Source organism: Garra rufa, chromosome 15 (assembly GCF_049309525.1).
Source record: "Garra rufa chromosome 15, GarRuf1.0, whole genome shotgun sequence".
In the NCBI taxonomy this organism is placed as follows: domain Eukaryota; kingdom Metazoa; phylum Chordata; class Actinopteri; order Cypriniformes; family Cyprinidae; genus Garra; species Garra rufa.
This window is the reverse complement of record NC_133375.1, coordinates 443,793-552,699: the sequence shown is the minus strand read 5'-3', so window position 1 is coordinate 552,699 and position 108,907 is coordinate 443,793. Positions and strand designations below refer to the sequence as shown.

At 35.6% G+C, this 108,907-nt stretch overlaps 4 protein-coding genes across 4 annotated transcripts; 3 read left to right on the top strand and 1 right to left on the bottom strand.

The window, feature by feature from the left end:
- Nucleotides 1-8,969: 8,969 nt before the first annotated feature.
- Nucleotides 8,970-26,941, top strand: LOC141286892 (glycerol-3-phosphate acyltransferase 4-like). The gene is made up of 11 exons (XM_073819006.1): nucleotides 8,970-9,045; nucleotides 10,127-10,466; nucleotides 12,453-12,527; nucleotides 12,642-12,731; nucleotides 15,710-15,803; nucleotides 15,892-16,007; nucleotides 16,144-16,199; nucleotides 17,743-17,828; nucleotides 22,340-22,468; nucleotides 23,006-23,085; nucleotides 25,283-26,941. The coding sequence occupies exons 1-11, from the start codon at nucleotides 8,988-8,990 to the stop codon at nucleotides 25,389-25,391; spliced, it is 1,233 nt and encodes a 410-aa protein (XP_073675107.1). The 5' UTR covers nucleotides 8,970-8,987; the 3' UTR covers nucleotides 25,392-26,941.
- Nucleotides 26,942-36,809: 9,868 nt separating this feature from the next.
- On the top strand, nucleotides 36,810-83,154 carry inpp5l (inositol polyphosphate-5-phosphatase L). The gene is made up of 16 exons (XM_073819245.1): nucleotides 36,810-37,224; nucleotides 47,793-47,834; nucleotides 59,051-59,151; nucleotides 59,855-59,942; nucleotides 65,422-65,485; nucleotides 68,095-68,198; nucleotides 68,410-68,462; nucleotides 68,792-68,911; nucleotides 70,685-70,769; nucleotides 70,862-70,957; nucleotides 71,797-71,871; nucleotides 71,984-72,057; nucleotides 74,896-75,007; nucleotides 75,088-75,156; nucleotides 75,271-75,342; nucleotides 79,004-83,154. Exons 1-15 carry the CDS (start codon nucleotides 37,165-37,167, stop codon nucleotides 75,310-75,312), a joined length of 1,185 nt encoding a protein of 394 aa, XP_073675346.1. The 5' UTR covers nucleotides 36,810-37,164; the 3' UTR covers nucleotides 75,313-75,342; nucleotides 79,004-83,154.
- A 4,145-nt stretch (nucleotides 83,155-87,299) lies between these two features.
- On the bottom strand, nucleotides 87,300-90,242 carry nkx6.3 (NK6 homeobox 3). Its single transcript, XM_073818601.1, has 3 exons — nucleotides 89,825-90,242; nucleotides 87,772-87,941; nucleotides 87,300-87,530 (listed from the first exon to the last, which is right to left on the bottom strand). Exons 1-3 carry the CDS (start codon nucleotides 90,240-90,242, stop codon nucleotides 87,300-87,302), a joined length of 819 nt encoding a protein of 272 aa, XP_073674702.1.
- Nucleotides 90,243-102,351: 12,109 nt separating this feature from the next.
- LOC141287607 (uncharacterized) lies at nucleotides 102,352-108,386 on the top strand. Its single transcript, XM_073819764.1, has 11 exons — nucleotides 102,352-102,462; nucleotides 102,551-103,048; nucleotides 103,144-103,272; nucleotides 103,393-103,515; nucleotides 103,640-103,878; nucleotides 105,580-105,723; nucleotides 106,634-106,848; nucleotides 106,952-107,219; nucleotides 107,305-107,465; nucleotides 107,584-107,819; nucleotides 107,901-108,386. Exons 1-11 carry the CDS (start codon nucleotides 102,459-102,461, stop codon nucleotides 108,164-108,166), a joined length of 2,283 nt encoding a protein of 760 aa, XP_073675865.1. The 5' UTR covers nucleotides 102,352-102,458; the 3' UTR covers nucleotides 108,167-108,386.
- The last annotated feature ends 521 nt before the right edge of the window (nucleotides 108,387-108,907 follow it).

Genomic DNA, 108,907 nt, shown 5'->3' with positions numbered 1-108,907 from the left:
AATGAAGAAAAATTACATTTTGATATATTTATAGTAGGAGTTTTACAAAATATCTTTATGGAACATCTTTACTTAATTTCCTAATGATTTTTGGCATAAAAGAAAAATCAATAAATTTGACCCATACAATCTTTTTTTTGGCTATTGCTACAAATATACCCCAGCGACTTAAGACTGGTTTTGTGGTCCAGGGTCACATATATACTTTTTAACCACAAATGGTTAACGGTTAGTTCTTTGTCTGCAGAGCTTGACATTAACTTTTTTGCTCACCAGCCTCTGTGGCTGGTTTTCCAAACTTACTAGCCACTCGGCATTTTCAAAATTTTGTTGCTGGGAAATTAAGTTTTATATGACTAAAGTTACTGCATACTGAAATATATTTAAATTGATTTCCAAGTCTTTTTTTTTTTTCTATTTAAAGGGCATTTTCCCAACGAAATCGGTTTTAACAAAACCAATCTTTCCACTGAAGAAGAAAGTGGAAGTGCCATTTAGATGTATTTACACAAAAGCCTAAGCTAAAATGTAGAATGAAAGCATTTACATTGCAAAACTGCAACAGTAGCCTATAAATAATGTTATGAGCTTGGTGTTTAAAATATTCTTTTTTTATATGAAAATATGAAAAAGGGTGGTTAAAAGGTGTATAAATATTTTTTGTAAGAAAATGAAAATCGTTTCACTAGATAAGAACCTTATTCCTTGGCTGGGATCGTGCAGAGCCCTTTGAAGCTGAATTGAAATGGCATTTTTTTTTTTAAAGTTTATAAATAATGTTATTATATATATACTGTATATATATATTAGGGATGTAACGGTATTGTAAATACCGTCGTACCGCAATAGCAAATTTTTTCGATACTACCGTGGTCGCATGACTCGATAAAACGATAGGTCTTCTGAGAAAAGTTTGCTCAGGCGAATGGAGCGAACGGGCAAGTAGGGCTCGCTGCAGCCTGCGGTGGACATCCAACCCCGCCCACATCCATGTGTGACGTCAGACACCACGCCCACGTCAATGCGTCACCGTGTGACTCCCCTCCCCATCGGTAGCCTTAAAGCGGTGCATTTCAAAATACTTCACGAAATTTATCCATGTAAAGTAGCTCTTTCTAAATTCATGGACATTGATAATACCTGCAGTTTCTGTAACACACATGAGGAAGACTTGTGTCATTTGTTTTATAATTGTGAATTGTCTCTTAGTTTTTAGTCTGATGTTAGCACCTTTCTATTTCTACAAAGAAATGTTAATTATATGCTTTCTTTAAAAGATGTTATCTGTACTTATTCTCATAAAAGTAAAATGATTGAGTACGTTGTTAACTTTTACATTTTGCAAGGCAAATATTATATTCATAAACAGAAATTTGCTAAATGCATACCAAAATGTAATTTACTTTTATCAGAAATAGAAGTTTTGAAAAGTCTTTAAAACAAATGAATACATTTGTTGTTACATTTCACGGAGAACTTTTTTTCTGGTTATGCTTCCACAATATAGTTTTTGTATATGTAAGGGAAAAGGAAGAAAATTTGAACTATTGTTTAGTTGTTTCTAGGTTTTAATTTAATTTTTGTTTATTTATTTACTTTTTAATTATACGTTTATTTATTTATTTTTTTCTCTCTATGGTATTAGTTTATTTTTTATTTTATTATTATTATTATTTTAATTTTATCTTATTACATATTGTATTACTGTAAACAGATTAGGCTTGTATTTTGTGTATCTGGATTTCTATTTCAATATTTTTGTAATGTCCAATTATTCTTTAAAAAAAAAAAAGAATCCCGATGTTGTACGCATGTGCAAGAATGGCGGAAGTATGTTGTATCGGGGATGTAAACAAAACAGTTTGTATTAAATAATACAAATTAAACCTAGGTCACCTTTCTTATGGAACTAATTACATTCGAACAGCCGGTAAAACGCTTGCTTTGGTTGATTAAAGTTAGGAAAATGGTAATTGGTAATAAAACATTTAAACCCTACCCTATTTGTTTGTGTAATGACATAAATTCACGTTTATTATAATCGATTTTGACATAGCTTAGACAAGATCAGATTTAGACGGACAAGTAAGTTTTGTTATTGTAAAAGTAACACTTAGCATATTTTCATTTTCATCTAATTCTCTAAAGATATGTCCACAAATGTGAACATTGCTAATCATATTATCACTATTTTAATATGTGTTAATACTATTTAATATGTTGGATGTGTGATGTGTTTGAACATGGGCGCAGCGTCTGGCGTCACACTTGGATGTGGGCGGGGTTGGATGTCCACCGCAGGCTGCAGCGAGACGCTCCTCCGAACGGGAGGTAGCGGGAACTACAATTCCCATCAGCCCAGGCGTGGCCATCATCCTTTGCGGTCTGTTGTCGCTACAGATCAGAGTATGTGAGCGGAGTGGAGCGGTGTGATTCTGAGGGAGGAGCGGATGTTTGAAAAGTCGGAGCGTCGTGGTTTTAACTCGCTCCAAGACCGCTCCACCACCGCTCTATCATGAGAACAATTCATGCCAACGGTCCCTAATATAACTTCATATTAAGCAGGAATTCACATGCTAAACATATTTCGCTTGATAGAGATGGATCACTCAAATCAGAAATAATGTGAAGGCTATGATGACGGCAATGTACATCATATGAGCGGTAAATTATAGTTCACAAGGTTGTTCTTTCTAGATAATTAATATTTTCAGGTGAAAGCATCATTTAAACAGGTACAGCACTTATTCACACGCAATCACTCTGTTAATGCATTAAAACAAATGTAATGGTATCCGATTTCGAATGAGCGGAAATCTGTAAGAAATGCAGCGATCCATAAGTAAAATAACTGGCGAAAATGTATTTTTATTTTCATTACAAACTTTGCACTGCATAAAGCAGCAATTATACTCTTTTAATGCTGATGTTATTAGCTTGGAAGCTGGAGCGGAGTGATTATTAAATGCACAGAGCGCGGAGGGGAAATTGTTGCCGCTCCACTCCGCTCACATACTCTGGTCCCAAGTGAGAGGGTTTTTTCTGTTGCAGGGGACATTGTAAATGCCCAGAGATCCCAGCTTTTACCAGATAATGTTAATATGCTAATTTCCCTTAAAAAAACCTGTCTCTGTCTGAATAAGTGAGTGTGTGAGTGAATGAGGTGATTGTTCTCAAATACTCATTCAGCACATGGGCCAGCTGCAATAAGTAGGCTGCTATTTTTATTTTTTCTGAGTTTTCAAGAATACTAAATTGAAACTTTAATTTTTTTTTTACATGGTTTAATAATTTTTTGTTATTAAAATTGAAGTTCCTGTTGCAAAGTGATAGATGGCTAATTTGTATGCCATTGATAAGTTCAGTGTTCATGTAAACTGTTTAATAGGGTTGGGAATCGAAAATCGATTCCGATTCTGGAATCGGATACTTAAGATAAAGAATCGGATACTTGTTATAATATTAAAATTTCGATTCCTCGTTTCGATTCCTGGTTGCATTTTTTCCATCTAGTGATCTGCCAGGACCTTCCGCGCGTGCAATCTGCCAGGACTTTACGTGGTAATGTAAACATCAGTCGAAAAGATGGATCACGGTAAGCGTTTAAAAGTGTGTCTACGCTTTGTAAAAACCGAAGACAAATCTACCGCTGCACGCAAACTTCATCTTAGAGATCTGCAAGGGACGGATTTTAGTCCTGCGCCCGCCCACTCCAGAAGGAATATATGTTATTTCGTCCCGCAAAAGCCCACATAAAAGTCACTTATACCCCCGCGGGAAGACAGGTATCTACTTTATCTCTTGGCTGCATGAAACAAACCCTCCCGGTAATGTAAAGACAAAGATGACCAGAGTAATAGTAACGAACTCGCGCGTGCCTAATGTATTCATTCTTGTATATCGGAGTCGTACATTAGGCACGCATAAGTCCGCTGTTGATTCACAAACTATTCATGCTTTCGGTGCTCTGATCCATAGTATTTTTGCGTGAAATTTCAAAATATTTGCATAGTTTTCAAAATGAATGTCCTGTGAGTTTTTTATAATGAATGCTTACCCATAGAGGTGGATCTTGTAAGGGTCAGTGGTGTTTAAGCACATATGAGCACCAGCATAAACAGATTTACAATGTATTTACTGTATTTTTCATTTATATGTTTATTTTATAATAAATACAAACAGTAGATATTCAGTCACTTAAGAAAGAGTACTCTGAAGTTGTGAAGAATGTCTGAATTAAATAATTTAGGTGCTTTAAATCTGTATGTGTGTATTCATGTTAAAAAGTTAGAGCAGAGGATTTTCTTTTAAATTCAAAAGTATAGCTTTAATTTAAAGTTTGTTTGATTTTTTTTTTATAACATGCAGGAGAAAAATAAAAAGGCAAAACTAATGTTTAGGTTAATAAAAAAGGTTAAAAAATAAACACCTTTAGAGGAAATGTCAGGCATAGGGGGGGCCTTGCAAAACTGACCCGAGAAGAAGGGGGCCCTGATATAAAAAAGGTTGAGAACCCCTGTAATAAAATAATATGTTGCAAGCTAGCACTGAAAATAAACATGTTTAATATATTAATGTTTGACTTTTGTGTTTGTTTTTTTTTTTTTTTTTACTAAATCGGAATCGAAACTGGGAATCGAAAAGAATCGGAATCGATAAGTGGAATCGGAATCGGAATCGAAATCGATAAAATTCAAACGATACCCACCCCTACTGTTTAATAAGCACTTCTGGCACTTTTTTCGAGTTTCTTCATTAGTTTTGTTTTTCCTGTAAATGATTCAATAAATACCGTACCGTGACATTCATATCGAGGTATTACCGTACCGTGAAGTTTTGATACCGTTACATCCCTAATATATATATATATATATAAAAAGACAATCTACTTAATATTGTCTTAATAAATGAGCCATTGAGTCATGCCTTCAGATGATTCGTATAGACTTCTGATTCATTCAAAAATGAAGCAAGAGCTTGTCCTTATGAATGGACCACTGAATTATTGACTTAAATGATTAAGTCAGTAACGAAACACCATTGCTCAGAGATGCGTGACTGTATTGTATCTTGTTTTCGTTAAAGCTGGATATAAACTAATGCAAATATACCAATCCTGACATTAAACATTGGTGTCTGACTTAACCGATAGTTCTGCCAATCAACTATCGTTGCCGATTAATCGGCAAAACCGATACATCGGCCGACCTCTAAACATGACTACATAACGCGTGGAGTCAAGCTAGTGCAAGATGAATATTTGTGGTTAAAAAGTAAATAAATTGTAATGTTCTTTAGAAAAAGAGTGATCGTTTCAATAGATAAGAGCCTTATTTCTCGGCTGGGATTGTGTAGAGCCCATTGAAGCTGAACTGAAACTGCAATTTGAGCCTTCAACCCAATGATCCCCATTAAAGTCCACTATATGGAGAAAAATCCTGGAATGTTTTCCTCAAAAACCTTAATTTCTTTTCGACTGAAGAAAGAAAGACATGAATATCTTGGAAAACATGGAGCTGAGTAAATTAGCAGGACATTTTAATTCTGGAAGTGAACAAATCCTTTAAGTGGGTTTTTAGAAATATTTCATAATTACCAGTATCCAAAGGTTTATCAAAAAATAATTTCATTTTACTATTATGATACATGTTCAAAAAACAGTATTATCAGGAAAATAGTACTATCACAGTACCATGTCCGAAAAACAATGGTAATATTATGGTACATTTGATCCTTTTTTTTTAATGGCATGCACTTGGTAGTCTGAACTTCCCAAGTGCATCTAGAGCACATTAACATGTTCTACATATTCATACTCTTACATTATTGTGGCCGTCTGATAAGATGTGGATGGTGTTGGGAGTCGAGTGCACAATTTGCATTTTTTATTGGTCCAGAACCTACTGGGATCTAAATATGAACACAGGCCAGGTGAAATAAAGTGGATCTGGTTAATCACATCAGGTTAATGTTTCTAGAAAATGCATAATTTGCTTCCTCTACTGGCACGGTTTTCCCCCACATTATAATCGCAAAGATAGCGTTAAAAGACACACGTGGTGGATGGAGGGAAGAGATGAGGGGCTGCTCCTCTCCAGCTGTGGCTGATTTATTTCAACATTATCTCACGTCCGTCTGAAGCTGTTGCGTAACTAGTCGTGCATTCTCACTGCAAGAGCAGACATGCATGTGACACTCGTCCTGCTGCCTGAAACTTCTGGAAATGAATGTATTTCCAACACCAAGCAAGAGATTTTCTTGAAATAAAGGAGAAATTCTAGTTAAATGTCATGTTGTTTGGATGTTACACAGCATTCAGCTTGACCAACCTAGTCATGAGGAAGCAATAAAGAGGAAGTCTTATAGATAATAGTGTTTCCTAAATGCCACCAAAATCTAAAATTGTAAGTAAAATGCTAAAAAGTGGTGTTCCTGATTGTGTGTAGCACCTACGGCTCTGCAGTTTTAGCTATTTAGGATTGCGAAGTTTTACTGTACCATAAGCTTCAGGGACAATATAGGGTCTATATTCTGTCCCCAACTTTAAAGTACTCTTATTACAGATAAGAAATTAGACAAATAATAGGCTAACATTGAGTACATTTTGATGTCAATAGCAGCCCTTCAGTGTTTTTTGATTCTCGGTAAAGTCAATTGTGTGCATTGTGTGCTCCACATGCCTGGATTAACATACTGACATTATTCCTCCTCCCACAGCTTTTCAATGAAGTGCATGTTGTTCCCTTAGGGAACATTCAGTATGGATGTGTGCTTGTGCTATAGTCCACTGCGATGAGTTTTCAAATCATAAAACAGCAGTTTTATTTTAAGGCCCATTATGACATAATCCATTGAGGAAGTATAAGAGTTTTATTTTGCGATAATGACTGTCTGACTGTATATTAGATATGTAATAGAGCGCTGGAGGGATGGGATATTGTTGTAGGCCAAAACCCGGAAACAAGTTGCTGTAGCTAAAGTCAATGGTTTTTTTGAATGAGTTTTTTAATCATGCTCTTGCACACTTTTTTTTTTTTAAACTACATAAGTGAAATGAGTTGAAAGCTAGTAATTTTCCTGTTAATTCTCATTGTCTTTTTAGAAAGTTTTGTAATATTTCTCACTACTGAAACACACTAATATCTAATTTAATAAGATGGGTTACATTGACACATTAAGATTTTGCTTACATCTACCTTGTACATATATTTTTTGCTATTTTGTTCAAAAGTTCTCAGAGCAACAAGTACAATTTTAACAACATTTCAAGTTGTTGTATTTTGAATCCAATTTTTCTTTGTAAAAGTCAAAAAGTTGATCATACTGATTTCAAAGTGAGAGCGGGGCACACTTTTTGAATTTCGCGGTTTACGTAAATCCATTTGGGGTTAAGAGTACAATTTTTATCCACATTATTTTCACACTTGTTTAGTACAAATATATCACTTTGTTTCATATTTACAGTGTATTTTCATTATTTACCTCAAAAGAAGGAGGTGAAACGTGACAACATGCCCCCTAGGTGGGGTACATTGTAACATGTAGGGGGCACATTGTAACACGAGCATATGACAGCTTAAAATGTTATCTGATCGAATGAAAAAAATATACACAACAAACAAAAGTCCTTACAAGTAAATAGTGTAAATTGCATCGCTAATGTCATAGAAAATCATAGTTTAATAACAGCGGGGCATATTGTCACACAATGTTACAACGTTCCCCATCTGCGCGACTGGAATATAAAACAGGTTAGTGTATTCCGCTGGTTTGCGAAGCATTAATAAACTATCTAAACTGATAAATAGCAAATTGGAGATTAAAATAATAGCAGATTTGTCTCATCATAACATCTTAGTTGATAATTCAGTACACTTTATTTTTGACAAAACATCCCATGTTTTGGTAGTGACAGGAATAGGGATGCACCGATCCGGATCGGCCGATCTTGCTTGCGCGTTTTGTCAGTAAAGCCGGTTCTGTAATCAGCAGTAAATGCCATCAGGTGCGTGATTTCACGTTGAGCCATATATACTACACACAGCCGTTGTTTACCGACGAGCTGCGCACATTCACACTGATAATGAACATGGATTTGCGCATCTTGTCTGTGAACAACGGCTGTGTGTAGTATATATGACTCAACGTGAAATCACGCACCTGACGGCATTTACCGCTGATTACAGAACCGGCTTTATTGACAAAACGCGCAAGCGGATCGGCCGATCCAGATCGGTGCATCCCTAGACAGGAATGTTTTGGTAGCGACTACATCACAACACAAAATTTTAACTTGCATACTAAAACACTATTAAAACATACAAATAAACATAAAAATGTACATAACTGTACTAAAATTGTATTTCCACCACATAAAGAATTATGTGTTTTATCATAAAATTGTCATTACCGAAACAGTCACGACCGAAACATTCTGTGAAGTTTCGGGAAGTGAAAACTTTTATGGGATAACACTCAAAAAAACAAAACAAAGATGTCACTACCGAAACTTCACGAAATGTTTCGGTCATGACTGTTTTGGTAGTGACAATTTTAGATACTTTTGAAAATAGCTCAAAGATGCTAATCAGCACATGGTTAGCTAGCACAGTTCTGAACAGTTGCACACATATAAAAACTAAATGTTATGGAATAACTCCCAAAAAAAGTGTTTATATAAATAAATAAATTGTTTGCTAGTGACATTATTTAAAGTTACACACAGATTTTTCATACTTTTAAACACATTTACCTCAAAATGATGAGGCCTATCTACTCACCATGTTGAGGGACACATAAATATTTCTCAGCCAATGGACTAAAACATACACTGTTTCGGTAGTGACATGAAAATGCTGGACACAATAATATCTTTTCAATTTAATTAAGATAATTGTTATGATAAAACAATACTAAGATGTTGCAGTGGTTAAAAGATTGCGTTAAATCAAATGTATTTTATTATTTTCTAGTGGGCCACAGTGAGGATGGAAAGAGGAGCCAAGGAGAAGAACCATCTTCTGTACAAGCCTTACAGCCTTCACGGTACGTGTGTTAGCGGCTGTGTAAACACTGTGTGCTGTTACACCTGTGGGAATATTATTTATTACTTCTGCTGTATGCTCATCTGCTTGTTAATCTGCTTGTTTTGGTGTGTCTCAAGTGCTCAGTGGATCTCACAGGACATGTACTGTGGTGTTTTTGTTAGCCGTTTCTGTTAAAGGAGAAGTTCACTTCCAGAACAAAAATGAACAAATAATTTACTCACCCCTTTATCATCCAAGATGTTCATGTCTTTCTTCATTTAGTCATAAAGAAATTATGTTTCTTGAGGAAAACATTTCAGGAATGTTCTCCGTATAGTGGACTTATATGGTGCCCCTGAGTTTGAACTTCCAAAATGCAGCTTCAAAGGGCTCTAAATGATCCCAGCTGAGGAAGAAGGGACTTATCTACCAAATGATCGGTTATTTTCTAAAAAAAAAAAAAAATACAATTTATAAACTGAATGCTCATCAATGCTCATCTTGTTTAGCTCTGCATCAACTCTGTGTTTTCCAGTTCATTATAGTTAGGGTATGTCGAAAAGCTCCCACCTCATTTTCTCCTCCAACTTCAAATTCATCCTACATCGCTGTTTTACTTGCTTTGCACGTTAACTTTGTAAACACTGGGTTGGTACTTCTGCAACTTGTAGGATAAAAAAATGAGGTGGGAGTTATTTGACTCACCCTAACTGTAATGAACTGGAATACACAGTTCACAAAGACCTAGACAAGTTTGACCTAATTGTTCATAGAAAATAACCCATTGTTTCACTAGATAAGACTCTTCTTCCTCTGGGATTGTTTAGAGCCCTCTGAAGCTGCATTTAAACTGCATTTTGAAAGTTCAAACTCAGGGGCACCGTAGAAGTCCACTATATGAAGAGAAATCCTGAAATGTTTTCCTCAAAAAACTATTTCTTTACGACTTAAGCAAGAAAGACATAAATATATTGGATGACAAGGGGAGTAAATTATCTGTATATTTTTGCTCTGGAAGTGAACTTCTCCTTTAATTCAGTTGTATATTAAAAATCAAATTTCTTAGGGATTTTAATATTGCATAAATTATTTTCTCTCAGGCATCATTGCTAAAGAACTCACATCTCTAGAAGAGGAGCTCAAAGAGATTCGGCGCAACGGCAGCAGCCGAGAGTTGGATGGCTCCGCCTCCGCCTCCACCACAACGGGCCCCGCCCCTTCCTCATCAGAGTTTGAAATGTCAGACACCTTCTACTTTTGCCGTCGTGGCATTGAAAGCATCGTAGACGATGAGGTTACCAAATGTTTCTCGGCAGAGGAGCTTGATTCGTGGAACTTGCTGACCAGGAGCAACTATAACTTCCATCACATTAGCACCAGACTGACAGTGCTGTGGGGTCTCGGCGTTGTCATCCGTTATGGGTTCCTCCTGCCCCTCAGGTGAGGAAGAAAATGAGGCCACTACCATGGTGGGGTACTACCATACATTTTTGACACACACCGTGTGCACTGGTATTTTTTAAAGTAGCTTCTGGCACCGCCAAGGGATATTTTTTTGTAAGGGACATTGCAAATTAAGGGAGTATTCAAATTAGAAACCGTTGCTTCATGAAGAAAGGAGCCGAGGGAGCTGCTGTTACTCTTATTTACATGTCTGTGATAAAACAATCCAGCAAAGATACAGCACATGGTTCATTGTTGAGTACACTGGTACACTGGTCCCTATGTCATATAACAGAACAGAGAAAGCAGCGCTTTTTACTTTCAATGGCTATTATTAGTGTTAAAGGAAATAATAATAATAATAATAATAATAATAATAATAACAATTCTTATTTTGGATTGGCTGACTTTGTAATTTGACATTCTAACTGGTCCTCCCTGAGACACTTGCTCTGTTCTGGCACACGAGTCTGAATTTAGCGTCTTAAAATACAGGCTAATTCTGACGCCCCCTCAGGGCCATATGGAGCTTGTGTAGGATTAATGTCAGTCAGGGCCATGGCCTTAACCCACATTCTTTAATAGAAACTCACCGTCTCGTTTGCACATTTGAGATGAGAAAGAGCGCCTGGTTTCTGAGCTCTGTTTAATCAGATGTTCTCACCTGGGTATTGTGGGATTAATTGAATCCTGGACAGAAACCTAAATGCTCAGCTTAAATTTTTCAGCAGCATGGGTCAGAGCTGTGGTGTGGTGGGGAGCGCGTGTGTTCTTTGAACTGTTGTAATCATATAGCTATATAGGTTTATATTTGACCTGTGACATATTTCAGTGTCTCTATTTCGTGTCATTCATGTCCTAAAAAATTTACTTTTTTATATTAAAGGTGCACTCATTAATTTATTGCTAATTAATAAAGTTCTACAAATAAAAAAAGCTAAATAAAATAAAAAAAAATTGAAATTACATGCATTCATATGAAATGAATACAGTCAAACCCGAAATTATTCATACCCCTGGCAAATTCTGACTTAAAGTTACTTTTATTCAACCAACATTTTTGTTTTGGCCGGAAATGACACAGGCTTCTCCCAGAAGATAATAAGACGATGTACAAGAGGCATCATTGTGGAAAAAAATATTTCTCAGCTTTTATTTACATTTGAACAAAAAATGGCATGTCCAAAATTATTCATACCCTTTGCAAACTGTCACAGTCTATGGGGAAATCCAAAGTTCTATACCATTCCAAATAGTCCAAGCTGTTCTTAATTACCCTGATTCATTGGGAACAGCTGTTTTAATCAACTCAACAGGTGAAAAACAGAAGCTCTCTGCTGTTGGTTTGTGGACACTCATGGCTAAGACAAAGGAGCTCACTGAGGACCTGTGCCTGTGCATTGTGGCTACTCACAAGTCAGGAAAGGGCTATAAGACCATATCTAAATGTTTTGAAGTTCCAGTGGCTACAGTGCAAAGTATTATTAAAAATAATAATACTCCGCACTGTGAAAAGTCTCAGAGGATGTGGTCGGAATGGGCAAAAATACCAGTGGAGACAAGCAAAAAGCTGGTCAGCAATTATAGGAAGCGTTTAATTGCTGTAGTAGCCAATAAAGGCTTTTCTATTGATTATCAAGAAGGGAAGGAATAATTTTGGACATACCACTTTTTGTTCAAATGTAAATAAAAGATGAGAAATGTTTTTTTTTTTTTTTTCCCCACAATGATGCCTCTTGTACTTTGTCTTATTATGTTTTGGGATAAGCCTGTGTCATTTCCGGTCAAAAAGAACTTGCTGGTTGAATAAAAGTAAATTCAAGTCAGAATTTGCCAGGGGTATAAATAATTTCGGGCTCGACTGTAGTTATGTTTCACAAATCTAGAAAAATGCAAGCAGAACTTGCTGTGCACTTTTAAATTAAAATTTTGTAAAGATTGTTCCAGTGTTTGAGCTACAGTGTCTTGTTTTCGGTTTATCAGGTTAACATTAGCAATCACAGGAGTGAGCCTATTGGTTGTCTTCACCACCATGATTGGTTTTCTGCCCAGTGGAAGGTAGGAAACAATTAAATAAAATATATATGATTTTTTTGTCATTTGTTTTGCTTTCTTAAACTAGTGCTGAAGCAACATATTTGTGAGGCCAATAACAGATCTTAATGTTTGCAGCATGAAAAATTTTCTCAGTGAGAAAGTGCACCTGATGTGTTACCGTATCTGCGTAAGAGCGCTGACTGCTATCATCACATACCATCACAGGTAAGAAAATATTTTAAGTGTCACAGATGTGTGAAAAAACATTTGTCTGCTACCTGAAATCCCCAACCGTCTGGAGCCTTGGCATTTTGGGTCAATGTGCAATTTGAAATGGCACGTTCACAAACACGCATATAAGCTCTCACAATCAGATGCTTACACTTACATTAGCACTCACATTCATGCACGTAAACACAGTTGTAATAATCACAATCAAACAAATTATCAGATACATGCATAATCACTAACACTCACAATTACTCTCACAATGCACACTTAGAATAACATGCTCAAACACTCACATGCACAATCACACAGATACTCTCTCAATCAGATGCTTACATATAGACCGTCACAATGAGAATATGTGGGTAATTGTGAATGTATGCAAGCATGTGATTGTGAATATGTATGTGACTGAGAGTATGTGTGATTTTGTATGATTAAGAATCCCCTTGTTAGAGTGATGGTGTGTGATCTGTGCGTGTGATTGTGAGCATCTAATTGTGAGAGTATGCTTGTGATGCATGCATTCACAATTACTCACACATTCTCACAATCACAAAAACAGTCACATGCACAGTCACAAGCATACTGTCACAATCAGATGCTCAAATTCGCACAGAGATTACACACCATCACTAACGCCTGTTTCACACATACTCCGTCTGCAGTGTGTATGCAGTCCGTGTGCGTTACGTATGCGGTGCAGAGGCAGCACGGACTCGTTTTGCTTTCACACAGGACGCGCTTGCAGTCCGTTCCTGATCCGCGGGTGTTTAACACAAACACACCATTTATCCGTTATTTTAATTTCAAATCCAAACGTGCTTTTTCAGCATTTATCACAGTACGCTAATACAATAATACTAGACATATTTCCGTTTAAACTCAACGTATTATAAACAACGTAGGCTATTATTCAATGCACTTGACTTCTAGATTTGTATAAGTTGCTCAAGCAAGTTGCAACACATTTAAACACAGCATAGGTAGGCTATATCTTCCTTTTCATATTGAAATTAGGCTATCACAAATATTTTAAATTAAAACTTACCACAGACAGAAACAGTCGGCTTTCTGTGCTTTTCTTTCGTATTAAATCTTTATTAAAAAACATATTTTAAAGAACTTTTCTACCTGGACAATTGCATCTATTATGTAGCCTTGTTTATTTAAAACTGCACTATTTTAAACCTAGCCAAAAAGCAACGTGTTGACTGTGAAACACAGTACACTGCATTTATATGCAGTTTTGGTACATTTCCGTGTCAATCCGTGTTCATTTTTACAGCAAACAATGTGCTGTCACTTTAATTCAGCGCATGCAACGCAATGCAGCACAGCAAAAATAGACTCTGTGCCGAAACGATCCCTGCACTGCTGCAAACGCACCGCATCTGGAACGCACTACCGGACAGCAACCGCGTGCAGTGTGAACGCTCTGATCCGTTAACATGGGTGCGGAAAAAAATACGCAACGCATACGCACTGCAGACGGAGTATGTGTGAAACAGGCGTTACAAGGGGATTCTCACAATCATACAAAGTCACATACAAAATCACACATACTCTCACAGTCACATACATACTCACAATCACATGCTCGCATACATTCACAATTACCCACATATTCTCACAATCACAAAAACACTCACATACACACAAAATCACAAGTATACTATCACAATCAGATGCTCACAATCGCACACATAGACACTCACAATGATGTGCACACCATCACATGCTTGCATACAATCACAATTACCCACATATTCTCACAATCACAAAAACACTCACATGCACAATCACAAGCATACTATCACAATCAGACGCTCACAATAGACACTCACAATGACACATAGACACTCACAATGATGTGCTCACATCATACAAACACTCATATATACTGTACACATACACACACAATCACATACATACTCTCCAGATCAGTAGCTCACAGTCACAGAAACACTCGCATAACATGTTCAGAATCACACACTTGCACATTCACAATTACAAAATTCCCACAATCAGACACTAACAATCAGTCACATTCACACACAATCACACACACCTTCTCAATCAGGCAGCCACACGGTCACAATTACACAAACTAATACACATTCTGAATCACATACTGTACATACAGACTAACAATCACTCAATCAATCACACACACATGCTTAAAATTCACAATATTCACACAATCACAATAAATCCTTCACAATCATGCTCTCAAATAAAACTTGTAACTGCACACTTAAATCGTGCATTCAAAATCACATTCTCACAATCACTTTCTCACAGTTCTCTCTGAAGTAGCTCTTCAAACCTGACTATCTTCCTTGGCACACAACAGGATGAATTTTGAAGAATGTACTAGTCACTCTTGTCCATTCAGTTACAGTAAATGAGAGCTGGTGTTTGAGAATATTAACTCTAGAATGTTCTGTATCAATGGTGCATCAGGTACATTTCGATTCTGATGTTATCTGACACACAAACAGAATGGGGTCAGACGTCATAACACCCGAACGATAACAGCGAGTTAACAGGGGCTTGGTGTTTCAATGTCAGGCCAGCCTTCAGCTGAATTTGAACTCCTCCAATGGCCTCTTTGTCATTATCTCAGCTTGTCATTCCTGCATCGCCCTAATGTGATCATGTGTGGTATTACAGGTCACTGTTCTCTTGTGCATTCTCTCTCTCTATCTCTATCTCCTTTCTTTATAAGAATAAAGAAAGGAAAAAAAGGACCTCTCCCTTGACCAGTCAAACTAGTTCCTTTCACAAGGACATTCAGGGTTTTGTGACAACATAACAGCATGAAGAAGACTCTACTAAACTGTTGGATGTCCGCATAAACTTTCATTAGATGACATTTGGCCTGTTTACCATAAACTTGGATTGCTCTGCTTTTCCAGCCAGTATTTACACTCTCTACTCAGATCTCCTGTATTTGTCTTTTTCTGGAACAGTGAAAATAAACCCAAGAATGGAGGCATCTGTGTCGCCAACCACACGTCACCCATTGACATCATTATACTGGCCAGTGACGGATGCTATGCAATGGTAAGTGTGTGTTTGTATGTTTTGACTGGAAATGTAGTTGGTGTGTTTGAGAAAGAAGCACTAAAAGGGTTAATTGTGTGTGTTAAAGGTGGGTCAGATCCATGGGGGTCTGATGGGACTCATTCAGAAATCTATGGTGAAAGCTTGTCCACACATTTGGTTTGAGCGCTCAGAAGTCAAAGATCGCCATCTAGTGGCTAAAAGGTAACAACATCACAGCTGTCATTTCTGTGGGTTTTAAACAAAAGCGCTGGATTCTTCTAAAAATAGTATTATTTAAAGTATCTCATTTACATATTATTAATATTATTGTCATTGATTAAATACGTTTTTATTTTAGGTTGAGTGATCATGTAAAAGACAAAAGCAAACTACCCATCCTCATATTCCCAGAAGGTGAGCTGAACTCATTCTCCGAAATTGAAATTAATAAGAAAGTGAGACTATAGGAGACTACTATGTTTTTTCCTACACCCACTACCATTAAAAAGTTTAGGATCTGTAAGATTATTTATGTTTTTTTTTAAAGAGGTCTCTTATGCTTATCAAGGCTGAATTTATTGGATCAAATATACAGTAAAAACTATATAAAAAAAAACTTTTTTAGATTTTCTTTATTCCTGTGCCAAGCAAAATTTTCATCAGCCATTAGTCCAGTCTTCAGTGTTACCTGGTCCTTCAGAAATTCTTCTAATATGCTGAATTATTATCCATGTTGTAAACAGTTGTGTTGCTTAATATTTTTTTGGAACCTGTGATACTTTTTCAGAATTCTTTGATGAATAAAAGTTTAAAAGAACAGCATTTATTCAAAATAGAAAACTTTTCTAACAATATAAGTCTTTGCTATTACTTTTTTAGTATCAGTTTAAATATACACATTAATTTCCTTCAAAAAAAGAAAGAACAAAAATTTACTGACCACAAACTTTTAAATGGTAGTTTGTTGTTACAAAAGATTCTACTTCAAATAAATGCTGTTTGTTTTAACTTTTTATTTACTGAAGAATCCTGAAAAAAATATCACAGGTTCCAACGAAATATTAAGCAGCACAACTGTTACCAGCACTGATAAGAAATCAGCATATTAGAATGATTTCTGAAGGATCATGTGACACTGAAGACTGGAAAAATGATGCCAAAAATTCAGCTTTGAGCACAAAAATAAATTACATTTTAAACTATAGTAATTTTACATAAAAAAAAAAAATTCTAGATTTTTGATCAACTAGGCAGCCTTGATGAGCATAAGAAACTTCTTAAAAAAAAACATAAAAAATTGTACTGATCCCAAACAGCTGTGTGTGTGTGTATGTATGTATATATATATATATATATATATATATATGTGAACTGATGGATCCACAAGATAATGTCTTATAAAAATTTTAACTATTAAACAATTTAAACAAAGGCAGTAAAATATATGTATATGTTATTTAAGTAATATAATACTTGATTGATAATAATTGTTTAAATTAATATAATTGATTTATTCTTTGAAAGTTTAATATTAATTTATGCAATTGCAATGTGTATATATATATATATTTATATTTATTTATTTATGTTTTTACTTACTGACTCCAAACTTTTGAACGGTAGTATATTTATTTTTAAATTGAAAGGCATTCTAAATTTAAACAGTAGGAAACAAATACTGGGAATCTATCATTTAAAATCAGTATTTGTTAAACATTTTCTCACAGAGTGAAATGACCACACTTGTTTTTCAGGCATACATAGAAAGATAAAAATTGTTATGGATATACTGTATTCCTTGTTTGTGATTGATTAATTTTAAAAGACCTTTTACAGTGTCTTCACTAATTCATATACTTATATAAACGTGTAGTGACTAACATAGAACAACTGAGGTGATCTAGATGTCAATGGTATAATGTTTGTTTCATGCGTTTATCATATTAATTATCTCCAGGTACCTGCATTAATAACACATCAGTTATGATGTTCAAGAAAGGAAGCTTTGAAATCGGCTCAACCGTCTACCCCGTCGCCATAAAGGTCAGAAAATCTCACTTCCCTATTGAATACTCTGATTTAGGGATGTGAGCAAACTTGGAACATTAAGTATTAAATTTTAGTGCACAACTTGTCTTGCAATGTTTGAGTTGTGATCATAAATGATACAAAAATGGTACACATGGGAGTCTGAGAACACTAATGAAAATACTGCTGTTTTACCAATTGCATATCCAGCATTTGTATGAAAAGTTTAATTAAAAAAATAGCATTAATAAGGGTCCTAGTATTTGCTTTGTCCTCTTCACTTTTGGGGATAGTTCACCAAAAAGCGAAAATTCTGTCAATAATTACTCACCCTCGTGTCGTTCCAAACCCGTAAGACCTTTGTTTGTCTTTGGAACACCAATTAAGATATTTTTGATGAAATCCAAGAGCTTTCTGATCCTGTATAGACAGCACCACAATTGACAAGTTCAAGGCCCTGAAAGGTAGTAAGGGCCAGTATTGGGCGCATTACTTAATTAAAGGTAATTAGTTATAGTTACTAGTTACTTCTCACAAATAGTCAAGTTGCATCGTTAAAGTAACTAATTATCAGGGAAAGTAACTATTGTGTTACTTTAAAAAAAAAAAAAAAAGTAAAATATGTCAAATAACTTGGATGCCCCAATATTAAATATGGCAAGTAAATGAAACAGTGTACACTAATCTACACTATACTGTTGCTGTGGGACAATGTGAGACACCTTCCAGGGGCTAAATATCATGTTATTGGGGTTGCTTTAACCCGTGGCATGTTACTGAAAAAAGTAATGCTGTTAGTAACGCTGTTTATTTATAACGCCATTATACCCATCACTGGTAAGGGCATTGTTAAAGGACATGGAAAAACATCCTACGGCAAGACTGTTGTCACGTCGGTACTGTCTGTCTCATTTTTTCCTGATGACTGTGATACGAACTAAAAAATATTTAGTCATTTAGAAACTGCAAAGGGTCTACTTTTATTTGTGTGGAGTCATAATAACAAGAAAACAATGTGATTTTGTAAAATAAAGAAAAGAAACGGTGCGCTCTCTGCAGTCTCGGTATCTATCATCTCTCTTCATAGACACATAAATAAAACAACCTGAATCTCCGCGAATATGTGCACCACAGACATGAGAAATATATGTATAGAGAGCTTGAAATGTCTACGTTTCAATGAAGCAAGTCACGTCGAAAACAAATATTCTCTGATAAAGTTATCCGTATGACACCAACGCAAGCTACAGTATTTCCTGTCTAAACTCATTTCTAATGTAATCAAGCCTACGAGTGACTCCACTTTTCAAATTTGAAACATCTACATAAGACGCACACATTGATCATATTCATCTTGGCTACTTTTCGTTTGTGGAAGAAGACGAGCTCTGAGGAATAAAGCCAAAATTTACCTCAGAAGAAGAACGCAATGCGAAAATTATATCACAATGCAGCTATTTTTTATTTTATCTTTGCTGTTATAAATAAGAACAAATGCAAAAAAAAAAACAGTATAACAAATAGCCTAGAAAGAAAGAAATAATGCATTACCTTTATCATTTTACATTTAAACAAAAGCATTCATGTGCGAAAAACAAATACCCAAATGTGTTTATTAAAAATAAATGTATGATTAAAACCACAAAAGCAGTGTAAAGAAGTGCAGCAAATGATTCCCTTTTTTTCTTTGATTAATATTGAGACAGACTACTGTACAGATATACTGTAATGCACGAATCAAATATAATAATAAACATCAGATGTTTTTCCCCAACAGTTCCCCAAGGGATTATGTTTAGCGATTATGTTTGCGTGAATACTAAAATACTGTAATTCTGTGCATATGTGTATTTATTGGGTTTGCACGCCATCGGAAGCGCGTTACACGCACACTTTGGATGACAGTCAGCGCGAGAAGCGAGCAGAGAAAAGGTTGTCCTTTCAGTAAATGTATAAACAAATAAACTTTTAGATGCCTAATCACTATTTGGAGCATTTGCAATCGCTAGATGGTGGCCTAATAAACTAATTTTTGTGAAAAATGAAATTTTTCACTTTTCCACCATTTTGCCTGTACCTTAAAATATCCTGTGCGCATTTACACTTATTTTGCCAGCAAGGGTAAGATAAGACGTCATTAAACCGTGGAGAAGTACAAATTGTAGCAATTTTAATGACAGTGTAAACGGGGTCTTAAAAGTATTCTCATAGCTTCATAAAATTACGGTTGAACCACTGCGCTATGTCACATGAGCTATTTTAGCAATGTCCTTGCTACCTTTCTGGCCCTTGAACTTGGTAGATGTGTTGCTATAAATATTAAAACATTTTCAAAGTTTTCAAAATGAGAAAAAAATATTAGATTTTTAATGTGGTCTAACATTTTTGAACCCTTACTGTAAAACTGTAAAGACGCATTAAGCTGATGTGTGCTATTTGTTGATTTGAGTTTTGGCTGGAGGATGATATAACAGGCGAAAACAAAAAATCCCATAGATGGAGAGACCTGAGCCGTCTCTAGGGACTTGGGGGTGGACTCTTTTGCCTTAGTCCAGTAAGAAAACACCTAGTTATCCTAGAACAGCATAGCAACATGTTTAAAACCACCCACAACAGCCTGGCATCAAGTCTCTAAAAATGAAGATATCTAGTAATACCACAGTGTTCTCTTTTGAGTACTGAAATAACTTTTTTCTTTCACTGATCCTTTACAGGTGCAAATACCCTTTGAAAAGTTCCCATGCACATACCTTTTACACTTGAAACACACTGGACATATTGATTTCAAACTTATCCACTGTTTTGAATGATCAGTCATGCTCTATAAATACTTCACTTGTGTTTTTAATGCTGCAGCTGGTAGGCTGTATGATTTCACTCTCAGTCTGAGCTGTGAAGCTGCTTTTAAAGGTTACAGTATATCTTCGTTTTTTCTTTATCACCTCTTATGGTAAGAAAAGTGATGAAGCGCAGATGATTAGGATGTTGATGTCCTAATTAGTATTTGTCAGCATCTTAACATCCTTCAAGTTTACTTGAGAAGCAAAATTGTGTAAGATATTTGTTTTTAGAGAATAGATCTTGAATTTTATGTTGCTATATATACAGTCAAGCCCAAAATTATTCATACTCCTGGAAATTCTGACTTAAAGTTGATTTTATTCAACCAGCAAGTTTTTTTGACTGGAAATGACACAGGCTTCTCCCAAAAGATAATAAGATGATGTACAAGAGGCATCATTGTGGAAAAAAAATATTACTCATCTTTTATTTACATTTGAACAAAAAGTGGCATGTCCAAAATTATTCATACCCTTCTCAATAATTAATAGAAAAGCCTTTATTGGCTATTGCAGCAATCAAGCGCTTCCTATAATTGCTGACCAGCTTTTTGCATGTTTCCACTGGTGTTTTTGCCCATTCATCTTTAGCAATAAGCTCCAACTCTTTCAAGTTGGAGGGTCTCCTTGCCATCACCCTGATCTTTAGCTCCCTCCACAGATTTAAGTGAGATTTTTAGATTTAAGTCAGGACTCTGGCTGGGCCACTGCAAGATGTTAATGTTTTGTCTGCTAACCATTTCTTCACCACTTTTGCTGTGTGTTTTGGGTCGTTGTCGTGCTGAAATGTCCACTGGTGCCCAAGGCCAAGTTTCTCTGCAGACTGCCTGATGTTGTTGTTGAGAATTTTGATGTATTGCTCCTTTTTCATGGTGGCGTTTACTGTGATTAGGTTCCCTGGTCCTCCGGCTGAAAAATAACCCCGAAAAATCTGACCACGTCCTCTTAGATTTTTCACAGTGCGGAACGTCTTGTATTTTTTAATAATACTTTGCACTGTAGTCACTGGAACTTCAGAACATTTAGATATGGTCTTATAGCCCTTTCCTGACTTGTGAGCAGCCACAATACGCAGCCGTAGGTCCTCAGTGAGCTCCTTTGTCTTAGCCATGAGTGTCCACAAACCAACAGCAGAGAGCTTCTGTTTTTCACCTGTTGAGTTGATTAAAACAGCTGTTCCCAATGAATCAGGGTAATTAGGATGCTTTAGAACAGCTTGGACTATTTGGAATGGTATAGAACTTTGGATTTTCCCATAGACTGTGACAGTTTGCAAAGGGTATGAATAATTTCGGACATGCCACTTTTTGTTCAAATGTAAATAAAAGCTTAGAAATATATTTTTTTTTCCACAGTGATGCCTCTTGTACATCTTATTATCTTTTGGGAGAAGCCTGTGTCATTTCCGGTCAAAAAAAAAAACACTTGCTGGTTGAATAAAAGTAACTAAGTCAGAATTTGCCAGGGGTATGAATAATTTCGGGCTTGACTGTATGTATGTATATATATGTGTGTGTGTGTATATGTGTGTATTGTACGTTTTGTTTAAAGGGTTAGAAGTTTTAGATATAACTTTTAAACCTCTAAACAAGAATATGACTTTCTGTTGTTGATTTGTTGATTCGTCAGCATTGTGGTGGTGTATGTTGCATTGTGTTTTATTTGCATGCCTTTGTGTTTTTCTAGTATGACCCTCGGTTTGGAGAGGCCTTTTGGAACAGCAGTAAGTTTGGGATGGTGAATTATCTGCTCAGGATGATGAGTAGCTGGGCCATCGTCTGCAGTGTGTGGTACCTGCCTCCGATGAGCCGTCAGGTAAGGCCCACATGTCTGCATCCTCTGTAAATGCAGTAAAATCTGTGGTATGAATGAGTTGCACTGCCCATCCCATTTTTGCATGGGTGCATTTAATACACAAATCAAGCACAAATGAGCCTGTGTGGGTTTGGAGTTTTGTCCACCCACCACAGATTGGAAATGGACATCTGTGTTTGCATGTGGGCATGCAAATAAACAAATACACCATTGTTTTTAACGCATGTAAAGGCTTCGGTCCCAAAAAATACCTGAAATGGTCACCATAGGTAAATCATTGTGCTAACGTAATCCGCCCCACATTGAATGCTACAAAAGTTCTTTGGAAAATCACTGGAATATTGTTGGAAGTTTTTCTTTTATGTATTTATAGTTTGTTTTACTATTTCGGCAAAAAAAATAATAGCTGTTTCTTCAGTTAAAAATTAACATGCTGTTCATTGAAAATAATTGTAAGAAGTATAAAAATAGACACTTAATACATTTGAAAACCAAAGGTCAAGGTGTTTTGTCAAGGTCTGTTTTGTCTCGTTGTAGGAAGGTGAGGATGCAGCGCAGTTTGCTAACAGAGTAAAGGCAGCCATTGCCAGACAAGGTGGTCTGGTGGACCTGCTGTGGTAAGTCAGTTGTCAAAACTGATTCAAAATAAAAAATAAATAAAGAATTAACATTAATTTAACAAAATAAGATGAAACGTATCATGTCTGCGTGAAAAGGGTGGGGGGAGGAATGCAAATACATACGTTGCCTGGCAGGTTTAACAGCTTATCGTAGTCCTCGGACTGGTTGGAATACCACTGATTTTAAGGTCCTATGCCTTCCACAGACGATATACGAGTGATTGCTATAAGGATGTGAAGAGACTTTGTTTTTGAACCCAATCACCTACCCTGCCTTTAATGTACAGTTGAGGTCAAAAGTTTACATACACCTTGCAAAATGATTTTACCAAAATAAGAGGGATCTTACAAAATGCATGTTATTTGCTCTTTCCAACAATGACTGTATGATTTTGAGATTCATCTTTTCATACTGAGGGCAACTGAGGGTCTTATGTGCAACTATTACAGAAGGTTTAAATGCTCACTGATGCTTTAGAATGAAGATGGAGGATGGGATGAGGATCAGTGAGTGTTTGAGCCTTCTGTAAAAGTTGCATAAGAGTCCCTCAGTGTGAAAAGATGGATCTCAAAATAATAGTCATAGTTGGAAAGGGTTCAAATACAAGAATTGTTCTGGACAAATAAGGAACTGATAAACAACTATCACTAAACGAAAAAACAGCTGTGGATCATTCTGGTAACAACACAGTATAAGAATCAATTGTATGTAAACTTTTGAAAAGGGTCATTTTTATAAATTCAACTATTATTTTCTCTTGTGGACTGTATGTAAACATCTTTTATGTGAAATATCTTATTCAGGTCAGTACTAAATAAAAAATAACATGCATTATGTATGATCCCTCTTATTTTGGTAAAATAGTTAACATTTGCAGATTCTGCTAGGTGTATGTACTCAACTGTACATAACGGAAAAAATTTAAAATAAAAATTTAAATGAAAAACCATCAAGTGTGAGCCATTACACAGGGAGTTCTGGTAATGTCACTTTATGGACATGTTCTTTCTCACTTCCAAAAACTCTAAATTTAACAGTATTTTAGTGTTAAATTTCATTAAATGTCCATTTAGTTACATTATTACAGTTTTCACTCACTGTATAGAGTAAGAGAGTTTACCTTTAAACAATTAACAGCAGCAATTTTACAGTCTTTTGCTGTAATTAGGGGTTCAAGTGCGTAGCGCTGAAACCTGATTGTAATTGTTAGAATGGCCAAGGATCAGCAATCTCCATGTAAAACTGATCAGGCAGACCAAACCGTAAGTTGTAGAGACTTAAAATTTAGAGGGATGGTAGTACTCACGCCGTCTACAACGTCACCAAGGTTCACCCCATTCAGCTTGACAGGAACGCTACAGTGATAAAAAGTATGAAATCGCTTATAACTCCTAAACTGTTAGTCACAGGCTCAAGTGTCTTATGTGAAATTTACAGGTATTTTGGATTTTTTGAAAAACCTACTTTTTCGAACTAGTCCTAGGTTTTTCACCTGATCAGAGCCAAAGTGCTACAGAAAGATTCTCTGAAAATTTTTAGAGAAATTGGCCACTGGGGGACAATATTGCATTTTACAAGGCCGTAAATGAATGTATATTGTGTATTTTTTTAAACATTCACACAATATTCATATCATATGATAGACCTCCTTATTCCGAACAACTTTGTCTCTAGAACCACTGCTGTCAATAAAATCATTTGTCAAATGATTGAGAAAATGTAAAAAACAATTTTCTGGACTCTGAAGGTCAATAATTATCCCAAAAAAATCATTTATTATTTGGAAAGCTATAATGGGATAATTTAGAAAAGGGGCCTGTTTAAATATACCCAAAAGCCTATAAAGCCCTAATGAAAACTCAAAACTTCACAAAACCTGACAACATACGTGTATATATATATATATATATATATATATATATATATATGTATGTATGTGTAAATGTATATGTAGATTTTTTTTTTTTACAGTTTAAACACATGTGTTGAGGCCCAAGAAAAATAATTAAAAACAATAATATAAGCTGTTACATAACTGACATAAACATAAAATGTCTGGTCTTGAGCTTGGTTTGAGCTGATCTGCCAGCCTGGCCAGCTAACAAAGACCAAAACCTTTCTAAATAAATGGTAACCAGACTACATTTTTTTGGAAAAAGACAATTTAGTTGAAACAATTTTTTTTTTTTTCAGGGACGGTGGGTTGAAACGAGGGAAAGTGAAAGACACTTTCAAAGAGGAGCAACAAAAACTCTACAGCAAGATTTTGGTTGGAACGCAAGAGGACCGCAGTCGTTCTTGAGGAGAGGAAGATTAATCAGGTGAGGACCTGGAGGCCAAGAGACGGTTCAGAGACCTGGACAACGACGTTATGGTTTTGTTTTACATCAAATAACAAGAACTGTCCTTGTTTAATTGTTCATCTATGAGAAGGACCAAAGCGTGTCCAGTGTTTTGGTCAGATCGTGATCAAAACACCATGAGACTGATACATAATGTTCATTTGACCAAAGTCAATGTAGCGTGATTCAGTCTGTAGTGGCCGAGTCGCTCGTGAGGAGTCATAAGGACGCAATACAGCACTTAAATGGTTTCTTTCTCATTTTTGTTCCTTACTTGGTTAGTTTCTTTTTCTTTTATTACCACTTACTATTAACGTGTCATTAGGACGCAGTAAACTATTAAATTTGATTGCCATGAATGGTTGAAGCAAACGCCTCATCAGGCTGCACGTAGGAGTCAGAAAGCATTTCCATCTTTCTGCTATACTTCTGCTGCGTGATTTACTTTAATCCTGGATTTTAACAGGAGAAAACAGCAGAAATATGCATGGAAAACCTGCAATTTATTTTAAAGACATTAAGGTTGTCCTGACCTTTGCAGATAATCTGCAAGTGACCTTTCAAAATACCTCTGTATAAACAATCAAACCTGTGTGAAGGGTTTGAAAAGAGTTTGTTATATGTTGTTTGTTTTTTCTCGTCCTTGTTTGAAAGATCCACAACTCTTTGCCATTTCCATTCACATCTGGAAGTCAAATCATAAGAGTCTTAATGACATTGGCCAAGTGATGGCCAATTGAAAACTCTATGACCTGTTGTTCAGATACTGCACACATCCAAATTAAAACCAGTGTTTGTGATGTTTAAACAACACTATGCAGCATGTTCTGTATATATATATATATATGCAACCAGTGTTTCCTACAGGATTTTTTCCCCCAGATAAACTCTAAAACATGTTAAACAATAACACATTTTCAATGCATAATTTTCATTTCTGGGCTTTTGAGTAAGTAAACAGATTCAGTTGAACAAGATTTAATTATTTGTCTGCGATTTTTGTCTGTTCAGACCAATGCATAAAAAAACTGCAGACAGGCTGATTTTTTTTTTTTTGCACAGAACTAGTGCTGTCGAGTAATCACAATTAATCGCATCCTAAATAAAAGTTTGTGTTTATATAATTACATATGTGCCTGTGCTGTGTATATATAAATGCACAAACATACATGTACATATTTAATAAATATTTAAACATGTATTCATGTTTTGGGGTTCAAGAGTGTAGTGCTGAAACCCTATTGTAATTGTTAGAATGGCCAAGAATCAGTAATCTCTACATAAAACTGATCGTGCAGACCAAACTGTAAGTTGTAGAGACTTGAAACTTGGAGGGATGGTAGTACTCACATTGTCTACAATGTCACCAAGGCTCGTCCCAATCGGCCTGACGGGGGCACTACAGCAATCAAAAGTACAAAATCGTACTCCTAAACTGGTAGTTGCAGGCTCAAATGTCTTATGGCATTGGAATCCTTGGCTCAAACCAGACAAAAGGCATGCCTCGGATTTGGCCATCAACCTGGCAAAATTTTCAGGTATTTCGGATTTTTTTAAAAACCCTTTTTTTTTTTTTTTTTAACTTTTGCATACTAGTCCTAGGTTTTTTGCCCGATCTGAATTAAACCAGTGCAGAAAGATTCTCTGGAGAGTACTTACCGTCGCAAAGGCACGCCGAAACACTCATAAGCAGCAGGGCTGATTATACTACAACGGCGATATCTACAATGGAATATCTTTGCCAAACTCACAACACGTATGTAAGACCTGAATCTGAGGACACATGAAAAAAGTCACAGAGCTTGGCCACTTGTTGGCTCTATACGAAGGGAAAAACATACAAATGGTTAAAACCATGCAACCGTTTGTCCTGTAGACATGAAAATTGATGTGCACGGTCTTGTTCCAATATCCCATGAGTGGCTACAAGGACATTTTCATATCTCAAAAAAACATGCCCTCCACTGGCCAATAAAATTTGAGCACCTATTAGACACCTATTAGGTAAGCAGAGGTCAAACGGAACGAAACTGTGAGAAGTTTGAAAGAAATCGGCCATTGGGGGTGAGATCACATTTTTCATGGGAATAAACGATTGTATTTTGCTGGGCTTTTCACACATATGCACAATAATTCATATAATACAATAGACCTCCTCATTCTGAACAACTTTGCCTCTAGAACCACTTCTGTCAATCAAATCGTTTGGTAAATGATTGAGAAGATGTAAAAAATATACTTTTGCAAACTAGTCATAAGTTTTTTCTCTTAGTCTGTTCAATTCTCTGGACTCTCTAGGTCAATAATTCTAAAAAAAAAAAAAAATTACATTTACCCTTTGGGAAGCTATTTCAGGGACGTTTAGAAAAGGGGCCTGTCCAAATATACCCAAGAGCCTATAAAGCCTTAACGAAAACTCAAAACTTCACGAAACCTGGTGAGCACATGTGAGAGGTGATTCTAAACAAGCATGCAAAGTTTTAGGGAGATTGGACCACAGCTGCTGCTATAACAGTCATAAACATTAAATGGTAAATTACCTGGATTTGCCAAAAATGCTGTTTTAAATCATTGATTTTGGGTTATAGGCTTGCTAAATAATATGTAATGTTTTTCTTCATATGTGCTTAAATGCCTTAAAGCGCATGAGCCCCGGTAATCGCTGCTTGCAGCTATATTTAAATAAGATTTTTATTATATATAAATATAAATATATATTAAATTATTTCTTAAATGTATACCTGGATGTGTGTATATTTACACACGCACATATACACTATATTGCCAAAAGTATTGGGACACCCCCATCTAATCAACAGGTTTGACTGCTTTAGTAATTTCCATGGGTACAAATCCTAATGTTTAAGCATATAATGATATTCTAGGGGATTGTGTGCTTCTAATTTTATTGTGCTTCTAATGTTAGAACAGAAAAGGGTCCTGTCAAACAGTTGTTATAAAATTAGAAGCACACAATCCCCTAGAATATTTTTATATGCTTAAACATTAAGATGTATACTCCTGGAAATTGTAGTCAAACCTGTTCATTAGAAGGCGGTGTCCCAACACTTTTGGCAATATAGTTTATGTTGTAAAAACAAACTTTTATTTTGGATGTGATTAATCAATATGACAGCACTACACAGAACATTAGTCTTAAACTGAACTCTAAATGAAGCTTTAGCGCAACAACGTCTTAAATACCATTGTGGGAAACACTGTATGCAACTAACTAGCTCTAAAACTAAAACACTAAAGGGCTCATAATAAAGCAGAATGATAAAGTAGTATTTTCACAATGTGCTCTGTAAACAGAAAGGCTGCATATGAAATCACATACTCGCTTTTGAATAAATAATTCTTTCACAACTGCTCCACAAGTCTGGATGTACTACATACGTCATGTTGTCACTGTCATGTGACTTATAAAGCAGCGTCAGTTGCATTGCTTCACTGTCATTCACTTTTCGCCAGCTTTTTAATGAATACTGTGAATTCAGACATACCACTCATACTGATTTTTTGCCTACTATATGTGAAGAGTACTATATGGGAAGTATGTGATTACAGATGCAGCCTATGGTACCAAGTGTCTTTCCTTTCAGGACTATGTTTGGTTACAACCACTGACGAAACAAGATTTTATTTGTTTGGCTTATTGTGACCTGATTCTCAAAAAACACTCCAGCTGTGAAGCTTTTAATATCAGCCCTTATATGGGTGTGCGCAGCCATCTTGCGCCAACTTCGATGGTTATTTTTAGTTTTTCTCATTCAACCATCATCATTCATTAGCCTTGAGCTGCATCTCTCCTCAAGGTCATCAGCTCTCAAGGAGGCATGTACTGTACGATGGAGTTCCCTCAATGTTTTTTGATTCAAGAAAGTGTGATTATGTATTTAAGATTGTGCTTCATCAATGTGCTCAAAAATTGAAATTCATTTGGCCACAAGTGGTGTGGTACTTCACTAATTACAGCTTTAAAGACAAGTCAGTCTGTAATAAACAGATTGAATATAATTAAAGCGCAGAGCTCAGCTGTGAACTGAAATAGCACGGCTACATACCAGCATGTAAATTGGTTCAGCTGCTGGGTTCAATATGTAGGAGTGACTTTGTACTCTGTACACTGTGATGAACGTGATTAATCACAGTGTATCATTTAAGGTCTGATGTAGGTCTGAGCTTCATGAGAAGTTCAACTGGAGATGCTATAAAAGCTCAGTGTGGAGGGAGTCATTGATCTTGTAGGACTTATTCCAGTTCACTGACTTTTGTGCTCTTTCTCCAGTGTGTTTGCAGTTCATCATCAGTTCAGTATCCTCCTGGGATCCAGCAGTTCATTTGTAGATGACATGTATTTATAGACACATCTATACATGTCCTCTTGCAGGCTTAAAACTGACTTAGGCATTTTCAGAGATACAAAACGTTGGCGGTTTGGCCACGACAACTTCCTTGTTTTTTACATCACAAAATGTCTAATATCACAAAAACATGTGCTTTAGCAAAATAAATATTGTATTTAAGTTATGTTACGGTCAAAAATCTGTCTTACAGTACTACAGTAGTGTTGTTTTAGTCCTCTGTCAAGTACCTTGCCGTTCAAAACATTTGGTTTGTACGTTTTTAAGATTTTAAATATTTTTTAAATGGAGTTCTCATCAAGGCTGTATTTATTGGATCAAAAATAGAGGAAAAATAGTAATATTGTGAAATATTGGGCAATTCCTAAAATTTGTTTCCTAGTTTAATGTGCTTTAAAATATAATGTATTTTTTATGACACAGCTCTGAATTATTAGCCATTATGCCAGTCTTCAGTGTCACATGACACTTCAGAAATCATTCTGATATGCTGATTTATTGTCAATTTTGGAAACGGTTGTGCTGCTTTTTTTCTTTGATTTTTTTGACAAATAAAAAGTTATAAAGAACAGCATTTATTCAAAATAGAAATATTTTCTAACAGTGTAAGTTCTACTATCACTTTTTTATTCTTTTTTCAATTCTTTTTTATTCTTTTTCAATTTAACATATCCTTGCTGAATAAAAGTATTCTTTAAAATAGAAAGAAAAAATGTACTGATCCAAAACTTTTGAAGAATAGTGTATATTGTAACACAAAATTTTTAATTTGAATAAACACTGTTCTTTTTAACTTTTTATTTATCAAAGAATACTGAAAAAAGTATCACAGGTCCCACAAATGTTTTCAACATTGACAAGATTTGATCACAGAAATGAATTATATTTTAAGGTATCTTAAAATAGAAAAACTGTTATTTTAAATTGCAATAATATTTCACTAAATTACAATTTTTTTTCAGATTTTTTTTTTAATCAAATACAGCTTTGATGAGCATAAGAAAGTTCTTTAAGAATCTTATTGATCCCAAACCTTTAAAATACAGTAAAAAGTAAAATTATTACAGTTTAGTTAAAAATTGAATTTATTCCTGTGATGCAAAGCAAAATTTTCAGCATCATTACTCCAGTCTTCAATGTCACATAATCCTTCAGAAATCATGCGAATATGCTGATATTAAAAGAACAGCATTTATTTCAAATAGAAATATTTCTAATATATTTCTATTAGTTAAGATCTATTTGATAGGTTTTCATTATTTAATTTTAATGCGTCATTTATTTTGTAAGTTAAAAAATAGAAATGAATTTGCCAAAAAAAAAAAGGTCATATAAAATATGATGATTATTATCTTATTTATTTTGTATTGCAAGTTGCCATACATCTGTTAATATAAACTTGCTTCTTACCTTCATATTTCAACTAGGTCCTGATGTCGAAAACAAAACACATGCAATATATAGTTTTTTATTTATTTTTTGTTCATGTTTTTTTGTTTCAAGTCATTAGAAATTTTAAAACATTACAAAATCTTACACAAACAAAAAACTCATTTTGCTGGCTCTCAGGAGGATACTTAACATGTCTATGCTACTGTGTCTATGAAATGTTTTATTTGCTACACTAAAAAAAAGGTTCTTTATTGGAATCAGTGGTTCCATGTAGAACCTTTAACATGCAGTGAACCTTTCCATTCCACAAAAGCTTCTTGAGATTTTTCATATCTTCTTCACACTATGAAAAATTGTTCTTTTAAGAACTGTTGACTGAAAGGTTCTTTGGAGAACATTGGGTTTGTGTTCATAGGATGGGGTTTATCTATCACAACATTTTGCCAGTGACTTGACTGCTGCTATGCTCTGAAACAGCACCTTTCCAATACATCCACCTTTACGTCACTGACTGATACAGTAGTGTGTGAAACAATATGTACAACTATATAAATATATCACATATGTAAATAAAAGAACTTTAACACATTCACTCAGTCTCAATGACAGTTTATGACAGTTACATTTGCTTTTTTCTCAAAGGATACACCATGCTTTGACCATGTTGTCCCAGGTCCACAGGAAAGATGTGGCCCTCCTGTGAAAAGCCTGTTCTGGGCCCGCTAAGGTGGAGCAGGCTGAAAAACACGGAAAACTGGACATGGTTATTAGACATTGACGTATGACTTGAGAACTGGACAAGTTGTTCTGCCAGAGTCTATTCTCTTAACCTGAATTATAAACATTCATTCATTCAGCCAGCCGCTGCTGCTGGGCTAGAGTCGGACCTGCGAAACAGAGATTTTCCTTCATGGTCACATTTCTCTTGAAAAGTGCCAGCTCTTAGGTAACATCCTGTAGACCAAGAAGGCATACAATGACTTCAGCCAGCCAAAGAGCTGATGGATGGGCCACAACAGAAACAGAGTGCACTAGCAAGCTGCATGGTCATTGTTTTCACATGTTCAGAGAATTCAATTTAGATATTTAAGGATCTTTATAATAGCCGTAATCAATCATTGTGTTTGGATCTGGTGAATATCACTCTGGCATGAGTTCCAGATCTCCAGATCAGTTTTAGAAGATCATTCAAAATGACCCCAATTAAATGTCTGCCAGAGCAGACCGGGCATGTGAACACGTGCGGCAGTTTCTAATCAATTACCTTACCTTTACCAGCTCTAAATCTATCATACCAACTAGATTATCAGCTGATGTGTTCATTTATCTAATTTGTTGTACTGCGAAAGCACAGAAGCAGAACAGCCGCGACTTTCATCCATTACTTTTGTTTGTTTTAGTTTCACAAAATCTTGCTGGCGGGATTTTTTTTAACGCCATGATGCAATAAATATTAGATGAGATACTGTTAATACTATTAATATTGTATATGGCATTGTTATCAAACTAATACATTTTGAATCCTCACCTGAGACCAAACAATTACATTTTGTTTGTTGTATTGTTTGCATTTATTGTAAAGGACATAATAATGTGTAACCTAAAATCACTAAAATTCTAAAATATGAGTATTCAGTCGAGCCCGAAATTATTCATACCCCTGGCAAATTCAGACTTAAAGGCACTTTTATTTAACCAGCAAGTTTTTTTTATTAGAAATGACACAGATGACCCCCATAGAAGATAATAAGACGATGGACAAGAGGCATCATTGTGGAAAAAATAATTTACTTTTATTTACATTTGCACAAAAAGTGGCATGTCCAAAATTATTCATAGCCTTCTCGATAATCAATAGAAAAGCCTTTATTGGCTATTACAGCCATCAAACGCATCCTATAATTGCTGACCAGTTTTTGCATGTTTCCACTGGTGTTTTTGCCCATTCATCTTTAGCGATGAGCTCCAGCTCTTTCAGGTTGGAGGGTCTCCTTGCCATCACCCTGATCTTTAGCTCCCTCCACAGATTCTCAATAGGATTGAAGTCAGGACTCTGGCTGGGCCACTGCAAAACGTTAATGTTTTTGTCTGCTAACCATTTCTTCACCACTTTTGCTGTGTGTTTTGGGTCGTTGTCGTGCTGAAATGTCCACTGGTGCCCAAGGCCAAGTGGAACTTCAAAACATTAAGATGTGGTCTTATAGCCCTTTCCTGACTTGTGAGCAGCCACAATGCGTAGCCGCAAGTCCTCAGTGAGCTCCTTTGTCTTAGCTATGACTGTGCACAAACCAACAGCAGAGAGCTTCTGTTTTTCACCTGTTGAGTTGATTAAAACAGCTGTCCCCAGTGAATCAGGGTAATTAGGATGCTTTAGAACAGCTTGGACTATTTGGAATGGTATAGAACTTTGGATTTCCCCATAGACTGTGACAGTTTGCAAAGGGTATGAATAATTTTGGACATGCCACTTTTTGTCCAAATGTAAATAAAAACTGAGAAATATTTTTTTCCACAGTGATGCCTCTTGAACATTGTCTTATTATTTTTTGGGTAATACAATAAAAATTAAACTATTTACTGTAAATATCATGAATACTGCATATAACATTGTTATTTGACAAAAACGATTGCCATTTAAATTGTGGTGTACCTTTAAGAATACATCAATGTTACGTAACAAAATATAAACACATTATACAATTTTTGACATTACCAATGTAACAATTTAACTGAAAAGTCGAACTGAGGAATATTTGGTTTGTCTATTTGTTATGTGTAAACGTTTGTGTTTGTGTGAAACCAATGATCATGTTTTCCAGCATGAGAGAGAGAGAGGAAATCTGACCTTTCGAACAAAAGAGTTCACATAATCCATGTCACAAAATTACTCATTGAATTAGAGACCTGAAATCCCCAAACTCCAAAAACAGACTTTAAATGTCGACTTTTAAACACACAATGACCTTTTGTAAATCAAAATTAACATTACTGAGCCAACAGTGTTCAGTAAGTAAATACTAGCTACTAATTACATCTTCAACAGTGTAATTAGATTACTGTACTAATTACTGTCTCTTGTTACTTATTACTGACCAGTTAGGCAATACAAGGATGAAACTGCTCTTTTTATTATTTCAAATAAATCATGTAAAATTGCATATATTTTCTTGATTTTAAGATTAGCCTTTAAACGTACAGCAAATGTTAAATTCACTATTGTTTCCATTTTTTTCTATATAGTCTAATACATATTTAATGCAATTACATCAGAAGTAACTAATTACATTGCAGAAAAGTAACCCCTTACTTTTTCAAGGGAAAAGTAATAACTGCAATGAATTACTTGGTAATTACACCCAACAATGTGAGCAAAACACACTAGTGTACCCTAAGTTTCAAAAGAATATAAGGCCCTGTTTACACTATAGTGCATTTCTGTTTTGAAACAGTGTTTTAAAATGAAAACGATTCTCATATACATGCGTTTCAGAAACGATCTCCGTCCACACTACACAACCGAAAACGCATGTCACATGACTATTTTAATTAGCATGATGTTATTGTTTACATGGTCAGATACTCAGAGTGAATGGGGGCAAGTTTATAATCTAATTCATAAATATTGAACCTTTTTTAACATTAAAACTACATACTGATTGATTGATATCATCTGTGTTCTGGAATATGCTTGTTGGTTCGCAGTTTTAACGTATGTTTGCTTTAATGTATTTTCAAGATCTGAGGTAAGCTATCTGTTGTTACTTTCAGTATGGCTATAAATGTCATTTCAGTCAATTTCATTAGGGTTACTTCTCTTACAGTAAATAAGACATCCTTGATTACCTATGCAGCCTGAATGCTCATGTGACATGCATTTATGGTTGTGTAGTGTAGATGGAGATAGTTTCTGAAACGCAGTAAAATGCCAATGTAGATGAGGATCGTTTTCTTTTTAAAATGTTGTTTTAAATTGAAAACACTAATGTAAATGGCCTCAACCCCGGAGAGTTTTTCAAAAGTCTCAGTTTTCGAGGGTTGAAAACGCCAGAGTAGTGTAAACGGCAGGCGTAGCCATAGCAAAGATTGTGTTTTAAAACCAAAACGCACTAGTGTAAACATAGCCTTAAATAGCATGTTGTGGTACTCTAGTGAACGCATGGCGCAGACTGACATGTAAGAGAATCATGCACAAATTATTCTTGTAGCTTCATAAAGTTAAGGTTGAACCACTGATGTCACATGGACTATTTTAACTATGTCCTTTCTATCTTTCTGGGTCTTGAACGTGTCAGTTGCATTGCTGTCTATGCAGGGTCAGAAAGCTCTCGTATTTCATCAAAAATATCTTCATTTGTGTTCCAAAGATGAATGTCTTAAGGGTTTGGAACATGCATCCTGATTCTCTCTTACAGAATTCTAAATATTTCAGAATCGATTCTGAGCGTGTTTCTTTTCTTGCATATAGAGACGCTAGAGACGCAGCGGCTTCATTGCACAGAATTTGTTCTGTGAGACTCGTGCACATTGCCTGACAGTGTGTGCTTCCACCTGTCGTGTTTACTTAAGATATACTTTAATTTATGCCGTTTGGAATGCAGCACTATTAGATGCACAAAACGTATGCACTGACAGATTTTCTTGTACGATTTGTGTTTTTCGTCCTAAAGCTTGATTGCAGCTGTGGTTACATGCACTTGCTTTTTCGAATACTTTTATACGAAATTAATGTACACACAGTCAGTTATGTTTTCAGAGCAGGGCATAGATCGAAATAGATCTGTGCATTAGTTTGAATGCAGCCTGTTAAAGCTGCCACTGTCTATAATCTCATTAGTAATAATCAAAAGGCAATAGTGCTGAGGAAAAAAGAAAAACAATTGTCTGTAAACTTCTGAATACTTAAAGAACACTTTTAGATAAGTAATTGTTTTAAAAAGTAGCCTGCTTATATAATAAAAAAAAATAAAGTGCATTTTGCACAAAACAAATTTGATATAAAATTTACAAATGTAGCCATGTGCAGTAATATTGAACTCTGAGAATGTGACGAATCGTGATTTTTAATTGATAATGAAAATCGTAATTAAGAAAATGTTAAGAATTGTAATTGTGAAGATTCACACCCCTACTTTTAAGATGGCAGTACCGACATACAGAAATTCCAACTATAAACAAAAGCATAGAAACTGCAATTTTACATTTTGTTAAAATGTAAAGTGGTAAAGATGTATTTGCACAGCAGAAGAATTAATTGGGGGGTGGAACTACATGAGGCGGGTGAGTAATTAATTTTTGGTGAACTATCCCTTTAAGAGAATATTAAATAACAATAATAAAAAGTTATGGCACTAAAAAAATATGTAATAAAAAATAATATTCTGCACTATTAAAACCTGGTTAATTCAGCGTTATAAAGCAAAAATAAAAACAGCATATGTGCTTTTTGTGTGTGTATACAGTATGTAACCTGACACAAGCTCAGTAAGTACAAAAGGCCTAAATACATTTGCGTCGCCTTAGTCTGAATGACACACGGAAACTTTGACGCTTTGCGTTTGTACAGTAGCTCACAGTACTACATGTGCAGGGCGGAGCTTGACGTCTAACATAACACTGACAGCGCAACTAGTTGGGTTTAGTCTGGCACGGCAGGAACTCCGAGGCTACAGATGCTTCGACGCTGGCTTAATTCAGCTTAGAAACCTAGTCCAATTATCATGCGGACAGGAGGAGAAATCCCTCCGTGTTCACCGCCGAGCAACTGAAGAAGCGACGCGCCGTGAACTTGAAGGTTTCCTCATGACAGCAGGACTGGAGATGCGAGCGTCGCTCTCGTGGGCTCTCTGTCTTCAGGGCGCGATAGCTAGACTTTTCTAATCTTATCTGTAAACCGTTTGTTATTCTTCCACCAAAGAGCTGCGAGTGGGATTTCCTTCGTCAGATTAGACTTTTTTTCTCCAGCTCGCTTCTTATCATGGAGATGTACACGGACGTCTTACTAGTCACTGCAAACGTTGGATCACTGTTTGACAATGTAAGTAGCCTCTGTTTAATCCCTTATTTTTCAGATGGAATATGCGCAGTAACGCGCAGGCTTTCGTTATTTCACAACTGCTTCTTTTGCAACTGAACGCAATTGGCCGCTAGATAACGTTAACCTGCTCTGAACGCTACCTGTATTTCTTAGGTAACAGTTAACCCTATTCTTACACCTATAAAATAGTCGTTATATGAATATAGGTAGGCCAAAACACCCTTTTGAATGCCTGTCGTTTATAAAAAGCGCTCACTTTGTACATTTGAACCTGTATTATTTCACAACTCAATCATTGTTATAATCTAAGACGCCGTTAAGGGACGCCTTCTTGCGTCATTCTGCGCTGTTTTATTTTTATCAATATTATTTTAAAGTAAACACGCACTAGAATAACATCATTGCCCGTCCCGTTGATTTTCCAGCTTTGTGTGTCTCGTCTTTAAGTTAACTTTTAATTATCAGAAGTTCAACTTTTAAAACGCGTCTGCGTTCCGTTACGCCGCGTCTTGCTGTTTTTGAACGCAAGAACGCGTCCTGCGCCAGTGGCCCCGACGCTTTTCCTTTATGAGCTGGACCGTTCCTCCATGCTGTAGGTGCTGCAGTGAGAAACACTTGAGGTTTTCTTCGCTCCACTGGGCCTTTCTCGCACTCGAGTCCCCAGTCTAGAGTGATATCCTCTCCCATTCACGGTGTGCTCTCTGACAGCACCTCCCCACAGGTCTAACGACCTATCACACACCGCGCTACCGGCCTGTGTGTGTATTCAAATAAAACAGGAAACCGACAGTCAGTTGTGAGATTTTTCAAAGCGCTACCGCGAAACTGGGGAGCTGAGTTGCTGCTGTACTATATAGGGTACTACTAAACACTCTGTCCTGCAGTAATGGACGTCTAAATTAAGACAGATGATGTTGGTCGATACTGAAGAGAAAAACAAAACATGCTTGTGAATACTAGCCTAATGTTGGCAGCAGGGTTTATAGTTACTGAAACTACAACCATCAAAAACATATTCGTTATGGACATCTAAAATAAGAATGTTTGTGAATAAGTAGTGTTTTTGAATAGTAATAGTATGTCAGCAGGGCTTTTATAGTTGCTAAACCTAAAGCCACCAAAAACATTTATGCTCAACTTAAATATATATAAAATGAACTTGTTTAAACTTGTTGCCAAGGCAGCATTTCTCAGTTTTGTTTAGTTTAAAAACTAAAATAACTGAAACTAAACCTTAAATAAAAATGAATAAAAACTAAATACGGTAGACATATATATACACTACCAGTCAAAAGTTTTTGAACAGTAAGATTTTTAATGTTTTTTAAGAAGTCTCTTCTGCTGCACCAAGCCTGCATTTATTTGATCCAAACCAAGCAAAACAGACATATTTTGAAATATTTATTTAAAAGATCTGTTTTCTAATTAAATATATTTTAAAATGTAATTTATTCCTGTGACCAAAGCTGAATTTTCAGCATCATTACTCCAGTCTTCAGTGTCACATGATCCTTCAGAACTCATTCTAAGCTGATTTGCTGTTCAAGAAACATTTATTATTATTATTATTATTAACATTTAAAACAGTTGAGTACATGCTTTTCAAGATTCTTTGATGAATAGAAAGATCCAAAGGTCAGTTTTTATCTGAAATAAAAAGCTTTTGTAACAATATACACTGTACCATTCAAAAGCGTGTCAGTATAATTTATTTATTCTTGGGAAAATACATCATAGAAATTAATACTTTTATTTAGCAAGGATGCTTTAAATTGATCACAAGTGATAATAAAGACATTTATAATGTAATTTATAAATCTTATAAAATTAAGATTTCTATTTCAGATAAATGCTGTTTTTCTGAACTTTCTGTTCTTTCTGAAAAAATCTACTCAGCTGTTTTCAACAAAACAATAATAAATCTTTTTTGAGCAGCAAATCAGAATATTAGAATGATTTCTGAAGGATCATGTTACGAGTAATGATGCTAAAAATTCAGCTTTGAAATCACAAGAATAAACTACATTTTAAAAATATTCGAATAGAAAACAGGTATTTTAAATAGTTAAATTTTTACAGTTTTTGCTGTATTTTGGATCATATAAATGCAGGCTTGGTGAGCAGGACAGACTTCTTTGAAAAAACATTTTAAATAAAATAATAACAAAAATACTAAAACTTAAAAATAAAAGTATCCCAATAATACTAAAACAATACAGGTTATCAGTTAATGACAAGCTGATACATTCTTTAAAACTGCTAGATATACCCATTTTATTATGTACTGGTTCTCATTCTAGTGGTACTTTAAGTACTAGATGCAATAGAGACTAGTATCAACTAACGCTGACTAATTTCATTAGAGTCCATATTCCATTAGTGACTAGCCTAACTAATGAAACTAGTCGATGTTAGTTAATACTACTCTCTGTTGAATCACTACTTGCTCAGTTGACTTTTAGGGATCCATGATAGCTTTAAAACACAAAAAATGTCCACAAATGTAAGTTGACAGTGAACATTTTGGTGATAAAACAATGGACTGTTAAGTTTAATGCTAGCATCAGGTGCTGTGATATACAAGGAAAACCATACACAGTTAGACTTATATATTATTTTTTATAATATGTCATGCAACAGTTAGAGAGTTTTACATTGGATAGAACTTTTAGGTCAGTATCTTCATCAGGTTTTTAACTTAACGTTTTTTTTGGACCACTCACTTTATTCCTAAAATAAAAATCTAGTTCAAATCTTGCTGTAGAGTTAATTTTCCCTCATACTGTGCATTTTCCGGAGTTGTGTTTTAGTCGTATTTGTTAGAGCATTTGCTTCATTGTGCGTACGGGGGACTGAAGCTACAAGTGGAAATTTGGCTCCGTACCCAGTTTCCTGCGGCCATGTTTGGCTGAGAAAAAGCACATGTCACAGTCCATTGTGACTGTAAACAGATGAATATCTTTTCCCAAAGGACTTCAACCCTTCCTCGCTTCTTTTTCGAATAGGTCGGTATAAATGTTGCTGCAGACTTCCAAAAATGGTTAGAATTTTCCCTATCCACAAGAAGGGTTTACCAGACCTGTCAAGTTTTGAAACGTCCTTGAGTTTAGAGTGTTTGGCTATGATTCATCATGTTTATTGAGGTGATAACATTTGGGGTGAATCTCACAGAAAATGTTGAAATGTCCTGGAATGCATTTCCGAAAAGCATAGTGACTAAAAACCATTGATGCTAATGATTTCTCTGATCCACTGAGGCCTGGTAATTCAACCCAAAGTCCAAAAAATAAAAAGGAAAAAATACTCTACCAGTAAAAAGTTTGTGAACAGTAAGATTTGTGATGTTTTTTTGTTGTTGTCTTTTTTGCTTACCAAGCCTGCATTTATTTGATTCAAATTACAGCAAGACCAGACCAATTTTGAAATATGTTTACTATTTAAAATAACTCATTTCCATTTGAATATATTTTAAAATGTAATTCATTTCTTTGGTTTCAAAGCAGACATTTTAGCACCATTACTCCAGTCACATGATTCTTCAGAAATCATTCTAATATTCTGATTTACAGTTAAAAAACATTTATTATTTTTATGTTGAAAACCGGTTTTCAGGTTTCTTTGATAAATATAAAAGTTCAAAAGAACAGCATTTATCTGAAATAGGTCTTTTTTAACATTATAAATAAATATAATTGCTGAATAAAAGTATTACTTTCTATAATTTATTCCCAAAAAAACAAACAAAAAATCCAAGCTTTTGAATAGTATAGTGTATTAAAAAAGCTTTTTATTTCAGATAAATGCTGATCTTTGGATCGTTCTGTTTGTCAAAGAATCCTGAAAAAAATGTACTCAACTGTTTTAAATATTGATAATAATAATAATATTAATAAATGATTTCTGAAGGATCATGTGACACTGAAGACTGTAGTAATGATGCTGAAAATTTAGCTTTGGTCACAAGAATAAAATACTGAAATATATTCAAATAGAGAACAGTTATTTTAAATATTAAAATTATTTCAAAATTGAACTGTTTTTGCTGAACTTTGGATCAAATAAATGCAGGCTCGGTGAGCAGAAGAGACTTCTTTAAAAGTTAATTAAAAGTTTTACAGTTCAAAAACTTTTGAATGGTAGCTTATTTTACAAAAAATATAAATATAATGTTAATATATTTTACAAAAAATATATATACAAAAATTTGAGGGTGCAAAGCACTTTTTTTCAGCGTATATTATATCTTGTGCAGGAAATATTGTCATGATGTATGCTTAAATTTGTAAAATATTATTTTTGTGTATTGCAGTAAAATGATAATTCCACAGTACAAAATAAAACCTTAATTTCATGATTTTGTTCATGCGTAATAATTATTTTTTTTAAAAACCAAACATCTCTTGATGTTTTATTTTATTATTCACACAAAAATAGCATGTGCTATCATATTTGGTCTAGAAAATGTATGACTGCAATTCCTAGGGCACTTTAACTGCGCTACAGTGCATTAGCATTAATTACCTTGTATTTTCTTGTTCTTTCAAGGCAGATCATGAGAATCTTGCCAAACAAGTTAAAGTCAATACATCAATGACAACTGTTTTGAATTGCAACAATTCTGTTCTCACATTCTTGCGTGAAATATGTTAGAGGCTAAAGACTCCTCAGTCAGCACGTTTTTGTAATGCAACAAGTGTTTCGGCAAATGCATTGCATGCATGTTAGACCAAATCATACAGTTTGTGATGGAATAACTGCATGCTCAGGTGCAAGCGTATCTGATGAACTCTTTATCAGCACTTCATCAGAGCTGGTTAAAAATATCTTGTCCCTCCGACAGTGTCCCCTGTAAGACACCGCAGTGTTTACCTGCCATCTAAAAGCACGCCAAGTCAATGAACTTAGTTCTTCTGTGCTATTTTAATCGAATGCTTGCACGGGCTGAAGCTGGCAACAGGAAATGATGCATTGCAAATTTGGGAAATCCTCTTGAGAGATGAGATGAAGGAAGTTTCCATTGGCCTCCCCACCCTTCAAATTCAGTGGAACTAAGAACACAAAGATAGAGGGCATGTGAGCGACAGTCCATAAAAGGTCTTTATAAGATCAAAGTAACAAAGTCGCATCAGATGCAGTTCTATTCTAGGCCTTGTCAAATTCACTACGAGTCAATGTGATCCTCCGATTCTTTCACTGAGCGTGCAGTCAAATTCTCTTGACCTGGTTTCACCGCATGCTTGACAGGCTCTGGAAGGGAGTGGTCAGTGTTTGCACTCTTTCAAGTGGTCATTGCATGAAAGAGACACAAAAACAAAAGAAACCGTGCCATATGTAGCCTGTTTTAGTCAGACAGCAGGCAGACCGGCAGTGGTCTGCTCTCTGTCACAGTTCTCAATCGAGGTCCTGTCCTTTACCTTACTGCTCTGCTTTGAAGTGACAAGAGGAGTGAAGTAAATTTTACACTTGTGGTTTAAAGTGTAGCAGACCACAAGGGCACACAACTGTGACACTGATAAAGCCTGTTTTGTAGCAACCAGCGTTATTAGGAAGTGGATAGAGATATCTTTGAATATGTTGTGTAACATTTAGTCATTCTGTGGCTAGTTTTTTTTTTTAACAGTTTTATTTACTACATCTTATGCATACTTATCCTTTGAATAGTTAGTCTTTATTATTTATGACCTTCATTATTTAACAATCTGCAGTTACACAACGAATTGGGACGCTCTTTAAATTATGCTTATGCAAGTTTGGCTGCATTTATATAAATTTAAGATTTATTACTGTCATCCTCTTGGGTGAGTAATTTATCAAGAAGTTCTGTTCATGTCTTTCTTTCCTCTGTTGAAAAGTAATTAAAGGAGAAGTTCACTTACAGAGCAGAAATGTACAGATAATTTACTCACTCCCTTGTCATCCAAGATGTTAATTTTTCTTTCTTCACTCATTTCTTGAGGAAAACATTTCACAATTTCTCTCTATATAGAGGACTTCTATGGTGCCCGCGAGTTTGAACGTCCAAAATACAGTTTAAATGCAGCTTCAAAGGGCTCTAAATGATCCCAGCCGAGGAAGAAGTGTCTTATCTAGCGAAACGATTGGTGATTTTCTAAAATCGATTGACAGTTTATATGCTTTTTAACTTTAAATGCTCGTCTTGTCTAACTTTGTGATGTACAGGCATACTCTGTCTAATCCGGGTCAATACAGTTAGGGTAAAATCGCTGTTTTATTCTTTTTTTTGTAAAGAGTGTTTGACCCTTCTTGCACGTTCACTTTGTAAACACTGGGTTGGTACTTCTGCGGCGATGTAGGACGATTTTGAAGTTGGAGGAGAAAATGAGATGGGAGTTTTTCGACATACCCTAACTGTCTTGAACTGAAATACACAGAGTTAACGCAGAGCTAGACAAGACGTGCATTTCAGGTTTAAAAGTATATAAATTGTCTTTTTTTTTTAGAATATAACTGATTGTTTTGATAGATAAGACCCTTGTTCTTTGGAAGATCGTTTAAAGCCATTTAAAAATGCATTTTGGAAGTTCAAACTCATGGGCGCCATAGAAGTCCACTACACTGCTTCAAAGGGTTCTTCAAGCGATGCCATAGAAGAACCATTTTTGGTGCCACAAAGAACCATTCAGTCAAAGGTTCTTTAAACAACCATATCTTTCTTACCTTTTTATAATCTGAAGAACCTTATTTGCCAAAAAAGAACCTTTTGTGAAACAGAAAGGTTCTTCAGATGTTAAAGGTTCTTTATGGAACCACTTAGACTAAAAGGTTCTTCTATGGCATCGTGAAGCACCTTTATTTTTAAGTGTATTTGGAGAGAAATCCTGGAATGTTTGCCTCAAAAAACATTACTTCTTTACGACTGAAGAAAGAAAGACATGAACATCTTGGAGTAAATTATCTGGAAATAAAACTTCTCCTTTAAGGTTTTTAAGGAAAACATTCCAGGATTTTTCTCAATATAGTGGACTTCAATGGTGGCCAACGTGTTGAATTGCCGTTTCAAAGCATCTTCAAAGGGCTCCACACGATTCCAACCAAGAAATAAGGGTCTTATCTAGTAAAATGATCAGTCATTTAAAAAAAATGTAAATTTATATACTTTTTAACCACAAATGCTCATCTTGCAGTAGCTCGACTACACGCATTACGTTGTCACTGAAGTATTGAACCAATGTTTATAAAGCAAGCATGCAAAGAAAGTCAAACCCCCTTTACAAAAAATGGTAAAACAACAATGTCGATTTTGAAGATGTTTTTCGCAGTACCCTACCTTTTTTGAACCAAAGGAAGTACTCAGATGAATAACTAACCGTTTGTGACCTTTCCAATGTGATTACACAATGCAAGAAGATGTGCATGCACATTGCAGAGCTAGTGCAAGATGTGCGTTTATAGTTAAAAAGTATATAAATTTGTATTTTTTAGAAAATGACCTATCGTTTCACTAGATAAGACTTTTATTCCTCATCTGGGATTGTGTAGAGCCCTTTGAAGCTGCATTGAAACTGCAATTTGGACCTTCAACTTGACTCCTATAGAATGCTTTCCTCAGAATCCCTAATTTCTCTTCGACTGAAGAAAGAAAGTCATGAACATTTTGGATGATATGGGGAAAGTAAATTAACAGGACATTTTAATTCTGGAAGTAAACTAATCCTTTAAGAGCATTTCTGAAAACATTGCATTCAGTTTGCACTTAAGTATATTATTTCCCTGTTAAATACTCTTTTAAAAGTATTCTAAAATGAGCTTCTTTTTCACCAGGGACTGCTTGAAATACCTTTAAGAGATATCACACATTGGAAATAAATCAAAGAACAAAGTTCTCACTCTCCACCCTCATAACTGAAATATCTAAGCTTTTTCCTGCACGCACATCACATTCTAGCGCTACATGCTTGCTGGCTTTCAGGCTTTGTCAGGTCAATCTTAATTCCTTTGCCTGCTCACTCAAATAGCAAGCATTTCGGCTATGCATGACCTGCAGTGGCAGGACACAGATCTTCAGATGTACACAGATGCACTGCTCCATTCATTGGAGACTTCCTCAAACAAGTCTTGCATAATCATAATCTTGACTATCAGAACAATGTTTGCTCCAGTTTTCATCACAAATGTCTTCATAAAAAAATTTCTCAAAATTATTTAAATGAAAGACATTATCTTGTAATTATTTTGAAATGGACCACAGTTTTTTTATTAATAAAATGAAAAGGTTAAAAGCGCAAGTAATTATTATCAGGTTATAGTTAAAGTGTGTAATTGTTTACAAAATACTCAGCTATCCCAAAACCATTTGTAGGTTGATTTCACTGAAAAGTGTAACACTGTGGCTCTGGTAAAACATTGATCTGTTTGTTCAAGCCTCTCAGCCAGGGCAATATACTAAAATATCAGCCTATAAATCAGTCCAATCTCTTCCACTTTAATTTCATGCATAGTTATTGTCTTAAAATAAACCTGCAGCACATTGTTTATGATACTGATATTTCTGCCACTGAATTAAACAAATAAAACAAGGTATTTGCAACTTTTTATCTTACAAATCTGAATTTTCTTCCACAAATCTTGCAATTGAGACTTTTTGTCTCAAAATTTTGATATAAAGTTATAAAGTCAGAATTGTGAGATACAAATTCAAAAATGTGACTTTTCACGCAATTGTAAGTTTGTATCTTACCATTTGAATTTTTTCCTCACAATTCTGACTTTTCTTTTCACAGTTGTAATTTTTATTAGAGTTGTGTGTGATATAAACTTGTATTTACGAGTTATAAAGTCAGAATTATGTGATATAAACTCACATTTATGAGTTATAAAGTCAGAATTGTGAGATATAAACTGGAAATTTTGCCTTTTTTCTTGCAGTTGCAAGTTTGTATTTTGCAGTTTCACTTTTTTCCCATAATTCTGACTTTCTACTCACAATTCAGTTTTTTTTTTTTCAGACTTGCGATATAAACTCAAAATTATGAGTTATAAAGTCAGAATTGCAAGATATAAACTCAAAATTTGGACTTTTTTTTCCTCACAATTGCACGTTTATATCTCGAAATTTGACTTCTCTCTCACAATTCGGACTTTTCTTTTCGCAATTGTAATTTGTTTTAAAGTTGTGTAATGTAAACTTGTATTTATGAGTTATAAAGTCAAAAATTGTGAGATATAAACTGGAAATTCTGACTTTTTTTCTTGCAATTGCAAGTTTATATTTCACAATTTCACTTTTTTCCCCTTAAATCTGACTTTCTGCTTGCAGAAATTTTGAATTTTTTTCTCATAATTCGGACTTTTCTTTTAACAGTTGTAATTTTAATTAGAGTTGTGTGATATAAACATATTTATTCTGAAAAATTCTGACATCTTTTCTTGCAATTGCATGTTTATATTTCGCAATTTGGCTTTTTTCTAACAATTCCGTTTTTTTTCTCAGAATTTTGTGATATAAACTCACATTTTCATGTTATAAAGTCAGAATTAGAATACATAAATTCTAAATTATGAAATTCTGACTTATTTTCTCAGAATTGTAAAAAATTAATTCACAGTTGCAAGTTATAAGGTCTAATTCTAATGGAAAAAGACAGAATTGAGAAATATAAATTCGCAATTGCGGGAAAAAAAGTCAGTATTGTGAGATTTCACAAGTCACAATTGTTTTATGTTTTATTCAGTGGCAAAAGTGGGCTTCCATTTTTGTTTTACCTTTACTTTTCAAAGATGCTTTTCAAGTATCATATCTGACCAGATTATGATTGTGTTTAAAACCTGCTTCTCAAAGCCAATGCTTCAGAGAATGGTTTAACAAACATTTGATCAACGTTTTCCACCACACATGCACATACTTACTTTAAATAGTTGTTGCTTTCAGTTTTTCATATATTATTCATTCAGTTTTTTATGTTGATGCTTTTCTTTTGTATCTTTGTGCATCTTTTCAAACACACAATGGCTTATTTATGAGTTTTAGGATGCAGTTAAACATCTGTTCTTTTGGCAGCATATGTTGACTGCATATACAGTCACCTTTGTATATTGTATTTGAGACGACATTGTGTAGATCCGTTTTTCTTTTGCAGTTTAGCAATAGGATAAAAGTTGAAGGGACGTACTCTTCTTGATAAATATCACATATACAGCTGCTTAATTGTTTTATAATATTTACGTTTCAACTGTGAAATACAAACTGAATGTGCAAAGTGCGAAACACACATCTAATGTACAATCTGTCCTGTATAAGTATATTTTATGTATTATTTATCTATCTGTCTAGTTTATAGAGAGATATTTATCCATTTAAAATGGAAGTAATCTTGATGGAAGCACTTGTTATTATCACTGGACATAATCATGTTGCCTATAAATGGTTTGATAATGTCAAAATTGAATGCACACTGTCTCACTTCAGTGTTACTGAATGTGCTGCGGAAATCCTTTATCCAGTAAATCTAATCCATGGTGCAGTTTAAAGCTCACAGCGGAGGTTAATCTGACCATGTTGTTATTATTATAAAAGTGGCCTAACAGGGAAATCTGGTTGTTGTCCCCAGGTGGGTGAGATTGAAGGAGACTGGCTGCGAGAGTTCTTCACGGTGAGTTTGATGCCGTTCACATGTCCCTCATTCAAACACACACATCTGATGATGCTCAATGTACCGTAGTAGAAAAGCTGTTTTTTAGACATACTGTTCTAACAGCCATACAGGCATTGTCAGACCTCTCCATCTGTTCATACCTGCTATAAACACTTGCAAATAGACACACACCTTTGCAGGGTGAACTTTACTCTGTTAAACGCACACTGTAAACCTAAAGGTGTTTGTCTCACTTATACAACCTGCCTTTTGTGCATCATAAAATCATGCTGTGTTATCTGCTGTTGTCATGTTGTGAACACAATGAAGTAAAATCACAGATTTGATCTATGAAGTAATGTGTACACAATCTCTGTTGGCTCTTTTACATTTAATTGCCATCTTAGTTAATTGCATTATGCAATGGCTCTAAAAGGGCATGATTGTGTAAATTTTCAGAAAGTTAAATGTCAAAATGTATTATCCTAGGGTGACCATACATTGTCTTCAGTGTTGGGGGTAACGCATTACAAGTAACGCGAGTTACGTAATCAGATTACTTTTTTTCAAGTAACTAGTAAAGTAACGCATTACTTGTTTATTTACAAGAAAATATCTGAGTTACTTTTAAAAAATGTAACGGCAGTTACTTTTGTTTTCTTTATGTATTTAATTCCATTTTATTAACCAATTTCTTTGCTGCTGGCATTTGTTGATCCAATTTAACCATATTAATAAGCAAAACTTACTTTAGATTAGATTAACATTTGTGCTTAATTTGAACAAACCTGAATTTACTTTTCCTGAGGCTTTTGGTATGAAAAGGCTTTTACATTTGCTAAAAACTGAACTTTTTATATTAAAAACAAACAAGCAAGCCCTGTCCAAATTTAAAAAGTAATACAAAAGTAATGCAACGAAATACTTTTCATATAAAGTAACTAAGTAATGTAATTAGTTAATTATAAAACGCAGTATTGTAATGCATTACTTTTAAAAGTACAGTGCCTTGCAAAAGTATTCATACCCCTTCATTTTTTTTCACATTTTGTTACCCCTTCAGTCGAATCACTTCGACGTTACATTGGGATCTCGCCTGAGAGACCGATCATCTCTGAGCCTCATTAAAAAGGCCAATTGAAAACTGGCGAGTGGACGCGCACCACTCAGTCAGACTTTTGCTTTCAGAGCCGATGTGTCGAGCCTCTAAACAGCTGATAAGACTTCAAGAAGAGTTCTTCAGAGTTCATGCTCCCTCCTGCTGGTGCGCTGCCAAAACTAAAAGAGTGTTTCACAGAAAGAGCATTGTTTGGCAGCCGCCAGCGTGATCCTGCGGGCGGCCGTTTTCACGGCCATATAAAGCCTTTGCATTTCCAGCGAGCAGCCCCGGCGAGTGCACGGTTGCCCCGCGGCGCCTCCCTGGGCAACCAGGATCACAAAAGAGCAATTTCTAGCGGCCGTTTCAGACGTTCTTTTCAGAATGTCTTTTCGGCCGTGCGTTTCTGGGTGTGGTAGTTTCCTCTCCTCAGCAGACGGACATGAGCGCTGCCTCACGTGTTTAGGCTTTGAGCACGCTGGCGTGGCGCTCACGAATGGTTCATGCGGTGAAAGCATGACCATGGCCACGCTGAAGGGGGGGATCGGTTTGGAGGTTCCCCAGGAGCCTCCGGCCGATCCTTCTAGGTTGGACGACTGGTTCCTGGGGGGGGCACCGGCGGCAGCGCCGCGCTCCCCCCCCGGTCCCGTTCTGACCGGACATGCATGTGGAGCTGACAAAATCGATGGCGCGCTCCCTATTCATTTGAAGCGCACTCCAGCTCCTCTCCCCTCGCCACTCTCGATGGCGGGGCAGCCAAGGGGTACGTGGCGGTCCCCCGGGTCGAGCACGCCATCGCGGTGCACCTTTGCCCGCGGGGCGTGGCCGCCTGGTGGGGCCCTCCGCGTCTCCCTTCCAGGGTGTGTGAATTTTCTTCCGCCCTCATCGGCTGGGCCTTCCGCGCCGCCCGACACGCTGCCACCGCCCTGCATGCCATGGCAACACTGCAAGTGTACCAGGCGCAGGCACTTAAAAGCCTGCACGAGAGTGGTCCTGACCAGGGGGTATTTGAAGAACTCTGCTAAAGTCGCGGCGCGTCCCCTTGGTCAGGTGATGTCCACCTGCGTGGTCCAGGAACGCCACCTATGGCTGACTCTGGCCCAGATGGCGGAGGCCGACAAAGTTCGCTTTCTCGACTCTCCCATCCCCCAGAGCGGCCTATTCGGCGACACCGTGAAGGGTTTTGCTCAGCGGCGTCGAACGTACCGCCGGCCCCAAAAGCCTGCGATCCTCCGCCCATCAGCATACCCCGTCGAGATGCCAGAGCAGTACGCCTCCCCGTCATTCGGGCTGGGCGTCTCCTTTGGCGCTCCAATGGTTCAGAGGCAGACGGAGGCCATCCAACATATCCTGCCCCGCCGCGAAGTTACCATTCCGCCGCCTGGGCCCCCGCCTCCGCCTGCCCGTCGCCGAGGGCGTCCCCCCGCAGCTCCGTCCCCTGCTGAGCCACACGATCCAGGCTCGCAGCCGACGTCGAGCTGCCCGTGGGAGAGGGACGCCGCTCGCCTCTCAGGGTCCTGCGAGGGAAGACCCTCGCAGGCGAGCTTCGAAGCGTCCCTGATGCGAGCACCCCGGAGGTGGAGAGAGCTACTCTGTCTGCACTCCCGCTGGAAGCGGGACTTAGCCGTTCATTTGAAATCACAGAAAGACCCGACTTTCTCACCTCTGGGGCCCCGGCCCCGAGTTTCCTTCCTGAGCAGCACTTCCACTCCTCGGAACCAGACTCGGGACCGGATGTCGCCAGCGCGGGAACCAGGGAAGAAGGTAAGCACTGCTTAGTGCAGTTAGACACTTCTCCAGGACGTTCATCCTTCTGGGTTTTGTCTCCTTCCCTGTCTTTCCCTAGGCTGCCCCACCACGGTCACGTCAGTCAACGTTCCCTTGATACCACTACACTGGTTAATACGGACGGTACGGCCCGGCTCCAGGCGTCCGCCCAGACTCAGAGGTACCCCTTACATCCTTTATTCGGCAGGCGTGCCTCTGTTCTGCCTGCGGAGGTCGCGTTCCTACTGGCGAAGGACGTGATCCAGCCTGTCCCTCCAGCCGGGACGAGGTCAGGATTTGACAAGAGTCCCGACTTCACGTGTCCAGTTAGAGTGGTGGGTTAACATCCGCCCTGGATGGAGCTCTGTTCCGATCCCTTCTTAGGCTGTCGGCACACATGCTCACGACGACGCACATACAAGTATGTTTCCGTCTCCAGGGCTGGGTCGCAGCCATCTGCCTGAAGGGCACCCGCTGTCGCGTCTCAATCTTTCCCCGGCGCACACCCCTTCTGCGGTCTGCCCCGGGGATCGAGCACTTCAGCGCGAGGTACTTCCATTTGGCTAGTCCCCCTCCTTCCTGCCTTCTTTAGGCCATGGGAGCTCCCCTGTCCCCTCTTCGGCAGACAGGAATTCGCGTCTTCAACCGTCTCTTCGACTGGTGCCTTACCAGCCCACTCGTGAGTTCCGTTGTGCGAATACAGGGACCTGGTGCTTCGGCACCCCCGCCATCTGGTCCTTCAGGCCAACCGAGGGAATCCTTTTCCTCGGTCGGGAGCCCGACTCGGTCCACAAGACGGCCCGCCTTGCTACCAAGAGTGCGCAGTCAGTGCTGTAGTCCCTGAGCTAATCAGGCACAATACAGCGGTCCTCTCAAAATCAGAGGCTCCTGGGGCACATGACAGCTCTAGCCGCTTGCCGCTAAGCTTGTTTCATGTGAGACCGCTTCAGCACGATCGAGTCCCATGATGGGCATGGCATCTCGGCTCACTCCGGACTGGCGTTTTCCCGCAGTATTGCCGACAAGTCAGCCCGTGGCTTACCACGGGTTGGGTTGCCATGTACGACAGAGGCTTACAGCTCCTCCCCATCTGCTCCCATGGAGCTCAACGTGGCAGATTTTGCTACTTACCATTCACTTGTAGCAGGGAAACTCAACCGTGCAGCCGGTCGGCTCCTACGGCAGTCCACCCACCTGCAGAATGGCGACTCCACCCCGTGACGCAGCTAGTTGGAGTTATATCAGTAAGGCCCAGCCACATCCGCTCGCCCTTTCGATTCCTCCCATTGCCAGAGTAACACTGGCACACAGCTGACTCCGGGGCCCAAGTACGCCCTTCCCCAGCGAGCCTCCTTGCGCAGACACTGTGCAAGTTCAGGGAGGACGAGGAGTAAGTCTGTAGGTTGCGCTACAAGGATGGCCCACCCGGACTTAGGTCTTAGTAACCATTCCCTTGCGGCAGTCCCTCCCTGTAAGGGCACAGTTTGACACCGTAGACCTCTCCGGCCTTTCACAGGCCGTGATACAAACTATCACTCAGTACTGAGCTCCCTTGACACAGGCAGGCTTACACACTGAGATGAGGTCTATTTGCTGGCATTCCTCTCGCTGAGAGGCACAGAGATACACGATTGCAGTAGTGCTTCCTTTCCTGTAGGAGAGTTGGAGCGCAGGCTGTCCCCTCGACTCTCAGAATATATGTCGCCGCTTAGCCGCATATCACATGCAGTAGATGGAGCAAGTAGGTAAGCACCCACTGGTCGTGAGGTCCCTCAGAGGTGCCCAGACCGCACCTCATACCCTCTTGGGACCCCCCCGTTGCCCTTCAGGGCCGCAGGACGCTCCATTTGAGCCACTGGCCTCAGTCGAGCTAGAATTCCTGTCATTTAAGACAGCGCTCCTGACTGCCCTCGCTTCCATCAAGAGGGGAGGAGACCTACAACCTTTCTCTGTCAGCGAAGCGTGTCTAGAAATCGGGCCCGGCTCTCACGTTACAACCTGAGACCCCGGCCCGGTTATTGTGCCCAAGGTTCCCACCACGCCTTTCCGCGATCAGGTGGTGAACCTGCAAGCTCTGCCCTGGAGGAGGCAGACCCAGCCTTGCGATGTTGTGTCTATAAATATGTGAAAATGAAATCACTCTGCACTTCAGGCGCACCTAGCAGCTTATCTGCTTTGGGGTTCAGCAGAAAGGGAATGCTGTCCCCAAACTGAGGTTGGCTCATTGGGTGGTAGATGCCATCTCCCTGTCTTATCTATATCAGGGAGAGCCAGGCCCCTTAGGTGTTCATGCCCACTCCACTAGGAGTGTTGCTTCATCCTATGCGTTGGCTCATGGCGCCTCACTAGCAGATATCGGTAGAGCTGCGGGCTGGGCGACACCTAATCCCTTCGCTAGGTTCTATAACCTCCGCGCAGAGGCCGTGTCCTCCCGTGTTTTAACATAAGACTTCAGGCGAGCGGGAGGACGGCTGGTGTCGGCTTGCTGCGCCATTCCCACGTGGATCCGTGCGCTATCTCCCAGAATGTTCCCTCCGGTGAACCCTGGGTCCTCCATGCCCCGCAGTCAGGGCTAGATGCGGAGTAGTCCTTGGCTGTGATCCTGCCTGGGTCTCCTTCGCCCCGCAGGTTGTGGCTATACTTTTCAATATTTCCAGCAGAGGAGACCGCTGTTTCCCTCGTGTATCCCTAAGAAGCCTTATGGATATATTGAATTATTCTCATTTTCCACATGTACAAATTCCATGTGCTCCGCCCCCCCAACCCATGCTTCAGTACAACTGGCATCCCTGTAGGCCCCCCTTATAAAAAGGGGCCTCAGGGTGTTGGGAAGGTTACGTTTCTCCTTCGGGGAACGAGGGTTACCTTCGTAACCTAGACGTTTTGTTGCAGCATTACTGATGCTTTACTGCTTTAAATTACTTTTTTTCCAACATCAATCTACATCTCATACACCATAATGACAAAGCACAAAACAGGTTTGTAACAACTTTGCAAATTTTTTAGAAATAAAAAACTGAAAAGATCCCGTTGCATAAGTATTCATACCCTTTTCTGGGACACTCGAAATTTAGCTCAGGAGCATTCATATTGCTTCTAGATGTTACTACACAATGAGTGGAGTTAAACTGTGGCAAATTCATTTGAATGAGTATGATTTAGAAAGGCACACACCTCTCAGAAAAGGTCTAACAGCTGAAAATTTATATCAGAGCAAAAACCAAGTCCTGAGGTCAAGATAACTGCCTGTACAGCTCAGTGACAGACTTGCATTAAGGTAATGAGCTAGGGAAGAGTTCAGAAAAAAAATCTGCTGCATTGAAGGTTCACAGAAGCATTATCCATAATGGAAGACGATTGGAACAACTAGGACTCTAGAAAATATCTGCCAGCCCCCATCCAAGCTGACAGAGCTTGAGAGGTGAAAAGGTGAGGCAAAGAATGGCAGATAATTGCCAAATGCAGATGTGCAAAACTTGTCACATCATACCCAAAAAGCCTTGAGGCTGTAAAGGTGCTTCAACTATGTACTGAGTTAAGGGTATGAATACTTATGCAATGTACTTATTTCAGTGTTTTATTTTTAATACATTTGTAAAATTTGCAAATCTGTTTTTTGCTTTGTCATTATTATGGTGTATGGAGTGTAAACTGATGTGGGGAAAATCTAATTTAAAGCAGTTTAACATAATGCTGCAACAAAACAAAATGTGAAAAAATTGAAGGGGTATGAATACTTTTGCAAGGCACTGTAACTTTCCCCAGCACTGGTCCTCTTTTCCCCAGACATATTCTCTTTTTGGACTTTTAGGGATTCCTAAATCGCCCAAAATGTCTGGCAGTCAGCATATGCTTTCTAGTTTCTGCAGTCGCTATTCATTGTGTGCGTTTTTGTATTAAAGCCTTGCGCGGTACTGTTTTCTTAATCCTGCTCCCACAAACATTTCACTATAATTTTCGTGCATCAGTATGCAGAGTATTTAAATCGCTTTGGATGCAGCTCGTGTTGGATGTAGGGTTGCCAAATCAGCATTTTTTTCCATGGAATTGGGCTGATTCTAAACTGTTGCTTCAGGGTGTTTTAATATTGCATGAATTCCATTTGACTGAAATGCTTGTATTGAAACATTTTACATTTTACCTATGATAAAACTGTGGTAGATATTAGTTTTGTGAAGGATGGTCACAGTGGTAGAAAGCTTTTTAGCTGTGTTTATGATCAATCTAAATAATGGTGATTGTAAAATATGTAGTTTTGGTATGGAAATTACATATTTTGATACCAAAACTAAGACCTCAATTCCCAATTATTTTGCCATTAATTGTAATAATCCAGTGAGGTGTTTGTTTGCACAAAAAGTCTGAAACAATCAGTGCTCCACACAGAGATCTGATCTCATCATCCAGTCTGTCTGGAATAAAGAAACAGAACAAACTGAGACAGACTAAATCCAGAACAACTGAGGCAATGTCTCCAGTATGCTTCAAGAAACCTCCCTGCAAATCTATCTGAAAATCTGCAGTCAGGCAAAAGCTGCTTTAAGCGCAATGGATGGTCAATTGATTCAATTTAGTTAATTGATGTTAATTGATAAAGAAAATCTATTTACGACATTTTACAGCACTTTTACACAAGTGCCTAAAACTTTTAACAATACTGTAGTTTTGCAGGTAGGTTTCTTGAAGCATCTTGGAGACGTTACCACAGTTCTTTCAGAATTAGTCTCAGTTTGTTCTGTTTCTTAATGTCATTCCAGACAGACTGGATGATGATTAGGTCACTGGCTCTTGTCAAAATCTCACAGGATTATTACAATTAATGGCAAAATGAATGTTTGGAAATCTAAACTGATATTTCCTACTGACACACTACAGCAAAAGATAGAGATAACTGACTTGAAAACATTTTTAGCTGCTGAAAAACTCAGATAAGTTTTAATAATTTTGGCCACCACTGTATAAATCATCTTTACCTGCAATAAATTCACAAGCCGCACATGCAATAAAGAGCTGCTTTGTTAATAGAAAACATTGAAAACTATATAGAAAACATGAGGGAGTTTTCTACAATAGATTTTAGGTACAGTACATTCAGCACTCTTTTTATTTCTCATCTTGTAAAATGCCATGTTACTATTTCAGTGTGAGAAACCACTGCAAACAAACCACTGCATGAGTAATCAAACTGAACTATGAACAGTTTTAGACCTTTTTTTGGAAATTTCATGGTTCAGTAATTTCTAAAGACCATGTGCATCATGGTTGCAGAAAACCCGAAAGAGATAGCCTTTACGGATAGAGAATTACACAGATACGGTACAAAATAGTTTGATTAAAAAAGATTATAGATTAAATTGATCAGATGTCATTTTCAAAATGTTCTCCGTTTATTACAAGAGCTTGTCACCCAGCGATAAGAACTGGTATTTAAAGAAATTGACATTAGATAGTGGGATAGTCTTACGGATGATCTGGTGGGAGAAAACTCACTATTTTTTTCTGAATTAGGAGGTATAAACTTGCATTTGCCAGAAGAAAAATCAGAATTGTGAGATAAAATAAATATTATGTAAAAATGTTAATAGTAATAGGTTTGGTGTTCAGGTGAATTTGTTGCACTGACCAACAGAAAGCTGCTTGGTTGAAAGTGATAATGAATAGACAATTTCGTTAGCTGAAATATCACTATTTTGACTGCAGCTTGAAACAAAATGTAGTTCTAAATGGTGCATTTTTTTGCCACTCTGTCTTTAAGATGTCTGTGTTTGTGGTTTTTTTTTTTTTTGTGCTGCTCCATTTTTAAATAAAAGACTTTTCGTATAGCTGTGACAAAAATAATCCACGGTGAAGTGGTGTAAACTGTTAAGGAATCAAACTGACAAGAACAACACAGTGCTGACCACATACCCACAATACTCTAATGGTTAGACCTTTTGGGGTTACTTAGAAGTGATTTTATGTATCTTGCTTTCCTCTCTAGTCAAGTTTCTAAAGACAGAAATGATTTCTCTTATTTACATTATGGCTTTTATTTGAAATCAATGTTTTATATCATTCTCATGATATGGTCTTATTTATTCAAGGGATGGTTCGCCCAAAAATAAATTCTGTCATTAAATACTTACCCTAATCAGGGTTTCCGCGGGGTCTTAAAAAGTCTAAAATTTAAAAATCTAAATTTTAGGCCTTAAAAAGTCTTAAATTCGCTGTTCTAGGTCTTAAATAATTTTACACAGGTCTTATTTTTCGGATGTCCATGTAACGCTAATGCTCTAATGCTCTAATGCTCATTCTCTTTTTGTTGTTTCCTTGGTGTTGTAGTTCTTTATTTCACAATTCCAAATATAATTTGCTGTATTTAAACTACAAATGAGACCAGCATGCAATAGCCAATCAGCTTTCTGTTATTGGCGCGAGTCTCTCTCGGATTGTACCGCAGAAGTAAAATGGATTTAACTTTTTAGCTATGGGGAAGTGCAAGTTTGGCGATACTTAGCTTGGAAAAACTGAATATAGGGCTTGGCTAAGGCCAGTTGCTAACAACTGTAACGTTAGATTTTTTTTTTCTCCCTCTGTGGAAGTTACTGCGTCTTCAGAATCGCAGTAGCAGAATACAGGTCAAACTACCTTTTTCTGTATATAATGTTATCAATAATAATAAGAAATATAGGTCGAGCTAGCTGACTGCCAGCCTTCGAAATACTTTTAAAATGTTTTTTTACTTGCCCGACCGAACAAACCGCCTGATTAAAACTGAAGCAACAAAAACAACTACGTTAGCGAAGCATCGAAAGGCAAGAAAGATTCATATTTTAATACATTAACGTAAACAGAAATTGACAATGGATAGTGTATTTCTGGTCTATTTGTGACACTTTAAAACAAATGAATGTAACAGCACTCTAAAGAAACACACTGAGGTAAATTTAAAATGTATAGTTTATTTATAACATGATATAGTTCAGTAATATACCAAGTGAGCTTTTTGCTGAAAATTCTCACAATTACAAATGTTACATTAATTTTAGCTCAATAAAAAAGTAGTTAGTCAAGTAGTTACTTACATATTAGACAATATGCAACATTAGCAGAAGCATTCTCCTAGCAACGTTTTGCTATAATTCAGCGTTTTGATCGAATCAGTTGAAATAACTCGCTCATGAAGTGACTTACCGCCACCTGCTGGTAGTTTAGTGTGTTTAAAAGTATGCCTCCACACCCAACATTTCTAATGTATATATTTATAAATCAATAAATGTATTTAAAACATTAATCTCACTTTTAATTTTGCAGTGTAAATTATGTAATCTCACTGCTAACAGCCATTTAGAATTTATTGATAAATTCATAAAATAAATTTCAAAGGTAATGCATACATTTCAAAAGTTTAAAAAAGGCCTTTATAAAGGTAAACCAAATATGCAGATTTAAGATGTAAAAGCTAATAGAGCACTGATGAAAATATTGCTTCAGAATTTTTTTTTTTTTACATCAGATATTTCTAGTGGTACACTTATGGGGATTTTTTGTGTGGAATAGTATCTGCTGATATGAAAAGTTTACTGTATATCGTAGTAATAAATTTAATTTATGACAGCCATGAAATTGTTTACTTTTTACATTAAACACATTAAATATTACATATATGCATGTAATATAATATCTATTTCCATTACAGGTTTCGGTCTTAAATTTCATATTAGGTGGTATTAAAAAGGTCTTAAAAAGTCTTAAATTTCACTTGTTCATATCTGCAGAAACCCTGCTAATGTTGTTCAAAACCTGTAAGACCTTCGTTCATCTTCAGAACACAAATTAAGATATTTTTGATGAAATATGAGTGCAATCTGACCCTGCAGAGACAGCAGTGCAACTGACATGTTCAAGGAAAAGAAAAGTAGTAAGAACATTGCTAAAATAGTAAATGTGACGTCAATGGTTCAACCTTAATGTTATGAAGCTACAAGAATACTTTTTTGTGCACAAAGAAAACAAAAAATGACGTTATTCAACAATTTCTTCTCTTCAGTTTCAGTCTTCAACGCACAAAAAGTATTCTGGTAACTTCATAACATTATGGTTGAACTACTGATGTCACATGGACTATTATATCGATGTCCTTACTACCTTTCTTGTTCTTGAACGTGTCAGTTGCATTATGTTGCTGTCTATTCAGGGTCAGAAAGCTCTCGGATTTCATCAAAAATATCTTAATTTGTGTTCCGAAGATGAACAAAGGTCTTACAGGTTTGCAACAACATGAGGGTGAGTAATTAGTGACAAAATTTTAATTTAGAGGTTCAATGATTGATAAATGCACTAGTGACAAATGAATTAAATTGAATGTCTTATGTAAATCGTATCTCCTTAGACGGTGCACATGTACAAGCCACGCTTCGTCGCCCTGCACTTTCAGGAAGTTGGTGGAAAGGACTATATGGTGAACATGGGCCATGCAGAGAACTTTTTCTGGTGAGAATATGGCAAATTCTGGGCTACAAACTAGTAAACTTATTAAAAGTACAGCAGCAGTGTCTTGGTGCTGTATAGTGTCTATATAAGATAATAGCAAACCACTGATTACAGTGTTTGTATACAATGGTATTTTCACGCTATTCTGAGTCTGAAGTATTTCAAAGCTATCATGCTACATGTCCAAAAATGTCCAAATATTGTAATAGTAACATAATATGTTCACTGTTTTTGATGCAATGTATTAAACAGAATGTTAACCAGCTCTGTTGTGATATTTGTGACCCTGGACCACAAAACCAATCATAAAGGTCAATTATTTTAAATTGAGATTTATATATTATCTGCAAGCTGAATAAATAAGCTTTCCATTGATGTATGGTTTGTTAGGACAATATTTGGCTGAGATACAACTATTTGACAATCTGGAATCTGCAACAAAAATAAAAATAAAAATATTGAGAAAATCCTTAGCAATGCATATTACTAATCAGAAATTAAGTTTTGATATATTTACGGTAGGAAATTTGCTTTATGGAACATGATCTTTACTTAATATCCTAATGATTTTTGGCATTAAAGAAAAATGCATAATTTTGACCTATACAATTTATTTTTGGCTATTGCTGCTGCACATACCAGTGCTACTTAAGACCAGATCACATATACACAAGAATTGTATTGTTTTTATTCTTTCTTACAGGACCATCGAGTCCAGCTCTGAGATGGCTGACTTCGACAGAGTCTGTGTCTATGTAGACAGTCATTTCAAGGCTGTTGACAGTTTCACGGTGAGTGATGGGACTGTTGTGACTGTTATCTGACAAGATGATTTCACTTAGTTCAATGGAAACACACTAACTGTCATGTAATCTCTTAATGTGATGACTCTTGCACTTACAGAGCTGTGGTTGCTTTGTATGTCCACTAGGTGGAGCTACACAACCATTTTGAATTTAGCCAATACTCACCTCAGTCACCTTCCTGTTATTGTAGTGCAATTCTATCTATAATCACAGCAGTCCTTCAAAGTTAAAGGGATAGTCCATCCACCTAAAATAAAAACTTATTATTATTTTTTTTTTTTTACAAAATTGAATGAAGACAGGGGCTTTCAAGGTCAAAAATTAAAAAAAAATAAAATAGTAATTTTATACAAGTTGTGCATTATATTGCAAGGCTTCTGAAGCCATGCAATAGTTTTGTATGAGTTACAGACTGCAGTCATATTTGTTTTGAAACTTAGAATTAGGGATGAACGATATCAAAATCTCACACTACGGTAATATTGCGATATGAAGTCAGAATATTTTTTGTGATATTCAACAAAAAAAGACAAATTAAGAACATTTAAAAAAAAAACATTTTGTATATTTTAAAGTTAAATTATTCTATCAAATGCACTTTGAGAGTTCAAAATTAAGATCTCTAACTAAGAATACTTCTAAAAAAGTCTTGTACCTGAACTTTAAACGGGACTCAACTGTCTTTTTATTCGTTATATACTGTCTCAGTCTAAATTACATTCACACTGGTGTTTTTAGGAAGCACCTAAAGAATTCAAGAATTTGAAAATAATAATAATAATAATCATAAAAACAATGCCGGTAATAGCTCTATATTGTAAAACAATTGCACTGTAAAGTAAATGAAAATGAGTATTTCATAGGTACATTATTTTTTGTTTTACATTGCAATAGGGAAGTTACAATTTTCTTTTAATTAATTTTACATTTGGATTGCAGTAACATTACCCATTTAAACCGCTGTCAGCAATTCATACTGCACTTTTAACCTTTTGTTTTGACAGAAACTGCAGTTGAGGCAGCGATTTAATGCGTCCTTGCTGAATGAAAGTATTAAAATGAATTAAAAATGTAAAACTTGAAGTTAAAAACTTTAATTTATAAATTAATTTATTTTAATTTATTGAATGGTAAATTCAAAAGCTGTAATATTGTGTTATATTTTTACTATTTAAAAAACTGCTTTCTATATTAATATATTTTAAAATGTAATTTATTCCTGTAATCAAAGTTGAATTTTCAGCATCATTACTCCAGTCTTCAGTGTCACATGATCCTTCAGAAATCATTGTAATATGCTGATTTGCTGTTCAAAAACATTTATTATTATAATTATTATCAATATTTAGAACAGTTAAGTACATTTATTCAGGATTCTTGATGAGTAGAAAGATCCAAAGATCTGTTATTCTGAACTTTTTAATTCATCAAATAAACCTGATAAAAATTCTACTCAGCTGTTTTCAACATAATAGTAATAAACGTTTTTTTTAGCAGCAAAGCAAAATATTAGAATGATTTCTGAAGGATCGTGTGACTGGAGTAATGATGCTAAAAATTCAGCATTGAAATCAGGAATAAATAGAAATCAGTTATTTTTAATAATAAACATATTTCAGAATTGAACTGTTTTCGCTGTATTTTGAATCGACTAAATGCAGGTTTGGTGAGCAATAGAGACTTCTTTAAAAAAAAAAAAAAAATCTTACTGTACAAAATCTTTTGACTGGTAGTGTATCATAATATTAAATGCTAACCAGCCAAGTGCTACAACAGATCTTATAATATTAAGTTATGCAAAATAAACGTACACTGGGTTCCAAAAGCCGTTAGAAATTTTAGAAAAATAACTGTCTGAAAAGTCAGACGTGTTTTTAAACAAAAATACAAAGACCTCTTGATTAAATCAGTTCTTAGTCAGCTGCTGTCCAGCAACAGTGACGGACCAAAGACAGAGCCCTGGGGCACCCTCTTCATTACTCAAAGTAACTTAGCAAAATCTGTGAAAAGAGAGAAGTTGCTGGTGTTTGGCAGGGTATTAACCCTCAGCCCACCCAGGTGAGAGGTGCTGTGTATGTGTTTGTACGCTAAGTGTTAGGTCTGTACCTTGATGGACTGGGTTAATGTGCAGGAGTGGCCAGGCAGCGGACCGAGTCAATACGTTTAACTCCAGATTAAAACTATTGATTAGGCCCCTCTCATCTGAACATGATAAATAAACTGGAGGTCTACGAGTGTGAGTGAGCGAGCGAGCAAGTGCGTATTTGTTTTGTTGATGCAGGAGTGTTAGTGAGTTTTTTCTGTACAGGCCAAACCTTCTTCAGTTTTGGTTGCCAAATTATAAATGTATGTACAATAAAAATGTTGAAATGCCACACACAGATATCTTTGTCAAACCAGATTTGGCTGGTCACATGAGCCTGTTTCAACATGCCCACGCAGACACACACACTAAAATAGACATCAGCACACTCACAGCTTTACACCTATCTTCATCAATCAGGCCAGTGCAGCGTTTAATAAAAATGTATTGACTTAAAAGTGATTTTTTTATCTAAACACCATTTGTACGATGAGTGTGCCAGACGCTCTCTGCCTTTACGCACACACTCTCTTTCCAGTCAAGCGATGATTCACAGCCCTCAGAAAACTAATTACAAATCAATACAGATGATGTGAGACAAATGAGAGTGAAGGCGGGTGTTTACACAGCCGATGACTGTGTGTGTGTGTGTGTGTGTGTGTGTGTGTGTGTGTGTGTTAGAGGGTGTGTGTGAATTTATGCAATGCAATGAGGACCTTCATTATAAAAAGTTGCGAAATTTTAGCAAGATTAGATTATTTTATGCCATCACACAGTTGTTTTGGCTATTAAAGAGACTCGTTTTTCTCAAGCCACAGTGGTATTTCAAATACAGTAAATCTTTGTCAACAGTATTTAATGATACTTTACTGCAATACAATATATTGGGTTTTAGCTGTTTATCCTCAAAGTGTGGAAGAATCGAAATCTGGAAGTATGTAATTTGAAGTCTGTTATGTTCACTTACAGGCTAACAGAAATATACACCACTGTTCTTAGTTTGGAGTTACGATATTTTAATGTTTGAAAAAGCCTGTTTTTATTAAATCAAAAAATGTGGTGCTTTTGAATTTTTTCGATTGCTTATATATTTTAAAATGTTATTTATTCCTGTGATGCAAAGTTGAATTTTCAGCATCATTACTCTAGTCTTCAGTCCCATTATCCTTCAGAAATTGTAAAACTTAAAAGTTAAAAACTTTTATTTAGAAATCTTATGTTTCAATGGTAGTGTATAAATATTGTTGATAGTCCATTTTATGTTTTTTAAAAGCTAAAATATTAAATATTAATATTGTGAAATATTTTTACTATTTAAAATAAGTGCTTGCTATTTGAATATATTTTAAAATGTAATTTATTTCTGTGATCAAAGCTACATTTTTAGCATCATTACTCTAGTCTTCAGTCGCATGATCCTTCAGAAATCATTACAATTTGATGATTTGCTGCTAAAGAAGTATTTTTATTATTAAAATTGAAAAAGAAACTGTAAAACTTAAAAGTTAAAAACTTTTATTTACAAATCTTATGTTTGAATGGTAGTGTATAAATATTGTTGATAGTCCATTTTATGTTTTTAAAACTCCTCCAAAAACTAAAAAGTGAAACGGGCAAACCATCTATTATAATATAATTAAAATATTACATATTAATGATTTTTTAATGCTACAAAACAATATATAATATATTAATTATAAGAAAATCTTATACACTACCAGTCAAAAGTTTTTGGACAGTAGGATTTTTAATGTGTTAAGTTTGCTTTTATTTGATCCAAAATACAGCAAAAGCAGTAATATTGTGAAATATTTTTACTATTTTAAAATAACTGCTTGCTATTTGAATATATTTTTAAAAATAATTTATTCCTGTGATCAAAGCTACATTTTTAGCATCATTACTCTAGTCTTCAGTCACATGATCATTCAAAAATCATTCTCATATGCTGATTTGCTGTTCAAGAAACATTGTTTATTATTATTATTATTATTATTATTATTATTGTCAATATTTAAAACAGTTGAGTAATTTTTTTCAGGATTGTTTGATGAATAGAAAGATCCAAAGATCAGCATTTATCTGAAATAAAAAGCTTTTTCTAACATTATACACTATACCATTCAAAATCTGTCAGTAAAATGCTTTATAGAATGCTTAAAATTAATCAAATGTGATGATAAAGACATTTATAATGTTACAAAAGATTTCTATTTCAGATAAATGTTATTCTTATGAACTTTCTATTCATAAAAGAAAAAAAAATTACTCAGCTGTTTTTAACATAATAATAAATGGTTTTTGAGCAGCAAATCAGCATATTAGAATGATTTCTGAAGGATTGTGTGACACTAAAGACTGGAGTAATAATGCTAAAAATTCAGCTTTAAAATCACAGGAATAAATTACATTTAAAAAAATAATAGAACACAGTTATTTTAAATGCTAAAAAATATTTCAAAATTGTACTGTTTTTTGTACTTTGGATCACATAAATGCAGGCTTGGTGAGCAGAAGAGACTTCTTAAAAAATTAAATTAAAAATCTTACTGTCCAAAAACTTTTGACTGGAGTGTATCTATATAAAATGCTAACCAGTCAAACTTTGACCCCTTTATTTACAAGAATAAAAAGATTCTAGTCATTTCCTGGTTCCATTTTCCATCTTTCCCAATATTTTCCTTTCCTCACCAGAGCCAGAGTGCATGTGCCTGCTGTAATGTCCAGTCTCTCAAGACCGGTCATCTAGAAACCACTGTCATATTAAAAAAGCATGTTTTCTCTCACAAGATTTATATCTCTCTCCTGGGATGGATATTTTGAAGAAAACATGACTTTGTGTGTGTGTGTGTGTGTGTGTGTGTGTGTGTGTGTGTGTGTGTGTGTGTGTGTGTGTGTGTGTGTGTGTGTGTTCATGGTGTGGTGTGCTTCATGTCAAAACATCCCTCAACGTCAGGTCATTTTTCTCTGCCATGCATGGGGCTTGTGTTGGGCCAACAGCAGGGCTCTGTGTTTAATCCCTGTGTGATTGTTTTAATTTTCTGTCCGTATTGATCTCTGCGGGGCTGGATTGATGTGCGCTCACTGGAGCAAGCAGCTAGTACATTAAATCCATTCAGCGTGCTGTTAGAAAAGACATGGGAAGTGTGTGTTTGTGTGTGAGGTTTGTGAGTATCGCATGGGCATATCTGGGTGTTGTTTGGGTACAAAAACTAAGATGGGATAGTTCAGGGATCTCCATTAACCCTTGCTTTTGCATGACTTTTAGCTGTCTGGTCATAAGCTCAGTATCCAGTCAGGAAATAATAAGAGCTTCAATCAGAAGATCACATGAAATTATGTAAGATTGTTGGTTTGACTGATTGATTTATCTGATTTTAGGCTCTGGGAAGCATGTATTTCATCCACAAGTCACTGAAAAATATCCAACAATATGACTTCAATGGTAAGTTTTTAGACTAAGATAAGGTTTCATTGTTGATTTCCATTAAAGGATTAGTTCACTTCCAAAATAAAAAAATTCCTGATAATTGACTCACCCCAGTGTCATCAAAGATGTGATTTCTTTCTCCAGTCGAAAAGAAATTAAGGTTTTTGAGAATCCAGGATTTTTCTCCATATAGTGGACTTCAATGAAGATCAATGAGTTGAAGGTCCAAACTGCAGTTTTAATGTAGCTTCAAAGGGCTCTACACAATCCCAGCCGAGGAATAAGGATCTTATTTAGTCAAACGATTGATCGATTGACAATTGATTTTCTATAAAAATATAAATTTATATACTTTTAACCACAGATGCTCATTTTGCATTACACGCATTACGTATGAGGTTGAGCAAGTGCAAGATGGATTTGTGGTAAAAAAAAAAAAAAAAAGGATATAAATGTTTTTTTTTTTTTTTTTTAGAAAATGATAGATTGTTTCGCTAGATAAGACTCTTACTCCTTGGCTGGTGATTGTGTAGAGCCCTTTGAAGCTGCTCTGAAACAGCAGTTTGGACCTTCAACCCGTTGATTACCATTGAAGTCCACTATATGGAGAAAAATCATGGAATTTATTTCTCAAAAACCTTCATTTCTTTTCAAATGAAGAAAGAAAGACGTCTTGGATGACAAAGGGGTGAGTAAATTATCAGGAATTTTTTAATCTGGAAGTGAACTAATTCTTTAAAGCTGTCAATAACAAGTTCAAGTCCTCTTTTGGGGTTTATTTTGCAAAATGACTAGCTGAAAGTAAATCATCCTGCTTAATGGACATGAAAAATATAAAATAAATAGTTATAGTGTGGTCCGCCTTGTAACCTGGATGAGCTGAGATTTATCAAAAAATATTTGAACACTGAATGATTTAAATTGACAGAATTAGGCTTTCAGGAGAGCTGTGTATTAGGAAATTATATTTTTTGCTTAAAAAATAAAACTATTTTAGGACAATTAAGCACATTCCAAAAATATACATTTTATTGTTTGAACATTAAAAATGATGGTATATTCTCTAAATTGTTTATACATTGTCTAAACATGTGTACATTAGTACTGCCTTTAATTTATACTTATAAAAATATGGTATTAATTAACAGAAAATGACAAAATTACAGTTTATTACAGAAATTCACCATAATAATGTGAAGTAAAAACATTGGATGCTTTACAGATTTACAAATTTAGGTGAATTCAGAGAATTTGAGAAACAGTTCTGGTTCTTAAAATTCTTTACTATTGTACAGAATTAGTACACTGCAAAAAATGCTTTTCTTACTTAGATTTTGTCTAAAAAGTCTTAAATCAAGAAGGATTTTCTAGACAAGTAAAAAATAATTGTCTTGTTTTCAGAAAAAAGAAATCAAAATTAAGTGTGTTTTTGCTTGAAACAAACAAAATACTCTGCCAAAGTGGTAAGCAAAAAAAAAAAAAATCTTATTTCAAACAGAAAACAAGATCATTTTTTGTTCCCCATTGGCAGATAATTTTGCTTGTTTCAAGCAAAAACGGACTTAATTTTCACTAGTTTTTTTCTGAAAACAATAAAATAAATTGTACTTGTCTAGAAAATCCTTCTTGATTTAAGACTTTTTAGATATTTTGGCTGAAAACCAGACAAGAAAAGTATTTATTACAGTGAGAGAATTTGAGAAACAGTACTGGTTTTCAAAATTATTTACTATTGTACTGTATTATATTATTTATGTAAATAGTAAATAAAATGTTTGAAACCTTTTTCATTTAAATTAAATTATTTTTACATTAACAATGAAATCAATATTCTGTTTATTAATGCCAAGTATGAATCTCAAGTTAGTGTTTTTGAGCATTTTACATTTATTCCAAAATAATAAAAAGGCACCAACAGTTTAAACAATATATTTTGTTTGTGAACCTACATTCAGGTTTTTTCTTTTAAATAGTTTTGAATTTTTTGGATCATCACGTGGCTGCTGCTGTAACTTTACCTGTTGGTGTCACAACTGAACAATTTTTCTTTAGAAAAACAAGCGATTTATACACTTTTTAATATTATATTTTAAAATATTAGTGGTGTTTATTTTTGTACTACAAATTTTTTCTCATCCAATATTTTGAGGAATCACTGCCTCCCTTGCCTCCTCAGAGGAAACGCCCCTGATATGTTTGTGTATAGTACTTTTAAAAAAAAATTTAAATAGAAAGAATTCTAAAATTCGCACTTAATCTCACTGGTCGAAAAATGGCACATTCGCTGCCATTAGCAGAGAGATAAATTTACAACAAACAGCACAAATAAATGTTCTCCTTCGACTCATTTGGTTAGACTCTCTGATAGAACAGCATTTAACCTCTTATGCTTTTTCCACTTGCCTTCATCTGCTCTGGTCACAGCATCTCATGAATAAGCTCTCCAGAAGAGGACTAATAGAAGAGCCATTAAGATCAGTGGACCAATGAATTTGGTGCCCTATCAAATCAGTGTCTCATAGATCCTGCGCTCACAGCTTACAACTCCAACATTAGTATATTGATTTTACATTTGCATGCTTTTCTTGCAATATGTCTTGTTTGTTTATTCCTCCTCCTTGTAGTGAAGGAGTTCAAAGCCGTCTCAGGCCACAACAAGTACGTGGGTTCGCTGGAAGGAATCACTACCATGGAAAAAGAGAAATTCCCTAAGAATTTTTGGCCTGATGTAAGTGTGTGTTTAGTGGCGTTTAGTTATTAGTGAATTTCTATTTACTGCAGAATGCATTTTTAGGAATGCACCAGTTTATTTTGCTCATACTTTTATTGTTCAAATAGAAAAATCATACAGAATTTGTTCCATAAACTTTGAAACGAACAAAAATGATATGAATGCAACCTGAATTTTAATATTCATATGTGCGTGCATTTAATTACAGTTCAAGTGGTCCAGAAAAGGCTACATGAGGACACGATGGCTCATTCACAACCAGTATGTTTGCATACCTTTCTCAGTCTCTCATCATTTTCTTTACTGTCTATCGTGTATGTGTTTTTTTGGCCTCTGAATGAAGCAATCACGTTGTGTTAGCTCTGTGTTAGTGGAATAGTGTGCCATCAGAAGCGCATTAATAGCAGACACGTGGCAGCAGTACAATAGAGGAGTACTGGAACCTGAAGACTGAGTGATAAATGAATGGAGCCTGTGAACTCCATCCTATCATCTAATGTCCTACATCAGTCACAGAGACTGACAGGAATGATAGACCCCCCCCGTCTCCCAATATAATATGTCTTATGTTTATCTGTGTGTGTGTACAGGGGTTTAGACCTGGTGAACGTTCACCTGTTTCATGACGCCTCCAACCTCATAGCCTGCAACTCTAGTCCGTCAGTGTATTCTGCGAACCGCAAGAAAGCGCTCAGATACATCATCAACAGGTTTGTGCTTCTGAATTATCCACTAAATTAATTTAAGAAATAAAAATGACAATGAATGCAAAGATGAAATGAAATTAGAGTGAAATAACATGCATTAGTTCATGCTACATACCAGTCAAAAGTTTTTGAACAGTAAGATTTCTCGTCTCGTCTGCTCGCCAAGCCTGCATTTGTTTAAAAGAAAAAGAGCAGCAATTACAGTACAGTAAATATTTGTACTATTTAAAATAACTGTTTTCTATTATATCAAATATATTTTTAAATGTAATTTATTCCTGTGATTAAATCTAAATTGTCAGCGTCATTACTCCAGTCTTTAGTGTCACATGATCCTTCAGAAATCATTCTAATATGCTGATTTGCTGTTCAAGAAACATTTTATTACTATAATTATTATTTAAAACAGTTGAGTACATTTTTTTTTTTCAGGATTCTTTGATTTAAAGAAATATCCAAAGATCAGTTTTTATCTTAAAATAAAATGCTTCTTTTTTGGGGGAAGTAATTATATAAATTAATACTTTTATTTAGCAAGGATGATTTAAATTGATTAAAAGTGATGATAAAGACATTTATGATGTTACAAAAGAGTTCTATTTCAGATAAATACTGTTCTACTGAACTTTCTATTTAATAAAGAAACCTGAAAAAAATCTACTCCGCTGTTTTCAGCATATTAATGATAATAAGTGTTTTTTGAGCAGCAAATCAGAATATTAGAATGATTTCTGAAGGATCGTGTGATTGGAGTAATGATGTAGCTTTGAAATCACAGGAATAAATTACATATTAAAAATATTCAAACAGATAAACATTATTTTAAATAGTAAAACTATTTCACATTTTTACTGTTTTTGCTGTACTTTGGATCAAATAAATGCAGGCTTGGTGAGCTGAAAAAATAAAAAATGTAAAAATATATATTTTTTATAACCTTTCTTAAAGGAATGGTGTACCCAAACATGCAAAGTTGCTTTAAATGTACTCACCCCAGGCCATCCAAGATGAGTAGATGAGTTTGTTTGTTCATCAGATCAGATTTGGAGAAATTTAGCATTACATCACTTGCTCACCAATGGATCCTTTGCAGTGAATGGGTGCCTTCGGAATGAGAGTGCAAACAGCTGATAAAAACATCTCAATAATCCCCAAGTAATCCACACCACTCCAGTCCAATCAATTAATGTCTTATGAAGTGAATAGCTGCATGTTTGTCAGAAACAAATACACTATTAAGCAGTTTCTGGACAAAATACAAGTCCATAATCTATGATAACACTTCCTCCAGTGAGAAGGTCACATCAAAATCCGCAAACATATTTGTTTAGAACAGTTTTGGACTTTTCGCTGGAGAAAGCAATATTATAGAAGACTCAAATTTATTTGGAAGAAATAGTTTGAAGTTAAAAACACCTTAATGATGGATTTGTTTCTTATAAACACGCAGCTTTTCACTTTATAAGATGTTAGACGGACTGAAGTCTTTTAGATTACTTGTGGATTATTGTGATGTTTTTATCAGTTGTTTGGACTCTCATTCTGACGGCACCCATTCACTGCAGAGGATCCATTGGTCAACAAGCAATGTTAAGCTAATTTTAATTTTTTGGTAAACCATTCTTTTAAATCAAGGCCACAATTGTCTCCAGCTGAATATTCTCTTACACAGAAATACAAAACAGTTAGATGCTGCCATGTTGTCTTTTAACAGAAAAGACATTGAGCTTAACATGGTTTGTTGTCCCATTTCAAACTGTTGCTTTTGTCTTTCAGGATATCAGATAACAGCTACAGTCCTCTTCCCTTCTTCCTGTTTGGAGATTTCAATTTCCGCCTTGACACACTCAGTCTAGTACAGGTAGATCTGACTGATATATGTGGTATATAACCACTGAACACATACACAAATAAATTATATAATGATTCTTATGTGTATTTCTTTGTGTACAGAACCTCTCCATGTCAGCTGATATCCAGACAGTAAAAAAAGACAGTAGCAACGAGGTAGAAAAAATCATTTGTGAGGAGAAAGACAATGACCACAAGGTGATTATTTATTTTCAAAGCAGTTTCTGTTGTATAAATAATAAATACAATTATGATATGATGATTAATTAATCAAATAGAGTAAGACTAGAGTAATGACAGCTAAAAATAATAAATAATAAAGCTTTGCATGACAGGAATAAATTACATTTTAAAATATATAAAAAAAAAATCTTGTAATAATATTTCACAATATTATTGTTTTTACTGTATTTCTGATCAAATAAACGCAGCCTTGATGAACATAAGAGCTTTTTAAAAAAATATATATATATTGTACAAGTCAGATGTCTTTAGCAATTGTGAGCATTATCAATATTTTCACTAGTTAAAAAAATGATGGTTAATTGAATTAAATTGACAGCCTTATTTTGCATATTTTTTATGTTTTATGATTTTGTTTTTACAGAGCCTTCAGCAAATCTATCGTCACACTTGCTTTACTACGACTTTGTAAACATAGATGTTAAAGGCTCTGACTTTGCATCCAGGAGATGATTAATATTTTCTTTTTGTGTGCGCTCAGACATATCCAGTACACTGTCCAGCCAGATTTATGGTTTTTGGAGGGTTGATATTGACTTCTTGCCAGTCCAGAAAATGCGAGCTTGCATTTAGATCGCTCCTGCAGACGTGTGCTTCATTTTTTGTACCAGCAAAGTTGGAGTTACTCTCTGTTCTTTGCTAGTTTTCATATGCCCTGCTTTAACCTCTGTCCTTCTCTTTTTTCACCTCCTTACTCTTTGTCTTTCCTGTGTTTTTTTATTACTCTTGTTTTCTTGCTTTATCTTTCTTACTTCATTCTTTCTTTCTGTCCTTTTTTATCACTTCATCACTAGGTCCTCCTTCATATAGAGACCAAGTTATTTGCTTACTTGCACCAGGCCGTGTTCAGAGAAAACAACGGAAAAGAGGTCAGAAATTTGTTCTAAGAAATGAGACTCTGTCTAGAATTTCATAGAGTACATATTAGAGAGTCTGTGCTCATGTATATTTCTTTCTTTGTATATGTATATTGTCTGTCAGCTGCTGAAGTACGACAAGGAGATCTCGGCATTCCACGACGTCATCACAGAGGAGGAGATCCACTTTCCTCCTAGGTGAGCAGATTTATAAAGTCTTGTTAAACACAATGAACAATATTTATTTGTGCAAAATATTCTAAATCTAAAAATCAAAGCATAATATTGTTCTCAGCTCCTGGAAGAGATGATCTTTCTGCAATATCAAAAAACATTGCTACTTAGGGGATAACGAAATACAGTATATCACAATATAGCTATTTTTGCTTTAAATAAGGTCTTTATGATATTACATTTTTTTGATAGCAAATACATTTCTGAATTTCTACTAGTAACAGATCACAAAAAACTATTACTACCCTAAATAAATTAATTAAAAAACAAACTAAAGTTGAATACAAGTAAACAGTCAGTGATTCAATAAGAATAAGAAACTAATTACAAGTAATAGGACAAAATCTACAGTAGAACAAATAAATAAGAAATGCGACAAACACTTGCAGTCAAAAGTTTTTTTTGTTTTTTTTTAAGAAGTCTCTTCTGCTCACCAAGCCTGCAATTATTTGACCCAAAATACAGCAAAAACAGTAATTTTTTAAATTAATTTTTACTATTTAAAATAACTGTTTTCTGTTTGGATATATTTTAATATGTAATTTATTCGTGTGATCAAAGCTGACTTTTTATCATCATTACTCCAGTCTTCAGTCACACGATAGTTCAGAAATCATTCTAATATGCTGATTTGCTGTTCAAGTAACATTTATTATTATTATTATCATTATCATTATTTTTAGACAACATTTTGTTTTATACATTATACAATATACCATTCAAAAGATTGGAGTTGGTATAATTATTATTATTATAGTGATTATAAATTATAGTGATGATAAAGACATTTCTGTTTCAGATAAATGCTGTTCTTCTGAACTTTCTATTCGTCAAAGAAACCTCAACATTATAACAATAAGCAAATCAGCATATCAGAATGATTTCTGAAGGATTGTGTGACACTGAAGACTGGAGTAACGATGTAAAAAATTCAGCTTTGAAATCACATTTTAAAATTACATTTTAAAATATATTCAAATAGAAATCAGTTATTTTAAATAGTAAAAATATTTCAAAATCTTGCTGGTTTTGCTGTACTTTGGATCAAATAAATGCAGGCTGAAGAGATTAAAAACATTAAAAAACTTTTGACACTTTTGTATAAAGTAATCAAATGTCTAAAAACACTGCATATTCTTCACCATGTGAACTAAATATATATTTATTCTTATTAAACTTATTAAACTGCTGTCACTTTAAGAGCTACCCGGATCCAATATAAATACACTGTATTGCCAGAAGTACTGGGACACCCCCTTCTAATGAACAGGTTTGGCTACTTTAGTCATTTCCATGAGTACAAATCTTAATGTTTAAGCATACATCAATATTCTAGGGAACTCTGTGCTTCTAATTTTATAGCAACAGTTTTTATTGTTACATAACAATGCATCTGTGTTTAAGGCAAGGTTCAAAAAGAAATGAGTGTAAGTCAGTCAGTGTGGATGAACTTGACTGGTCTGCAGCAAGCAAAATCCTAATCCCAGTTGAACAGCTCTGGTGTGACTTTAAATGCAGACCTCGAGCCATAAACTCATCACCAAACACCAATGACTTGTACAAACACTATATGGACAAACATAATGGGACATCCCCTTCTTTAGAACAGAATAGGGCACTTCCAAAACTGTGGTAACAAAGATGGAAACATGATCCATCTATTCTATTCTATTAATCTGAGATCTATTTACAAATTGTATTTCCATCTCTGCTGCAATAGTTTTGGAAGTGTCTAAAATGACTTTACCCATATGTACAAGTCATTGGTGTTTGGTGATGAGTTTTTGGCTCATGGTTTGCATTTAAAGTCACACCAGAGGTGTTCAGTTGGGATTCAGACTTGGCTTTATGCATTATCCATTCAAGTTCTTCCAAACTGACTAAATCAATCATTTCATTTTGAACATTGCCTAATACACAGATGCATTGTCATGTTTTAATAGTAAGGGGTCCTATCCACATTGTTGCTATAAAAGTAGAAGCACACAATTCCTTAGAATGTCATTATATGCTTAAACATTAAGGTTTGTACTCATGGAAATTACTAACGTAGTCAAACCTGTTTATTAGAAGGAAGTATCACAATACTTTTGGCAAAATAGTGTATATCCAATATATAACACTGTTTCACATGCTTTCTTTCTCTATTCTAATCTAAATTACTGTGTTCATGAGGATACTTGAAAAGTGTGTATTTAACCGTTCAAAACCTATAAAGTGACAAAAACTTGGTTCATTACTCCTGCGCTCTACGAGCACAGTTCGATGCACTCTTTGTGCACATAAATTGTCTTTAGCTGCTGATTGCATTTCAACTGCTTAAAATCAATAGTTTTTAACCCACAATGCTTAAAAACGCATGCAAATGATCATTTTTGTGACCATGTAGCACAGCAATGTCACATGAGTGTGTAACCGTGATAGACCTGATAGACTAAAATCTCTACTAATTGACAAATTTCTAGTGGTTAATTATGTCTATCGATAAATCGCCCACTCCCATTGATACTGATAAAAAAATATATAAATTGTATAGCAAGTCTGCAAATTAGAATGATTTCTGAAGGATCATGTGAGACTGAAGACTGAAATAATGATGCTGAAATTTTAAATATAGATATAGTTTTTAAAATATATTCAAATAGAAAACAGTTTTTTTTTTTTAAATAATAACATACCTGTTACTGTTTTTACTGTAATTTTGGATGAAATGACATGAGACCTTCAGAAACATAAAAAATGTGTTTAAATAACGTGTTGTTATTGTCAGTTCAAAACAGTGTCTTGTTTCGATATTTTCAGTTATCCATACAGTGAAGACTACACTAAACCCACACAGTACATGAACACACGATGCCCGGCATGGTGTGACCGCATCCTAATGTCCCACAGCGCGACAGACATCATCCATCGGGTGAGTACACATTTATTACTGTTAGTGTGATTAAAGAGATGAAATGAATAACCAGCTGATGTATTATTTGTTATCTGCAGAGGGAGGAGGGTGAGAGTGGTGTTGTTTATAACACACTGGGCTCCAACATCTGCATGGGAGACCACAAGGTGATCAAACATCCCATCTTGATTAAAATTGATAAACAAATTACAATGAATGAATCAGTGATTTATAGTAACTATTTGCTATATTAATGTTTAGCTTTCATGTCTTCTTTACAGCCGGTTTTCCTGCTTTTTCCAATGAAGACAATTACACATTGACACACAATACTGGGAGAGTGCATTTGAAAGGTGAGGCATTTGATTTGTACTTTGATGTTTTTTAGATGTTTCTTATATGCATAAAACCTCAAATTAGATTGTGTTTCATTCAGTATATTTCTGTCATGACAACTCTCTTAAAAGTTTAGCATGGTAATGGATATGACAAAGAATTGCTGCTGCTGTTGGTTATTGCTGTAGTTGTAGATTATTGCTGCTGCAAGCAAGTAAATAACTTGCTACTTCCAAAACATATGTGACACGGTGCTTTGAGTATTTAAGACATACTGCTGCTGCACAAATAGCATATAACCCGTAGCAGATCTATACAGGCGGAACTAGGGAAGGTGAAGGGTTTCAGGGGAACTCTGAAAGCACGCTGCAAAATGCCCAAGTGAATGCTATTATCCATTTAAATAACTGCAAGCTTATTGGTTGCGTAAGCATTAACCAATCAGCTTGTTCCAAGTCGTATAACTCTGTGATATCATCAGTTACGTTAACAACCCGTCAGCCTGCGTCATCTAGAGTTTCATTGGCAGAACTAGGTATTTAATCAATATGGACAAATATAATGTGCAAAACTTACAATCAAACAATATTGCCATTTAATTCACTTCTATTTTCATTTATGCGTACATTAATTATTTTTAAAAAATAATTACCTCACCAGTAGAATGAACTTTAATTGTTATATTAAGCATCTAATTTTTTTTTTATATATTATGCATGGTGAGCAGTTTTAAAAAGTCTTGTTAAACATTTTGACAATGTGATACAAAATATGTATTGGTGCAAAATATTATAAACATACAATTTAAAGCATAATATTGTTCTCCGCTTCTAAAAGGGCAAAATATATCATAGATATAATTAGATTTTTTATGCATTAAATTGCTCAAAAATGACAGAAAAGACATTATTGCATTTACATTTAGCAAGATTTCAGTTTCAAATAAATGCTGTTCTTTTAAACTTTTTATTCATTAAAGAATTCTGAAAAATATATTAGTTTCACATAAATATTAAGCAGCACAACTGTTTGTAACATTGATAATAGCAAAGTATCTATTTTTTAGGTAATTCATGTAATTTTAGGTTTTAATATTCATTGATACTTTTACAAATGTATTTATCATGCTGTAGGAAATAAGTGAAATAATGAAGGAAAAAAGTTGATTCAAATGGTTATGATTTTTCCACAGCAGACAAAAGCTTTTCAAATTTTTTTTTTTTAAATTAAGATTTGTACATCTGATAATTTAGACATCAGATGAAAGCTGATAAATAATCTTTCCTTTGATGTATGGTTTGTGTTGATATTATACAATTATTGAAAATCTGGAATCTGAAGGTGCAAAAAAATCGTTCTAAGCAATGCATATTACTAATCAAAAATCTCAAAAAAGTTTTGATGTATTTACGGGTGGAAATTTACACAATATCTTCACGGAACATAATCTTTACTTAATATTCAAATTATTTTTTACATAAAAGAAAAAGCGATAATTTTGACCCATACAATGTATTTTTGGCTATTGCTACAAATATACCTGTGCTACTTACGATTGTTTTTGTGGTCCAGGGTCACATATTTTAACGTAGCATGTTGAAAAAAGGTTAATGCCTGCGTTATTTGTCAACTACCCAAGTATACATCTCCCATTACTGGATGTAGTCCCAGAATGGCCGTCAGTCGGCTCAAGGGCTCTGTTCTGATCTTCCCCGAGGAGCCGTTAGCAGCCCCTCGGCCCTCATTTGCGGTGACGCTGAGCTGAGATGAAGCACCTCAGTGCTACGTGATTGAAGACGGGTCACGCCGCTCGTCTCCTGATCTATGTCTGTTGGATTCTCTGTCTCTTAAGCCTACGCAAGCAATTCCATAAAAGCAGCCGTGTTCAGTAATTACAGATACACAGAACACAGATCTATCCTGCATCGTTGTCCTCTATTGGCATTTTTAGGGCAATGATTTTGTTTTGCTGCCAGTTTTATGTGTGTTCTATAGGTTACGCTTGTCTAGGGTTTAGATGGCTTTACTACTGCCGCTGGTCTGTCATTTAGTCTGCTACTGGTGTTTAAATAGACTTAAATTATGGATGTTAGTATTCCTAGATACTTAAATTAGAGAACTGAGGTCTAATTACGTAATAAGAATACGTGCAAGATCATACAAAATAAAAACATTTCAGTCAGCTGAAATTGAAAACTGTAATTGTTTTCTTAAAGCGATAGTTCACCCAAAAATGAAAATCCTGTCATTAATTACTCACCATCATGTTGTTCCAAAACCCGTAAGACCTTTGTTTATCTTCGGTACCCAAATGAAGATGTTTTTATTTTTATATTTACTCAACAATTTCTTCTCATGTTTCTATGCTTCTATGTTTCAAAAGACAAATGACACATCATGGAAAACTAGCTTCTCTGCAATATCTTAACAATATTATCCAGTTTATTATACATTTTCTTTAAAATTCATATACATACATAATTCATATAATTACTTTCTTTCCTTATATCTACAGTGTTTAGACTTTTCCTACTCTTAATTTAAAAGAAAAAATCTAATAACATTTTTCATTTAGAATAAATATGGAAACCTTAAACTAATTGTTAAACTAAAATAAAGATGTTGGGTTAAAAATTCTGCATACTATATAATGGTAAATTAATTTTACCAAGATTTTTAATTACCTTGTTCCTTCAGTAATTAATTTCACTAGCCTTCAAAAAGTATTTCATGTCAAATGCTCAATTGTTCAAAAGTTTGGGATTTTTAATGTTTTTTAAATGAAGTCTTTTCTGCTCATCAAGGCTGCATTTATTTGATTAAAAAATACAGATAAAACTGTTATATTGTGAAATGTTATTGCAGTTTGAAATAGTTGTTTTCTATTTTAAAATAGAATTTATTTCTGTGATGCAGAGCTGAATTTTTATCAGCCATTACTCCAGTCTACAGTGTCACACGATCCTTCAGAAATCATTCTAATATGTTGATTTATTACTTTTATTATCAGTGTTGAAAATAGTTGTGCTGTTTAATATATTTTTGGATCCTGTGATTCTTCTATCAGGATTCTTTGATTAATAAAACGTGAAAAAAGAACTGCATTGAATCAAAATAGAAAACTTTTCTAACAATATAAGTCTTTGCTTTCAGTTTTTATCAATTTAACACATCCTTGGTGAATAAAAGAAAAAGAAAAAATATATTTTTTAATGAAAAAAAAAAAAAAAAAATACAGACCACAAACTTTTAAACGGTAGTTTATTTTGTTAAAAAAGATTTTAATTTTACTTTTAAACTTTTTTATTCATCAAAGAATCCTGAAAAAGTATCACAGGTTCCAAAATATATTAAACAGCACAACTATTTTCAACACTGATAATAAAAGTAATAAATCAACATATTAGAATGATTTCTGAAGGATCATGTGGCACTGAAGGCTGGCGTAATGATGCTGAAAATTCAGCTTTGATCACAGGAATAAATGACATTTTAAAGTATATTAAAATCGAAAACTGTTGTTTTAAATTGTAAAAATATTTCATAATATTACTGTGTTTTTTATCAAGTAAATGGAACTTTGATGAGCAAAATAGACTTCTTAAAAAACATGAAAAATTGTATACAGCAGTGAATATACTCCTATATATTTCTAAACACTCTTTCTCTCTTCATCAGGGCTTCCTTTGTTGTTGACATGTACCTAGAGGTTATTCCTTGGACAGCTCTACCAATCGTGCCAGGGCTCTAACTCTAACACACACCCCGAGACCAACCGCATGGGACCACCGAAACCTCCTGCCAAACACAAGTGGGCACAAAACACAGGAACTGTTCATTTCCGAAAGCTGTGTTCTGTGGTTTCGCAATACACATTTAAACAAAGACTTCAAGTACGTTTCAGCATGACTTCAGAAATACAAAGACAAGAAAGACCAAGAGAAAGAAGCTCTCAACTCCTAACTTTTAGGTTTACACTTTGCATAGAGTCATATGTAAACTTACAGGAATAACTATGGCAAAGCTTTAAAATAACAACTCCGTTGGATTGCTTTTACAGTACTCTTTGTAAGGATGTGAATACAAGTATGCTAAACATATCCAAACGCAAGCTGCTCCGACGCACAAGCTTTGGTTGCCGTTTCACTCCGGAATCCAGAATCCAGAATCCGGAATCGCTTTGCATTGCAGTTCGTTCATAGGGTGTAGGGATCGTTCTGGTTAAACTCTGTTCAGCTAGAGTTGCTCTTCAGTTCTTATACTTTCTGCATGTGTGAGTATGGATTCATAAGCGCACGTTTTTGCATTTACACTGGCCTCAGCACTTACGGCTGTCAGCTTCAGTCATTGTCTCTGCGGGGTTGTTAGTCAGACTCTCGGATCGATAGAATATGTACAGGACAGCAAGGGACGAGTTATAAAGCCATTAGCACTTGTGAATTATGGAAATCCCACCCGGAGTGCCCTGGCCTGGAAGCCCCCCAGACTTTTAATTAGAGCACTAGTGCAATGCGAATGCTAATGTGGAGCGTAGCACTCCAAGATGTGTATGTTGTTTCAATCGTGTCGAATCTTTGGGTATCTGGTATGGTTTATTAAGTTTAAAGGAGAAGTTCACTTCCAGAACAAAAATTTAGTGATAATTTACTTACCACCCCTTTTGAAAAACCAGCATATGCTGGTTAGGTAGGTTTTGATGCTGGGATGCTGGTTTTAGCTGGTTTATGCTGGTCCTTTGCTGGTCCTTAGCTGGTCATATTGCTGGTCAAGGACCAGCATAAACCAGCAAAGGCCAGCATAAACCAGCATACCAGTATCAAAACCTACCTAACCAGCATATTCAGTTTTTTTTTTCAACCTTGTCATCCAAGATGTTCATGTCTTTCTTTCTTCAGTCGTAAAGAAATTCTGTTTTTTTGAGGAAATCATTTAAGGACTTCTATGGTGCCCTGAGTTTGAACTTCCAAAATGCAGTTTAAATGTGGCTTCAAACAATCCCAGCCGAGGAAGAAGGGTCTTATTTAACAAAACTTTTTTTTTTCTTTTTAAATTACAATTTATATACTTTTTAACCTCAAACGCTGGTCTTGTTTTGCTCTATCTGAACTGTTTTTTCTGGTTCAAGACAGTTACGGTATATCGAAAAACATGTGAGGAAGATCAAACACCCTTAACAAAAAAGGTAAAACAGCGATGTAGGACGATTTTGAAGTTGAGGGAGAAAATGAGATGGACGTTTTTGGACATACCCTAACCAGAGGTCGCGTTAACCGAAAATTGTCCGTCATTGATGGAATGTTTTGTATCATTGACAGAAAAATCTGAAGGCTGTCCGTCACTTTAACAGATTACTCTGAGGGTGATCTATTGTAGCTTCTAACTGTAATTCCCACCCCAGTCCAGTTGGTGGCGAGTGCGTTCCAGTGTAGCAGCAGAGCACTGGAGCCAGAACAAAAATGAAACTAGCATGAATCTTTTGCTATGCGTTTGATTACGCACAGCCTGGCAAAGACCCAGACGTTACAACGATCTATCACGCCACATTAAAGAGCGCCAAAACGGTATTTATTGCTTGAATTTCCTAATTTGAAATCTGAGATTTTGTTTAACATCTAAAGCAACACAAAGCTTAGCCTATTGCGATTTATTGGATGGCAGGCACACTATGTACTGTTCATTCATCAACTGAAAACAGCATAGACTAAAAAAATCTACTGGGATTTATGAATTGATATTGGTCATTGTCATTGAGCATATATTAAAATTGTTGAACATGAAAAGTTACACAGTCTCATCTGTTCTTAAAAGCTTATATCGTCCTGTAGGTTCATAATTAAAAATGAAAATGTGAACAGCTGTTATTATAATTAAAATATGAAAATGACAGGTAATAAGATTATAACAGAATTTTTACGACCCTGTCTGTCAAAATGACTGACAATGTTAAAATCTAACTCAACCTCACAGACAAAAACGATCGTTTCGCTAGATAAGACCCTTCTTGACTGGGATTGTTTACAACCACATTTGGGATCATTTGAAGCCGCATTTAAACTGCATTTTGGACGTTCAAATTCGCGGGCACCGTAGAAGTCCACTATATAGAGAAAAATCCTGAAATGTTTTCCTCAGAAAAAAACAATTTCTTTATGACTGAAGAAAGAAAGACATGAAGGCAAAAGACATGGCAAAGGAGCGAGTACATTATCTGTAAATATTAGCTCTGGAAGTGAGCTTCTCCTTTAACACCTCTGTATAGTATCTCAATGGTGTTGGTCCAGCGTTAAATCCGTTTAAAGCTAGTCAGAATGACCAGATTTTATATTTTGTGTGGTAATATGCTGTTTGTAAATTGCTTTAATCAATGCTTATGGAATTACTTTAAATTGTAAATACGTAGTGCTTTTTAACTGTTATTGAATCACCTTGTTTGTTCTTTTAAAATTGTTGAGGAGTCGCAGATGCTCAGAAATGTTATTAAAGAGATAGTTCACCCGAAAGTCACACAAAACACAACAAAAATACATAGTGCTTCCCATACTATGAAACTTTGGTTACTAACATCCTTCGAAATATCTTCTTTCGTCCTTAACAGATGAAAAAACTCAAACAGGTTTGACAAAACTTGATGAGAATGACAATTTTTTATTTTCGATGAACTGTCCCTTTAAGAATCAGAAGTTGACACGCTTTTATAGTAAAATATCCCTCAGCAACATGTTTCTCATTTCAAATTCAAATCAAACTATTTCCAAACAATCTCTACAAGCTCTGTATCCTGATATGACAGAGCCGTGTCTTCTCACCCGACGTGAATGTATTGATTCGGGTCAATATAATCTGAACACCCCCATGCATAATTTACGCACGAGGGTTAAATGGTACGGCCCACCTGTCAATAATGGACTTGTTGTAGTTGATTCATGGTATGCTCAACATAATTTACTGTTCTCGAGGGCATCGCTTCAAACCGTGGTTCAATAGGAGGCCACCGAGTCGCTCCAGGAACGGCATCGATGTCATTTAGCATTTTACAGATAAACACAAACACTACAGTCTTTAGAGATTTATGTGCACTGTTATTAGCATGCTAAGTTAAATGTGTATGTAGCCATTCATGTTTGCACTCGTTTCGGGGAGTTCTTTTACTTTGCAGTGATGTGAGCATTCGTAGACTATAGTCAAAGATTTTTTTTTTTCTGTAGCAATTGTGGAAGTAGTCACGTTGCTTATTTTATGTTAATCTTTTTTAAGTTATTTCTACTTTATGTCTCTCTCTATGATTTATTTTTGTTCTTTTTTATTAAAAAATCTAATTTGACTCGTTTGAGGCACTGTAATAGGATCTGCCGAGAATATTATTAGAAACTGTCTATCTTTAAGATGGATAGTGTTGAAAAGTTTAAGATGAATGGTGACTGCTGGGCCAAGGGAAACACTTGCCATTTGAAATTATAGGTTGGTCCTAAGCTTAAATCTTAAAACAAGCAGTCATATGCATAACTAAAAATTGCAGTAGCAAATACTCTTGACTATCTGACACACAATGCTTGATACTGTGCCAAATATTTGTTTATTTCCTCACCTTTTTTCCATTTTGTGACTTGTGACAAACCTTATGTTTGGTAGATCTGTTGTAGCGGATGTAAAATGCAGTAAGATAGAATGCAGTGCATTTACTTTAGCTGTACCTCATGTGCTGCTGAATGTTGGACTGGCCTGAAACGGTCTAAAGAAAGACCCTCTTACTGTACTATACCTTCTGCAGCACCTATGAATGTTTTTCTTAAATATGTCTTATTTCCTAATAAAATGTATATATTCATCAACTGAGACGAGGTGTTGTTTGTTAGCCCAACAGATACATTAATAGCATGTTAAATGAATATTTAAATTGGGTTATCAAATAGTAACATGTATAATCATTTAAAAATATTTAAATTATTTTTAGTTTATTAATTGTAATATGGACCATTCTACAAAACTGGTGCAAACTGCTGTCCCACAACTAAAAAACTTAAAAAGCATTTAAGTATTCAAATCTTATATGTTTACTAAGATCCTTTTATTATCAATTGAAACCCACAATAATGTTTAAAATATCAGTAAGCTATATATATATACAGTCAAGCCCGAAAATTATTCATACCCCTGGCAAATTCTGACTTAAAGTTACTTTTATTCAACCAGCAAGTTTTTTTTTGTTTTTTTTTTTTTTTTTTTTTTGACTGGAAATGGCACAGGCTTCTCCCAAAAGATAATAAGACGATGTACAAGAAGCATCATTGTGGAAAAAAAAATATTTCTCAGCTTTTATTGACATTTGAACAAAATGTGGCATGTCTAAAATTATTCATACCCTTTGCAAACTGTCACAGTCTATGGGAAAATCCAAAGTTCTATACCATTCCAAATAGTCCAAGCTGTTCTAAAGCATCCTAATTACCCTGATTCATTGGGAACAGCTGTTTTAATCAACTCAACAGGTGAAAAAAGATGTTGGTTTGTGGACAGTCATGGCTAAGACAAAGGAGCTCACTGAGGACCTGCGGCTGCGCATTGTGGCTGCTCAGGAAAGGGCTATAAGACCACATATTAATGTTTTGAAGTTCCAGTGACTACAGTGCAAAGTATTATTAAAAAATACAAGACGTTCCGCACTGTGAAAAATCTCAGAGCACGTGGTTGGAAGCCAAAAGTGACACCTGTGCTGGCCAGGAGGATAGTGAGAGAGGTAAAAAAAAAAGAATCCAAGGATCACCACCAAGGCCATCCTGATGAATCTGGGCTCTGCTGGTGGCAACATCTCAAGGCAGACAGTCCAACGGACACTGCACACCGCTGGTTTCCACGGACGCAAACCCAGGAGGACAGCACTTCTCCAGATAAGGCACACAAAAGCCCACTTGGCCTTTGCAAATGCTCATCTGGACAAAGAAGAAGACTTCTGGTCTTCTGTTTTAAGGTCAGATGAAACAAAACTTGAACTGTTTGGCCACAATGATGCAGCCTTCATTTGGTGTAAAAAAGGAGAAGCCTTCAACCCTAAGAACACCATCCCCACTGTCAAACATGGTGGTGGGAAATGAATGTTTTGGGGGTGTTCAGCCGGTGGACCAGGGAACCTAATCACAGTAAACGGCACCATGAAAAAGGAGCAATACATCAAAATTCTCAACAACAACATCAGGCAGTCTGCAGAGAAACTTGGCTTTGAGCACCAGTGGACATTTCAGCACGACAACGACCCAAAACACACAGCAAAAGTGGTGAAGAAATGGTTAGCAGACAAAAACATTAATGTTTTGCAGTGGCCCAGCCAGAGTCCTGACTTAAATCCAATTGATCCAAAAGATCAGGGTGATGGCAAGGAGACCCTCCAACCTGAAAGAGTTGGAGCTCATGGCTAAAGATGAATGGGCAAAAATACCAGTGGAGACATGCAAAAAGCTGGTCAGCAATTATAGGAAGTGTTTGATGGCTGTAATAGCTAATAAAGGCTTTTCTATTGATTATTGAGAAGGGTATGAATAATTTTGGACATGCCACTTTTTGTTCTAATGTAAATAAAAGATGAGTAAAAAAAATTCCACAATGATGCCTCCCTAAACCCTAACTCCCTAGTGAACCCTAGTGAACACATCATCTTCATATTTGGGGGAATTAAACAACATTTTAGTACAGTTATGCACATTTTTAGAATTTCATGTTTTAGTGTGTGCGTTAAAATTCAAAATACAACAAATCTCATAAATCAAACTTGAATATTGTTAAAATTGTAATTATTGATTACCTCAAGGACAAATATTCCAAAACTTTCTGAAAATACACCATGAGAATTAACTGCACAATGTGCACCTTGGATATTATACAATTTGCATACATACCAATTTTTTTTAATGTTTCCAACTCTGACTTTGTAGAATTCTGTAGAGTGGCCCATATAGATCATAAATGCAATTTAAGTTATTAAATACATTAACACATGCACTAATGTTCAAGTTTTCAGTTGAGAAAGATTGTTAAAATGTTTTTGAAAAAACGTCTCTAAACTACATTTATTTAAGCAACAGTACAGTAAAAGCAGTAATATTTTAAAATATCATTACAGTTTAAAACAATTATCGATTTATGCATCCTTGCTGAATAAAAGTACTAATTTCACCACTGAATCCTGATATATTGAGTTTCTCTTGATATTTTAAATGTTTCAACAGGTGTTAAAATTAGCATTATTGAGAAGATCCATTGATGGCTGTTTGGTCAATTGTTTTACATTGACTCAGTTCACATTAATTGATCAATCCAAAGTCATTATCATTATGAGTCTATTTAATTGAGGTGTGCAGTTAAGATCCAACGCAGTGTCCATAACAAACAGATGCTAAACACACACACACACACACACACACACACTCACCCTCCCACCATCTGCTCTCTGGTTTAGATAAAAGGATCTAGCATCTGAGATCTGACAAATGTAAGTCTGTAGACATCTGATCTCAAAGGAGCCATTAGTTAAATGAGATTCATCAAACTGACAATGACCACTTCATATGGAGTGCCTGCTGATTTGCTGTAGAATTATCAAGTAGGTTTAACATTCATTGACAGTTCAAACAACCTTTTCAACAGGTTAAGCATTAACTTAGAGGCATTAACTTAAAATGTTAACTTAAAAAACTTAATAGCCTTGAAATGTAAATCGTTTCATAATGTTAATAATCTAAAGAACATCTATTAAAAAATGATTTTACTAAAACTGATCTTTATGGTGTTGAAAAGTCCTTTTTCAACAAAACAGCACAAACTCAACATTCAAAACAGCAATTTATTGTGCATTTTCATCATAATTCATTTACAGATCATATACATTAGATTCAATTGAATTTATTTAATTATTGGTGGAACATTTATCTACCCTGTCTTCCAGAGTGTTTAAAAATCTCTTTGCAGTGCTTGTATGGCATAATTGAAAACATGCTGTTTTATTACTAAACCTGATCTGATTTTAAACATCTACTCGATTTATGGACTGAGAAAGTTGCAGGTTAGTTCCAATTCACTCGCACAAAATGAAATGCTAGCAAATGACAGGTGAAATGTCCGACTGTGAACTCTGATATTGCTGGACGAATTGTGCCATTTTAAGGACTAACATAAACACACATCATTTCATAATCGTCATAGAAAACTTAGGAAGAAAAAGAAAGGGCATACATCTACAGTGACATCAAATGATATAAAGAGAGTGAGAATGCAATTTGAGTATTAATTTACGTATCTGCTTGTATTTACTGTACAGTATGTTTGTTATTCCTGCAGTTTTATAAGCATTCATAATGCATTTTACCTCTAAATAATCGAACAATATTAAATGGGTAACACTTTCTATGAGCGTTTTCTTAATTCCTTAAATTTGATTCTTAATAGCCTAACTGTCACCAGTTTCACTATAATAAATTATAAAAGTTTATTAATATATTTTGAGAATGTATTGTATTGTAACACATAATCAATTAATAAAGTGTTATTTATTAAATGTTATAATACTTTTTCCAAATCACCATCAATAGTTCAATATTATTATTTTTTTTACAGTGAGCGCAATCTATAGAATGTTTTCTTTCTTTTTTTTCTTCTAGGGGCAATTGTCACAATAAATGTATAGCTTTAATGTATTAATAGCATAAATATATTAATATCCACTGCCTAAATCATTTTCTAGTCTGTTATCTTTTATTTTGCCATTTCATAAATTGTTTTGTAGCCTACTGCATATTTTTTTCTGTTTACATTTGTACTACTAAATGGGCTTTTGGTTGCATGACATTTTTCTTTGGCAAAAATGGTGAAACGTTCAATGTACTTCATAGAATGTTACCGAGAACGGTTATATATTACTGTGTATTTGTATAATTTGTAAGTTTAATGTATACGGTCTGAATTTGCGTGTATTGAACGTGAGTTCGCCTCAGATGTGATGCGGTCCCAGGCGGAGTACCGAGAAAGCTCTGCGGTGTTTGCGCAGCAGCTGTCGGATCTTTTCGTCGTCCGTGTCGGGGTCCAGCGGTTTGTTATACTCCTCGTCCTCCACCTCATTCTCCGAGCCGTCTCCTCCGCTCTCTCCCCGCGAGGCCTGCGTGGAGCTGGGCTCCGTCCCGCTCTTCTTCCGCCATTTTGTGCGCCGGTTCTGGAACCACACCTGAGAGCAAACACAACATCGCAACAGAAACATACAGGTGCTGTTCAAACTCATTACAGATCATTTAAATAAACATTCTGACAAGAAAAGTTTGGGAATGTCAGTAATGTAGACAGAACCTACTTGTTTAGCTTTCCAACTACTTTAGTAACTTTAATCAACAACTGTAACCCAGGTTTTATAGAGTAATACACAAATGCAGAAGTATTATAAGCTTTTGATTATTAGTATGTTATCTTACTTTAACTTGTGACTCAGTCATGCCTAGGGAGTACGCCAGTCTGGCTCTTTCTGGTCCTGCCAGGTACTTGGTCTGCTCGAAGGTTTTCTCCAAAGCGAAGATCTGATGGCCACTAAATGTGGGTCTTGTGTGCTTCTTTTTCCCCACAGTCTCACTGTGATGCCCGCCGTCTACAGAGAAAACACAAGACTGTGTATCACAACTAGACCTGCATCTTCTGACACATTTGAAGTCTTCAGGTGAAAAAAAAAACCTTTTAGGTTTCAGTTGTAAGTGTTTCTGACATAACATGTAGGCCTAAATTTAGTGTATGGGTCAAAATGATACATTTTTCTTTTATGCCAAAAATCATTAGGGTATTAGGTAAAGATAATGTTCCATTAAGATATTAATATATAATATATCAAAACTTTGATTAGTATGCATTGCTAAGAACTTCATTTGGACAACTTTAAAAGCAATTTTCTCACTACTTAAATTTTTTTGCACCATCAGTTTCCTGATTTTCAAATAGTTGTATCTCGGCCAAATATTGTCCTAGCCTATCAGATGACGTATAAATGTCAGCTTCCAAAAAACTGACCCTTATGACTGGTTTTGCGGTCCAGGGTCACATTTGATGCTTTCGAGTTATAAGCTGAGATAAAAATTCTTTTAAATGAGCATTTTAATCAGGCTCCTATGAAAATAACATTTGACAAAAACATCCAATAAATTACTAACAACCTTTTTAAAGTGAAATTACTAAACCTCATGTTCAAAAATGCTAATTTAAAAGAAAAAAAAATCTCAGACGGACTCAGAAGTCTTTGTTTTATCTCACCTTATAACTTCAAAGCATCAAATGTTAAAATGGATTAAGCACAAATTGGTAATATGGAAACAAATAAATAAGTAAATTATTAAATTAGCATTTACAATGACATTTAAGCCTACATTTTATGTTAGAAACACTTATACAACTGAAACTAATAGAAGAAAAAAAGAATTTGAAATGATCTTTAATAGACATCTGGAATTATTTAGAAGAATTTAAAGTTTTACATTTAATAGTCTACAAATTTCTATGGAAAATGTCAAATATTGTTTAATATTATTATGATAATGATTATTATAGTCGATTTTGAGTCAAAATTGAGATTTATACATCATCTGAAAGCTGAATAAAGTAGCTTTCCGTTGATGTATGATTTAGGATAGGACAATATTTGGCCAAGATAAAACTATTTTAATATCTGGAATCTGAGGGTGCAAAAAAATCTAAATATTGAGAAAATTGCCTTTAAAGTTGTCCGAATGAAGTTCTTAGCAATGCATATTACTGTTACTAATCAAAAATTAAGTTTTGATATATTTACGGTAGCAAATTTACAAAATATCTCAATGGAACATGATCTTTACTTAATATCCTAAGGATTTTTGGCTTAAAAGCAAAAGAATTTTGACCCATACCGTGTATTTTTGTCTATTGCTACAAATATACCCATAGTTATATACATTTGAATATATTTAAAGAATATTATTAATTTATGTTTTTGTAACATCCACTAAGGCTTAAAAAAATAACTGCTTAAACGTCTTTTCATTAAACAATTTAGTTTTTTTGTTTACTGTAATAAAGTAATTACAAATATCTTCCACAGCTATTCATTTAAATTTAATTTGCATCTAATAATATGACATATCACACTGATACACATTTATACACATAATTATTGTAATTGTAATAATTAAAAAACATTGTTTATTTGTGTTTACTTTTTAACTTTTTTGTCACATTTTAACATTATTATGTTTCATTAAATGGTTAAATTATATTGTTTACTGAAAAAAGTAAACTGTATACATCATATACAGGCAATTTTATATGTCCTATAATATCACTGATTGAACTGATATTAAACCTGATTTTAACAAGTCAAGTCCAATTGGAAAACCTTTTGATAATTTCACTGATACTACATAAATGTACTAAATAATTATGGTGAATGTCAATGTGTTGGTATCGTATCATAAAATGGTCAAATCAAAAGCACATATTGTACAGACTTACTGTTGGGACACTGCTGTCTGGCTCCTCTCCACTCGTACCCGCCATCCACCCAGCAGCTGCTGCCTTTACCCTTCATCCCCGAACATTCAACCCCGGCTTTAGGGAAACTGCTCAGTCCCGACGGGGCGTAATCCCGGTTATAATACACCCCTGGACTGGGCACAGCTGTCCCAAAGCCCCCCATGGAAGGGTACCCGGACAGCAGCGCAGGGGTTCCCGGGCCGCCCATCATGGATCGACTCAGGATGTCACTGATGCCATGTGGAGTACCAGCCTGGAGCTGCGAGTTGATATTGGCGGGACCGATCTTGTAGAAGGAGTTGGGAATGGAGTACTGGCACACCGGGGCCTTGATGTCTGAGGGGAACTGGTTCAAGCTGTTGTTGAAGAGAAAGGACCCTGAAATATTGGACTCCATGGGCACCTGCACTTCTTCTGCTTCCAAAGACGATGGTGATTCAAGAACAAAGTCCGGACATCAAGTACTCCGATGCGTCTAGTCCGAGTTCAACACAACCTGACAACTTTCTGTTGGATGATCTGGAGTATTTCCAGGCCTCAGTGTGGTCCTCACATCACACCCGAAATGTCTCAACGAGTAAGATAAGGTAAGAGAGTCTGTGTTTTTACTTCCTCTTCCCAACTCTTTAACTAGTCCATAATGGATGCTGGATCTCCAAAGTGAACACCAAGTGCCGCTCTCACTTTCACAGACAAATGTCCCACCACTGGCTCTCTGGTTGCAGGTCATAAATAAGATGTACCTTAGACCGCTGTGGCACTTTCTTCAGAATGATGGACAGAATTAGAATGGCCTGCCTTGATTGGTAAAGCGTTCAACGTGCCTGGTCTCCTCATTGGTCTGTTCGCAGCAGGACAGCCTTTGATTGGTTGTCAACAGATTAATAGTCTTTTAAAAAGTCTGGGTGAAAATAAGTTGCTTTTTAATGGGGCGTCTGCCTCTGCCATGGCTGTGGAGGAGCAGCTAGCAAGCGTAACACAAGGAAATGGGATTTTTGTCATCTTGTATGGTCACTGGGAATGTATTTAAGTTGTCTTTCCCTTCATTATCAACTTTGGTGACCATGCCTAACAGATTTTTTCTTTACCATTTACTAATACCAGAAGAACAAGTGCACTCATTGTGCATAATTCCTCAAAATACATTCATATTCCTTAAAATAGATAACAAAGAGTTAACCAAAGTCTGGAAAAAGGTCATATGTTTAATTTCATTTTATCAGTAGGGGTGATTGTTAGGCAATTTATTATACATGTACACTTGAAAGTGCAAAAGGTAGCCTAATGTAAGGACAGTAGGATGTAATATGTCATGTAATAAATGTAAAGGATCATTTTCTATGAGCAAAAGTTATTCTGTCTGACCTTAGACATTGTCCTTGACTTTCTGGTCTTAGACTGTTTGATATTCTGTCAGCATTAGAAGGGTTTTACAATTACAGTTTGTACAGAGCTATTGATTATGTCTAGGTTCATGCATAAATTCCTAAATTTTCTTGACACAAGCATTCACCAGTGGTGTAGGGTCAGTGGTGTGTTTTTTGTCTATGAGGTATAAAACAGGTTTATATGTTAAAAAAAATACATAATAATAATAATAATACAGAAACATAATTATTTTAAATTTTAGTGAGGGTCATAATAAAATATATGACCTTTAAATTGGAAAAAATCTATTAGTTTTAATGAAAAGTAATATAGAAATATGTAATATTTCTAATTAAATAATATAAAGGGAAAAATACAATAAAATATAATAACTACATAAATACAATAGTGTAAGTACAATAAATATACTAGAAAAATAAATTAATAATAATAATACAAACATGGTAATTTTAGTGAAGGTCATATAGAGAAATATGCTTATCCTTAAAGGAAAAAATACAATAAAATATAATAATAATAATAATTATTAATAATAATAATAATAATAATAATAAAATACAAAAACAAAAATGCCCCAGTCCCCCAAACTGAAATTGACTTGAAATATTTTCTAGATATAACCCACTGAGATTTTAAATCAAAATAATAATTAATCATTTTTAATTAATTAATTATAATGCATCAACATATCCGCATGTTTATGGTTCTCTGATATTGTTAATGGTCACTTGACATGCAGGAAAAAAAAATGTATTTTTAGTAATGTTTTATTTTATTATTTTTTTTGTATTATTTTGATTTTACATTTTAATCATTTAATTAATTAGCTTTTCATCAGCTCACAAATCCCTTGCAGTTACCTCACAAACCCAAGTTAGGGAAGTCCTAATATAATGCACTGAACATCCATAAATAATGGGAGACCTCCTCTAGCCAGTTCCCTAGCTGGGTTTTTGGTTTGGCCTGCTTTAACCTGATTTCCTCTAGAGGGCGATAGATGATAGTCATGATGTCAGAGATCAACAATCTCCCTATTACAGACCTATTGACAATCCTTTATTCAGTGCATGAGGATAAGAGGACCAAGCATGCATGAGTAATGAAAGTGTAAAATAAATATACTATTACAGGTGTAAAGTAATGTGTCCTAATGCCAATAGGAATGGCCAATAAGTGCTTTCATTTCATGTCTTGCTGTATTGATTCATCACTGGCAAATGCCAAACACAAGATGACTCTATTATTGTCAGTGCTTAAAAACAACTGCCATTCTGTCATCAGCAGGCAAATCAGGCTGCTGAACTTGTCTCAACTTGAACTTGGCTTTGTATTAAGACATCTAGTAAAAAGAGATGTAATCCAATCAAATGAAACCAGCCTCTCTGTTTACTTTGAGGCTTTATAATGATAATAATATGTAGTATTATATTAACTTAAGAAAAAGGACTTTGTTCAAACAATTACAATCTTGTTTACACGTGACACCGTATCTTTGCATCAGCGGACTTCATCTAAGCACTATCTATTCATCTGTGTTTTTTTGAGGTATTTATAGTTTTGGAAAGTTCTGCCGCAAACAAACTGCCAAATGTTTGCAGAAAAGTGGTGCAAGTTCTTTTTAAGACAACTTTCATGTTAATGACAGAAGTAATGTTCCAGGAGAACATGGATTTTCACAGATTGCGTGTGAACATTTCTATTATTCTGAAGAAAGGAATGAAATGTGTTCAGAGTAGCTGATAATTGCACTCTTTTTAAGGCAAGAATTCAGTTTCTGTGGAAATTTTCTGCAGTCACTGTTTTTGTGCAAGCTGACACCTGACGATTTCATACTGCACAATACCGCTAGTGACGCCTACTTGTTTTACCTTAATGCAGTTTTGTGTAAAACTGTCTTAAAGAGACAGTTCACCCCCCAGAAAAATTCTGTCATTAATTACCTATTCCTCAAAGACCTTTGTATATCTTCAGAACACAAATTAGGATATTTTTGATGAAATCCAAGAGCTTTCTGACCCGGCATAGACAGCAACACAACTGAGACGTTCAAGGTCCAGAAAGGTAGTAAGCACTAGTGTTGTCAAAAATATCGATATTTCGATAAGTATCGATACTGAAATATCTGAACGGTACTAATACTAATTTCCCGAAGTATCGATACTAGCCGAGCTGTCACTTTCACTTCTCCACAAAGACGCGTGACCGCGGTGCCTGTCTCGTCTCATTCAAGTGAAGCGAATAGAAAGGAGAGTGCGGCGCCCCCGCGACCGGCTTTGTTTGATAAGGAGCACAGCAGGAGTGCTATCTGGAAATATTTCGGATATGAAGCAAATGAACATGGAAAGCCGAAGTACACAAGCAAGCCAATATGTAAGAGTTGCTACAGAGCAGTGCTAACAAAAGGCGCTAACACCACTAATTTCGCAAAGCACCTGAAAGACAGACACCCATATCTATATAAAGAAGAACTGTGCTCATTTTAACATTACTGAATCATTAAATAAGATTGCCTATTATTGTTGCTGATATGAGTGTTGTCCCGTTTTTTACAGTAGTTCGTTAATATAATCTGATTGAGTAATCTTAGACGAGTAAATACTTTAACTGCGGTCAAATGTAAATTAACTGCGCTTATTTAACTTTATTTAAAAAAGAAAATCATTACTTAACTTCTGCAATTTGTCTAAATGTCTATCCAGTGAGACACTGAGCATTGTTTTCGCGTGTGATGCACGCATGTTTGCTTGCATGGATCGTTGATTATGAATCCGGCATTAAAATCAGTTCGTCAAATAATATTAATGTATTAACCAGCATTTATGAACGATGAGCAATGCATTTGTTACAGTAAATTTTAATCTTTGATAACCGTAGGTAATAAAAATACAACGGATCATGTTAGCTGGTCCAATAAAAAATATTAACAGATAGAACTTTGGATTTTAATTAGTTCATGTATTAGTAAATGATAGTTTAAATTAACTTTTAACTAAGATTAATAAATGTTTTGGAAGTATTTTTCATTGTTTAGTCATGTTAACTAATGTTAACAAATATCTTTTACCATTAACTTAAGTTCTAAGATTAGTTAGATAGTTCAGTTAATTTTAAAAGTGTGGTCTAAAAAGAAAAAAAAAAGTTTACGACCTACACTACCAGTTGTATTTGAACAGCAAAGAAAGTATGAAGCAAACTCAAATGAAGCTAAGAGGCTGAACAGGGCTGTAGCAGTGTATGTATGTACCTCATTTTCATGTTCTAGACTTATTATATCTTATATTTATCTTTAAATTAAAAAATAAATTTACCCCCTTAATATTGTTTTTTTTTTTCTCTGTGGTATCGAAAATAGTATCGAATATTGATATTTTTCAAGGTATCGTATCGAAGTTAGAAATTCCAGTATCGTGACAACACTAGTAAGGACATTGTTCAAATAGTCCATCTGACATCAGTGGTTCAACCATAATGTTATGAATACTTTTTGTGTGTTGTGTTGCTGTCTATTCAGGGTCAGAAAGCTCTCAGATTTCATCAAAAATATCTTAATTTGTGTTCTGAAGATGAACAAAGGTCTTGCAGCTTTGGAACAACATGAGGGTGAGTAATTATTGACAGATTTTCATTTTTGGGTGAACTATCCCCTTTAAGGGGTCATCGGATGCAAAACTTACTTTTACATGTTGTTTGAACATTAATGTGTGTTGGCAGTTTGTGTACACAATCACCCTACAATGATAACAATCCACACAGTGGTATTTGTTTAATCTTTAAAAGTAATATCCCTTTTTAAAATCAGGTCATTCTCAGCTTCTTGTCGGTGTGACGGCACACAGACAGAGGCCACTCCCACGATAGTTGATTGACATGAGCACCTTACCTTAGACCCGCCCTCAGCGAGCTGAAACAGTCCGACTCCGATCGCCATTGTGTGACTCAGGTGTAGGGGAAGACAAGAATGTCTCAGATTGAGCGACTGAGGTGTTCTGTTGTTGGATGTAATAATGAACATAGCAGTCGTCATTTACTCCCCACATCTGAGCTGCTGAAGATGCAGAGGATTAACATTACTTTTGTTTTTAAACATTTTGCAAATCATTCGTGATGCAGTTTCACCCACAGCAGAAGTGAGTATAAGGGTTTTTATGCATCTTTGCAAATGGCCTTTCTTAATGTGTTGATCAGCAAATTTCGCAGCTAAACGCTAAATGTGGCTAAAGTAAACATTACAGCTCATCATCCCATGGCAGAGAGGGGCGGGTTGAGCAGAGCTCATTAGCATTTAAAGGAACATGCAACAGAGTATCTTGCTCTAAAAATGGCCGATTTTGACAGGTGTTTTTTCATTACCATTGAGAAATTTTAGCCAAAGTATGTTATAGACTTCTCATTAAGACCCTAAAGAATCATATCAACTTGTGGAAAATGGGCATCCAATGACCCCTTTAAAATACAAATCAGGTAAGGGTAGTGAGCATATTTTGTCATCTGAAATCTCCTACAGTCTACAGCAGTTATTTATACATTAAAAAATAGTTAGTTGAACTGATTTGCTGTGTTGACCACAGGTAGATCTCCTACCTCATCTCAGGCATGTTTCATCATTGTTTACTTGAGTTTCCGCATGTTTCATCATCCCTTTTGATACATAGCATTGTTTTGCAGATGAAAGATGAGATGATGTGATAACAATGAATACATTCTACAGAACCTGTGCTACAGAACATAAATAATGTTCTTACACCGTGTCCTAACTACATGCGACACAACGCCAGGCAATGTGATAAAAGGTATCTTTTCCATGTTAATCCAAGTTTTTATCCTAACCAGCCACAACAGTGACACGCAAAACTTCTAATTTAGGTTTCTATTTTCGCAACGTAGCAGTTGGAACATACAAAAAGAAGTTATAATCTCAGGAACTGATTATGTGCTTTATTCAGTGTTAAAAGTGTCTGATGAGAGTTTTAATATCATATATCATGACATTTATAGCCATACTGAAAGCAACCACGGACAGTTTAGTTCAGATCTTGAAAATAAATTAAAGCAAACATGTAGGCCTACGTTAAACCTGTATTCCATAACAAAGATGGTATCAGTCACTCAGTACGTAGTTTTAATAATGTTAAAAAGGTTTAATATTTATTAGTTTTTATTATTATGCTGAAGAATTTGTTCACTTCCAGAATCAAAATTTCCTGATAATTTACTCACCCCTATCCAAGATATTCTTTCTTTCTTCATTCGCAAAGAAATTAAGGTTTTTAAGGAAAACATTTCAAGATTTTTCTCTATATAGTGGACTTCAATGGGGATCAATGGGTAGAAGGTCCAAATTGAAGATTAAATGCAGCTTCAAAAGGCTCTACATGATCCCAGCCGAGGAATAAGGGTCTTAACGAAACGATCTGTAATTTTCTAAGAAAAATACAAATTTATATACTTTTTAACCACAAATGCTTGTCTTGTACTAGCTACTTGTACAACATCACGAATTACATAATCGCGTGTGACGTATGTGGAAGTACTGACCCAGTGTTTACAAAGCGAACATGCAAAAAAAAGTCAAACGTCCTTTACAAAAAAGGTAAAACAATGACGTTGGATGATTTTCAAGTTGGAAGAAAAAATGAGATGAGTTTTTCGCCATAATCTACCTTTTAACCAAAGTACACAGACGAAGAACTAGCCATTTCCAACGTTATTACGCATCGCAAGGCTAGTGCAAGATGAGCATTTGTGGTTAAAAAGTTGTTGTTTTTTTAATGAAAATGACAGAATGATTCTCTAGATAGGACTCTTATTCCTTGGCTAGGATCATGTAGAGTACTTTGAAACTTCAACCCATTGGCTCCCCTTGAAGTCTACTATATGGAGAAAAATCCTGAAATGTTTTCCTTAAAAACCTCAGTTTCTTTGTGACTGAAGAAAGAAAGACGTGGACATCTTGGATGACATAGGGGTAAGTAAATTATCAGTGCTTGATTCATGAATGTTATTGTCTAAAGATGTTGAAAGAAAGCAAAAGTCAAGTTCTAGAGAGATGTCATGCGAGATCAGCTTGACTCATACTTTTGCTTTCGTTGTGACGGTATTCTTGCAACATACCTGTTAGTATGGAAAAGAAAACTGGGATGGGCTCTGGATTGCAGGAGTTTTTGAAATGACAACCAGCTTGTTCTCGGTTTGTTATGATTTCAGAGAAAAGTATTGCAGCAAAATGGAAATTCTACAATATTCTACAACACAATTAATAGGCATTGTCCCAGCATGCCATGTTTTTCCCCATCTTATACCTCAGCATTAGATCCATTTGCTTGCTTGAAACCCTCAAACATTATAAGGATAATACAACAATGTTTCAGTTGTTTGTTTTCTTAAAAACCAGTCATGGCACTATTCGATACATGCCATGTCTCGCCATTATTCTTTCTGAAAGCTTTCTATTGTAGCTCGATTTAGAAACTTGTTTGAATCTTTTCCAGACACAGGTCTGCAAAACAAAAATGATCACACTGGTTAATCAAAAGCTCACTATCTTTGTTGTTCTCAAGCACGTGTCTTGAAATGTTACAGTAAATCAGTGTTTTTCAACCTTTTTTGAGCCAAGGTACATTTTTAACTGAAAAAAATCACAAGGCACACCAACAATCGAAACTGTAAAAAAATGTAACTCTGTAGCCTATATTAACAATATACAGCCATTGTTATTGGTGTGTCTTGAACAGGAATCAAATAAACACAAAGAAAAAAGTATTTTATGATCTTTCATATTCAGGGCTCGAAATTAACTTTTTACTTGGTAGCACTCAAAAAGTAAGGAGCACCAAAAAAAATTTAGGAGCACCCACTGAATATTAAGGAGCACCGCAACTGCCAATTGAGCAGATCAGCCAGCACTCATCCTGGCATTTCTTTTTAGTAATGCAACAAACTTAATTCTTCATGGCTGATTCTGATTGCTGATGCTTTACAAGCAAATGGGCTGACTCTAGATTCTAAAAGACTTTTTTTTAAATATTTATTTTAAACCTTAAGCAAGGGACAAGAATATATTAAAATATGAGTACATGAACAAGATGTTTATTTTCTTTATTATAGGTAGAGCCATTTAAATTAGAGGCAACCACTGCATTTTTAAACAATAACAAAAAATAAACTACACAATTCTTTCTTAATCCTATTAAGTGCAAACAATAAAAGCAGCCATAATCAAAGTAGGCTACTCTCTCAATTTCAAAGTGCAAATAGAGACCAAATTTTTCAAGCATGATACAGAGCTATTGACAAATACACAACCTATGAACCTATTATAACCCACATATACTAATAACAGCCTAGATATGTTATGTAGCCTAATTTGCATACATTGGGGAGTCGCTCTGTAAACCCGATGTATCAAAATTGCTTTTGATTGCGCGTGCGTGTTTTGCTTTCGGTTTCGTTTTGACGATCGCACGAAACTCTCGGCGGTGCCGAGCATGCAATAACGCATTAATTTAACAAAATAATTTGAAAGTGGGGGACCACAAACGGGAATTCGAAAAGTCTGATGTGAATGTATGCCTTGTACATTACTGAGGCGGAGGCGCCAGAATTGCATCTGACAGAATGTGCACGATACTATATTTCTTCATAAGCATATTGTGAAGAGATTTTAATGGTCCACAATCAAAAATCACAATCAAGTCACATCACACACCCTTAATTGCAATGCAGTTTGTGCAAATCCGAAACGGAGGTTGAGAGAGAGAGAGAGAGAGAGAGAGAGAGAGAGAGACATTTGGAGCAAAAAACCGTTCGGTTTCAGCGGAGCAGAGCGCAGTGTCAGTGACGGAGTGATTTACGGCTAATATCTCAAATCTGAATTTAAGCTAAGAATTTAAAGATTAGCCTACGTTTAATTGGTTATGTAATATTGGAGAGAGAACGGCGAGGCTGACACTGCATCAGCTCACAGCAGTCTGTGCAATAGTTAGACTAGCGAAAGTTTTGTAAAGAAATGAAAACAAGTCGCACCACAACAATTTCTTGCACTCGCACAAATGCTCTCAAATGTATTTAGAGGTCGCGAAGATTAAATTTTGGGAGCATTTGCGACCGAAATGGTCGCAATTTCGAGCCCTGATATTCCTTCTTCTGTCAAATAAAAAGTGCAATTAACAATATATAGTCATTCTTATCAAAGTGTCTTGAATAGGAATCAAACAAACACAATGAAAACATTATTTTTTGATCTTTCATATTTCTACCTACTCAGTGTGAAACCTGGGCCTGTTTTAGGTGAAATTGAATAATTTCCCACGGCACACCTGACGATCTCTCACGGCACACTAGTGTACCGCGGCACAGTGGTTGAAAAACACTGCAGTAAATAGCAAAAACAGGCAGTAAGGTACATTTTTCCAAATAACTCAACTACTGTACACTTTTGTTGATTAGTTTAAACTCTATCCCAAACAATATCAGACAAGTAAAATAACTTTGATATAACAAACATATTTTTTTAATAACTTGCAACTGAAATAAAATTTTACTGCTATAAGAAATGCATTTACCAATTAATGACTGCTATAGTGTTGTGTTATAGTCATGCATTTCATTATCCCTGAGGTTACAAATTGTGGCATTTTTGTCATTACACTCAACTAAAAACAAGGTGCTTTCCAGCCAGAAGCAGATATGCAGGTTTGTAAACGGTGGAGATTTTGACAAGAGTAATGCTAATGTGCATGTCTGTTTTCATTTTTCAGACAAGTACAAAGATGAATCAGAGATTGAGTTGTTTCAACCCCCATTTAAAATCAGTCCACATGACTTCTGCATCACATTCCAGCTTCTCCTGGAGCTTTAAAATAGCATATTTACATAGAGTATTTACAACTATGAATGTAACATTTATATTTACTTCATTTATTTATTTATCCTTTATTTTTTGAAGTTTATTCATGAATTTCAAGGTAGATGTACCCCAGGCACTTTTAATTGAGTCCTGTTTGAAGATCTGGTGGTGTCATTTTTTTCCACGTAAAGATAAAAAACTAGTCATGTAATTTGGAAGAATACCCATTAATGCCATAGCAGTATACAGTGCCTTGCGAAAGTATTCATACCCCTTCATTTTTTTTTCACATTTTGTTGGGTTGCTGCCTTATGTTAAACTGATTTAAATTATTTTTTCCTCACATCAATCTACTCTAATGGCAAAGCAAAAACATCTTTCGTTTTAACATCTTTGCAAATGTATTAAAAATAAAAAACTTCAATGATTCAATTGCAAAAATATTCATTATTTCATCTGGGACAGTTGAAATTTAGCTCGGGAGCATTCTTGCTTGTAGATGTTAATACACTTCGAGTGAAGTGGCAAACCTATAGCAAATTCAATGAAATGGGTCTGATTTGGTAAGGCATTTCTTAATTAAAATGCCTATCAGAGCAAAAACCAAGCCCTGATGTAAAAGCAACTGCTTGTAGAGCTCAAAAACAGGACTGCATCAAGACACACATCTGGGGAAGAGTTAAGAAAAAATTACCACGGTAATGAATCTTTATGCAATGTATGCATTTCAGGGTTTTTTTTTTCCCAGCAACATAAAACATTAAAAAAAGAGGTATAAATACTTCTGCAAGGCACTGTAACACATGTGATTACCTACTTTGAAATAAAGAGGACTAACCTACATATTTGTACAAAATACAATGAGTATGTGAGCAAGCATTTGTTATAAAAGGCAGGACAGCATGATAGTCACAATCTAGGCTTTTCAATAAGTAAGTACAGTACAAGCATGCAAGATTGCCATAATCTAACCTTGGTAACAATGTACTCTGAATACGCCCAGCGTAGTCCAAAATATGTATAAAATGGTGTGGATTTTTTTTAAAATAACAAATCTTTCATGGGTTTTCTGCTACATATTTCAGTAAGAGACAACATTTTCATTAATACCCCAGGATTTGTATTTAGGATTTAAATATTTAATTTACCATGTGGAATTATATTGAAGATTTAAACAATAAATAAACCTCTAAAATGTACCCTTCTAGTGGAATGACCTGCTCAACTCAATCAGCTGAGTCCTTAGCCATCTTCAAAAATTGGCTAAAACACATCTCTTCCATCTTATTTGACCCTCTAACTCTAGCACCCTCTATTCTAATTCTATTCTATTCTAAAAAAAAACTAAGTAACTAACACTTGCTTCTCTGTTCTTGTTGTATTCTATCTCTGTTAATTACTTACTGCTTGTTTTCTTCAAAAAAAAAAAAAAAACAACAACAAAAAACTTACTAACATTACCTTCTCTGTTCTTGTTGTATTATCTATCTATTTTTAGGCCTCTAACACTAGCTTGCTTTTTCTTTTTATTCTATTTTCTTTTTATTTATTATATAATTTAAAAAACCTTTACATGTACTGCGTTAGGCTAAATGAGACTTGCCGTAGCACTTGCATGTTATTGCTCTTTTGTTGTTTTTGATTGCTTCCATTGTCCTCTTTTGTAAGTCGCTTTGGATAAAAAGCGTCTGCTAAATGTCTAAATGTAAATGTAAAAGCCATCTTGGTCAAAAAATGAGATAAACATACAGAGTGAATGCTGTTCACACATATTATATGTTCATCAAGTACTTTCACTACAAATGCTCTAAATCCCAGCCTCAACCCATTCAGAAATACCAGGACTTACATAGAAACTTATACAAAGTAGCCAGAAAGAAATGCTAATTTTAAAGAGAAGGGTCAGATGTACTTAGAGGCTTTTGCATCTGAACTCTTCATTTATAAATTAAATTATTTCATTTGGGAGTAAAATGTGGTAATCTCAATACCTTTTATAAGATTTTCACACTCCACCTAATTTCTCAGGTAGCACATTTATTAGAAAAAGAAACTAGAGCGCAAAGACATACAGCATTTGAAACAGGATTGGCTTACCAAGAAATTAAAAAGAAACTCTTGTAATGTAATTCGTTATGTGGAAAATCCAAAAACATCAGTCAGCCAGTAATTTCACTTACTCTGCTCCACCTGTACATAAGCTCGTCCCATTTTTCTTTGCTTAGCTTCATTCAGCCAGGGAAACTAGTCAAACAGGCTTTTGTACTCTGCGGTACTCACACCTACTTCGAAGATAAAAGCAGGAGCCATAATTTGGTTTTATTTGCGTTTACCATCTCGAACAACTGGATCATTTAATGAGGCAAAGACAAACCAGCAATGAGTGAGTATAACACAGATTGTCTCTATATACTATTGGTTCATTCATTGGTTTGTCACACTCACTTTAAGATTGATCTGTGTTACTCTAGAGCACGATCGCATGTGTGGCAGTCGATGTCTGGGTCCGATGACTTTCAGCGCGGACCTGAGAGGCCAATACGTGACCCTCAGTCAAGGAGGACAACTTGCATCCAGAGACACCTCATCCTTTAAGAACGGTTTGGCATTTCTCAGCCGCACTGTGAAGGTGGATGAGAAGCTGTGTATACGTATCGAGGACTGCAACTCGTTGTGGGATGGAGCTCTTCGTGTGGGTTTCACCAACAACTGCCCACAAAGAAACCGTTTACCGCCTGCCTCAATACCAGACCTCAGGGACACACGAGGATACTGTGTTGTGCCTGTGCCTGAGGACTTGTGTAGGTGTGGTGTAGAGCTTCAGTTCTGGATAAACTATGCAGGCATGGTGATTGTTCAAGAAAAAGGTGGGGAGAAATATTACCTCAAAGCAGAAGGACTAAACCTGAATAATCCACTGTGGGTTTTCATTGATCTGTATGGAAGCACAAGCGCTGTTCGCCTTCTGAGTAAGTGCGAGAAAATGACTTATTTTAGTTGTCAGAACTACTTAAATCTGTTTAAATACTGTATATAAAATATTTTGTAAAAACCTTCAATGTAGGATCAAGGAGGGGCAGTCGATTATCATGCCCGGTTTGTCCTGTAGATGGTATTTCTGGCACCAACTGGCCAGTGAGAACGGTTGAGCGACAAACATCAGAGGAAGAGCATAGTTATAACCATAAAACAGGTGATAATGTTTACTTAAGATACTAACATCAAAAATGAATCATCCATCATACTATTTTCGCCTTTGTAGTTTTAGTACCTAGTGTAGTGATAACACTAACGTTATTTCCCTTATACCTAGAAACCGGAAAGGTCCAGAAAACATCATCTTACTGGAAACCGAGTCTCTTTCTTGTACAGTATGCCAACCAGATGACCATCCCAAGCTCTAGAGAATGTTCACAACTCACAAGAGCTGGTTTAGGTACATAATTAGACTCCATACAGCTCGAAATAACATCAACCAGCATGGGCAGTTCTTTATAGTATGCATTAGGACCAGTTTGAAAGACTAAGAATCTTATGTGTTTTCTATGTTTGCTTTCTAGGTGTACCTGCTCAGGAGTCAAGAGGGGTAGATGTACACTCGACTTGGCGAGAGCTGCATCACTTCATTTGCTCCAGATATCCGTTGGTTGAGCTGGACATGATTGGTTTCCATTATGCGAAGGCTGATAAATATGGACGACTTTGCAGATTAGATTCAAACACTCTGAAAAAACTTGAAAAGGAGCTGGCAGACAAAATACTTTATATAGTTCCTCAGACAGATATTGTTCTAAACGAGGTATAGTAACAAATTCTTATTTGTTTATTAATTTAATCAGTTCTTAAATACTTTGGAAGTGCCACTCAAAAGTTGAATGTTTGAAGGGATAGTACACCTAAATATTTACTTTCTGTCATTAATTACTCACCCTCATGTCATTCCAAACCCGTAAGACCTTCGATCATCTTCGAAACACAAATTAAGATATTTTTTATGAAATCCGACAGTTTTGTGACCCTGCATAGGCAGCAACGCAACTGACACATTCAAGGCCCAGACAGGTAGTAAGGACATCGATAAAATAGTCCATGAGACATCAGTGGTTTAACCGTAATGTTATGTAATGCTACTTTTTAATTTTTTACTTTAATCAGAGAGCTCACTTATGGTTTGATGTTTTCTACTGCTTTTTTTTTTTTTAATTGGAAACTAAAATGATTCACAAAGCCACTCTGAAGTCCTGATCTAAATCAAATGATTTGCGGTCTTAGGTTCCTGTCTAATGCAAAACATTTGCAAACCCACTCCGAAGTTCTGATCTAAATCAAATTATTTGCGATTCACGCTCTGAATTCTTGATCTGAATAATGATTTGCGAATCATCATTTCAGATCAGGACTAGGAGCACGGTTCACGAATCATGAATAATTCAATTCGCGGAAAGATTCAAGAACCCGCTCTGAAGTTCCGATCTAAATCAAATGATTTGCGATGCACAACTTCAGGTTCGGATAGTTAAATGATTCACGATCCATGCTCTGAAGTCATGATTGCAACAAACCATCATTGTGCAGTTTGCAAATCACAAATAATTTAATTTGCGAAATGATTCAAAAATGATTCGTAAATGATTCGTGATACACACTACAAAGTCGTGATCAAAATCAAATGAGTCACGGTATGCAAAGTTCTGATCTTAATCAAATTATTTGCAATACATGACTTGAGGTTCCGATCTAAATCAATTTATTTGGGTTACGCAAACTTCTGATCTAAGTCAGATGATTTACGAACCCGCTTCGAAGTCCTTTGAAATAGTGAATCATGTTGTGACGCAATGGTTTTTAAAATCATTACAAGCGATGTTTAAATCATTAGGAGCGGTTCTAGTTTAAGTGACTTACTTAATTGATTTGGTTCATCTGTACCTGGTTTAGCGGAATAGTTTTACAACATTAATTGAAATAGTCAAAAAAGGTTGTTTTTTTAATTGCGAGAAAAGATACATTGATATTAAAAAATATATATTTCATATCTTTATAATCGCCTTTTAATAATTCAAGCGCTTGTCAAGTACCTCTTCAGCAATATTGCTATTTTCAAAGGGTTTCCAGGACTTACATTTCAAAAAGTAAAATTCAAGTACTTCAATCACCTTGTATGAACCCTGTGTTTTTTGTAAAAAGTTTTCTTGTAGCTTCATAACATTACGGTTGAACCACTAAATGTCACATGGACTATTTTAATGATGTACTTTACTACCTTTCTGGGCCTTGAACGTGGTTATGGGGTTATTACATTGCTGTCTATGCAGGGACAGAAAGGTCTTACAGGTTTAGAACAACTTGAAGGTGAGTAATTCATGACACAGTTTTCATTTTTGGGTGAACTATCACTTTAAGCACAGCTGTTTTTGAAGGCACTTTTTTTGGCAACTCAACCTGCTAGTTGACATTTGCTTGACAATACTAAACAATTAAACTGTGCTATTTTTTTTAGATTGCCACGCACACACTATCGTCAGTCATGAATTCAAATACTTTCTCACCATCGCATTCTCCTCCACCTGTTCCTACTCAACAGAGGCACCGTCTGACTTCAACCAGCAGTTTTCTTTCAGAATCAAGTCGAAACTCTTCAATGGTAATAATATTTATTATGACGATCTTGCATATTATTTTACATGCTTATTACATTATGTATAAGAAATACAAACAAATTTACATGCACCTTAAAGGATTAATTCCCTCCTGAATTAAAATTTCCAGATATTCAGAATTTTCTCATCCCCATGTAATCCAAGATGTTCATGTCTTTCCTTCTTCAGTCGAAAAGAAATGAGTTTTTGAGGAAAACATTCCAGGATTTTTCTCCATATAGTGGACTTCAGTGGGAACCAATGGGTTGAAGGTCCAAATTGCAATTTCAATACAGCTTCAAAGGGCTCTACACAATCCCAGAGGAATAAGGGTCTTATTTAGCAAAACAAAATGTATATACTTTTGAACCACAAAAGCACTAGCTTTGCGATGTGTGTCTACGTAGTGTTGGGCGAAAAAACTTTTCAAAATTGTCTAAGTTTTCCAATATCGTTGTTTACCTTTTTTTTTTTTTGTAAATGGCGTTTGACTTTCTTTGAACGTTCACTTTGAAAACACTGGGTCGGTACTTCTGCTTACATCATGCATGACCTTACCTACATAAATAAGCATGAAGTCGTGGACACAGAGCTAGTGCAAGACAAGCATTTGTGGTTAAAAAGTGTATAAATGTTTATTTTAAATGACCAATAGTTTTGCTAGACCCTTATTCCTTGGGTGAAATTGTGTAGAGCCCTTTGAAGCTGCAAACCTTCAACTCGTTGATCCCCACTGAAGTCCACTATATGAAGAAAAATCCTGGAAGGTTCTCCATTTATTTCTTTTTGGCCGAAAAAAGACAGACATGAACATCTTTAATGACAAAGGGGTCAATCAACTAATCCTTTAAACTGGTGTATAGCATTGACATTGCGAAAAGGCAGTATAAAGCAGTATTTACATCTCTTCAACAGGAGGACATGGACTTCATCTCTTTGCTCAGAGAGTTTCAGCACATGCATCTTAATGGCAGCGAGCACGTTTCAGTGTTGGCTTATCGTAACAAGGTGCTGCAGAGTGCTAAAGATTATGTCTCTAACTCTAATTTCCCTTGGACCAAAATTCCTCTAGTGACATTTATTGGTGAGGAAGCAATTGACTGTGGAGGTCCACGAAGAGAGTTCTTCAGGTATTACTCCTATGAAAAAGAATATTCTTTTACGAGAAGTAAAAGACCAATTCTCAAACATGAACCATGCAATAGAAATGTTTCTCCTTTACCCCTGGCTTAGAATCCTGATGATGGAGGTGCAGAGCTCGCTGGGCATCTTTGAGGGGCAGCCTGGACACTTGTTCTTCACCTATGACCAGATGGCCTTGGAGGAACGCAAATATGAATTGGCTGGGAAGCTAATTGCATGGTCTGTGGCTCATGGCGGACCAGGATTCAAATCTCTTGACCCCTGCCTTTACCAGCTGATGTGCACCCAGGAATGTCAACTGGTGGACTTTGACTGGCGCCTAATAGCAGATGCTGACATTCAGGACAAACTGCAAAAGGTTTCTATCTATTTCTTCCATCAATCCATTCATCTTCGCTCTTTGTTTACCTGGAAGATCTCTAAAAATTTTACCTTGCTTTTAGATTTCGTCATGCAAAACTACGGCAGATCTCCAGAGGCTACAGAGAGAGCAAGGTGATTGGATCTGTGAATGTGGTTTTCCTGGAATATACAGACGTGAAATTTCCATCAGAGATGTACCGAAGATTTACTCCTATGCAGTTCGACACTACATATATCTTAGGTATATATAACTGAAAATGGTCTGATTGGTTAATATGTGTATTATTTAATATTTAGCAATGTGTTGTCTGGTTTAAGTATAAGAATGGAGGTTTAACAGCCTGTGTTAATTTTCACAGAGCATCAAACATGATTCATCAGTTCACAAAGGGACTGAATGCTTATGGACAGTTCTGGGATATGGTAAGAACTCACTGGGTTGAGTTTCTGCCCATTTTTACCAACATGCATGAGCCGCTTTCCAGAAGCACATTCAGAGACCTGTTCCAAATCCATTGGAGTAAATCAGGGACCAAGAGGGAGGCTGAAGAGGAGACTATGCACTACTGGGAACTGGTGCTTAAGATGATTGAAGGTGAGTAAAGGAACTGTGAAACGAACTATGCTTGTAATTGGCAATTCGTTCGGACTCGAGCTTATCATTTCCCCTCAACAGATAAAAAACCGAAAGCTCCACAAAATGAGTTGCATTTTGAGGAGATTTTGGCTTTTGTAACTGGAGCGGATGAAGTCCCACCGCTTGGCTTCTCCCAGAAACCCAGCATTGACTTCTACCAGCCAGAGAAGCGCGGATGCCGTCTACCATATGCCAACACATGCATTATGGGATTGTTCCTCCCTAGGGTGGTAAAAGATGAAGTGGAACTTTACAGGATGCTCCTAAGAGCAATCAAAGACTCAGCTGTTTTTGGAAGAACATAAATGTGTATAATTTTTATTATAATGTACACAATCACATTCATAATAATTACAAAAATGTATATGCTTTATTTCATTTTTAGAAGAAAGCATTTATACACTTATTTGTATATTCTGTATATTTCTGACAAAGATGTTTTGCATTCCATGCCTAATACATGTTGTATATTTGTAAAAATTATTATTTTTATTATTTTCTTACAGCTGTCAGTCTTGTTTCGAATAAAATGTGAAAGAAACATACTGAGTGTTTCTCTGGTTTGGCAAATCAACAATGATTTCACACAATGTTAATATGGGTATAATATAACAATTAGGTCTATAAAATATTCCAGGTATGTTCCTTTGAACCGCAAAACACCAAAATCAAAACATGTTTTCCTTCATGTCCTTCCTTAATACACGTTTTATGATCCTGATAACTTTATTTTAGTTCACTGCTTACTAGTCATGTGTTACATTTATTATTGTTATCAGAATGAAGAGAAAAAGAGCTGTCAATCATTATTCTAGTTTTACTTGACAAACCAACACAGTAACAAGGTCTACCACATCAGTTTAGTTTCGCTTTGTTGCTTACCATGTCAAAGGAGGAGAGGCTTCAGTTAACAATAACTACTTTTGTGACAAGACATTTATTGTCCGCTAATCTTCAACGTGTTTTCCTTAAAAAATAGTGCTATTTTTATTTTGAAGTAAACCATATATTAGTTTACAACCTGTTTTGTTACAGAAGTCGGACAG

Excerpts from the sequence above, each read along its gene's own strand:
- LOC141286892 (XM_073819006.1), top strand. The coding sequence starts at position 8,988 with ATGGAAAGAGGAGCCAAGGAGAAGAACCATCTTCTGTACAAGCCTTAC. Across the intron at positions 10,467-12,452 it reads GGGTTCCTCCTGCCCCTCAG|GTTAACATTAGCAATCACAG; the intron begins GTGAGGAAGAAA and ends TCGGTTTATCAG. Across the intron at positions 12,528-12,641 it reads GGTTTTCTGCCCAGTGGAAG|CATGAAAAATTTTCTCAGTG; the intron begins GTAGGAAACAAT and ends TAATGTTTGCAG.
- inpp5l (XM_073819245.1), top strand. The coding sequence starts at position 37,165 with ATGGAGATGTACACGGACGTCTTACTAGTCACTGCAAACGTTGGATCA. Across the intron at positions 59,152-59,854 it reads CATGCAGAGAACTTTTTCTG|GACCATCGAGTCCAGCTCTG; the intron begins GTGAGAATATGG and ends TCTTTCTTACAG. Across the intron at positions 71,872-71,983 it reads GAGAAAACAACGGAAAAGAG|CTGCTGAAGTACGACAAGGA; the intron begins GTCAGAAATTTG and ends ATTGTCTGTCAG.
- nkx6.3 (XM_073818601.1), bottom strand. The coding sequence starts at position 90,242 with ATGGAGTCCAATATTTCAGGGTCCTTTCTCTTCAACAACAGCTTGAAC. Across the intron at positions 87,942-89,824 it reads CAGACAGCAGTGTCCCAACA|ACGGCGGGCATCACAGTGAG; the intron begins GTAAGTCTGTAC and ends TTTTCTCTGTAG. Across the intron at positions 87,531-87,771 it reads TGACTGAGTCACAAGTTAAA|GTGTGGTTCCAGAACCGGCG; the intron begins GTAAGATAACAT and ends GTTTGCTCTCAG.
- LOC141287607 (XM_073819764.1), top strand. Across the intron at positions 106,849-106,951 it reads CCACGAAGAGAGTTCTTCAG|AATCCTGATGATGGAGGTGC; the intron begins GTATTACTCCTA and ends CCCCTGGCTTAG. Across the intron at positions 107,220-107,304 it reads TTCAGGACAAACTGCAAAAG|ATTTCGTCATGCAAAACTAC; the intron begins GTTTCTATCTAT and ends CCTTGCTTTTAG.